The 126868-nt window shown below is 34.4% G+C and overlaps 4 protein-coding genes across 4 annotated transcripts; 2 read left to right on the top strand and 2 right to left on the bottom strand.

Annotated features, from left to right (window-relative positions):
- Positions 1-6428: 6428 nt before the first annotated feature.
- Positions 6429-45427, top strand: Smp_153590 (putative beta-tubulin cofactor d; the record flags this gene model as incomplete). The annotated part of the gene is made up of 21 exons (XM_018789350.1): positions 6429-6539; positions 6580-6844; positions 9082-9577; positions 10382-10550; positions 11288-11533; positions 13399-13484; positions 14752-14906; positions 16547-16690; positions 20359-20511; positions 24961-25279; positions 28459-28584; positions 29794-29880; positions 30393-30494; positions 31093-31146; positions 32819-32957; positions 38621-38742; positions 40615-40692; positions 41974-42060; positions 42553-42640; positions 44024-44130; positions 45316-45427. The coding sequence occupies 21 exons, from the start codon at positions 6429-6431 to the stop codon at positions 45425-45427; spliced, it is 3246 nt and encodes a 1081-aa protein (XP_018654802.1).
- Positions 45428-48809: 3382 nt separating this feature from the next.
- Positions 48810-61248, bottom strand: Smp_058380 (putative long-N-terminal adhesion GPCR; the record flags this gene model as incomplete). The annotated part of the gene is made up of 7 exons (XM_018789349.1): positions 48810-49088; positions 49761-49887; positions 51160-52418; positions 52785-52988; positions 55739-55905; positions 58234-58639; positions 60487-61248. The coding sequence occupies 7 exons, from the start codon at positions 61246-61248 to the stop codon at positions 48810-48812; spliced, it is 3204 nt and encodes a 1067-aa protein (XP_018654801.1).
- Positions 61249-64582: 3334 nt separating this feature from the next.
- On the bottom strand, positions 64583-96780 carry Smp_153600 (hypothetical protein; the record flags this gene model as incomplete). The annotated part of the gene is made up of 13 exons (XM_018789348.1): positions 64583-64618; positions 64808-65382; positions 68400-68705; positions 68798-69067; positions 69870-70187; positions 71251-71431; positions 72947-73218; positions 75752-75968; positions 78370-78536; positions 79377-79826; positions 81738-81822; positions 93828-93848; positions 96724-96780. 13 exons carry the CDS (start codon positions 96778-96780, stop codon positions 64583-64585), a joined length of 2955 nt encoding a protein of 984 aa, XP_018654800.1.
- An 8926-nt stretch (positions 96781-105706) lies between these two features.
- Smp_058400 (hypothetical protein) lies at positions 105707-120551 on the top strand (the record flags this gene model as incomplete). The annotated part of the gene is made up of 10 exons (XM_018789347.1): positions 105707-105712; positions 105749-105976; positions 106015-106191; positions 106723-106878; positions 109191-109647; positions 114590-115099; positions 117574-117649; positions 118884-119269; positions 120226-120337; positions 120384-120551. The coding sequence occupies 10 exons, from the start codon at positions 105707-105709 to the stop codon at positions 120469-120471; spliced, it is 2196 nt and encodes a 731-aa protein (XP_018654799.1). The 3' UTR covers positions 120472-120551.
- Positions 120552-126868: the final 6317 nt, after the last annotated feature.

Genomic DNA, 126868 nt, shown 5'->3' with positions numbered 1-126868 from the left:
TGGCCTCCTACCGTTACTGTTGAGAACTGGAAAGAGTCCTCTATTATTCAGCGACTTGAATTTTGTGACTTCCGGATTACCTGGTATTTTGTGATTGGGTAGTAAGAGTGGTAAATACTCCACTACTTTCAAGTGATGTGCAGACTTCTAAGAGAATTTGGAGTATTTTCTGAAATACCTTGTAGGTACATACTTCACCTTGTTCAGTAGCAATAACCAATAATTTGTGGGATGTCATGGAGATCTCAGTTTATTAAATTGTTTAGACTGTTTCGAATGTTACGATTTGGTGCATCACGATAATAATAATCTATTCTTAAATAACAATGTATTTTATGCAACATACAAATTTACAGGTAAGATCGAAGTGCTAAATACGATACAGGCTTTACTTTATTAAGTTATATTGTCTCCAAGTTTAGCACTTGTCCGTTATTGAACCACGGCCAATAGATCCACTTGAACTTAAAACCCAAAATAACAATCGTCCCGAACCTCGATTCAGGTCCCAATGTTTGTTAGTAAATTAGGAGTAATCAGCCTGATTATTCTGTTCTAATAATAATTATAAGGATTACAAAACAAAACTTTAATTTTTAGGTTTCCGGAGAAAAGCCCCCAAAATACTAAGCCGAAAGTAGAGTGATACCAAAATTTCTGAGGTCAATGTTATAAACGGACAAGTTCAAAATCCAAGTAAAAAATGAATGCATGACAGTGAAATGAGTTATATTAAATTTAACAGTTTTTAAACAGTCAACCATTCTTAGTTATTTGTGTAACATTCCCCATAAAAAACAGTGGTTCTTATCACGGACGGATAAATATCAGTACTAATACGGGAAAAAGGCATCAAAAGCGATCAAAAACGAACGTTTAGAATATTAACAGGCATCAGGGCTTACAGCGTTACCAAAATACCTTTTCTTGCCTTCAATCTGTCTTACTAATGCATCCTTGTTAGGTACTACTCATCTCTCTAGACCTAATGGCCATTTATTTCGTTTTGAGAAGTCATAACAAGCTACCACCAAGTCGCCCGTTTTTGTGTTTCTTTGTAGTCAAGTCCATTCATATCTATGCTGCAACAAGAAACATATTTCTTGAACCTCTGTCACCAGAGTAATTTGCTTGTCGCCATCGTTTAGAAGACTTGTTACTAGATAGATTACTACTGAATCCTGTTACGTTCTGAACAGTAAAAGCTTGGCTGGTGTTATCGCCTCGAGATGATTCAGTTTGGTCAATATAGGAAATACGGGTCGACTGTTAACAATATATTTGGCTTTTACCATTAGAATTTCAAAGTAATCATCTGTTAAGGGTTGTTCCTTTATGAGAGCACTTAATGCCTTGAATATTGAACGAATCACAAGTCCCCGGATGACCTTCTTGAGAATAGCAGCCGGAGGATTGAAATGCCAGTCACTAACCTTCCCAAGCATTTCAGAATGCATGCGTCCCTGTGCCCATCATTGTACACGGTTTTTTAAATCACATCCATCCCCCACCAAATTTGATTTTTTTTCTATACACCACAAAGTTCCATTGGATGGTTTGTTTTACCGAAAAACCGATGAACGCGTCAGTAATGAAACTATATGCCAGCTCCAAAAGGCACACTTTACGGAAATCGCGTTGTAAGAAGCAGTCATGGTTGTGGCTGAACGTCAGCAAAGTTCAGAGCTGTTTATGACAAGAGATTATGCGTTTAATGCATAGCAAGTCATTCAAAAACGTTAACTTCAGCATATTATTTTGTGCTTTTTGATATTGATCGTAAATAAATACAGGAAGTATTACCGACAACACAGGAAGAAATCGTGTGTTCCACATATGTTTTCAGCGGTACGTAACGAAGGAGCATTGGAATGTGTTAAAAGGAAAGGGAACTAGTCAGAAGAAACAGTGGTCATGACTAGAGAAGTTTAGTCGTTCGTGGTGTAATAAATAAAGTATGACTACCTTGATCTACCTGTTAATAATTCAATTTTGAAGCAAATGTATTTCAACAGCGTATAGGAAACAAACCAAATTGTGTTGCAGAGGCACGAATAGACTACTATTTGATCTAATTGTCTAGTTTTGCTTGTAACGGGATTTCATACATTAAATGCTCTCAGAAGCTTTACATTCTTCGAGACCAAACCCCACTCATAGATTGTGATATTTAACACCTGAAGCTTCTAAATAACTTGTGATTTTTTAATTAAATGGCCTAACGTCAGTTTATTTACAAAGACTCACACTCGATACTTAAATACGTTTGACTAAACCAGTGCCACATTCTACATGTAAAAATAATCTATAAATACGATAGTGCAGCTTCAGAAGATGGTTTTCTGAAGAAAGACGTTTTCACTGAAACATCAACAAAACCTACAACTTTTAAGCCGATTAGTTGGTGCTAGGGTTACCTGTGAAGACAGGTTAAAATCTAAATCTTATGAAGTTGCCTGACTGAGAGCCTCCGGGTCGAGGTACGTTCAGCAAAATCGTTATGGTCAGGATCAGTGGTGATTGTTCGTAAAGCGAGTTGATTCAGGGAATTATATATTGTTACAAACAAATTCATGAAAGTTATTTCCTGGTAAGTTTATTTACCAATATTTGGAGTAGATTCTTCACAATGTGTCACCTGAATATCACGTTAAAGCCTCAGTACCCTCAGAATTACCTACTGATTAATGCTCTTATCACTTTATAATGCCATGTATTGTAGGTTAACTGATTAACAATTACTGAAATTTGAAGATCAACGAAGTATGAAATGAGCACAGACGAACGTATTGTATTTGGAATTCGAGATCAGACAAACACCAAGTACACTGGAATCACAAGTTCATACGAATACCACATCCACCACGGCTTAAGTAAGAATCCAAATTTCTGCAATCAATTGTACATCTTCTACTTAGGTTCATCGTGTCTGTTGTACTGTTTATTGGATATAGACTGCGCATGAACTAAAATATACTCAACAGCATTAGAATTGACAACTGACATTGAAACGAACTCACCTAGGTTCTGGAGTTGTATAAATCACCATGTCGGTTATGTACTGAAACCACTGATATCTAGAATTCGCACCACAGATTTTCCAACACTTTCCTTCCCCACGAAATAGTGTTGAACCTTCGTGACCGCAAGTTACGAATTATTTGACTTCGTTTAAAACATATTTCTCACACTGACTACATTATTCATTAGAAGTGACTCCATGATAATGATAAACATCGTTTGATATGAAATAATCAAAATTGTAGTCAAAATCGAGTTCATTTTGTACTCGGGCTTCGCATTGTACAAGTTTTCTACAGAAAAGCATTATGAGGAGAAATATTATTTGACATGATATTGTAGCTGTAAATAATTCCCCAAAATCAATAGCTCATTAGGTGTTCGACATTGGATGCTGACCACGTTGTTTCAGTGGACTTGTTTAACTGAAGGCTTTCGGTCATGCATCTGTACCAGATCACGTTGCAACTCGGCGTGGGACACAGCTCCCACGTTTCAATAGTCAGCTAAGAACGAACGCCTCTCGATATATTGGTAACGTATCAAACATATCTTTCCTACCTCTTCCCGTCTGACTTCTGATTTCTATTTGGCCAAAAGGGTTTCGATTATAGAAGGTGCTACTGGTAGCTAATTGTAAAACTAAAATATAAGTCGTATCCTCAATATGAAGATTTGATTCTTCTGAAATATTTTCCTCAGGTTTATTAAGAATTTCATTGTGGAGTAATGGATCATTGGAAAATTCAGCATCTATCAAGACTGGATTAGATTTTTTTGATATTTAAGGGTATTTGAGTTATAGTATGAACTAGAAATCTGGAGTTTGAACCATAGATTTTCCAACACTATCCCCCCCCCACGAAATAATGTTTTGGCCCTCACTTCGCAATGTTATAACCACTTTGACGTTCACTATTTGCATTATCGTCTCAAATCTCACGCTTCGATTACTGTATATGAGTATTTGGGAATACACACTGACACGTAATTTGAGACATTCCATCATGTGACTTTAACTTGCGTAAAAATTATAATACATATTCTTTTTGTTGTTCATATTGGAATACACAGAGAGTTATTCATTGATATATTTAATTAACACATGTGATTCATCTTGGTTTGATTCACCTGCGAAACGGTCGAATGGAAAACATGTATCTGCCTCATACTCATTATTGTAATCTTGGACTTGATTCGGATTCTCTGCCTGGACAAGCTGGTTTTTTGATTGCTTCAGGAAAACCTGCTATTCCCTCTGGTTCACCATACCACTGACTAGGGATTCTACTCTACAAACATTGTTCGTGAGAATATCCAACATCTGATACAATAACATCAGAAATGTGACTAGAATTCGGCTAATTAGGAACATATTTGTCACACGCATTGGGGATATCACTGGAAATAAATCCATTGTGAGGACAAATGATACTTGACATGACATCAGAATGTAATTTTTCTGAAATATTGCCCTCAAATCTATTAAGAGTTTCATTAGAGAAGAATGGATCATTAAGAAAATCAGCATCTACCAAAATTGAATTCCTTTTTCGACCATGATTTTACTTATTCAACAATTTATTTTCAGAGTTGTATGACATTTCATCAGAAATATGTGAATCATTATGACAAACCATATCTGGTACAATAACACGAGACATCTGATAAGAGGTTGGTTGATTAGAAACATTTGTCTCACAGTTATTCTACGTTTAATTCAACTCTGGACTGTTATATGACGTTGTGCAGCTTCTAGAATTCTTGGATAAAGATAAGTGATCATTAGAAACATCCACCTTTAATAGAGTCACAAATTTTGGTATTAGTTTCAGCGAAATGAACCATGGTATTACAAACTGACTGGATTTGTCCAGTTTAACCAGACCTAAAGCATTCAGAATTACGAAATACACATGAATTACATGGGTGAACTTTATCACAGAACAAGCATTTACCAAACATGTGCTCATCTTCGTGAATTGTTTCATAGTTTAATGAATTGTTATCTGAATAACCTTGATTACACATTGAACTGGGACGACATAATAAAGTAGTAGAATTCCTGATGTTCTGGCCAGTCATTTCATGGACTTTTTCTCTCTTACCGCATTCGAAATTTGTATGCTTCACATGGTCCAACAGTAGTTGCTTGAGAGTTGCATGAGAGAGTGAAATCGGTTTGTATGGAAATACCAAAATCCTTATTAAGCTGTATGCTTGTTTTCCGATGAATGTTAGGAAATGAGCCACAGTATTAGCATCCTCAACATCTTCCTTGGTCATAGTTCAAATTTCGATCCTTTCCATGTAATCCTCAAAAACATCAAAATCTGAATGTATGTCCAACTGTTCGATCACAGGCCACATGGCGACGCCAACGTGGTGATTGGGAGTATTTGAATTGAAGTACGAATCAGGGATCCCATAAATAACCCAATTTAATCAAGAAGTATTCGATGAGCGTGAACGAACGTACTTTTTTGGAATGCAAAATCAAGCAGTCTCTTAGTGCAAAGGAACCGTTATTTCGTACTACTATCACAGATTTTCAAGCTAAAACCAACCATTTCCCAGGCTAATGACCTAACACTTGCGAATTCTAACATTTTCATTGTACTGAGCCAAAGCATTCAAGCAAATTATATGTTCGAAGTCCAAGTAAGTGTTGTATTCACCAGGGTTATTACAATTGCGTTGCCATAGTACCTCCGTTGGACGGTGAGGAATACCTGAAATGTTAGCATAACACTAAGACACAAGTGAAAAAATATCAGTTATTTTATACTATCTCGTGATAGATGCTTCGGATTGTATGGAAATAATGGTTGATAACAGTGATAAATGGAGTGGCAAATGATAATTTACGATTTTGGTTACGCTACAAAATCAGCTAGACCAGATCTTCCCCTTAGTGATGTAACAAAATATGAAGTGACCTGATCATTATGCCTGGAAAAACCCGGATAAATGATTAGTTACGCTCAGTTTTAATGCTTTGAGGAATAAAAACCTACAAAGATACAAAAAGTTTTAGAACTCATTACCTGATGGCAAACTGCGTGTATACATTACAAACATGTGCGCTACTTCTGATAATGAGTGTGAAGTTAAGGAGTGTTTTGTCTTTACTGAGTTCAGACATTATGATCAGGTTATGAAGTTAATATCAGACATCAGGTTGGAACTGTCAGATTTTCGCAGGAAAGAAAACTTAGAGGATAAACTTGTCCGTATGTACTTTGCGTTTCCTTGGTTGATAGGTAGAAATATTTAACTATTACCAGGAGCAGCCACATCTGCTTGACCCTTACCTTGGAAAAATGATATCAGCTTGCCTGGATGTTGTGCACTGTTCTCACTCAGAGCCTGAAGTTCTTCACTTCGTGTTCAGGATCTTATATCTAATGACAAAAACCCGAGGTTACAAGGCCATTATCCGTTTGATGCCACATACAGTTGATGATATTGAACCGACTTTAAGTCTTCTCATGGAGCAAGATATAAATGATTCAAAGGTACTATTTGTATGTTTCCGTTACCTAAACCCATCCCTAGAACTGGGAGACGCGCTATGTTCTTATCCTTTGGTTATCAATCTTGGTAATGGTCCCTTTCAACTTAGAAAGTCTTGACAGTTTTGGAAAGAAACCTATAATTGAGCGTGTAATTGATTTAGCCAAGCTCTACCTTTTACAGGATGAGCGTACTCAAGAAGCAGCTGCTTTCCTTCTCGCACATACTGTTACCCGGCCAGATGCACTTCATGCCCAGTTGCCATCAATAATCTCTTCTGCAATTAAAAACCTAAGTTTTGCTGATGGTAGGTTTGAAGTTTTTGTTTTATTAGACAGTTGTATACATTGACCGGCACCTGTTAATCTGTTTGTCGAAACACTCCAGTCGTTATATTTGTATTTCTTTAATGTCCCTGTATGTTTGTATCATCACTCTTTTTTAAAAGCTAAATTTGATCATTTGAACATATACTGTGCGCAATTTTTTTATTTCTGCCATTCTATCACAAATATTCACCCGTCGTTGGCTAATAGTTCCATAATATCATGGAATGAAACCACCCGTTTTTGTTTGGGCAGCCGAGTACTATCGCTAACCCTCGCATCTGACGTAGCTGAAGTCAAACGGCGAGACTAAAGAACATGGACGACCTTTGAACGAATCTTAAATGACCTTGAGAAATATTAGCCAATCAGAAGACAGTTAGCATACAGTAAAAATATATTATACAAAACTCAAAAATTAAAGGGGATACTGTTCTTTTACATGAATCAAAAACTTATCAAGGTCAGATATAGGTTCAGAAGTTTTAAAATCGTAGTGCATCCGGCACAGGAACCCATCCTTGTGGCTCCATAGTAGTCAACCTCTGGAACCATGACAAAGTCCCGAAAATTCTTTTAGCCTCGACCACATAGTTTCAGTGTTGTCGGTATGTTGGTATGGTTTAGGGTTTAGGATTAGGGTTAAGGTTTAGGGTTACGGTTTAGGGTTAAAGATGAGACTATAAATTATGGGCGACATTTGAGCGACGCTAGAGTGAATCTGAGAGTGTCAACGTAATAACTAAGACTAAATGAGGGTTATAAACCTGTGTGAAGAATTCAAATTATGATTTACAGTTCATGGTTAAGGTTAGGAATTATACTTAGGGTTTTCATCACGAACTGACATCAGCTATAATGCCACAACTCTATCCAAATGTATAATTGAATTCTGCGCCAAAATCTCATGATAACTTATCTTGTAACCGCTTAATTATCATGTTTTCTCTAAAATCCGTTGTAAACCGACCGTACGTAAGCGTCAGGTACCGAACTTAGCGCCGTGACCTTGAAAACCCGCGAAAGCTTCTGATTGGCTCGTCCATGTTCTTTAGTCTCGCCAGTCAAACATATAGATTAGTGCTTAGTTAAAAAGTTCAGTTTTTTGTCTATCTAATAGTAGGAGATAAGTAAATTAAGGATGATAGTATATTAAAGGTTTTTGTAGAATATTTCCGGGTAGCTTTAAGTACCGAAAGCCTCTATGTGGCACCCTGGCTATTCTTTCGTTCTACTAAAGATGGATTATCCCTCTATTTATTTCGGGGCAACTGACTGGTTAAACAAACGATTTTATTAACTCACCTTTCTCAAATACTGTAATTAGAAATATATGTTAACTATTAGCGTAAGATATTATTAAAGTTTGTGATAGGTATAGCTTATCATAGATTTAATAACTTTCTGGTTTCACTTCGGAGATACGGATCTCACCTATATACCAATATGTATCTTGTCAAGATTACTTAACGTGCCAAGTAAAATTGGACATTATTATTGAAATATTTAGTGAAAGTTTTTCACTTTCTATAAGAGGGTTAATCGATATGGCTTACTAAATATTCTACGTATTTGTGACCTAGTTATCGAATTTAGTTAAGGTTCGCAGTCTGAGAATGATATGTATGCCCACACCCGGAGCCTTTGACCTAAAGATCTGATCCACAAGACAGTGGAGCATCGTGAGGAGATGCACTCCCATGGTAGCCAGTGACCAACGATTGATTCATACGCCATTTGTTCCTTCAGGATAATGGGGCCCATGTGCACCACTGGTTTGGAATCAAGGTTTTCCAACTCCCCTAGGTGGACCCTCCGTGTCCACCAACCCAGTTAAAGCACCGGACATTCGCTTTTCGTCCTCTCAATTTCGTAAACAACAGTCATTCCACGAGAAGGCAATGAGTAGGACTTCCCTTGCAGAGGCTATATACGCGTGGCCATGTGAGAGCATTTTTCGAGGGAGAGTGGACTCTCTCCACTCTCGGCCGTACCAGCGGCGTATATAATATATATATATATATATATATATATATTCGGCTCACAATATATTTGTTTACGTGTTTTCCTGATTCATGCAATTAGTGATTTCATTTAATAATCGAATTTAGTATTTAAAATATTTTCTATTTATCTACCTTTGTCTTACCTTTTTGTCAACTATATTCAATCTTTAAATATCGTTTACTGAACTAGTTTTCAAAAATATTAACCCTAGTTATCAATGTACAAGACCAAAAGCAGGTATGCGGCACCCTCAGAAGTATAGCCAATATATGTAAACTCGGAAGCCGCACTGAATTGTTACCTTATGCGAGTGATCTTTTGAGTGCAGTGCTTCAGTTGCCTGGAGATTCTTCCAAGGGGATTCTTTTATGTCGTCTTGAAACAAAAGTTTTACAACGAATTGGTTTGTTATTTTGTCCACCAATAAATACAACATGGCAGTACCAACGAGGATCTCGATCACTGCAAGAAAACTTAGAATCTCTTCTGATGAATCATGACAAAAATTCTTCAGTCTCTGCAAAAGTTACTGATCACTCGTCATACACAAGTTTTCAAAATAATATCTCAAGTGATATTTCTGGGGATTGTTCATTAACTATGAAGCATGAATTTCCCAACACAGACGAAGTTGCAGAAGTTATCGACAAACTAATAAGCGCTTTGCGCAGTCAATTTACTGGGGTTCGTTGGTCTGCTGCCAAAGGGTAGGAAACATTTTTTACAGTATACTTGTATGAGTTCGTCCTCCTGTTTACTTTTAACTTAGTAGTTTAAAATAAAATGTCTCACTCAATTTTTCAGCACTTGTATTGTTATAGAGTAAATACATCATCTACTACTGGTGGTATATGCAAGAGTATACTTTCCATAATATTATAAATCTTTAGTTTCTTTATATATAACAGACTTGCCACAACCAATTTATTGCAAGGTGGTGGTAAACGAAATAAAGAGAGTGTAAGAGAAAAAAAAGATAAGTCAGTGATCAGAAACCATCATATATGTACATGATAAGACATTTAGAAGTACTCTATCCTTAAACTCTTCCCAATGTTCCTGAACTCTGAGAATGAATACAGTTCTCGAGTACATCCTAGTTCGTGTAAACTTGATATCACATACGACATGCACGGTCTTATGGTGCTACTCAGCTGCTTAGACTAAGATAGGTGGAGCTTGGTTTAAATCTGTAGCTTAATAGTTAAAGATCCAGTACCTTAACCACGGAGCCATTAAGTTTAACTAAGTATTCTAGTATAATGACGATTAATTGTCAAACCTAGTTTCATAAACTATGGTAAACTATATTTTAGGTAGATGTCAGTGTCGCATTGTTTTTCAAATAAGATTGTTTTATCATGTCACTAAATGTTCGTCACTTATAGACACTAGCTATTTTTATGTTAAATGCTAAAGTAACGATATCTGACTTTTGTTTCATCCCAGTAAATTATATTTACAGACTAGCCTTCCATAAGTTATGTACAATCGATGTGCTTTTTTCTTAGGATCGGACGTATTTGTTCTCGTCTTTCCAGTTCAATGGTAAATGATGTTTTATCGGCTGTACTATCCTTGTGTACAAAACTTGAACCATATACTGCATGGCATGGAGCTTGTCTTGCTTTGGCTGAACTTGGCCGGCGCAACCTTCTTTTACCATCTAAATTACCAGAAGTAAATCTTTTGTTTTGACAGCGATTAATTTAATGATAGGAACATATTTTTACTGTTAGTGTGCGAATCGACAGCAAATATAACCCTTACCCTGAAAACCTTATATTTCACAGCCACGCAACACAACCTATGACTGAAACATTAATATTTTACAAAATCTATCAGTTTGTTCACATTTTCAAGCACCTTAGAATTACAATGAAAGTGTTTAAGTGGTTTCTGTTGATTAGTCTGAGAACTTAATAAACTGTTCAGTAACGTAGAATCATGAATCAAAATCTGGAGTAGAGAACATAAAATTTTAGCTTTTTATCTGTACTGTCTTGGAAGTTCTTGGAAGTATTATTGCATTTTTGAGAATACCATGGTACTGGTCCATCAGATATACCCTTTGGAAGAAGAAGAGGTGGTGTTACTTTTGCGCTTTTGTGATAAGACCTCTAATTAGACTGAAGGTTACTTCAGTTTGCTAGATGAATCTCTGTATATATATATATATATATATATATATATATCCCAGATAATGGTACCAAGTATAATTCCAGGACATGTTATTGAGTAATTAATAACCAATAAATCTACCTACTGAAATGATATACGTCTAAAAATCCAATGTAGATCCAGTATCCTATTCATATTTTGAATTAAAATAGACTTATTATTTGCGAACTTGATCTTAACTATTTTAACTATCCTTTGATTATATATTGATTAAATAGTAGGCTTTTCATTTCTAGGTGATTCCAGTCGTTTTACGAGCTCTGTTTTATGATGAGCGGTCTGGTGATCATAATTATGGATCAAATGTTCGAGATGCTGGCTGTTATGTTTGTTGGGCATTCGCAAGAGCATATCATCCTAAGGATTTCCTGGATTATATCGTTCCTATTGCAAGCTCTCTAGTCTTAGTTAGCCTATTCGATCGAGAGGTTAGTGTACGTCGAGCAGCGTCGGCTGCATTCCAAGAGAACGTGGGCAGACAGGTCGGTTCCACAATTTTTATTTTTGAATCAGTTAATCGTACTGTTTTTATTAATAAACACATGAAGTAGTGTTGAAAGTATTTCGTAAGGCTTTGATGTCGTTATGTCATATTGTAGAATTAACGTGTATGATTACTATCAACGTTGTGGTCTGGGGATTATTTCCCGCTTACTTTTGTCAAAAAACAGCGATAATATCAACACAACACGAACATTTGAGCCATTTGGAGCTCAGGTAATTAGTGTATGTATGATATGGACGAATTAATTTAAATTATATAATGCTTTTATCTTATGAAGAAAATCTGAAGTTAATATACGTACATCCCACTTAATAAAGCTTAGACCCACCATAAGCTGGCCAAATCTAGGAAGGCGAAGTTGGATTGACATCAACTGACCATTTGTTGAAAATCATTTTAAAAGCACTAAGCCAAAATTCCACTGGTCTGTCCGTGAATATGTTCGCTAGTAGCTTGGTAATTAAAACGATTGAATTTTAGTCACTAGATCGTAGTTTCAAGTCCTAGCCCACCTACTTCGGTTTGGGCAATCAATTAGTTTCACAAAACCCTAATACGTAAATTTTAGCTCAGAATTAAGTACACAAATCTGCACCTGGTCATCACAGTTACTAATATTAATTTATGCAGTCACGTGTTATGTGTACCTTAACCTAAAGTTTGAATTCTCTTGTTTGTGAGTTAACAAGTAAAATGTGTAAAGAAAATTGGACAGTACAAACATCAAAGATTCAAAGTCCTGTTAGCTTCATCATTTACGTCGAATAAATTAATCAAATTGTCATGCTTATTGATAGGTGTGCAGTAATAATAATAACCTGTTTTCAGTTCAAGACGATCGAGAAGACGCTACTAAATCAGAATTTGTTTTCGTTGGTATAAAAAATCTTGCTGTTTCTAAAAGTGAATGTCTTTGGTACTTGGGTTCTACTATTTAGCCTTACTGATGGGATACTAAGTTTCACATATAATTATACGTCATCCTATATCCTCTGCCTCAGGGAATGTGGTAATTACGAAGCAACTGAAGATTTCAGTTGACCTTAGAAATAGACCCAAGGATGTTTTATTTATTGGTTTAAGGATTTGACGTTCAACCAATAAATCTCAGATCTGAACACGTCATTATCTACTTCCGTGTATCCATTCTGGTAGTATCACAGGGGTGACAATCGTAATCGTTTGTTCACATTTGGTTCCACTGAGACCGGTGTATTCATTTTTTTATTTTTTCGTAAATCTTACGCTTTGATGTCATTTCACGATTTCTTTCATTTTCTCCATGTATATTTCTCATGCTGGAGTTCCCATGATCTCGACATTTTTTTTCTTGTTTACTATATTTTGATTGTACCTGTGTGAACTATAGGAATTTGGGTCGATACACGTTTTTGCTAGATTCTACATTGTTTGTGATTGGTGTAGATGTTTAATACACGATCTAAATCGATTTTGTTCTAAAAACGAAGTAAGATATATCATCTACTGATTTCAGGTTCTTCGACGACACTGATTCGATTAGATATATTTGATATTTTGCTGACTATTTTCACTTGTGTTACTGTAGATAGAAAAAGTTCTGTACCTAATGGTAAACTTTCAAGAGCATCACCTTAATAAAAATTTTCTACCATCAATTCCAAGCGAATGTTGATGTGATCATTCACTTTTTCCAATTACACATTATATGAGTTATATTAATATTTTCTAATCAACAGATACCCAAGTTGTTATATTCGGATTTGTTCCCATTATTAATTACCATTATTATTATTATTATTGTTATTATTATTATTATTATTAATATACATGTATACATATATATTATATCTATACAAATAGGGTCAGTTTCCACATGGAATAGAAATCCTCACTACATGTGATTATTTCACTGTGGGAAATCGTGCTCACTGTTACCTTCAGTTGAGGTTAGTTAGAAAAACAATCCTATTAAGATTTTTTTTATATTTGTCTCTTTCAGAGATTTAAAGTAATTTGATAATATACTTAAATGCTAAATGTATGTAGCCTTCTGTGGAACTTTGTTTCATGTAATTTGTTAATGTCTTTTTTCAGAAACTATGATAAATATGTACAAACATGTACTGAGAGACTAGTTCAGTGCATAGGGAAATAGGTTTTTATAGGAACTGAAAAAAACAATAACCAATCGTGACCTTAACTCTCTTTGTTAAATAGTTTACTGTAAAGACCGAGTTACAAATTTTCGATAATGCGTCACACAGACTAAATGATAATCTTATAAAGAGATAATAAACAACAAGTTAGTATAGTCATTGAATTGATGGGAAACAATATTATGTGGTTTGAAATACAGTTCATTTGAAAATACAGCCAAGAAAGATTCCATTCACTCAAGGAAGGTCACCTCAATGGTATAAAGACTGTAATGGAAAACCACAGCGAAACCACCACTGGATTCTATCTTGAGCTATGGCTAGTTACGTCTCAAACCACTGAGTATTTTGACCGGCAAGTCTTAAAGGACTAACAGATACCAGTTCCCTGCATCTGCCTCTCATATCACAGCTTCATGTTATTAACTGAACACCTCTTTTTCTACCCAGTCATAGCGTTGGCTAATAATGCGTAATATAGAGGTCTAGAGGATGACATTTGTAATATATTAATTGGCTATTGAATTCGGGTTTTTGAAAGTTAGTTATTATCACTGCTACCGGATACATACTGCTAACATGGTGTTTACCCCTGATGGGGGCAATTTTTCGGAAACAACGATTATGGAACACAGTCGTCGAACGTCGTCATCTTGGAGAGACTAAATTTCACTAAAGCAAGGCAAGATCTCTTATTGACACAACAATCATGTCTTGTAGCCGGACTGACATCACAACGGGGCTGAAAATGCCTCAGATTGACGTAAAGTACTCTGTATTTTCCTACATATCTTTCCCCCTACAATACCACCAACACTGATTTGGGTAATCGGGTAATATTGCTAATCACACAAAGTGCGACTCAGAGTTTAGTACATAAGACTGTTTTTGGCAAATGAGTTACCTCAGAGGCTGATGATTAAACGTCCACGAAAATAAAAAGGTAGCTAACTTTATCAGTTATTACATGGTTACTATCCTTGTTCAAGCTATGCAATTTTTATCTCTACTTTTTTTTTACTAATGATTAAATATATTTCTTGAAATTGTCATTCAGTATATTTGTAGCTAAATTTAAAGAATATGCGAAACCTATGATTGATCATTTGGTCAATGTTCGTCTTGGACATTGGGATGATTCAATCAGATATCTGGCTGCTTGTGCTTTAGGCAAACTATACATAGCTGATCCTGATTACATGATGGAAATTGGTGAGTTTTATTTTATTCTGGTAAAAATTTTCAATCTTTTTGGGGCATAATTATGCTTATTTTTACATTCGTTATATACTACAAATCTATTACCGTATTGATTAGTTCTTCGAGTGATCCAGACTTGATTATAATATTAAGTTTTAATTTAATTTAATCGTTAATTAGTGTAGTTTATTCATCAAATTATTACAATCGTGTATTTGTCTGGTCTCATATATAATAGTCAATCAATGGTTTACGCGTTTAACTGTGGCAAATTCTATAAAAGCCATATTTACTAGTATTATACGAGTGATAATTGAGCACATTAACTATCACATCTCAATACTGTTTTGATGCACTCACTGGGTTATTGTCTTTCATAATACTTTGAACTAGCACTCGTTATTCTGAAATTACTCAAATGCTATTCAGTAAGATCAATAAGGTATGCTAGCTAATTTGTTTATAATATAGCTTCTTGTGTTCTTATCACTAATGATTCTCTGGAAAAAAATCCATTTTCGTTATCGTTTGAACAGGAACTAGTATTACTGATTCCATACGCTTGGTTTCTTAGTATCACTTTTATGTAGGAGGATTTTATGATTTTATGAGTGAATTTTCACTCATTATCATTGAGTAGAATGCTGATCGACCGACGATATGGGAGATTCACCTAGGGAAGTTGGAAAACCCTGACTCCAAACCAGTGATGCACATGGTCTCTAGGATGCTGTCGGAACAAATAGCGTATGAACCACTTATTGGTCACTGGCTACCATCGGAATGCATCTCCTGACGTTGCTCCACTGCCTTGTGGATTAAACCTTTAGGTCGAAAGCTTCGGGTATGACCCCCTAAAAAAACCACCTGCTTGGATCTGGGCACCCGGTTAGTATCACAGCCCACACACAAATCAAGTGACTTGTGCGGCGCATATGTATTCAGTGCCTCTTTGTACCAATATTTATGTGTTCAAATAAACAAATAAATGGTACAATATGGTTGAGTTGAAGTTGCTCACGGAACCGGATTACTGACTAACCCCCCTGTTTTGGAAATAAAGACAATATCATCAGTCAGAAGAATAGACTTTTTTGTTCAATAATATGACATGCTTATATACAAAATAGGAACACAAAATAAACATGATAAATTGTTATGGGGTATTAGGAGGAGATTAATTCGTAAATCACTCACTCTTCAATCAATCAAGACCTGTTTGTTAGGTTCACGTTTTACACATATAAGACTAATAACGTTTACTAAAACCCACCAGTATATGTATAAGCGAAAACTAAAAATGATTGTATGGTACAGTTTTTCTTTATAATGTATTCATTGAGACAAATTACTTGTAACTATCAACTCAAATCTAGTATGCTTTCTCCTTATGAAGCAGAAAACTATGATTACACCTAAAAAGTTGCAAGGATTAGTGACTGCATGGGGTTAAAGTGAAGGCTACGTGTTTTGTTTCGTAATCAACTAGTACATTATGTTTCCTTGTATGGGGTCCTGAAAATCATTCAACTAAGCTACTTGAAGTGTTATCAGACACAACTTAAGATTTGAATTACTGACTGTTTTCACGGTTGTGGTTATCTTTTTCTTACCCTTGTTAAGTAATAAGATGTATTCATTTTGCTTTTAAGTCTTACCTCAGATCATCAATGGTTCAATTAATTCTACCCTACACAATCAACAGGGGTGTATATATGGAACAGGTGAATTGGTATGTTCGTCATCCAGGTTAGTGGTTTACCGATTGTACTGTTTATATATGTCATTGTGTAACCGTTTATTTGTAACATTCGCTATTATATATGTTGATCAATCGTTGTTAAATCAGTGAAACCGAGGTTCATTGAATTATTTTGTGCTATATGCATATGTATACGCCAGTCTATCTTTGTTTAATTTACGTTATTCATTTTCTGAATAACATTTAAATGAAATAAACTTTGGTCGCTTCATCAAATTTTGCTTGACAGTGTTTGCTGACAGAATATTCTGTTATATTTAATCTTTAATCAAAGTTTTCTAAATGTAATTTGTTGGTGCTGGGTTTTCCAATTTAACAAACTACTACGTTTGTGTAAGGAATGAATACGTATATTTATACCTAATATATGTGGTGACCATTACAAGTTGAAGATTTAACTGTGTGTAGAGGGGAAGAATTCTAGGCATAATGCAGAGACAATTACAATATCTAGCTTAATGAATGAAGACAATATTCTTGTGACTATAATTTATAAATTTGATTTTTTATCGACTGCTCTCTGTAACACAATGAAATCGAAATGAAATTTAGATTAGTCCTGGAGAATGTTGTCAGTGATGATAAAATAATCAACAATATATCAGTATATGTGCTAGATATCCAACTGATGAATATTGAAGCTGTATCAGAATGGTTTATTGTACAGTGTAGTGGCATTTTGCGTTGTTAGTTCCAACGTTTTAGTCTTCTTTTCAGTCACTGAGTAATAAGATAATTACTGATTGATCATTTATATCCCATCCTGTCTAGATTTTCATTTTGAATATTACACTTATTAAACAACTTAAAAGTTGAATTACAGTTACGGAATCATTGACGATTATCTCATTTATAGGTTATGAAGCAATAAACTAATGTGTAACATAGTACAATAATATGTTGTATATAACCCCAAATATGTATATCTTCAAACAGACTGATTTTCGCGTAAAACAATTACTATAATCGCACCAACAAATTCATCCGAATTGAAATTAAACGAGAAACAGTATTCTTGAATTTAACTATTGTTTTTAAATGTCCTATCCAACTGTTAATTTTTCTGTTTCTTCCAGCTGTGTTATAAATGAGGAAAATCTACTCAAGATTAAGGAAATTGTTCCAGCAGTAAGTTGAATTTCCATTCTCAATGATGTTCATTACGTATTATTTTGTATTTTTATATGAATTCTTTGTAGATAAAGATATATCCTGAATGTAAGGTGGCTATAATGTGTTGCTTTGTTTTAATATTAATGATTAAGTGGATAAATAGTAACGGTGTTGTTAATAATAATAATAGTGGTAATGATAATAATAATATTAATAATGGTGTTGGGAAGGCTCCCAAAAATCACGACGAAGTTTCCAGGGGCTCTAAAGAAACCGAAGAGATTCCATCCAATCAGAAACTGATAGAACCTTCTAGAATATCAATGTGGCATTTCATGGTTGGAAAATTGTATAACCTTCTCACTTGCGGATAGGCTGTTATAATGATTTTTCTGGCTTATACTAAAAACTGTAAATACCCATGTTTTTCTGTATATTTTTGACTTCTACCCAATAACCGTTTCCCTTTCTTCTTCCGTCGTTTATTTACGACTGTGTGGGTTCTTTACGTCTGAGTGACGATAGTTGTATACCGTATTCTTGCCGTAATCAAGTAGAGGATGTAACAAATGCTAATATTACTGGTAATAATAATTATGTTAATAATAATAGTAATAGATGGCCATACTTTTAGTCAGGTGTTACTTTTTATTATTGTTGTTACTGATTGTGTGTAACCTTGAAATTGTATCTTTTTTAAATTCGAAAGTAAAAGTGCGAAACACTAATGATAACAGTAGAAAGGAACAGAAGAAAAAGAAGATCGAAATGGTTAGATAACTTTAAGAGCTTATCTTACAGTTTATGTAGAGCACAAATTACTAGGTGATCACTGACTTTGATTCCATAAGTGCATCGCAATCTTCGTTATTTTCATCATTGTTCCCGAACCTGAAAACATTTGCGTGGTTTTAAATGGAATAGGACAATCACTATAGATTTAGGAATGATTAAGCACATAACTCGTCAGACGTTATTAGCTCATAGAGATCATTTCATGGAAGTACTTGAATTCCTGTTATCCAATTAATATCGTAGCAAGTGATGGAAATCAGTATCAAAAGGACAATAGCTGTAAGCTGTTTCACTTCATCCAGGTTATCAGCTACACAGTTTAGGAGGAATGTAGTATGCTGATCAACCATCTCTAAAAATGGAGACGAATATGAAGTAAACACTTTTAAAAAGGATTCATCCAGAATAGTGTAAAGTTGCACATTAAGCTACTTTTATGATTAATACATGGATACACTTCTGTTTGCAAAGGTTTGTATTATTCTAAATTGGAAAAGAAAACACTTCTTCAATTCAATTACTAATCATAATCCAAAAGATTTGCTCAGTGCCTCTTATGTCACAAAATGTTTGATAATCATCTTATACCACAACGTAATGGGAGTCGAGTCAGGAGATTGATTGACGAAATCCTATTTTTAAGTTTGTTCGGTTTAAATTTGTGTTATTAACATCAAGTCGATTACTGGGATCCGATCGGAGGTGTTTTCAAAGCATTACCCTGTGTATGTTGGGAGCACTTAGTGAGCATTCATGATGTTCAGTGTAGGGTGTTAGACAAGTATAGTAAGTTGGTTGTTAAGTTTGTGGATCTTTATCGATTGAGGTGGTTGGGATATGTGTTATGTATGCTTGCATTGACGGGTAATAACAGCCGCCGTAAAAGTAATTTGCAAAAACGTTAGGGGCAGCCAAACCAAAAACATGTAATCAGTCATCGAAGCTATTACCTGTTAGTGTGAACCATGTTGGTTCGCGCAAACTAATTGGTTGAAAGTATGCGCAATTATCGTAACCATTGGCTAGATAATTCGAATGACGGGGCTAATAATCGATCACACTCGCGCAGATTAATGTACTCTCCGTCTGTCTTTAGATCCTGAATTACAAAACTAGTTTTTTGCTTTTTGATTTCGCGAATTAGTTTTTTTTCTCTCGGATAGTATTCTGTATACCTAGTATTTTACTACCACTGATATATAATTGGTTGGTAGTAGTGTCTGTTAATAGGAAACCTATTTAGCTGACGAACTTAATGCGAATGGTTCCACTGATCCTGTTTGCAATACCAAAATTCTGTCACCTCTTTTTTAAAAGCTGTTTTAAGCTTTGCTGGACATTAGCGTACACATTCGCTATTGTCTTTTCGTTCAACCCGATTATTTCGTCATTAACTGAAATTTGATTACAAAAAATACTTTTGTTTATATAATTGTGCGATGAATGAGTAGTGCTCTCAGTCGGCCATATTATAATATTTTGTTTTTGAAAACAAAAATGAATGTTCGGTTGTAATTTACTTGAACGTAAATTCTCATATAGGTGATTTGGGAATATGTGACTCGACAAACAAGATTTATAAAAGTCCAGTTCCACGCGTTCCGATACAATTTTACATTTAAGGTTGACAAGTTCATCTAACCTCTTAATCTTCGTCTTCTTATTACACTATCGGAAAATAAATGTCTCAAAACATTTTTCACGTAACAAAATTTCCAGGATAGTATGGATATTTATTTCACGTATTATGTGTCCAGTTCATCATTTGTATGTGTATGTAGTTAGTAATGAAAGAAGCTATATTATTTTTATCGTTTTCTTTTACTCAGCTTAAAAGTGCCAACAAATTTCGTGGTCTAAGTGGTGAATTAATTCGAAAAGCAACTGCTCATTTTATTCAGAAGTGTGCAATGGCCAAATTACCGTTTCACGATGATCCAATAATTGGTGAGTTTTTCCTATGCTTATTATAACTTTTTGTTGTTGGTTTTTTTTAGGAGTTTCGACATACTTAAAAGTCTCCGAGACAAACATCGCTCTGTCATAATTATCATATTTTGTTTGGCGACTACATTAAAGATAGATTACCATAAATTCTTATAGGCGACAATGAAATATAGAGTCAGCAAGTCGGAAGTGAGACAGTATCTCATCGATTGTATTACAGGAGTATCACGCCAAATCAAAAATTGGCCAAAGTCAAAAGTACAGTACACTGAATTCCGGTACCTTGGTTGTTGCGAGACCGTATATTTCTGTGCTTGATACCATATGGTATCTTGTGTGAGTATATCTAAGAAATCCTAAACTACATTGAAATCGCTGTCCGATTCTCCCTGGTTTTCACTGTCTTCTAAATGTCTTCAGTCCAAAATAAAAGCTACTTAGAAGACATAGAACATTATATATATCATGATAGTTAATTACACATCTCTTTACAGTCCAGTTGATTTTATTTCATTCTATACTGAGATGTACTTGGTAGGATCGAAAACTCAACAGTTCAAACGTTCAACCTCCAACTTATCTCGTAGGTCTAAACTCCACCTTACCTACTCGGGTTTGGGAAGCTGGGAAGTATCTCTAACCATCACACGAATAGTATTGTACACGGTCGAGTTCATAAACCCGTATTTTCTAGATGAGTTATACTTAAACACTTCAAATACATTTAAAGTTTATTATTATGGAAAGTATACCGTGTACTTTTGTGTGTACTGGATCTAGTTATTTACTAGTGCATACTCGCATGTTGTTCGTTTAACTAGTAAGAAGCTATCATCGATTCATCGTATGTTACTAATTTTGCTAGCACGTATAAGTAATCATGCATCAGCTTATTCTTAATATACTTTTCAAATACTGTACAAGTTATCTATCAAAAGCGAAATCCAGCACACTGGGTGTATGTCTATTAGATTTCTTATTTTATTTCTTTGTTATATTATTTTTGTACCGTCAGAAGTTTGGCGTGAATTCTTGGACGATTGTGTTGGACATAAAAATCCTGAAGTACAGGTAAGGATTAGTAAATGTTATGATGAAAAAGTTTGCTATAATATAAAGTTATTTAATGACTGATCACTCTTAGACATGTTATTTTCTTCTGCTTTCTAACCATATTTCTCTTGTTTTTTTTGGGGGGGTGGATACCTTATTTTAACTGTTCAGTTTTAATAAAAGGAACCTTTAAACTTACTGGTAACATTTCTATAGTTTGTGACAAGCTTTTCATATTGATATAAACAAACGGTTTTTGATAAATCAATTTGAAATATTCCCATATTGTGAATTAGAACATCTATAAGCGGACAATATTGTTTTCGATTACATCGTCGTCAGGCTTTACTCTAATATACAGTAATATTTATATGCATATATGAAATTAATAAACCAATCAAGACAGATTATGAGTCAGTGGATAGACTACATATGCAAACATAATAAGTAAACAGTACAAATTGATAGTGCTATGACAGATGCACTAATTGTGATAACAAACCATTCGAATGAATGTTTCGTAATGGGGAATAGGTTATTGACTCGGAAAAATATAGATGCCGAAATAACACCCATGAAACTATAAGAATACGTAATAAGGAATGCACAGATAGTTGGATAAAGATGCGTATATTTCAAAAAAAGGTGGGAATGAAGAAAAATAAACGAACAAAGGGTATGGAAAGTCATGGTGAATATAATCTTTTATTAAATCGTTCAAGGAATAGATAAAGGTATCAAAAATTTCTTATGAATACAAAGACTTGTATTGTTAGCTCGAACTCCTATAGCTTTTGGTGTGTGTAAGAGACGAAATCGAACCCCATAAGGTGAACTAGTAGTAATACGATAAATCACTTTAAATGACCTATTTCTGCCCACTACACGAATGCTATCTATCAAGTGTAGTAGAACAGAACAGTGTATTGTTTTGATGATACCCTTTCTTATCCATGAAGAGAGGTGCTCACTAACTTGTTGGCTCATTATCTGGTTGTGCACTCAATATAGCTTTCTCCACGGGAGCGGTTGGTTTCGTAGATACACATAGATGTAGCAGAACGAGAGAACGTATCTTTTAGTTGAGGAATCACCACAGGTTGGATCGCGAATGGTAGACAATAGTTAGTTAGTTCTCTTCATTTCTCTAATCAGTCTCCCGTAGCACATCACACCAGTTTTCGATTTTATTATTATCAGTTTGCCTCACTAAGTGTACAACTTTACCATCTCAACAGTTTCAATGAAAGTTGAACATATTAACAAACTGGACTGACAAGTGGCTTTCTATTCTGTAAAGAAACAATCTATATTTTGATACATTTTGTGTTGTCACGTGACGGACTTAACTGTTATAAGTAAACCTAACATTGTAACTGAAGTTGTTTTTTCTCAATAAGTAAACTGTATCTTCATTTTCAGAAAGCTACTGTGAATGCATATCCTCACTTTTTATCAGCTTATTTGTACGACCGAAATGGTGAACTGCAATTAGGCTATAAAGGTATTTTAACAAATTTTGTAAAATAAATTATACGTTAATTTGCCTATTAATAATTGTTATGTTTTGCTAATTGAACACTATACTCGGTTCCTAAGCTATTCTCGTAATCCCCAAGCTAAAACTACACAGCGGCTTGAACACAAGAGAAATGGCGCAAAATATGCGACAAGCTTTTTACTCCAAAGGTTCATTCATGTAGGCTCTCGGCGGCCTGTTTGAACATCTGGGCTACCTGTTCCTTCCATCTAGATATTTCAAAAAGTTATCTAATTTTGTTTGTTTTAATACATCATTATGGCTATTATTCGCATAACCTATTCAGGTGCGTTTCTGAAAATTGTACAACCTTTCGTTGTACAAGTTACAAAAGGTCTAATCAGAGATATCGTGGTTATTGGCAGTATACAGGGAAAAATGTTCATTATTCAGATATCGATTGACTGGCCTGCCAACATCTAATCGGTGATCACTCATTATTTATCGTCAGGATCGACCAAGAAGTAAGAAACGGAAACTTGTTGAAATACTTTGTGCTGAGAATCTTATATTGTACCAAAAATATAATATTGAATAAAACTAATAAATAGATAAATAAATGTACAGAAAATATAGGGTTTTTATAGTATTTTAGAAGTCCTTGGGTTTTCCCGAAATTCTGGAATGATACTAACATTAATTTTAAGCATAGGTAGAGACATCGTCTAACATGGCGACCACCTACACCAAACCAACGATGGACTCAAATAGACCATATTGCCATCAGTCATCATTGGAGAGGCTCGATAGAAGATTGTCGCTCGTATTGGACTACTTGTTTAGACTCTAATCACGCTTTAATACGAGCACGCATTTGTCTGCGCCTCACTAGACGCAGGAAAACTACGCTAGGAAGATCCATTAGGATTGAACTGGAGGATGAGAAAGCCAAATGTAAATCCCAGGAGCAACTAAGTTCACATCTAGGCAGTTCTGGGAACGAGACTAACCCAGATGCTGCTTGGAAAGACATACGAACAGCTGTGGAAACAGCAGTGATATCTATTAGTAATTTAAACCAAAGGGTTACAAAAAACCAATGGATTTTTTCTAAGTCTATTGCTCTGATGGATTCTCGTAAACTGTCATCTGATTTTACAACCTCAAGTGGTGTCCGACAAGGCAGTCCCCTATCTCCATTTTTGTTTAACTTCATTATAGACCTACTGCTGGAAATAACGCTCTAGTCGACTGAATTTTCAGGAATTAATCTCCTATCAGGAGGTCCACTTATCGACTTAGATTACGCAGATGACATAGTCATGTTTGGTGAGCCAAACTGTGTAGATAATCTTCATTTAAGCACACGTATACTCCGAATTGGTGGATAATATCCTATCAATCAGCTAGAAGTGTATCATACTGCTGAGATTGTTGTTACCACTGATAAACCCCTAATATTGGGTGTAAAGTCCATCCTGTTTACTACAAATAGGATTCAGATGAAGTGGCCAAGTGTCATTTACAACTTATAAATAGTTTTTGGTAGGATTTATTATAGTAGTGCTGCATTGAATTCTATTTTTCCCGTGGTTTTACTTCGTGCGTTAACTCTCACAATTTGTTCAGGGTCACTCATCAGATCATACTTCTCATTTGGTATCAGAATATCTTACCTGAAGTAAGTAAAATGAAGTTCAAACTCATACCTACGGTTTTCGGGTAGATATGTGGAATATCGAATTACGAGTTCAATAAAGTGCAATTAGAAACTCAAAATATATTTAGTTTAATCATTAATTCGTCTCTCAGTTCACTGTACAGTTACCTGAACAATAAATCCACTCCAACTTAAAAGTATCATTTTTATTTAGTTCTATCTGTCTGCTAAACCATATTTCTTGTCGAATATGTAGACGTTATTTTCGAGTTATATATCAGTGATATTGATAGTTGGGTAAATCATGTTACTAACCATTGGGTATTAGTTAAACCCATAACTTGTAAACCGTTTTCATTTTCAGATTTATTGTACAGGAATTTTTTACTTCAATTAAATACCAACTCTGAATCGAAACTTTCCGGTTATTTACAAATTATTGGTGCAGCTCCGAATAGTTTGTATTGTGGACATGTTGCTGATTTGTTGGATACTGTCACTAGTGCTTGTAGATCGACTTCAAAGACAAAATTCTGGGTTGATTCTCGTGGATCCGCTTTAAAAGCGCTTGTTGAGTAGGTTTGCGAAGGGACTCCTAGTTATTTACTGTTTGCTATTAAATTACAAAATTTTAAGAATTGTGTGATTATTGTCTACACTAGGGAAAGTTTTGTTACCAAAATTATTTGATAGTGTCCTGAGAAGCTACTCATCCCATTATATATATATATATATTCCTCTACTCTTATAATTGCTAATGACACTCATGTTATTCAAAATGCAAAGATTGAAAATGTACTCATACTTTCCTTCTGGTCATTTGTGAACTAAAGTTACTTTGAAACATGTACACTTTTCGTGTCATTTACATAACTCGCAGGTGATTAGTTCATATTCTTAGTATCAATAAAAGTGGATGACATATATAGGATATTGATGTAGTTCACATTGTAAACTCATATTACTATCCTCATACTATTTGATTTGAGAATTTCTTCATAATCATTATTATATATGGGATATATCAGAAAATTGATCTTTCCATCCACAGAATATTTCCTAAGGTTATTCAATCAATAGCGTGGCTGTGAAGTGATTGAATACATTTGGTGAGTAAGCATATGTATCAGTACATAAACGTAACTTATATTTCGAAAAATTACGTGTTTTTGTATCAGGCAATTCTTTCCGAAACACATTTGTAGGGTCCTGGGAGAATGAATTGCGAATGAGTGTGGTATAGTCATCGATTACCATTGGATTGCATAGCGATGTTATTGCTGCTTTGTATATTAAACGTTCAAGTCAAAGACTCAGGACGGTTTTTTCCTCTCCTAAAAGCTACCGACTCTAACTTCATCACCGTTGTCTTTTGATAAAGAGTATCCTTAAGAAGTTTGTGAACATATTGAAGATGCCGTAAAATTAATTGCACCGGTTTTTCTGCTAGTTTTTAAAAAATGAAACTTATAATATACAATAACATTATCTAAATATAGTTGCAAGTTATGAACTAATCACATAATTCATGTTCGGTAATTTCATGGAGGCCGACTAGGATTTTCCATCAACCTCTGTTTTGAGCTCTCGTTCCCAGTTGTTTCCAAATGCTATTCATTCTTTTTGTGTATGCCTCCGACTCCTGACGCAACGTGTCCCTTGGTCTTTTTCTTTTCCTCTTCCTTTCAGGACTCCAATTTAGGGCTTGCCTCCTAATGTAGTTTGACAATTTCTGTAGTGTATGTCCTATCTAATTCCATCGTCTTATCCTAATTTCCTCTTCAGATGGTAGCTGTTTTCTGCAGCAGTAAGTTGTTGCTAATGGTATCCGGCCGACGGATTTGAACAATCTTGCGTAAACAATCATTTATACATACCTATACCTTTTTGATGATGGTTGTAGTTGTTCTTCAAGTTTCAGATCCATACGGTAGAACTGTCTTGATGTTCGTACTGAAGATTCTGACTTTGATGTTGATTGAAAGTTGTTTTGAGTTATATGTGTCCTTCAGTTGTAGAAATGCTGTCCTTGCTTCGCCAATCCATGCATCTATGTCTGCATGAGACCCTCCTTATTTACCAAGATATGTGAAAGTATTCTCTTCCTCAACAGATTCTCCATCAAGTGATTGTGTTGTTGTTTTCTGCGTTGTATTCCAGAACCTTGTTTTTCCCTTGTGTATGTTGAGACCTACTGATGCAAAGGCTGCTACTACACTGTCTTGACCTACATTTGTTGATGTGTATGGGATAGAAGGACCAGGCCATTTACAAAGTCCGAATCGTCTAGTTGCATCCAACCTGTCCATTGTATTTAGTGCTTCTCATCAGATTTGAAGGTCTTCATAATCCAGTCAACCATCAGGAGAAAGAGAAGAGGGAGAGTAGACAGCCTTGTCTGACTCCGGTCCTCACTTAGAATTCATCTGTCAGCTGTCCTCCATGCATGACTTTGCATTGTAGTCCGTCGTACGAATTTAGTATGATGATGATCTCAGCTACTCACACAGTAGTGTCGAAGAAGTTTCCATAATGTTCTCCTATCCACACTGTCAAATGTTTTCTCGTGGTCAAGGCGGTTGATTTATAGTGATGAATTCCGTTAAATTGATCGTTCAACGATGATCTGTAGTGTTGCGATTTGGTCTGTTCACGACCGACCCTTGCGGAATCCAGCCTGTTGATCTTGAAGCTGGACATCTACTGAATCTTTCATCCAGTTCAACAACACCTTGTTGAGAACGTCTCCCGGTACCGATAGTGGTGTGATGCCTCTGTGGTTTCCACATTTGCTCAGATTTCCTTTGTTTGGTATCTTGATAAAATATCCTTCTTCTAAGCCTGTCTGTGAGGCTTGTTCTTCCTGCCAAATCTTCGTGAATAGGATGTGGCGCATGTTTGCAGTTACCTCTATGTCTGACTTCAGTGCTTCAGGTGGTATCTTGTCAGGTCTTACTGCTTTCTCACACTTGATTTGTCTGATGGCCATCCTGATTACTTCGATCGTTTGTGGAATCACAGCTATGGGAAGAGCTGTGTGTGCTGCTTCGATGTCTTGTGTGTTCAATGGGACTGGTCTATTCGTTAATTCTTCAACGTGTTCTACCCATCTATTCCTCTGTTCTTGAATATAAGTGATTGTCTTGCCTCCATTGTTTTTAACAGATCGCCCTGGTTTGTCATATTTCCCTTCTGGTTTCATCGTTCTATCGTATAGTTGTTTGATATCTCCTTCTATTGCAGCTTTTTATACTGTCGTTGCTTGGTCTTCCACGTATTTCCGCTTTTCGGTTCTAATGCTCCTCTTCGCTTGTTTGCTTGCTTCTGTGTATTCAGCTTATGCCTTGACTTTCTCTGTTCTTGTTCGACTGTTGCTGTCTTCTTTTTCTTAATTTCTTGAATCTTGTCCAGAGTTTCGATATAGATCCATTCCTTATGATGATGCTTCTCGACTTCCGAAGAATCTCGGCTTTCACTATGAGTCATCATAATTCTTCTAAATGAAGATTTTTGAACTCGGAGGGCAGAGCTTAGGTGGTGTAAATAGTTTTTCGTGGTTATCATATTTGTTTAGCAAGGTTGCTTTCTATGGGATTGCGTTGCTGACCCTATACCCAACCCTCTTTTATCCGGACATGGGACTGATTGTAACCCCGGAAGAGCTACAGTTGGAGTTGAATTCATTAACGTGTATTATTGTTATTCTCAGTTGATGACAGGATAATTGTACTTGATTCTATTATTCATTCTCTAGGATCATTAAAAATCTTGGAGCTCATCACTCGGAATTAAATGCTACCATTTTGAAATCTACTTGTTATATCTTACTCCAATCTCTATCTGATTATACAATGGATTCACGTGGGGATGTAGGTTCGCTGTAAGTGATCAAATTATTCTTATATTCCATAACATACTTTCATCATACATTCACGAACATTGAGTTAAACAACATAACTTTTGGTGTATAAATTAGTTCGGATTTATGTAACGCATAATGTTTAAGTTCACTGTTGATCTTTCAATAAATGATCCACACCATACCTTCTTAGCACTTATTAGTACTCATGTTTTGCTCGTTTTTGATGCTATAAAGTTACCTGTTCTATATTTAGAATTTAATTTACATCCACATAACAGCAACAACACATCGATCACATGGAATTTCCTCCGTTCTTATTACTGACTATTCATGTTTTTCAGTAGTATATTAATTGAAATTCAAGTTTACTATTCTCTTATTTTTATGAAACAATAGGTATAGGCCTCTAGTTGTTTGTTTTTTGTAAAGGCTGTAACTAAGGTAACAGCTGTTTCACACCAATCTATACTGTTTTTATAGTTCTTGTCATTTGTATGAGATTCTCCAACCGGTTTTGTTTGGTGAACAATAATCTGTTGTCTTGACTACGTAAAATATTGTTATTCGGCCTAAAGTATACCACGGCTACTTGTTTATCAATGAATTCACTTTCAATATTTGTCTGTCTTCTCATTATGGAACGATACATATACATTTCGACAATTATACAAATAACTATTATATTTATTTATTTAAACATATAATCATAGGTACAAGCGGGCACCAAATACATATGCGCCACATAAATCTAATGATTTCTGTGAGGGCTGAAATACTGCTCGCGTGCCCAAACCGAAGCAGGTAGTTTTCTTAGGTCGCACCAGAGCCTTTGACCTGAAGGTATGATCCACAAGGCAGTGAAGCAACGTTAAGAGATGCAGTCCTATGGTTTCCGGTGACTAACATTAGGTTAATAGGCCATTTGTTCCGTCAGGATCCTGGAGACCATATGCACCATTAGTTTGGAATCAGGGTTTTCCAACTAACTTTCCTAGATGGATCCTCCATATCCATCAACTCTGTCAGAGCTTCAGACTTTCGCTTTTCGTGTTCTTAACTTATATATATATATATATATATATATATATATTCTTAAGTTTATTTTGTTTGTTTACAAAGATAATGTAGTGATATTTATTTTCACTCGATATTGTCAGTGTCACTCATATCGTTACAGTATACACTGATTAATAGTTTCTCTTTACTTGCCTTATTTCACATATACAGTGTTCGCGAAGTTGGAATGAAATGTTTGGACTCATATATTGAATTTCTTGTAAATAATCAATACAGTGAGCTTATTACATCAGACATGTAAGTTTTTATATGTTAATTCATTTCACTAGAACAGTCACTTTTTTTATGAGTAGACTTCCTGAAAACAAACATAAATAGTAATGAAGTATTTCTGTTTGACTATCTCCTCTCACCAATGTCAGCCAACAAGTTATATGCAACGTATGGTAATGTTAATAATGACATCGGAAACGATGGAGCATACAATACATAGATCAAGAAAATATGATTTTGTAGAGTAAGAAATTTATTAGGTTTATCAAGAAATCTGGGCGATCGCTAATGATTCTAAGTCATGTCGCTCTAAGCCTTTAATCACTGATCACCATAATCGTTACACCAAGATGCTTATTTAACAATACCAATAAAATCGATATTAAGCCAGCGGTAGCGCGTTAAACAATAATAACAAATTTAAAGGTGTTCATGAAAATAATTACCTTAACTTTAAATTACTTTGTAAATTGTTTGTTATTCTATTATTCCATATCAATAACATTGTTTCTTTCAATGTCTTACTATATATTTAGGATTGAAGAAGTGATGACTAGCATTGCACAACAAGCTGTTGAAAAAATCGATCGGACACGAGGTGTAGCTGGTCAAGTGTTCGCTCATTTACTCCATCATGAGTGAGTGAGTCCTGTTCTCATGCTTTATTTACTCTTGTTTTTTGACGCGACCTGTTAAGTAAGTTAATGTAAAAAGTAAATAAAGTCGGAAAAAATGAATTTCGAATAGAAAGTACCAATAGGTAACTGAAAAGAAGTGAAACAAAAAAAATTGGTTCAGCTGTTCCCATTTTCAAATTAGGTAGAGTCATGAAAGCATGTATCTATGGTTGATTTGAAACTTATAATCTATGAATGAATAAATAAAACCTAAACAGTTTTGTTATATTCATATAGATCTTGATGTTCACAAAAACTGTATTTAGAACTCTACAGTACGGAAGTAATAACCGAACAATAAGCTTGATCTTTATTCAAGTTATATTTTTATAAATTTTATTTATGAAGCCTGTGTTATAGTTTTTGTTTCATTATACATTATGACATGTATTAACTAATTCACGGTGAACAATATATCTTAGTTTTTAAGTGAAAATTAGACCGTAGCTAGAAAGTAAATGACAAGATCTACTGAAAATAACTATTTATATTGATGTAAAAATGGTTTTTCATGCCTACAAATAGTAATAATATATACTTATTTTTTCGTTTCTAACAGCCCTCCTATCGAACACATTTCACATTTTGAAGAACTGAAACAAATTTTCCCAAAGTAATTTATACATATTTCTTATTATTTTTAACGATGATTCTCCTGGCTCATTTTGAATTTCTGTAAAGTAGAATGGTCACTGCGTAATAGTCTATAAAACTGTGTTAATTTACGTGGATTATCCATAGAGTTTACCTGGTACAATGAAGTGTTATATATTTGTTACTTTTAAATTTGGCACTGTTTTTATTTTCTTCTTTATATCATTCAAATCTGTCTCATTGTTACTTCCAGAACTGTGTCATTCATTGTTTAGTATTATATCATTCCAACGATATCGGATATCGATTTACTGTTTCTGGTGTGATGCGAATTTTCGTAAAACGCTTATTTAGATCTTATTATCAGATCTCATTGTGCTGAAGGCGTGTTTTACTAACGACTTTCAGGGAATCCTAAATGATGTTGAGAAAGTAAGGCCAATTTTTAGTCAGTCAAAATATAGTCCACATAGGTGAATAATTTATTACCCAGAAATCATAAAATGGTTTGGAATTATTGGTAGTATTTAGCAGTCGAATCGAATCATGGTTTATTGCTTTTTGGCTGAATAATTATGCAGATGTTTCTTTGGTTAAAAATACCAAAAACCTTTGACTTACCCTTAAAAGCTTCTTATTCTATAATTATTTCATGTTTATCGACCGTAAGCGTCTTAGTAACTAAATGTTATTAGATTTATGCTAAGATCTTTGTAAGATACGAGTTACCCATCACACCATTTTGAATCCCATTCAAAAACCCGGTGGTTTTTATTTTAAATTTAACTCGTCGATAAACTCATATTTTCACCTTGTTTTTCAATAGATATTCTCTTCATTTTGGTGTAATTAGTCATCATATAGATAAGTAATACACACACACACAACTTGACATGGTGATCTATAGTTAAAAGTGAGCTCTTCATTATATTCAGAACAAAAAGACTTATCAGTAGAAACATTAATACATCATCGGGGGAAACTAAATAAAGCTAAGTGGTTGGTGAAATTAATCAATTGTGTTGGGAAGACACAGAAAATTCCCTGAAAAAAGCCCAGTGGGGCCCCGAAAACGCTGGGGAACATTTTATCCTATCAGCTTTGAGTAGAAGTTTCTCAGAAACATTTTGACAGTGGAAAGTCACATGTCACCTTTCTGATTGGACGACTACCTATCCTGCTACTGTGTTCAGTAGGGTTCGATGACTTTTCAGAAGTCTAAGGTCGTCTTTAATGCTAGAAATACCCTAGATTTTCGTTACATAAACGAACCTTGGAGTAAAGCGTTATTTCGATATTACACGTCTTTTCTATTGTGTTTAGGTTGTCGTGTATAGTTAGCCTGGGCTATTAGAAGAGCTTAGGAAACCGATCCAATCGTTCAACCAGGTTTATCAAATTGAAATGTGGGAATAAATCAAATTGGTATCAAATATGTATCTATTATTTAAGACTTTGAATAAGAAAAGAAATCAATGTGTCCGCATTAATACAATTAATCTTAAATGATATATTGTCTGAAGCAATTTGCATTATGAGATTTGTATGCCATCTTCGGCCAGCATAGTGAAAAAATATATTGATACTGCGAATTGGTATTTCGGTAAAAGTTTAGCTGTTACATTTTCCTCCATCGACCAACTACCCAAGTGCACGTAACTATTATTTCGTTTTGTTTAATTTATTATTAGATCTGATTGTGATGATATGATATGGAATTCGGCCAACTCAACATTTCATCGTTTTACGAAACTGCTGGATTTTCCAGAATATCGTTATCGTTTAATTTTAGGCTTAATTGTCAGTGTCGGTGGTCTGACAGAATTAACAGTTAGTAAAATGTTCTATAGAATTTCTGCCTATTTATTTCCTTTCTATGTATTAAAGTTTTTTGTAAGTTGAATTCACAAGTTGATCTAAACTAGATCACCATTGAAAACGTGGAGGCACTGGATGGCCGTTTCGTCTTAGTATGGAACTCCACAGCAGTGAGCACTCACGATTTCGCGCTCGAGACTCGAACCCAGAACCTTCGGTCTTTCACGCGAACGCTTAACCTGTAGACTATTGAGCCGGCATCGAAGGGTGCTAATGTCTAACTTCAACCAATCCACGATATCTGCTTTTCTGAGTCTCATACAAAGACGAAAGGTCCATCCAGTGCTTCCAAGTTTTCAATAGTAGACTAGCTTAGATTGACTCGTGAATCCAACTTTGAAAATACTACAATCTTCGCCAATTCCCTTACTGATAATAATGTTTTCTCAATTCTTCTATGTTCAAGGATTCGTTTATTGCATGTAGTAGTTATTTTTAATGTTTAAGATTTAGATATATTTTTCTCATTTGTAAATTATCTTTAGAACAGAAAGTAGGGAATTTCTATAGTTCTCATGTATTCTTTTCCAGTGAATGTACAGAACAAACGCGTTAAGTCTTAGTGTTTATCTTTCGCCCTCGATTATTGATAACCATTTAACATGAACCGCCATATTAAATCATGCATCTAGATTGCCCTTTTTCAATCTTAGGTAATGGATGTCGATCAGCACTGACGGCTAAATAAAATCACATTATTTGCATTCATAATTTCCATTAAAAAAGAAAACCAATATTTCGTGAGGAAAATTTCTTTTCGATAATTTTATTTCCAATAACTGTGCAATCATAGTTAAAAAATACGAAAATGTAAGGCCAGTTAAGGACATGACATGACCATAAAAATTTTCGGTGTACGGATTAATTTGATTTGATTTTCGGTTTCGCTAACACTGAGATAATGCGTAAGTGATGTGTATACATACTTTGCAATAAATTCAGTTTAGTCTTCGTTTAATTATTTGAAAAATTCTTCCTAAATCTTCTACTTTGTATTTTCGTCTTGAAGACAATCTGAAAAAGCGTTCACTACTGAATATCACTGCTAGTCACAGTCCAACTTACTAAAAATATGTGTGTATGATTATTTATCTCTTTATACGTAGGTTGCATGTAAATAATTCTTCAATAAATTTTTATGAAAATCTTTATTTTCTATCTATAAAATAGCTTAAAATACTCAGTACTTCAATAACTTTCTGGTCATCTATTCTGAAATATTTTGAAATTGTATTGTTCCAATCCTTTCACTCTTGATCATAGCTTTTTATAGTCATCATGATAATAAAGAATGTTGGGAAAATCATTAATTGTTTGGAAAGTGTTTGCTTTAGTTCATAGACTTGAAATTCTCTAATGATTATAGTTACACACTATTTATTTATTTAAACACATATATATTGGTACAAAAGGGCACCAGATACATATGCGCCACACAAAATAATGAAAGTAGGAAGAGAAGGGATGAAAAGATAAGGCGGACTAAAATGTGCAACCAGAAGACTCTTTCAGTTAAGAAAGTTAGAACCACTCTTTATGTAGAAAGTAAAAGAAGGTTGCAGCAGGATCGCCACTGGCTTCTATTCTGAGCCATATCTGATAACGTCTCTAGCCACTGTGTTGCACCATCTCTCGGACCCCAGCCAGGGAGTCGTGAAGGACCAACAGAAGCTAGCCCTTTGCAGCTTTCTTTCATGCCACGACACCATGTCATGCACTGACCTCCTCTCCGCTTTTTCCAACCAGTCCCAGAGTCGGCAAATAATGCACGACGTGGAAGTCTCTGGGACGACATTCGTAAAACATGTCCAAGCCACCGAAGTCGGTGTTTCAAGATGGTGACACCAATTGAATTATCGTCTCTGTGCCCGAACATACGATGCCGAACCTCTGCATTACTAACATGGTATTGCCACTGAATGTCAGCAACCCTTCGGAGATAAAGATGATCGAACACAGAGAGTCGTCTGACATCCTCAACTCGGAGAGGCCAGGTTTCACAAGCATAGAACAAAAGTGCTCTCACCGACGCGTTGTAGATCCGACCTTTTACAGCCAGACTAACATCACGAAGGCGCCAAAGATGGCCCAGATTGGCATAAGCCACTCTGGCTTTCATTATACGTGCATCAATCTCATCACTCACGCCACCACCAGCACTTATATAGCTACCTAGATACACGAACTTCTCAACTACTTCAATCTGCTCACCATCTAGGGTGATTACAGGATGAGAATCCTGCCAGTCTTGTAGGAGTACTTTACACTTTGAAGGTGCAAAGCACATGCCGTACCTGCGGACACTGATTGCCAACTGATTAAGTGCGGATTGCATGCCTTGGGTATTATCGCACAGTAAGACAATATCATCCGCATACTCGAGGTCGAGAAGTCGTTCTCCAGGCAACATATCCACACCGCTATTACTTACATCCATCAGAGCTGTTTCCAGGATGTCGTCGATGGCAAAGTTGAAGAGGAATGGTGAGATCGGGCAACCCTGTCTAACCCCACTGCTCGAATGGAACAAGGGAGAAAGGTGGTTGTATGCCCTCACTCTGCCTGAGGTGTTCGTATACAGGGCCTTTAAGATGTTAATGAACTTCTCAGGCATACCCTTCTTCAATAGACAATCCCAGAGAACAGTCCTGTCCAACGAATCGAAGGCAGCCCTGATATCAAGAAACACTACGATTGTTGGCCTGCGATAAGTATGACTGTGTTCTAACATTTGGCGGAGGGTGAAGATGTGATCAATGCATCCTCGACCAGAACGAAAACCAGCCTGCTCCTCGCGAGTCAATCGTTCTCGGGTTTTAAACAACCTACGAAGAATGACAGAAGCCAATAGTTTGGACGCAATCGGAAGTAGACTTATCCCCCGATAGTTGTTACAGGAACAACGTGAACCCTTTTTAAAGATAGGGACGACTATCGACTCATTCCATGATGTTGGAACACTTTCTTGCTCCCAAACCTTTGTAAACAACACAGTCAATTCCTTAGCCAGTAAGTCACCACCATCTTTAAAAAGAGCCGGAGGTAAGTCATCTGGGCCCGGTGATTTGTAGCGCTTCAAGAGTTGGAGTTCCTTGCGGACTTCCGCCTCGTTTGGTGGATCAGTCGTCACCGGCCATGGGGGGCAGAACAAACTGGTTGATGTTGCCGGAGCAGCAGGCCAGTTGAACTGCCCTTCGAAGAATTCCGCCCATCGTCCAAGACGTCGAGAGATGTTAGTGATTGGCATCCCGTCATCCTCGTAGATTGTTTCACTCACACCAGAGTTCTTGCTGCCAGTGGCTCGGATGAGTTGGAAGAGCTTCCGGCAGTTACCAGATGCAGCTGCTGCTTCCATCTCATTAGCACGCTCCGACCACCAGGCTTCTCGGTCCTTACGCAAGCTTTGCCCGATTTCACTACGTAACAGCCTTCGTTTGTGGTCAAACTCACGGTCACCCGGAGTAGACCGACGGGCCTGCAAGACCGGACGAAGATGCCACAGAGTCCCCGGATAAGCACACGTGAAACAAGCTTTTCGAAGCGACAGATGGAGAGCGAATTTGTAGTACTTCACTAGAGTCTTGAATACGGGTCTCGGATAGACAGCAAACATCAACATTAAGACTTTCTAAAGACATAACCAGCCCCATCTGTTGTCCGATCTGCATTAGTGTGCGAACGTTGAAGGAAACCAGCTTGAACGGCGTACGTGGTTTCAGAAGGACTGCTTCAGTATTCGTAATCGGTGGAAGCATTCACTTTCAACCAGATAGTGACTGGAGATTGTTTAGATAGGACAGAGTTTCCACCATGGGCGAGCTACTGCATAAGTTGGAAAGGAAGGATACACAATTTGGGAATAAAGGGAGTGAAAAAGCGACGTAGTAAATAATAGTAATAATAATAATAATAATGGTAATAATAATCATAATAATAATGTAAATTATCTTTCTTCTATTAGGAACGAGAGCAGTGTAGTTAGTGTAGTGAGTCATTTCATGTCATTTGTGTGTGGGCTGTGATACTGCCCGGGTGCCCAAACCGAAGCAGGTGGTTTTCTTAGTGGGCCACACCCCGAGCCTTTGACCTAAAGGTCTGATCCACAAGACAGTGGAGCATCGTGAGGAGATGCAGTTCCATGGTAGCCGTTGACCAACAGCAGGTTCATTCGCCATTCGTTGCATCAGGATACTGGATCCCATGTGCACCATTGGTTTGGAATCAGGGTTTTCCAACTCCCCTAGGTGGACCCTCCGTGTCCACCAACCCGGTTAAAACGCCGGACATTCGCTTTTCGTCCTCTCACTTTCGTAAACAACACCTGTGGTGCGAGAAGGCAATGAGTAGGACTTCCCTGTCAGAGGCTATATATTCGCTGGCCATGTGAGAGCATTTTTCGAGGGAGAGTGGACTCTCCACACTCTCGGCCGTACCAGGGCATTTGGGGGCACATTGATAAAAGAATTCGCTAGCATTTTTCAATTAATTGATCTTGTTAAGATTAAAAGCGATTCCAGGTTCGAAAGCGATACAATGAACCATCAACTGGAAATGTATTATTGTGCTCTTTTCTTACCTTATAAGCTTTATCGGGAACTAGTTTGTATCATAATATAGTTTCATTAGATTGAATGTTACTGAATTGACCTAAATTAAAACCACTAACGAGGTTGAATAACTGACTGGCCTCAGTAAAATAGTTATGGTATAATTTAACGGTCAATTGTTCACACGAAATTCACCCCCATCCAAATCGTTAATCAGAATACCGAAAAATTTGTCAAGTACCTTGTATTGTTTGTATTTTTCTAGACTCAAAAACTCATGTAATTATGATCACCAAATAAAAGACCACAATACACCATAAATAATAAATCTCAGTAGATGCATAAATAAGCTAAGTAACAGGTTTATTGCCAATTAGTCTGCAGAGAATGCACATCTATCAACAGAGACTGACCGGTTGCAGACGTAAACATCTATAGGAAGATTCAAATAATCAATATGTAGAAGTTTATTTTATTTTATATGAAGGCAACATAAGCTTCAACAATTAATGAGTCAAAGAATTGCTTATAGTTAGGATAATATATAAACTTCCCTGTATATTCTCCCACTTATAACAGTCTAGATTCACGAAGGCGTTGTTATCAGAAGACGAGACCACTAACCAGAAAAATAGACTCTTTTAATAGGATAACATCCTGATATCCATAATATTGAATGCAAAATGTAATCAAAACAGGCACTTTATAGATTAGAGTTTCATAGACCACTTGATCATAAGTAGGATAAGCACTCGACTGTAAAGCTTGATTCTTCCCTGTCACGTCGGATTTCCTACGTGTGGTTACTTTTGGTATTCTGTGTTCAGTTGTATAAACTATTTAACTGACTCAATGTCTTCATTCTTCAATGTTTTAGAAATTTTTATATCACATTTACTGTGTGTTAGATTACTACTAACTGAGTATGTTCTTTTACATTTAACAACAAGTTTGTAGGAAAAATGTTAAGCAGATTCATTATATCAGTACAAACATGTCATATTTCTCATTTTATTTTTGGTACACTTTTTTCTGAATTACATCTTGTTTTTTTGCTTTATCATGTAGATTCGATGTAGTACTTCAGCTTTAAGTGCATATTTTCTTGATCATGAATCAGACCAGCTGTTTATCGTAGAAGTATTAAAGATTGTTGGACAGATTTTGCAATCGTTTCGACAAGAAGAGAGGTAATTGGATTGCTTAGTTTACTTTTCTAAGATAGTTGTTCTCGTGATATTTTCTAGTGACAATCGAAAACTCAATAATTATTACTGTGTGCTAATAATCCAGTATTTGTATTCCCAACTATTCAGTATTAAGTTCAAACTGCATTCCGCTTACTTTGATTCAGGTATCTGGGCTTCCTACATACTATATCTTACAAAACCGAGACGGTAGATTGATCGTTGGTGACCTGGTGTATGAATTAGCTTGGCCTTGTCCAACTTACCTCACTTGTGGCGTAAGCGAAATATCCGTATACCAACTAATGAACGTGTACACTGTGCAGCGGTTTTCTTTTTATGTTTGTAAAACGTGGCTTCTGAATATAGTTGATATTCGTGGGTTACAAGTATTTGATTACGAATGCCTACGATGCATTCTTAGTGTATGTTGTGATCACCTAGTGAGCGATGCTGAGGTTAGACCCAGATTACTAGTTAAAGAAAACGAATCAGTTGCTGAAATAGTCGTTGTTCATTGACTGGGGTGGCAGAGTGATATTTTATATATGCCCATCAACCACCCACCTCGGTGCTCTAGTGTTAGAGTTGGTTGGGATAAAGCTGGAGTTGTTCAGTTAAAATGTCTTATCAGTGCACAGATTCATTATCAGTTGGACTGAGCCATGTAAGTAGATCCAGATTTTCTGGTTGGGGTCTACGCAGTTATCACAACCAATGATTAGAGAGCTTGGGCGATATGACTCTGAATCGTTTACAGTGCCGCTAATATATTCACTGTTTGTACTCCCTTTAATCTTGAGTTCCTATATTGTCTTTCAATTTTTTATTATCATTCCACAATTTCATATATTCTTTTTGAATCATATCTTCTGTGCCTAGTCGTTCATATTGTCACTGATATTGTTACTATTTCTACAACTCTGGGATTTTTTTTGTTAACTTCATCTGGTTGTTCTGTGTTGTACAAACTTGAATCGATGTACATATGTGGTAGGTTTTACGTTGAATTTGACTGACTGAGAGCGCATAACAGTATATCATTATTGAGATATTGATTACTTTGTAAGATGCATCTCGTGTACAGATGTTGATGGTGTACCTATTAGAGCACTTCGAATGATCAATCTTGTTATTGGGGTCCGGCACAGCCTACGATGTGATGGATTTAAGAAAGAAAACGATCAAGCTTCTCTAGTCTGATCGGTTCTCTTCGGAACTGACAACAGTCAATAATGTTCAACTTGCAAACCTCGATGGCTAAGACATTTATTTATTTATTTATTTAAACATAAATATTGGTACAAGGAAGCACCAGATACATATGCGCCTCACAAATCTCATTCGATTTGTGTGAGGGCTGTGATATTGCCCAGGTGCCCAGACTGAAGCAGGTGGTTTTCTTGGGGGGCCACACCCGGAGCCTTTGACCTGAAGGTCTAATCCACAAGGCTAAGACATAAAGAAGACGGAATTGCGGGTAACTTGATGTTTGTGGTAGAACAGGCAACTCAAACGAAATTCGTGCAAAAGTTGTTACTGTATCAATAGAATATGACCCTCGAGCCTGTAGCAATTTAGCAAACTAAAAAAACACAACAATCAATCAGAGGGCATAGGTCATGCGGAAAATCGAATTAGTAGAAAGTATGCTAGCGGTTATCGTTCCGGAAGAGATCTTAGCCTTCCTAATAAAATTTGACTATTCTTGCGACTGCCTAAGCAGTCTCTCTTTGAAGTATTGTTTAAACTTGGTGTATATTGATGTAGGATTTCAAAATGCCTAATGTCTTACATGTTTTCATTTTTTCGAATTATGAGCAGTCTTACAATACAATAATATTCGGATGGTTTTATTTACTATTTTACTCATAGGATTGTTGTTCCTCTTTTTAAATTTCTGGATTTTTTACTGAATGATCCGATTGTCAACTCAACAATTGATCCAAACAGGTAAGTTTATCATTGTTCAATATATTTATTGTAATATTTAATTAGTCATCCTTTCACTTCTTAGTAAACATATCCTGTACGATTTATTGTGCATTCAATGCTTCTTTACTGAAAATTATTTTCATAATAAGATAATCTTCTCAGAAGAACCACAAATAATCATAGATTACTGGTCAATCGTTTTTTCATAGTTCGTGACTACCGAAGATTTTGCGGTGTCAATTACAGAACTTTGAGGTTTCAGAGAAAACTTAAAGCCTTTAGAACCTTTGGTCTTGTATTGTATGGTAATGATCACTGTTGACCAGACAAAATAGAGACACCCGTCCAGTGATTCGTGGTGTTTATTGGTTTTAAAGCTTGACATCACTTCATAATAAAAAAATCTAAAATCTATAAAATTCTTCGAAATATTACCCATTTTATACTTCATTACTACTGTGAGACGTTCGACGAACTCTACTATTGTATTGTCTGAAACGCATACTTTCTTGAGCGAAAGTGGTTGATTTCCTTTAAATAGAACATTACATATGTATTAGTATAAGGGAATCTGAAATAGAATAAGTATATGAATATAGTTCGCAAATCACAGCAACATGCTATTGATATATTCAAGGCTATACCACTTCCTTAATGTAGAGTTCATTCACTAAATATACTGTTAAATAGTACCTTTATAATGTATACGTATTGTCTATACATTGTAATGTTAATGTTGCAATCAATTTGGAAACTGTTATCATCATTACAACAAATAAAAATATTAGTTTGTGTATGCTTTATTGGTTATAATTACGTTATACGTATCATTTATTTGAAATTATGAACTTATCTCTTTCCATTTCATTACCTTTGACCCTTTATGTTTATCATCCGCATTGTAAGTATCAGCATCAAGGTTTGAGTTGGTAATTTCAAATAAATCAAGCATTGAGTAAAATTTTAATTGTAGAATAATAATATATTTTTGATATCCCAATGAATAAAAAGTATAAGTTCTAAGGGTTCATTGTAAGCGACTTCTTCAATGTTAATTAATGGAATTTGTTTGTTTTTTTATTAAATCTGAAGAAGGGGTTTACACTATGCCAGGAACCATCAGAAATTCTAATTTCTGTTCATTAGGATATTTCAAATGTGTCGTTCCTGTTAGTAACATTACTATTATTGTTATTAGTAGTAGTATTACTATCATTTTCGAATTATTATGAACAGTACGTGTTGATAAATACGATTTATATATCTCTTTATTTATTTATTGTTATCCCGTCTTTACAGTTCAATTCTTTTACAACTAACGGAAAGTGTATGGAATGAAACTAAACTAACTAAAGATGTACAACGTATTAAAGCTGCTATCGATGTGTAAGTCATTAATGTTTAAATGCTTAAAATAGACATTAAAAAGGTACCTGAAAACAGCACTAAACTGAGGAAGTATAACTTTTTGCATTTAGTATTTATCTTATTATTAAAACCCGATACATTTTAATGTTCTAAGTTATATGAGATTATTATTATTATTGAAGATAATAATCATGGGAATTTAGTCGATATTTTTTGCATATATTGATATTTGCTTGCAAAATTAGTTTTTGTCAGTCAACACTGAATAAAGTTGTTTGTTTTTTGTATGCGTGTAATTTGTAGACCCAGTGGTCTTACTCAGAAATCGACAACAACGGTATAACTCCCCCAGTGTTCTAATATCATGTACTTTATATTCTAGTATTCGGGAGTTTTATATGTCGCGGTTCAAACAATAAAATAACACTGCTCTTGGATTTCTCATACAATGTAATATTGATTTTACATATCAGGACGTTTATTTATTTATTTTTACCTATACATATATAGATTTGGTGGGATGTTACAATTTACTGGGTCTGTTCGAAAACGATCTCTATCATTAATGATGATCATATTGGGATCTCGTTACCCAATTGTAGGTTTGACATGAATTACTGTTTAATTAATAGTAATGTATCTGTAAATTTATTTTTGAATTCACATGTCATTATTTAAATGGTAGCTGCTTTTAAAATTAACTAAATGTTTTGTCAATTAATCGTATGTGTTTATTGACATAATCAGATGAAAAGTACTGTTTGTTATTCTTTGCCTATATAAAGCTTATCGAAACAAGTATAAATGTACAGAAAACATTGATTTTCTTTTCAACTAACTATGAAGAAAAATGAAAGACAGTTTGAGGAAGAAACTTTTCTCTTCTACGATATTGTTAACCCAAGCTGTATAGTCATGTTTATAGTCAATGTTTACAAATAGTAGTTTATAATGAAGTAGTGACATGTTACGTCATCGTTATGATAGTATAAGAGATTAGACATATTTGATTTTGTTAAGTCGGAGGATGAACTGGATCAACTTTCAATCAAATACAAATAACGCGATTGATATCAAAATTGAAAAACGCCGGGAGATACTTAACAGAAAAAAATCTAACCTCCTAGGTTCATTGATCAAGATCTGAAGCCAAGACAGCAACATGAAAGATTTTCAATAGCACCAAAGAAGTTCCTCTCCATGAATATTTATTCCAAAGGAATAAATTTAGCAGATATTCTTAAAAACAAACTTTTAAGAGCTTTGAGAAACACAATTTATTTGGCTGAACTTCGCATTGCTTTCTCTAGTTACTTTTGATTCAGAGTTGCATAAAAACAAGCTGTTACTCTGGGCCACATTAATATGCATCTATAAGTTAAGTTGGTCTTATGGAACAGATTGTGTAGGTTGTACATTGCAAACTACTTTAAAAATGTATGTTTTGCCTGGCTTACCGTATGCTTACACATGTCAATCAACATTCTAATGATGGAACATCTTGTAAATTTTGATCAAGTTCATTTTCCAGAACCCTTTTTCAGAATCATTTATATAGTCAAAAGAACTGGCTGTAAATGAATACAAACTAAAAATGTGCATTTAGTAAGAGCTCTGTAAATTCAAGCCTAATGACTGTGTACAGAAACAACGTACTCAATCGTTCGTTCTACCACGGTAATGACATAACACACTATTTTGTAAACTACTATTTGTAAAAATTAACTCTAAATACTATTGTTCAGCCTAAGTAGATGTTATTGTTAGAAAGATAATTTTCTTGTCTGAATTGTATTTATTTTTCTCCCTGTGCTGACTATCTCAAAATTACCACGTTAAAGCTGGTAGCAGAAATGTGATGTTTTAAAATTTGATTTCATCCTTTTGTTAATAATCTTTTTTCGAACACATAAACTGTCTGTTCAGTATTTTATATAATAATACTCATCTTGAATTTACTCCCTTTCGTTGAAAAATTCAGATTCGTAAAGCAACCGCAACAGAATTGTATGAAGGTTTACTGGTTTATGAGTTATGTCCATCTGAGTTATTAGATCAAGTATCATCTATACTTACTGAAACCATCTGGTGAGTTTTTATCTTTGAATACACACTTTTTATTAATTATTTTCTTGTGGAAATGATATGGTTACATTCATGTTGATATTTGTATATTTGTCTTGTTTAAAACCAACGTGTCTACTCTTACCTGGGAAAAAACCGTTAAGTTCGACCTGATATGCATGGAATTAGACAATGACGATTAATTTTTAGATAATTGTGTTAACTTTCACTGGCTCAGGTGTATGGGTAATGTGTGTTGAACGATTCATCATCCATCACGATTTGCAGCCTTGAACAAAGTTGGCTCAATTTGGGAAATATTATGTCGAAACATAAAAGTAAGTCATATAATCACAAATCCAGTTCCAGTTTTATAGTGAAGCTCATATTTTCTAAGTGCTATCAGTGAGATTTCACAAATGTTTGGTTAAAATATTTCTGTAATAACATTAACTACATTTGTACAGATCCATCCACTTATTGCTCTGTGTAATTCGCAAATATTTAGTTACTTTTCGTTATGTCTTCTGTATTAGCCTATGGTTCCCTTAGTTTGTATCATGCTCATGTACACATACGTACTAATTTTTTTTACAACTATAATAGTTTGTCTCTGTCACTACTTTTTGTTGTGAATTTAAAGGCCGTGCTTTTTATCACGTGATTTATTTGCCAATCGAAATACGACTTATCCAATCCTAGCAATGTGCCAAACCAATGACGTTCGGCCGGTATGAGCGGCCTAGCGTACATATTGGTCCTTTGTGGGCCTAGCTTTTCCAGTTGGGTCCAGAACACCAATATCATCTTCGGCTATGCGTATCATTTATTTCAAGCACATTTGGTTTATATACCAGCCAAACAGACCGCATCATACCGTAAAATAGAAAATAAAATTTGTGCAAGATCAAAGCAAAATGTGGCTGTTAATGTGGGAGACGGTAGTCAATAAACTGAATATAAGTTAGGAACAGTAAATTTTTTAATAATAATCTATAGGTCAAAATGAAGCTTATAATAAGATGAATATAGATACACACAATCTAATTACTAAATAGTTATGCAATAAGAATATTAGTCCATTAATAGATCCCAGAAGTTATCCATAGTTTAATTTTCACTAGGATATAACACTTTTATTGTTAACTTTTGTTTAACAGCCTTTTTTTTGACTAAGAAAGATTTTATACTGCATTCTGAATTTATCAGGGAAGGTGATATCGAAGCAGTCAGACCAATTCGTAATCAACTTTGTGAATTATTTCAAGTTCCTGTACCAAGAGCAACGAGTAAGACTCAGAACCATACATCACCAGCTTGAAAAGTCTATGGAATGAAGCTTCTAATGCAAATATAATCTTCGGGTATTTGTTTCATACAAGTGTGAATAAATATAACAATGTGGAGAAATATATAATTTTATTTAATGATAATAATGTTATCTAATATTCTGCATTATTCATTCTCTTGTTTTGAAACAATTCGTTGTCTTTTTTTATTGTAATGTAAATACTTCATTGTTAATAATGATTAACTAGAAGAAAACAACAAATATTTACCAAGCAAGAATTTTCAATGTATGTTACTCGGTCATATTTGTTTTAGTTGTCGAAAGACGTCAAGTTTAACTAGCGTACTTTAATAAATAGAGTCGAATTTATTATTAAGGATGGATTTTCGTCTATTAAATTAAATGTAAAGTATAAATAGACGATAGTTACTAGTTAAATTGATTTTTTTAGTTCTATAAAAGTTGTTGATTTTTTTATTGACATGATTCGTTGTGTGATTAGTAAAAATGGTGGAGTTTGTAAAGTTTGATAAGTCGGTTAATTTCCTTATTCGACCAGTTATCTCCAACCAACTCTATCATAGGCTCTCTTTCTTACTTGTTTCCTATTGCTATTCATTCTTTTGATGTTCGCTCATCAGCGCCACTGTTTTATATCTTCTATTTTATTCAGCTATTTAAATGATCCTCCCGGTCTCCAACGTTGTTCGAACCTTCCATATGCTTGTATTAGTTGTTTCTCTGGTTTTTAGAAGAGATATAGTTCATGTGATTTCCGTAGGATCTCGGCTTCCACTATGAGGCGTCACAATCCTCGTGAATGAAGACCCTTCAACTTCTAGGGCAGGGTTTATGTGATTTAGATTGGTTTTTGTTGTTAGCACTTTTTTTTTAACAAGATGCATTATAGAATTGTGTTGCTGACCCCACCCTTAACCCTCCCCCTCTATCTGGACTTGGCATAGTGCAATATACGTACGCTATATAACGCTTGGTATATATTTAATAGTTCATCCAAGTTACTCAGTTGAAAATTTTAATTATGAAATTAATTTTCTCTAAATTGTCGAAAATAAAAATGAAATATAAGTTGCTACAAGCCTTTTCATGAAGTGGATTTAATCAAATTATGCTAACAACCGAGTCATTTTATATGTAGAAGAGTCCTAGTAATTCAAATATGGAGCATTTATACTGATTATAACATGTGTAGAAACTAATATGACTCTTAAGTGTTTGTATTATCCTGTTGTTGATATTTAGATCTGAGTTCTCATTTCATTGTTGGAACATGTGCGTTCAGAAGAGATTATATTGATGGAATTTTGTTCTTACAAGTCTTGGGATTGAAATACTGACCCCATACTCAACTCTACTTTATTCGGGACTGGCAGTAATTCTAAAAAGTGACCAGGCAAACTTGTTTTTCTTCTAAACAACTTGTTAAAGTCCTAAAAGAATGCTAAATTTTGAAATGCATTCCGATATTAGGCCCTCATAAGTTAATTTATTTTGGAGGATTTTAACCATTTCTCGACCTTACAATAATATATTTAAATCATTGCTCTTCAAACGAGTTATGTTTTTCACAAATATCAGGATACCATTTAGGTAACATCATTCATAGACCCATAGAAGGGAATGCCGTTTCGAGCTATTTGCTAAGTATAATGCTTATGATTAAAATTTATTTTTGTATTGTTTTCTGCAAAAGTAAATTTATGCAGTCATATTTTAATTTTCGTAGGCATAATGACAGTATCAATTAATACGACTTCATTTTCACACTGAAAATCCAATGTCTAGTATTGACATAATTACTCTGAAGACTTATTGTTTGTTTATTTCTTTTTTAATTGTTTAGAAGGGCATTGATCTTAAGTTAGTGAATCAAACTTTAATTGGACGTTCTGACAATCTACAAATATCAGAAGGGGTTTTCTATGGTGGTCTAGCTTCAATTGACTCACTCTTTCAACTATGAAAATACTAAATCTCTACAAAACCCCTTCTGATAATTAATATAATCATATGCTCACTAGTGACTGACTTCGAGAAGTACATCCAGGAGTTCTAGTGACCAGTGGAGTTCAAACCACGTCTGTTGTGAGTTAGGAACTCACTGAAGACAATTGGTGAACGGTTGCTCAACTTCGTGGATCAGTTGGAGTTAGACATTAACACTGTTGGATGCCGGCTCAGTGGTCTATCGGTTAAGGGCTCTGGTGCGAGACTGGTGGGTCCTGGGTTCGAATCTCGCGAGTGCGGGTTCGTGGGTGCGCACTGCTGAGGAGTCTCATAATAGGACGAAACGGCCGTCCAGTGTTTCCAGGTTTTCGATGGTGTTCTAGCTTCAATTGACTCACGCTTTCAACTATGAATCTACAAATAGTCATATAAAAAGCAACATATTACTCATTTGTAATATTTGTGATTAATAGGTTAACAAAATGTTAGAAATTTCTCACTAGACTGTGCATCCCTTCAGCTTAATTAAGGAGCCTATTAAAAAGAACTCGTAAATCCATATCGCCTTAGTTCAGTTTGATCAGTTAATCAGTGATTATATGTCACCACTTATACAAGTATCTTGTTTGTTAATTGTTTCACTCAATTTACCGAAACATTTCATGTTATCAATCTAATCAAATATTTATGTTAATGAAAAGCAAGAGATGCACAAAGAGATATCGTCGGTGATATATCTATTTAAATACTTGTAAACTATAATAAACGTTCACTTGTTGTTTATTTGTATCTTCCTATTGTTATTTAGGACTGCAATTGATTAGTCTCTTGTTGGCATATGTGCGTTCTGTGCGGACTGCCTAGATATTGCCTGTAGTCACAAGCTTTATAAGCAAAGATGGATAGTTGCAAGCAGTGGAATCCAGGACACGCGTTTCGTCTTATTTGGGACTCGTCAGTTTGATGTACCTGCACCTCACAGTTGATGTTCACTCTGAGACTCGAGCCCAGTACTGTCCCCTTCAAACACCTTTGCGTTATCCACTTAGCTACTGAGTCCTGATTTTTGTTAGTACTTTCTATTATGTTGAAGCACAATCTATAACCGTACTACAAATAATATCTAAACAATTATAGAAGTGGTTCATCTTAGTAGTAAAATATCAATGGCTCAGTTCATTAAATCAACTAAGAGAATAAAATTGGATTTAATCATGAATTACAATTTATTAAATAGGTTTTGTTTTTTTCTGAAAATAAATAATAAAAATAATTCCATTTTAAACAAATCAGTGTTTACGGAAATGAAGTTTTTAACAACATTAAACAGTGATATGAGTGTTTAATCCAAAAAACGGTGATATTTTACAGTATTTCATTATTTTCTTCTTATTCAATTAATTGATAACTTATAGATATATATAGGGTCGATTAGAATTGACATTTATTCAATATCCTTCTTATTGCTTTTATTTCTTTGAAGAATTCGTGTATCGTTTCTAGTGTCTTGATGTTGTTGACTCACAGCAGTACTGTTATAGTGATGACTAGATTGATCAGTTATGTGTAATTCATCTTTTTCCGTATTTTTTATGACAGGATCAGTTGATAGTTTATTAGTTTCTAAAATATTGTCACTTCGTCGTTGTTTTTGCGTATTTCGTAAACAAGCTTTAAACAATTCTCTATCTTCTAAACCATAAATGACAAAACTCCATGTTCCCTTAATTCAAACAAAAAGATATTTTAAAGTGTAGTCAATTAATTTACAGGTGATTCAAATTTTATTAACGTTGTTTAGTTGATAACTGATATATAAAGTGTGTATAACAAGTTTCCTTACGTTTCAGTACTTCTTGATACATAGGATGTTCGCTACGATCGCTGAATTCGTAGTTTCATTCACTGACTGACCATAGCTAGACAACTACCAAAAGCCTGGGAGCGTTGGACAACTGCTCTGTCACTAAATACTCTTCGAGAATTGGATATTGATGATTCCCTCAACCCGTTGGGTGGGGGTTACCGGTTTGCATTTCTTAATTCAATTAGCTAATGATATTACGTGATTTTTATCTGTTGTCAGTGATCCTCGCTCAGTAGAATTGTAGAAAAATTGTGTTAATGGATTGGTCCATTTTTACGAACCTAGTCAGCTATTACACAGGTATATCTTTGCTTCTATACTGAGACACTTTTATGAGCTTACTTTTAAATTTATACCCTTAGTGGAACTAATTAAATAATATAACAGCTATGAAATTGTTGCATCAACATACTGCCTAGTTGGTCCTATCTTAAATATAGAACTTACTAATCAACGAAATTCTTCAAGAACACAATAAAAGTGTACGTAAATATGAACAAATCGTTCTTCTTTTTCTACTAAACTCACCTGTAAAGAGACAAGGGCAAATGCAACAAAAACTACATACGGTATTGCCAATTGTATTACAACAAAAAGTAGACTCCAAGTTATGATATAGTACAATAATAATGAATTCAGTTTCTTCACACGTGTGCTAGTTGTAAATAGAAAGTTTTGTAAACAAAATTTAATTATGAACGATGGAAAATTAATTGTTTGTATGTATCTAAGAATACTCTTACAACAGATCTATCAGTGATATGTATCATTGATGCGACTATCATCTGTGCTGAGTCGTTCGACTGTGAAGTGTTCATTATTTTCCTGGACAAGATCATTGAATATTGTATTTTAAAAAAATCATTCTATCTGATACAATATCAAACACGAACATTTCTTGTTTAGATTATAGACTTATTAATTAAAGGTTATGAATTTTAGGTCTGAAACCAGGTTACTGTAAGAGGTAACATGAAAATGAAATTTTAAAACTGCATTTTATTATTAATATATTTGTTACTGAAGATAGAAACATAAGTGTTATATCATCAGTTTCACATAGTTTGATCACTTTCTGTTTATTGACATTCTGTTATACCCTTATTATCACCATTGTTTTGACGGGCTACTGAGTGATATCTACCTGTACAAAGATTAGATCAACAATTTCGTTCACTTATCCTCGTTATCTTAAACGCTTGATTTTCATATAGCATCGAGAGCATATTCAGAACAAGGAGTCCCTCATATTATTTACAAAGCAAGCATGTAATAGTATCAGTAAAATTCGGTTGGGAAGTTTCTGACCGAGGTTATAGGTATTGACCAATTAATTCACTGGATCAGTCCAGTATACAGCTGCGTACGTGTGTACACTTTAAAATTACTCGAAGCTATGACAAAATAGCTGTTGAGGGATTCCTGAATTCATAGTTAAGTAGTTTATTCTGTGGAAATTATATGTTAAAGCTTCATTATTCGTTAGGATAATTTTTAATGAATTTCCTCTCTTTTCGTCTTGTCTGTGAGTACTTTTTCTTAAAATACTACCTTCATTCTATGTGACTATTTATAATGGTTCATGTCAGTACACTGAAGTATTTTCTTAACCTTGTCTTCCTAATTTTGAATGGTACAGTTTCGTCATACTCACTTGTTACCTTAGAATTTGACTGTTTAAAGTAAACTGGATGTAATTAGTTCAGTCTGAATTTATGAAAGTACTGTAAGTTTTTACTATGCTTAGCTAATGTACTTTCGTTATGTAAAAAGAAAAAAACTGAAAAGTTTATTTGTTATATTATTCCGTACTGATATAATAATAATTATACAAACCATCTCCTATACTTCAATAATAAATGACTATAGTTTAGCAACCTATAAATTAATATATCATAAAAATAAATATTGATTAACGGAAACTTACAGTAGTCTATCAAGTATCTTTGGCGATAAAAATGCTGGTGTTTCTATATTGCAAGTTAACGTAAAACATACCATTATATTAATAATTGTATAAGCAAATATGGAACCGAACATAATCCAAAATTCTAACGATTCATGTGCAGGTAAACATAGTAAATCACCACCTTGTGAGTTTAACTTCGATACAACTGCCGGTATTAAAACTAACGAAACTGGTATAACAATGCCTGTAATCCATGTCCAACAATAAGTTAATTTTAATTGACCTAATACAAAACTTTTGAACAGACTTATTGCTTCATTTGAAAGCCAACTTGATACAAGTATAGCAAATAGATTTAATGATACACCAATAGCTTGACATGGTATCTGATATTGGTTTATTAATGGTTCAATTAATAAAGTAGCGTGAAATCCTATTTGACACAGACATAAACCCATACGTGTCAAACAAACATCGGGTATACTAGCCTTCTTCCATACAATGATCAAAGTAAGAATAAGTATTAATGAACATGTTAACGATAGACCATTCCCTCCAAAAATAATAATATTCATCAACATGGTACATTCTGATTCTGATTTTGTACCCCATGCTTTCCATATTGGTACACTTCTATACGGTGCATCTTCTGATTCCATTGCTACAGCGAATAAACTTAAATGATTACATGAACATTGTACATGTGTTTTAGTTGATTTAATAATTTGACAACCATTTGTATTCCATGCACCATTTGTATCTAATTGATCATCCCAATATACACAACGTATTTCATTGGCTAATAATCCTTCATTATATTTTTCAGCATTATATGCCATCCATTTCATACGCCAAGTTGTTTCATAATAATAAACACTATAATATTTATTTAAACGTAATAATGGTACTGTATAATTAATTTGAATTGTTGTATATGAATGATTTTCTGTATAAAATTCAACAGAATATAATGGACTTGCAATAAGAAATACAAGTGGTATCTCTAATTGTGAAGTAGTAGTCATATTATATGAATCTTTCTGTTCATTATCAATATAATTCTGTTGATAATGTGTAACATTACTACTAAATTTATCTAATGGTATATCAATAATTTTTAAGTTTTCAGTAGTATTGTTATGACTTAAAATAGATAAAATTGTTAAAGCACCATTTAATTGTATATTTTGTTGATCATTTGTTTTAATTTGAAATTGAGAATGATACATTTCATTACCTGTATTTGTTGGATATGATATATTCAATGTTATAGGATTCTTATTATCGATTACACAATTATTATTATTATTACTATTATTATTAAAATTATTGATTAAATTAAAATTTAATGAATAACTAATGACATTTATATATTTTAATTTATTGATTATATAATATGAATTTAATTGATTATATTGATTATTATTTATTTTTGAAATAAATAAAAATATATAATTTAATTCAGATAATAATTTATTATATTTAATATAATGATCATTTATTAATTGTAACCAAATTAATTGAAATTTTGTTGATAATAATAAATTAATTAAATTTGTAATTAAATAATGAATATTTTGTTTTAATAAAATAATTTCATTAATAATGAATTGATCATTAATATTTGTAAATGATTCCATTACTTTATACCATGAATGTATTATATTCATTGTAGAAGATATAATATTTAAACCAAATGATATATCATTATGATTATCAGTAGTAGTAGGAGTAGTTTGATGTGGTTTGTAAATTTGTAAAAGTTCTATACTAATTTGTAAAACTTTTATAAAATCTGATGGATAAATAAGTTTATTTGCTTGACTTGCCATTTGAATAAGATTTGGCTAAAAAATAATACAGAAGAAAAGAAAAAAAAATTAAATCATTTAAGTGTTTTTCTAAAACTTTTGGGTTTGTTTATTTTTTTGTTTTCATTAAAAAAGATGAAATGAAAGCACCATTTTTTTCGAATTCTGTCATATGAAAAATGTAGTATGGTACTACACCTAGCCGTTTGTTATCTAGAAGTTGTTTTAAGCTTATCGATAAGTATTGTACCTATGAATTCGAGTTTTTGCTCAACAAAACACTTGGGCTTTCGTGCAACTGTTCTAAATAGTCTTTTAGCAAAGAACTAAGTAGTGCTTTCAATGTGTCACACCTTGGTGTGAACAAATATTTAGACATTTGTGTATTTACGTAGCTCCAATTGTTCGTAAGTATGAAACAGATTAATCTAAACAACTGATTGATGAGATGGACGACACAACTTGAAAGGTCGAGCTTCTACTTTCGTAGAAAGAATTGTTATTCATCTGAAAACCATCAAGTAAACACAAAATAAAGTTTTGTTAGTGAAAATTTAAATCGAACTTGTCGACAGATTTTACTCCGACCATTAATAATCGCAATATATCTAAAGACCAACTGGAATTCGACTGTGTATGATAATTAGAAGCTTTCAGGTTGACGTGCGAACTAAAAATTACTCCAATAGTTCAATTCAAAGCCGATAGAACCACATGATCACCAGTGAACACATCATATATGGAATTCGTAATAAATGCGCGATTAGGTACAAATGAATTTTCAGTTGGTACAATAATAAAGGTGCCATGGCTTAGATAGGAATCCAAATTTCTGTAATTGATTGCACATTTTTTCCTTATGTTTATCATGCGTCCTATTCATTTAATCAGTCAGTCACCACGTAGAATTTGGTACATACGTACATCAGTTCGAGTTGCCATACCACATTAGCACAGAGATGCAGTTGTCGATTCAAATCCCATAGTGGTAGAAGTAGTAACAGTATAAGCATTATGTGAAACATTAGGGTTTGAAGATGTTATTGAAGGAGTATAATCCAGTGAAATAAATTGGGAGAGAGAAAAAGGATAGAGACATGAAGAATTCAGAAGATTAGAATTTGGTAGAACACAAAGAGTGGATGCACCTTCACCATTAAAAACGATTTTGAGCCATGTCATTCAAGGTCTCTAACCATCGGTTGCTATCATCTCGCGAATCCCAACCAAGTAGTCTACACCTACCAACATGTCTCAGTCCACTTGTCAGTGACTTCATGGATTCGTGCCATGTTTTGAACTGGCCGCCCCTAGCTTTCTTCCAACCTACTCCTACACCATAAAACATTGCACGTCGGGGCAGTCGGTGGTTGGGCATACGTAACACATGTCCCAGCCATCTCAACTGATGAAGTTTCACTACTTCATCAATCGATTCGCCATCCTTACCTATTACCCGTTTCCTAACATCTGCATTACTTACCCGGTGGTGCCAGGATATACGAGCAATGCTTCGAATACACCTATGATCGAAAACTAGTAGCCTACGAATATCCTCTACTCTTACCGGCCATGTTTCACTGCCATAAAGTAGGACGTAACGAACTGCTGCACAATAAAACCGTCCTTTTGTTGCTAGAAGGATATCTCGCCGACGCCATAAATGATGCAAGTTGACGAAAGCTAGACGAGAATTTCTCGTGTATGTAAACCAAATTATCTTTATATACATGAGAGATTCTAAACTCGAAATAAAGCAAACAAATAATCTATCTGTGTTTTTCATAGCTCGTATAATCATCATATACGTGTTACCTTGACTTGAGCTGTTGAGAAACAAGTTTATTGATCAGTAGACCCTAGTGAGTTCTTTTCATAAATATTTTAGTCATTTTTCTTATTTATCTACGTCTTATTTTGTTTCTAGTGAATGTAAATAATTTTCTATTCTCCGAAAGTAAACACTTATACGATATGGACATTTCTTACGGTACAACATATGCTTATTCCCTCGTTTTAACTAGTTAATACTTTAGCCGTCCAAGCTACTATCTATATTAGTTTAAAGGTAGATAAGTATTTAGTTGTTGTTCAAACACTAATGAAAATATTGGATGACCAGCTATTAAGATGCAAATAATAACTGATATTTCTGTACATTTTGATATATTTTTTCATCTTACCATGTAGTTACATAGCCGATAACTAAATCAACGTAACTGGACAAATTTCAACAAACTAATGTATTCAGAAGAGTTCTTGATGTCATAGAACCACAAACGTAGTTCTATGGAGTCAGCTATGTTGGGAGTGGAACAGTAACTTATCAGTGACATTGAATGGTGACGCTATTACATCATAGAGTGACTTATGTTAAAAGTATAAGTCTGTTTGGTTTCAACTCAAAAGACATGTATCCACACGGTCACTCCCGTATGTGGTTACCGTCACACGCTACCATAAATCATCAAACTATGACAAAGTAAATATTTATTGCACCTTGGTTCCCAATGATTCCCTATATTATGCTGATTCTTAACAAAATCGCCTTTGATTTTTATGATAAGACATAAGTTTCAGCATAAGATAAGTAGAGGAATTCGTTGGGAAGCTCTTTTCGACCTAATTTTTGCACTAGTCAACACTTGTTAGCAAGGTATACCTTCATATTTTAAGGAACTGCTACACACTGTAGAATTTGAAGTTGCATCTCTCAGTGAAATAAGTTTGCTTCAATTTAAGTAGAGAGAAAGAGAATAAACTTAAAACCAACGAAAAATACTCACCAATGTTCGATCCATGCACACCAAACCATCGACTTGTCTACAACCTTGCATCATAATACATGTAACTGTTTCTGGTACGTCAGTATCACTTTCACAATCTCCAAGTAAGAACTTTTTTGTTTTTCTAGGCTTTGAACAACTGATAACATTTTTGCTTTCCCAATATGCTGAAAAAAAGATTGACTATGAGTATTTAATCAAATTTCATTTAGTCAAGAGATTAGTAGTCTATTGGTTATACCATATAACAAAACGTTTACAAAAACGTATTTAAAATAAGATATTTTCAGTTAATAAGTTTCAACTATGATTAATCAATTATACTTTTTAATGTGCTATAATATTACTGCAGTTTAAAAGACGTACCATTTTTAATTGTAAACTATGCATTTAGAGAAGTGTTTACGTTTTATTCATTCCGTTCTAGTACTGTCTGTAGAGTTTGAATTGTATAATGTTTATCAACTAAGCAGTAATCATCGGTATGAGGTTATGGAGATTAAGTTTTTGATTCAGCTCATGAATCGACTGATGGTGGATCACTATTGAAAACCTGGAAGCACTAGACTGCTGTTTCGTCTCATTGTGGGACTCCTCACCAGTGCGCATCCCCGAAATTGCGCGACCATCTTCCATGGTACTGAGGTAAATAACTGTCTCTGCCTGATATGCATTAGCTCCACTGGCGCAATTTTGAGAATTAGTTGAGGTCAGACATTAACACTATTGGATGCCGGACGACTCAGTGGTCTAGAGGTTAAGCCCGCCAGTGGGATCATGGATGAACACTGCTGAGGAGTCCCATACTAAGACGAAACAGCCGTCCAGTGCTTCCACGTTTCCAATGGTGGTCTTATATCGATCGATTCATGATCTCAATCATAAACAGTATTTATTTTTTATCTTGCTTAGTAAAGACTTTAAATGTTTACGACGGTATTTAAGTTTTTTCAATGGATGACATTTTGTGAGTAGTCGAAGTCAGAAAGTCATCAAGTAAGCTCGTACAGAAATTTTTAAAGTAGTTTTATCAGTGTACATTATGTAACATATGATAGTAATAATAATAAATAGTAGCATTAATAATTGTTTATCATCAAAGAAAATTAAAAAAACGTTGCCATTTGAATTATTCAAATAGTACATATGAGACTCAACTAATAATCAATATCTTTTATTCAAATTAACATGTCCAAAACTACTCACATTTTCGTAGTAAATTCTTCCGAATCATGTGTTATCTATGAATTTATAAGTTATACTTAAAGCAGACTTTGAATATTCTGCCTACAATGGTTAAAGTTGGTTTCGTCCAAATTTAATTTCATCTTAACATTTTGTTATTTCAATTAGTATTGTTTGCTTGAATCTTCCCATTAATGTTTAGGACTGCAACTGGTCAGTCTCTAATTGCACAAGCAAGTGGCTATCAGGACTCAGTAGCTAAGTGGATAATGCGATGGCGTTTGAAGTGAAAGGTACTGGGTTCGAGTCTCAGAGTGAACATCAACTGTGAGGTGCAGGCACATCCAGCTGACGAGTCCCAAATGGGACAAAACGCGCGTCCTGAATTCCACTGCTAGCCACTATCCATCTTTGCTTACAATTTTGTTATTTGTTTAGATTTCTCCTGTGGGCTATTAGTTAAAGTCATGTCAAATACTAGGATAGGAAAAGTAGTAAGCACTTTTAACCTATTAATTTATTATAACAATTAAAGCTCATTGAACAACATTGTAATGAAAAATCTCAACTGGAAAATGACTAGAAACTTTTGTAAAACATCTACTGACAATAAGAATTTCCTGCTAAGAATCGGTTTTCTGTAATATTTCTTTTTTCCAATATATCATCAGTAATAATGTGGAGTTTTATAGATTACATCACAAAGTGACCTTAGAAAATCAGAGAAAATTAGGAGGCACTTGACAGATACTTCGTCCTAGTATGGGATCTCTTAGAAATATTAAGGTTAAGCATTCTCCACGAGGCCTTTACTACCATGTTCGACCTTGATGATGTCATGTATAGACTCCTAGGGAGGATGGAGCAGCTGACCAATGCTTCCTGATTTCTAGAAGTTTTCGATCTAAACTACTCAATTCAACCTTGATACACTCCCTATGTTAGTAATAATGCTGGTTTTAAAATTCAGACGTTTTACTGTTTCAAGAATTTACATGTTGAGAACTTTGGCAGTCAAGCAAGATTTATAATTACATTCAGTCTATCATCGTAGAACATTTAAATGGTATTCCATAAAATATCCTATATTACTTCAATTTTACTAATCATTGTTCTGCACATAGTTATGCAAATTACAAATTAATAGTACCTTCATAAACGGAAAAGTTTTTGAAAAGTTAGTAAATAGTTATATTATCTTGGTTCGAGACATGTGATATCATCTACACGTAAAAAATCAACAAAATAAATAACATCATGTATTAATCATTTTTCAGTAATCACTTATTTATATTAGAAGAGAAACTTACCTAAATTTGCGATACCTCCGGTGGCAAATACTTTATTGACTGAATTAGTTGTATTTTTGTTCACGTTGTAATATACAGAACCAATGAATACTTTGGAAGTATCATTTAACTCTGTATTCATATTCAACATAGAAGTTGGTATTGTTGAAGATTGTTTACGTAAACCATTTATGTAAATCTCAAGTGAACCACTGTTCTCTTCGGGTTGACTAAACCAACTAAATGCTATATTTGTCCATTGACCTAATTCCAATGCATTGTTTGAATCAACTTGCCATAAATAATTTTGAGTATAAATACTAGTTTTTAATGACAGTTTTAAATTCTCATTTTCTAATTGACCGCTGACTTGAATTAAAATTCCAGGATTATCTGGTGGACCAGTAGACAAAATTATCGCAGTCAGCTAAAATTTCATCCAATCCATATACATGAAATCCCATCCCCAACCCCACAGAAAAAAACAGTAAGATCATCATTTGTTTTTCGAAAAGAGATATTATCATTAATAAAATGAAAATCATTGATAAAATTTCTAATTGATTATTTTGGACTAATTGTTTCATCGTGCAAACTAACTTGACTATCTCAACCAATAAGCTATTGAAAAAGAGTAACATCTATTGCAGTGTGTGCTACTGATGTCGACAGATATAAGTAGTATGTATAACCAACCGGAAGTGAAAGGCCTCGAGGCAGAAGGTTAAGAAGATCGCGGAGAAAAGAAGAGGGAGAGAACAGAGAATGATTGGTGTGGAAACGAAGAAACAATCAAGTCTGAGACAATTGAGTGGCATTTTTCAAATATACTATTTACTGTATGGTTCTCAGATTTTAGTTAGAAATTCTGTAATTTAAAATTCAAATATGTTGAATTGTCCCCACTTGGGTTCTTGTTCACAACACTACAATTGGTTAAAATACTTGGAATTAGTATATGTTCTAATCTGTGATGATTATTTAACGACAATCTATGCATCCTTATCGAGTAACATTGCACTGTATTTATCGCTCATTGAAAAAAGAAAACTGATTCGAAGTTTCAATGTGTACAATCATTTGTTAAAAAATTGAAAATAAAGATCACTCAGTAATTAGTAATATGTTAAGTGAAAATAACAATATTTAAATGAATTAAAGATACATGTTTATTAAATTAAGTCTAATTTGCAACCGATCCATAAGTCTACAAGTCTTGATGCTTTTTGAAACAGGTTTACATCATCCTGTTTATTGTTAGCACCGAACTGTCTTAGAAAAATTGTGTTACTAGACAAGTTCTTTTGAAATTAAAGATTGTTGTATGTGGATCATTTATTGAATAACATTCAAATTACCTAAATTATCACAGAACATTGATTTACCTAAAAGACAAAGAATATTATCAAAAATATTTGATTAAATGACCATTAGTGTAGTGTGTTTAATAAATACTATTTAGCATCACAGTGTATTTGAAAGCATGGAAGAAAATACTGTTGAGATACAATCCCGCCTTATTCTCACCCTACACGATATAACCAACAGTACGAAAGTGAAATCAAATGTAAAACTTTTGATTTGCCTACTCTTTAGTTAACTTATCTAACATGTTAAGACATTAAATGATTAAGTTTTCAGCCAATGTAACGTACTCCAATCACTATATTTGATCATCATAGTCACAAAATTCAGTTAGCAGGTACTCTAAACTAAATTATGTCAAAGTGAATGTTAACTGATAACTTATGATGTGATGTCCCAGTTTAATTAGAATGAGAATTCCTGCATAAGGTAGAGCTTGAATGCTTTCTAAGTAGCTATCAGATTAAAAGACGAAAGGAAAGTTTTCCTTTTTGAAAACAACACGGTACGCAAAATGAAAGGAAATTATAAACCGATTATATTCAATTCACTTATCGACAGTGTTAAAAAATAGATAAGGCAGATACCGAAGGTGCGATGATCAGAAAATAAGTATTTTTGGAGGAATAATTTTAACGAATAACTTATTTATCTATACAAGTATGTCTCATAGAATAGGAGAAAATTCTTTTAGTCATATTGCAGTTTGTCAATTGTAAGTTAATTATATTCGAGAAGGCGAAATTTAAACTATTCAGTAAAAGGCAATACAAACGTCTAGTTCATTTCTTTGTGATTTTACCAAAATGAAATTAAGAGATCAACAACAACTCTCCAGGCTTTGTTCTAGAGATAAACATATATCTACATTTTATTACTATAAAATATTTAATTAAACAGTTAACTAACGCTTTCATTGTTCTTCACATCAAGATTTTCTCCTTCTTCATTCACAAATCCATTAATCATTATCCACATTGACATAGTCATACCATTATTACTACATATATCTGGATTTTGAATACATGATATTGATGGAAATAATAATGGTCTAATAAAATTTTCTAATTTAGATGCATAATTTGTACGATTTTTATAATCATTCATTGATCCTTTTAATTCTTCAAACATATCCATATTTGTATAACATATTTGTGAATTAACTGTATTAACTATCAAATCAAAATTATTTTCATTTGATATATCATATAATGTCATAGAACTTATACACATTTTTATACCTCGTCCAATGATTAAATTTTGTTTTAATCTTTCATCAGCTGTTAATTTACTATTAATTTCATTCATAATTGTACCATTTTGATTAGATAAATTTGTATTACCATCAATACTTATTGTTAATGGATGATCTTGATAATAAAATATTTGCATATTAATCCATTTTCCAGGTTGTTGTATTAAATCAAGTTTGATTGTATATTTATATGTTAAATATTGACTACGTATTTCAATGATGATGTCATTTTGATCTAATGATAAATACATACGTAATCCAACTGTTTTTATTCCATTATTTATTGGTATTGTACGTAGAATTTCATAATATCCATTTAATTCATTTGGTAATTTAAGTAAGATAAATCGTAAACTTAAACTATAACGTTTACATATAGATGGATCATATAAACATGATTCATATAAATTAGTCATATCACCATAGTGATTAATTTTATCACCATTAAATATAATATATGATAAATTATTACCTTCAGTACATAATGCACTATTTGGATTATTATATTGATCATGTCCATAATATACATTACTAGATTGGATACGATTAGTTGTTAATTGATTATATAAACCAGATATTTTCCAATAAAATGTTGAATATAATAAATCAATAATTTCATAATATTCAATACCAATTAAATTCATTAAATTATTTAATGTTAAATATTTTGATTGTAATGATAATAATGAAATTGAATATTGAATTTGTTGTATTGGATCTAAAGTTTTTGAACTAATTAATAAAAATGATTGTTTATTTGTATTAGTTTCATTAAATAAATTTATTGATTTATTAATTGCTTTATTAATCCATTTATGATATAATGGATTATTAATTGGTATATTTTTATTACATTCTATTATAATTAATCCATTAATTAATAATTGTAATACATTATCATTATTATTATTGATTTTATTGATACCCCATATAAAACTAAAATGTATCCATTGCATATTATATTGATTTAAACCAATTTTTAAATTATCAGCAATACATAACCAATAATTTTGTATAATTATATTATTTTGTATAATATTATATTGTAACCAACCCCCTAATAATGCACCATTATATGATATAGCTAAACCATAATCTCCACCAGATCCAGTAAATAATATAATTGGTTCAATTTGTAATTCAGTTGGTTTTATAAAATATCCACCAAAACGATACCAACCACCAATACTTAAACCCTAAATAATATTAAATAAAATGAATGAATTAAATATAAGAATTTGGTTATATTATTTAAGGAAAATCATTGACTATTCTTTAAAGTAATTAGTCCCTTTGATTTTGATTTCGATAGTATAATAAGAAGATAAAGATTATCAGAACTATGTGATGATATATTAGTGCAATACATTTCGAACAATCTGACCACACGGAATATACTTGTTAAGAACATTTATATATAAAAATAAATGGTCAACTAGACTAGAAATGGGGGTAAGAATGGACAAGGATAATAATCATAAAAATAATGTGAAAACAACTTGACATCTAATCACTCTGGATAATAAGCTAATATTATCAGGGTGGGTTTAAGGTAAGAACAAACAGTTTTTAAATACACAAACGGGGTTTGAATTTTCGTATGGCTAAGGCTTCAATAAACCTTAGTATACGCCCTTTTATACAACACCATGGCTTACCTTAACCTGTCTAGTTGACCTTTTAATTTTCATATAAAAATGTCTTAACAAGTATATGTGTGATCAGATTGTTTGAAATATATTGCGCAAATATATGACATAATTCTGATAAACTTTGACTTATAATTACATTATCGAAAGTCGAGTTAAGATCAATATTACGGCCTGTTTCGATTATATTTTTGGCTATATATAAATTTCTTGTTATTATTACTCTATGAAATATGTAAATGTATATATAGAAATGGATTATATTTTCTTTGACAATCAAACCGAAATATATACACTATTCCAAATGACTCAATACATTATTACATTTTATTTGATATCAATTAGTTGGAGATGAAGCGATGAAAAAATCGTAAGTCTAAGTTTCACGCTAATTCATATTATTTGCAATTTAATAAAACTGATGTCTAATGGAATAGAACAGGTGTTACTGCGGTGTTTGAATGAACCAATGATTCTTTTGTATTGATGACTGTTTTGATTTTGAATTTCAAATACAGTACATTCGTTCGTGTTCATCTAATACTTCTTCACTAAATTGCGTTGTTTCTGGGATTACTAGTTTATACTACAATTCAAATACTCTTAGTTATCACAGTTACTTAATGTTATTTGAAGAACACTACTGAGCTATTTTCGAAGCATATGTCGATATTTATTTCTTAGTGATCATCAGACTTCATCAATTTAGTTTATTCATAAATTGATTAATAAAAACAATTGGCTGTAAGGTATTTAATGACTATTCACTGCATTAAGTACAAATTAAACATCAATGAACAAATCTAATGTGATTGATGAATTATTTGGTGAATAAGTTAAACATTTTACAAACAGAAAAGGGGTTTTATGGATATAATAGTAATATAATAGTTGAATTTGTGAGTTAATAAAAACTAGAAGACCATGGAAAACCTGAAAGCATTGGGTGGCTGTTTCGGTCCTTTATGGCACTCCTCAGCAGTGTGAATCTACGATCCCGCCAGTGGGATTCAAACCCAAGACCTCTGGTCTTGCTTGCGAACGCTTAACCTCTAGACAACTGAGTCGTCCCTCATCCAACGATGTTAATGTTTAACTTTTACAAACAATTACCAACCGAAAGATGTTGTTCGTTTCACTCAACACATGACTTATTGTCTATGAGTTCATAAACTATGTTATGAAATGTATTGTTAATTCTGATACCATATTATTAATTAATTTGAATATTATAAATTTATCAATATTAACGGGATGACTTAAAGTATACAAAGAAAATTGAAATTCATATGGACAATTTTCTTGAAAATCAACTAGAGTGATTCTATCCGTTTCAACAAAAGGTTTCTAAAAAGTATTTGGAAAACATTATAATGATCTTACAAACATTTAAGTTTATTAATAAATTAATATGTTGTTAAGAGTAACGTGATATTAAATAATTAACTTGAATGATTATTAAATTGGCATGCTTTTAAAGAAACTCACTTAATTACTTTGATTGCATGTTACTTGAGGTGAAAAGTTTAAATTAAGTGTTTTGAAAGGTAAGATAGACACTTTTGTGAAACTTGTATGTTAAATTCACATGGTGTTGTTTACTTGTATCTTCCTAATGTTATTTAGGACTGCAATTGATCAGTCTCTTGTTGGCATATTTGCATCCTGTGTGGACTGCCTAGATATTGCCTGTAGTCACAAGCTTTATAAGCAAAGATGGATAGTGGCTAGCAGTAGAATCCAGAACACGCGTTTCGTCCTATTTGGGACTCGTCAGTTTGATGTACCTGCATCTCAGAGTTGATGTTCACTCTGAGACTCGAGCCCAGTACCGTTCCCTTCAAACACCTTTGCGTTATACACTTAGCCACTGAGTCATAATGTAAGTTAAATGTTTACAAGCGATGTCTTTGAAAAATTAGATTTCCAAATCAATAATAAAGTATTTTGTTTTAAGATAATTCTGTCAAGATAAGACTGACTATTTTTAATACCCAGTGTTGAGACTTGCTATAGTTTGTTTGTAAATACCATAAAGCTATTTAAGTCTGAACTATTGGTAAAGTGTAGTACCGAGTTATCCTCTGTGTGCATGATTCATTTATTTTTTTCGAGCATCAAGATTTGACTCGGTAGACTAAAATGATGTAGGTATTGTATATAGAAACAAAAAACTCGTATTTAAAGTTCTTTTAGCTTTATTTGTAAAGTGTACTCATGACACAAGCTTACTTTATTCATTTAAAAACTCATTCTTATTAACATAACAACAACAAAGCAATTTAAATAATAACATAAGTGAATGAAGAACAGATCATTTATATACCTTTTGACAGTTTTGTAAGTCAAATGGGCATTCGTTTACTTTAAATGTGCCTAGACGTAGAGAACCACCCATTGATAGTTGTACTGCTTCAGGATTTCGTAAAAGTAGTACTGAACTTGATACCGCACCATTAAGAATCGGTCCAGGTTTTGAAATATTTCTCGAGACAGCTTCCATAATTTGAGATATAGGTGGACTAATCATATTTCTACCAAACCAAACATGACCAAGTATATTACGTAGATAGGGATTACCTAATAAACCAATCTGTTCATTATATTCTTTATGACTTAACAGTCTATTGAAATAGGCTATATCACCTAATGCATAGTGACTCATTTCCCATTGAGGTTCATTTCCACTGTTTTGTTTAGCTGCATAATCTGCATCAGAAGGTGACAACCATGTTGTTTGATGATCTGTATCATAACGTCCAAGTACAAGATATGGTGGTGATTCACGTGGTTTATAAACCTTCTGACCGTTTGAAAGTACACTTCCATAATTGACACCATCAAGTAACAGAGTTAACCCGACATCTCCACGCCATAGTATACCAATGTTGATCCATTGACCTGTAAAGACAACAAATATTACTGGTTATTGGATAATAATTCGAAGTAAATGTGATTATGTATTACTTGACATGCTTTTTATTAGACCAACAATTTTTAAAAGCCTAGAATGATGAAATTAATTCAGCACTTTAATGTCGATCATTTAAGTGATTGGTCAGATTACACCATCAATATTTGATATAATGTATTCAGGTACTGGCGAGAAAATATTTTATGTACTTTTTTACGAAATACTGAATTCAACTGAATACTCACAGAAAAACATCTATTTCGTTCTAGTTAATGACTACTTAGTTATGAGGACCCGAGACCTTCGCAAGGCTTAATCGTATATTGTACAACTTTTATGATAGGTAAGATAACTTCACACTGCTTAGTCAGAATCTAACAATTCACATTTCAAGCTTTGGTAAATTTTCCGTATGCTTTGCTTATCATCCAGCGTCATTTGTGAAGTCTATCATGTACGATGGTAAGGAGCTCTAGAATAAATATATAAAATCCATCAGATTCCTTCATTTGAATATTTTTGCTTGTTCAGGAAAAACACTTTCTACAAATCTATCCTGGTACGAAATTCACTTGTCATACTTCAAGATAAATGCATATTTTTCTAACTTACTAATCTTGTCTACTTTCTCCTCAAATTATTTCGGTTTAGTTCGAGTTCTGATTATTTGAGCAAAATACTGAGCAGCAGAATGACTTCTCTAGAAGCATGAAGTGACTGACATTTGATCTTATATTTTTTTCATATGACGTAAGTAAATGTCAATATATTACATAATATTCTAGTCGTTATAACTTGTTAACAGATATTTATCGCACGTAAGAAACCTTTTCTTGTCTGTAAAGTTGTGGGTAAGCCAACTTTTAATTCTAATGTTCAGTGAAACACAGGATTTGGAATTCTGCACAAACACCCTACAATGACGTATTTATTTACTTGATCATGTTAGCTTCTATATGAACTTACGTAAATAATTAATTAATCATATGCTCACTAGTGACTGACTCCAAGAGATATTTCCTTGAGTTCTAGTGGGAAGCAGTGACCAGTGGAGTTCTACCAAGTTTGTTGTAGAGATATCAACTCACTGAAGACAATTGGTGAACGGTTGCTCAAAATCGTGGATTGGTTGAAGTTAGACATTAGCACGAACCAATGCCGGCTCAGTGGTCTAGAGGTTAAGTGCTCTGGCGGGGGACTGGTAGGTCCTGGGTTCGAATCTAACGAGACGAGAGTGTGGATGTGCACTATTGAGGAGTCCCATAGTAGGACGAAACGGCCGTCCAGTGTTTCCAGGTTTTCCATGGTGGTCTAGCTTCAATTGACTCATGATTTTAACTATGAAAATTAATTAATTGGCTAGTATGATTTCAATAAAATGACCTTTTCATTAAAGTAAGCCTATGAAAGGGAAATTTTACGGATCTTATCAATGAATGAGAGAAATTAAACTGAATAAAAAACATTTCTGGTGCATAATTTTCTTGACAATAATCGTTATTGAATGAGATAATACAAATAAGCAACCTCATATGAAATGAATACTCTATGTGTGACATTAGCATTGTGTTAGTAACAAACAACGTTTCAATAAATATATATCATATGTAGAAAAAACTGAAATATTATCTTTTTTTTATTTTTACACCTCTATGACCTTTAGTTATCGTAACAAAAACATTATATTAATTTTAATCATCTTATTACATTCACTAAATCTATTACGTAATCTAGTATTATAACCTTTCTATTACGTCATCTTGGTTATAAGTGTTCACATTTCCTCACGGAATTAGTACCTTAACAAAACATTTTCATATATATACGATTGTACAGCTTGATAATAAATTTGTTTGAAAGAGATCTCTTCGCTGAACTTCTTGTTTTTAAAACTGAAATAGTCGTGAAATATTTTGATTTTGTAAGTTAAAGAATGTTTATTGATATAATCAAATCAACTTTTGAAATTATCTAACTTCAAATCTATTTTTGCTCTTAGCAGAGATGGATAGTGGCTAGCAGTGGAATCCAGGACGCGCGTTTAGTCCTATTTGGGACTCGTCAGCTGGATGTGCCTGCATCTCAGAGTTGATGTTCACTCTGGGACTCGAACCCAGTACCGTTCCCTTCAAACACCTTTGCGTTATCCACTCGGCCACTGGGTCCGCATCCACGAACCCGCACTCGCGAGATTCGAACCCAGGACCCACCAGTCTCGCACCAGAGCCCTTAACCGATAGACCACTGAGCTGACATCCAACGGTGTTAATGTCTAACTTCAACTGGTCCACGAAGTTGAGCAACCGTTCACCAATTGTCTTCAGAGAGTTCCTATCTCACAACAGACGTGGTTTGCACTCCACTGGTCACTGCTTCTCACTAGAACTCCTGGATGTACTTCCCGAAGTCACTAGTGAGCATATGATTATATTAATTATCAGAAGGGGTTTTGTTAAGGGCTCTGGCTCGAGACTGGTAGGTCCTGAGTTCGAATCTCGCGAGTGCGGGTTCGTGGATGCGCACTGCTGGGGAGTCCCATAATAGGACGAAACGGCCGTCCAGTGTTTCTAGGTTTTCCATGGTGGTCTAGCTTCAATTGACTCATACTTTTAACTATGAAACTTACTAAATCTCCACAAAACCCCTTCTGATAATTAATTAAAAAATTATTACAGGTGACAAAATGTTTGTTCACTTTCAGTTGGGCACACACATTCAAAAACGAGTTCACCAATCACCAATAGCTAAATTTTTTTCACATCCTTTATTTTCCAAAAAAGGGTGGTAGGGGATAATACGTGCCGTGATATTAGTGTCAACCTATGTTAGCAGTTCATGAACATCTGACTGGTGATCACTCATATATATATATATATATATATATAGAGAGAGAGAGAGAGAGAGAGAGGAGGGGTAGGTAGGTAGGTAAATAGATGGATAAATGCTTCCTAGGATTAGAAATATTCAGATACAAATTATTATATCTCATACAAAGATAACTTACCAATTTTATAACTACTCGAATCAAGTACTAATTGCCATGTCAATGATAACTGTGAAATTGAGACACCGATTAATGATGTATCAGTAAATATTGATATTCCTCGATAATAACTCATTGCTGATAAACTCGTTCCTCCGTCACCAGAATTTAAGTAAAATCTTAAACGATTCTGGCTAACAGATAATAATTTGATCCATATTGATATTGAGAATCCATGTGCATTACAAGCAGATAAACTTGGCTCTATTAAACATTTCCCAGTCCATATTAAATTGGTTGATATCACCTCAGAAGACTTACGCTGTCCTATAATTTAAATTTATAGGAAAAGAAAGTTCTCTTTATTTTTATTCCTTGACACCATGGTTTTTTTTAAATTAAATAAAACATCACCTTACCTAACATCATATATTGTTGTGGTTTCATTTCGAATACAGGCACTTTTGATTTATTCTCATAATCATCTTGACTGAAATGAAATGTGACAAATTTTGGACGATAAATTGATGCCAATGAATAACCAGGTATACTTGTTAATGAATAATCATTTTCTGGTTGTAAATATTTATATTTCTGTCTAACTTGTATTTGTACATTACTATCATAAGCTATATAAGGATCAGGTGTCCAATAATAGCTGGCATTATGAAGATTTGCTTGTTGTGCTCCTTTAGATAAAAGAAATACAAACGAATACATCTTCACCATTAAAAATGTATAAGAATAACCAGTTAAAAGAAAGTAATTGCAGTGTTTATAATAAAACTATTTTTTAAGAATCTTATATTCGTAGCCAATAAGTGAACATGATAGTCAGGTCTCACTTTGATTGATTGGTATGTGATTTATCATATCAGCTTTCTATTCACCTAAACATTTTAGGTCAAATGTTTTGTGTGTGTTCAATTTATATGAGATGGTTCTTTTTGATGATTAGTTACTCTCTTTTTTATTGTTACTTCGTTCTTGGATTGATAATGTTATTCTGTGCAGAAAAACAGTCTATGTAATGTATCATTGTATGCACCATTTAAATGTCACTGACAAAATCAAAAGAGTAGTAACCAGCCCATATGTAAATTTCATTATTTGATGCAGATTTTTAATCTTTTTTAGTGGATTTGTGCTGAATATAGAAGCAAAAACACGTTGCTAAAATGTGTTATAAACTTAAGTTAAGGTAGATCGTTTATTGAAGAAACATTGATCTATCTTAGATCTCTTATAATACAGTATCATCTAGATCTATAACTAGATGAAACTATTCTGAAAACTTACTGTCTCTTCAAACGTTTTTTTAGCACGCAGTAAACAACTAAACTGACACCGAGGGGAAAAAACGTCGCCAAGATAATGCTTTTTAGTTTTAAAACATTCTATATAATACTCAAAGGAAGAATTTAACCGTAGACGGAATATTAGTTATTTTTAATTATACTAATTTAACAGATACTCTGAAATTTAACATACTTGTATAACCCACAAAAAGATGTGATTCAAACGAATACAACCATCTATACCATAGAATAAAATCGTTGTAAGCAATCCCAACAGCACTTTGTTCAATTTTCGAGCTGCCCAGAATTAGTCCATTTAAACAACGATCAGTTCTTTGCAATGGGGTTCTTGTTGGTGGCGAAACTTGTTCAACAGGTATCGGAATACCATTAAAATATACGGCTACAGTAGGGTCTATAAAACTTGATAAACTGATACCAATATTGAACCAGATATCTTTCGGTACCACACTGTATACACGAAAAACAACTATACCCTTAGTTGAGTTAACTAGAAAAAAAGGTGAAAAATAAAATAAAATAAGATGTTTCCCCTACTTCAAAATCGGAATTATGTTGTCATAAAAAGTCTGTTTGTTTTCCAGGTGGTTGAAAAAACTCAAATATACAATAGCACAAAGCAAAAGATGACTGCATATATTGACGTAACTTTGATGATGATAAAATTTCGAGTTGCATAGATAAATAAATTTCAACGAGGTATTAAAATGCACAAATAATAGTTCATATTCTTAGTTAATAAATACAAACGGCTACCGTCTGAGAATATCTCTTACGAATAATAACCGTCCACAAGGATATCTAATCTCTGATTTCTATCGAAAAGTATAAGAATTATATAATTCAACTATTAGATAAGTAATATTTCTTACCGTAAAACCTTTCTGTTTGTCTTAATCATTTGATCCGTTGATTAGTTTATCATAAATGATAGATATGTTCCGTATTACCATCATCATAGTTTGCTATCATAAAGCGAATTCTTCAATTACTCATTTTAAAACCTAAAGGAAAACCCTTCGAAATTGTTTATTTTAAAGTCTCGCTAAACTCAAATTTATATGAATCATAACAGCATCAGGTTACTTTTAATAGACTGATATATATAAGTAATATAAGTAATATATATATATATATATATATATATATATGCGTATATAAATTAGTGTTTGTGTTTAGATGTCATCAAGTTATCGATACCTATTCAGCCACCGAATGATGTTGACGGCTTTAGCTTGATAATATGTTTATTTTATCCGCTTATAACATTGACTTATCCTCTTACTAGATTGTAATTTTTTCTAATAATGTTACCCCTTTTCTGTAAACTATTTATCTATAAAAAGTGTATCACCTTTAATCAGGTCTATTTATTATTCACTATTGTAAAACAAATATCAACCAAAGTATTGATAATCTAATGAAAATTAAATCAAAGAAGCTTGATTTGTCATTTATCCATTAATCTAGAGCTACCTTATAACAAGTCAGTATACCTACGTTAACTTAGAAATGATGTTAAATAAAACTGTATTTGAACAATATTTACTTACTGAAAATATTGATATAATTGTTATAAACTGACACAGTGATACCATTGACTAATTCTAAAATATCTAATATACCAACTGTAGTACTTAAAATATCCGGTATTTTTAACCATACACCCATAGATAAACCCTGAACGCAGAGACTTATATTACCAGGACAAGTTTTCACATTAAAGAGTTTCACCTAAAAGTGATAAAAATTAAGAACAAGGGAGAATAGTAAGTAACTGATCATTAACAACTTAAAATAATGACTATAATCTTTAAAACTCTCATTACAAGAAAATACAGTTGTTAGTAATAAAACACTTAGACGTGAGTGACATCTTTACAAAAACTATTATATCAAGAAAATGTAATATTAAGTTTGTATAGTTTAATTCAATCAGTGAAAAGACATTATCTTATTTGTTTTATTTTATCTTCTTATACTCTTCTGGAGATCGAAGTAATATCATTCAACTCTGGAGTAGGAACTAATTTTATTGATCTGGTAGAACTACTAAGTATTACAGAAATTTAAAATATACGTTACAATTTTCTACTAGCTTCCCTAAAATTCAAGGCATATTTTGTTGATGAGTTCCGCTGAATGTTTCGCCTCCATTCAGCTTAAAAACTTGAGTAATATATTAAAACAAAATGCGTTAGACAATTTAGTCATTTGGTTTCATAACTAAAAGTCACTTTTTTATAAAGACATTATTAAGCACTTGGAACCATGGAATTATGTGGTCGGGTTTAAAATAGGTTAATAATTTATTTCTAAATTAAGTTTACTGTATGGTTCATCGAGTTTCGTGATGAGCGTATAATCAATCAAAATTTAGTTATATCAAACATGAGTTGACAAGTTGATAATAATCACATCACTGAATAGGGTATATTTACTTTGTTTTTCATGTATTCTGTTAATGACGGTCTATAAATCACCAGTGATTAAACAAAACTCAGGGATAAATCTATTATTAAGCTTTACAGTTAAATTATAAGACTATAGAAGAGAGAAACTTCGTAAAAACCCTTTTGAATTCATTGTTGAATTATGTGGTGATAAATAATCAATGGAATTGAAAGATCTTAATGATTATTGTCAGTTAACCAAATCTTTTTACTGATAAATTTTAAATTTCAATAGTGAAACTCCATATAACTAGTTAATAAAGAATAATCTACATTTCCGAAATTATAGAGTAGTGTATGATGTCAAAATATATCACAATTACTATTATAATTTTCACTAAAATCTTTAAAAAGAAATTAAATGAACATGGTATTTATCAAAAGTACTAGTGGATTGCCTCGATATTGCCTGAAGTCGCAAGGTTTATGAGCAAAGATGGATGGTTGCTAGCAGTGGAATCCAGGACTCTAAAATTTATTTCTGGAGTCAAATGAATCTATCTCACTAGTTTTCATGTTCTCCCTATGCGTAGTCGGACTTGGGATCCTAGTACGAAGCACAAGCCAATTGAGCATTACACATGCAAATAGTGTTACATATGACATTGTCACCACTAAAGTGAAATTAAATTTACTTAGTAGTTGCACTGTCTTGTTATGTCTGTTTAACTCTTATCTCTGCATAATTGATCAAATTTTTGTTCATTACATGTTATTTCATTGTCTCAACAATGAGTCTATTCTCATTTTAATATAAATCGATCATTTATAAGTTATATGATATCATGCCACTAACTTCAAAACAACTTCTATTTGATGTTAATTGATAAGCGGTTTTCAGTCCAGAACGGTCAGCTACCAGTTCAATATCATTTCTTATATAATTTATTGGTAAAACTAATAAAGGATTGTAATAATCTGCCATTAAATAAATTGGATTTAAAATTTCACTAATTTGTTCGTCCGGTATAAGTTCTTCAACTTCATTTGTATAGTCTGCATAATTTGTGATTTTAACTGGTTGAGGAACTAATGGTTTTGTAACTTTTTCTGTTAACAAATAATGTTCTGTAAAACAGATGAAAAGGTATGAAAATAAAATTAAATGGAAAAAGTAAACAAATGATATGAAGAGAATGATGAATTCTGTTACAGTTACGAACGTTTGAACTGAAGACACAGAAAGATTGGATGATAAAATTTTTCTGGAACAAATTTGTCCACTTACTGTGACATGAAATATATTAGTTATTGAAATTTACGTCATGGGATTCATCGATAGAAAATAACAGATATGTTATATCCCGTGGAGATTTATGAATGGTAACTTTGAGAACTATTTATGGACCAATATGATATGTTTATTTCCTATTCTATAATTGTTAAGTAACTAAAGTATCCGTATTCGTGTTCCTCTTATTATAAGCTCTATTTTGACCTATAGACCATTGTTATATGATTTACCATTCTTGAGTTATCCCTAGTCCATTAATTACTGTTCCTCCTATTCACAGCCACATTTGGCCAAATCTTGTACAAATGTTATTTTCTATTTTATGGTACTATGTGGTCTGTTTGTTTGGTATATATACCCAGTATGTTTGAGAGTAATAATTCATATTGCAGAGACTGTTATTGGTGTTCTGGACTTAACTGGCTGGGCTAGGCAGAAAGCAGGACTGATAAGTACTCAAGAATGCTCATACGGCTTTTGTGTATCATTGCTCTGATCTATAATTCACTCCTCTCTAATAGGCGGCAATCAACACGTTCATATAATAAACAGGACACGTACGCACACTCACTCGATATAACAAGATACGCATGGAATTTATTTTTTACAGAGGTAAATAAACTGAATGGAGTACGCTATTGAGTCACAACTGGCAACCAGTGCACAAGCTTACATAATCGTTGGATTGTATCATTCTTTAATGACTATTCTGATAATATCAGTATGTATTTCATCAAAATATTTTAGTTTTGAACTGGTTATGATAGAGTTTTGGTGCTACATGACAACAGAATCAATAGCGTGCTCTTCGTTTTGTGTAACCTATCAAATAACGATGACATTGTTATGTGAATTTTCATCCTGTAATACATACTCTAGGAACCTGATGTCTGAATGTTCACAGACTTTATTTCATGACTTACTGAACTTTAGAACACTAATTATACAATTAAATAGTAAATATTTGTTATTTATACAACTGACGTCAACAATTACAGCAGACTGAATGATTTTTAAACACGTAATTTTTATCGGGGATATCTGTTGTGAAAGATACAGTAAGAACGACAGTGTGATATCTAGTAGAAATAATAGGTCACTTAATGATATCAAAGGTCGTTTTAATCATCCTTTATGATCCAAAGGCCCTTCTATCCCATACACACGAACAAATGCAGATGAAGAAATCTAGTGTAGCAGCAGCCTCTGCATCAGTAGACCTCAACATACATAAGGGAAAAACCAAGATCCTCAGATGCAACACGGAGAACACCAACCCAACCACATTTGATGGAGAAGCTCTGGAACATGTGGAAACTCTCACTTACCTGGTCAGTACCATCAATAAACAAAAAGGATCCGATGCAGATGTAAAGGCTAGGATTGGCAAAACAAGGACAACATTCCTGCAGTTGAAGAACATATGGAACTTAAAGCAACTGTCAACTGATATTGAAGTCAGAATCTTCAATACGAACGTTAAGGCAGTTCTACTGTACGGATATGAAACTTGGAGTACTGCCACAACCATCATCAAAAGAGTAAAAGTATTTATAAACAATTGTCTATGCATGATACTAAACGTCTGTTGACAGGATATCATCAACAAGAATCTACTATGGGAAAGAACAAATCAACTTCCAGCAAAAGAGAAATTAAGGAAAGAACGGTCAGGTGGATAGGACATACCCTACGGAAATCACCAAACTGTATTATGAGGCCAACCCTAGCTTGGAATCCTGATGGGAAACGAAAATGAGGAAGACCGAAATACACAGTACGTAGGGAATTGGAAGCAGACATGAGAAGGATGAATAGCAACTAGAAAGACCTGAAAAGGATTGCCCAGGACAAAAGCTTTGATACCATTTTTTTGGACGCCCTACGACATTAGTTTACTAACCCATTGCTATGTCGTCAAACTGACTCACCGTCACCTGTTTGGTATCGATTCTGTACCTAATTGCATAATCTATATATTCATCTACAGCCCTGATTAGAAACTAATTGAAAAGAAGTATTTCTTCACTCAATTTTTATTATCTCACTGGGAATAGACATTGCATTTTGATGAAGTCTTTGAGAAACAGTTCTTTTGAATTCTATTTTTGTTAAATGTCAGTAAATGAATTTAGGACGAGCTGAATACTTCATATATATCTTCTCTTGTAAAAATATACGTAGTTTTTAAGAGTTCAGAATCGAGAAGCCATGAAATAAAAGAAATAATCTAGTCAACTGATTCATTTACCACACATTGATATTATTTATTTTAAAAGTTATCATAGCAATTTAGAATGAAGATTAAATTGAAAATTGTTTCTCCAGAACAATCACTTTCATTATTGCAATAGATACTCAACTTACCTAAGCCTCCGCTAAACAATTCATTTAATTGGATGGGCCAATACCATAAGGCAACTGTTACTATTCTAATTCCTGGATTAACAGAGGAGGCGATTTTCTCTCCATCTAATCCTCTATCACAACCGACCCAAATTGATGTTGGTGTTGAATTACTACCCAAATATTGAGCACCTTGATAATTATTTTTCATAGCAACTAACTTCCCATTTATCACCAGCTGAGTTAGAAAAAAGTACAGTTCGTCTAATAAATTAATTCTTGGAATGAACAATTCATTACAAAATATTATATTACAAAACTGAATTAAAGACAGTAGTTTTAACTTAAGGATGTCACATATTACATTTGATAAATTTATCTGTTGTTTCATACATAAATTCTAGATTTCTAATTTATCTCATTTAAGATGAACTACCCACTATTTATGTTTCCGTCAAGTTCCAAATACATACACATTCACTAAACATTCAACCAATGAATATATCCTGCTCACCAACTTAAAACAAGACGGGACATAAGCCAAATTATGAATAAAAATGATTGCAATCGGTGTACAAACATCTGTAAAAGGAGGTCAAACTGTATTTGATAATGTTCAATGTTAAAAAATAGTCTTGATCTCTAGAGTTTATACTTAAATCAGTGTTAAGATAATATTAAATATCCCATGGCATTACATCGCCATAGGACTATTGGTATAGTGATAACTCTTATGTCTAAGGTGAATGGGTAATTTTTAGTGTTAATGTTAATTGATGTGAAATAATAGTTCGTGGTTATTTTGTACTATACTACTACACCACAATATTAATTACTTAAAAAATAAGATAAATCTAATAGTTTTTAAGATTATATAGTAAATTAGTTGATTTTATGATTACATTTGCCATTAATAGACTATTTTCCAAGTATGCTAGTAATAAATCCATTATTTTGTTACTACTTTATGTACAACAGACCATGTCACCTTAGTCCGGACAAGCCGAACCTTTACCTTCACTTCGCCTTTGGGTTTCGTAACACCTAATGACTCGTGCACATGTTAAACTCCTTGGTCCGTGTTTCAAGACTAGTCAGGTGGGTCGTCTACCACTACACCACAGACTATTAGCCCAATGCAAGGCACACACGTGACCGCCAACATGACAAAATCAAGCCATCAGCCGACCAGCCGAAGCTAGTAACAAACCGACCAGACTCAACAATGCCTGAAGGGAAATGTCATTTTATCAAATCATTGCATTGAAAATCTGTTGATTGTGGATCTAATTATTGGATGAACATATATGATCTGTATAAATTACCTAGTTATTTATTGTTTACAACTTTAATTGTAAGTTTTTCAATCGTATCAATAGAGTTTATATTATTCATATACATTCTCTCTTAATTACTTAACTAAATAACTTTGTAGTTCTATAGTATATGGAGCCATAAAATTATTTCTTTTTGGAGAGTATTCACCTTTTTAAATAAATATGGTTTTTGCATGGGAGCTTATTTTATATTCAGTAATATCATACACTTAGTTTTACTTCTGTTGCATTATTCAGTTACAAATTCTGAGGATAAAAGTTACTGAAATCTAGAAATCGAAACAATGTATAACTAATAATTGCTATTCTAACAGATCTTATGACTTCCAAAGCTTTTCAGATTTGTTTGAAAAATTTCGACTTACATTCTACAGGTTTACGCAAAATTTAATATTCTTACAGATAGTAAAGTTACCTGGGTGATTTGTAGAAATCTGCTTAAAGTTATCTTATTCTCATTGTAAACTACAACTGACACCCCATAGCCAAAAGTCTTTAAGATTTTAAGACTATCTTCAGCTTTACAAGTTCATAATGAAAAGTGACATCTTTTAGTTGACGAAATACTAAATAAAGTCTCTCACATTGAATGAAGTAGAAGAATACTGAGCATAGATTCGATTATGTAATCCAAAAAGCATTTTAATCTCATTTAGACCTTGAAGGTTAAAGTTCATTCCTTCGAAAGATGTTGTTGTATATTAATCAAAACTCATTCATAACTATCATTCTCAAACCACACTAATTGGTAGAAAATTCTAAACCTTACCAAAATTACTGACTTTAGAATGCTTTTAAGAATTTCATATTTATGAAAGATTTTGAAAGATAATTAGTAACATCAGTTTGTAGGAGTGTATGCAAAAATTCAACTGATGTTTATTAGAACAATGTAAGAAAACCAGTACTTGTAAGATAGATTCAATTTATTCTAAACAGAGCAAATGTAGTAAATCTCTTTTTGTCAGATTAAAGATAACTGTAATGAAATGACTTAACACAGTGGAACATCTTAGTTTTGCTTACCCACTTACTTTCACTCATTTAGTTGATTTTAGTTGATTTCTATTGACTGATTATTTAAACAATCATTTTAATCAGATTAGTTAGTATTTATTGGGGTTCTCTACTTTAAATGCCTAAACTTGCAATAATAACAATACACAACAATCTAAAGGAATGTGTGTGTTGTTTATGATGGATAAAAACAAATTGATTTTATTCTGGCAAGTTGGTTCTTGCTACGTTAGACGTTGTTATAATAACCAATTTTACGATGGTCTTATTTAATCAAATACTTACTTTTATATTTTGTGCACTTTTGCCCCATGCAACACCAATATTTATCCATTGATTAAGTGTCTTTGTAATTGGACTGCTAACTTTCCACAGGGTATCTGCTGTCCTCAATTCAAATTGCAACATCCCGTTGTTAATTGAAAGAGAAAAGCCTTTTCCTTTTTCTGGAGCTATAGTTAAAATATGTAGGAAGTGAATAATACAAATTAAATAAATGTTTCAATCACCTTAAATATATTATTCATGATTAGGCTCTCAGAATTTATCAATCACTGGCTCCATGGCATTTATGATTATTTAAAGTTATGAAGTAGTTAATCCAACAAAATTGGGGTTAAGCGTTCGCGTGCAAGATCGATGGTTCTGGGTTCGATTTCTGCATACGGGATCGTAGTTATGCACTGCTGAGGAGTTTCATACTAGGACGAAACGGCCATCCAGTGCTTCCAGGATTAAAATGATTGTCTAGCTTACATCGACTCTTGAATTCAACTATTAAGAACTACTAAGCTTTACACAAAACCCCTTTCAAAAAATAAGGAATTGTCACATCAGCCTAGGCTGTAAAAATTATTCAATTTTTCACTTTGTTTACTTGGACTTTTGTCAAGTTGACCTTTATCGTTATAAATATAAGAGACTTTTCGAGATTATGGAATTTTCACAGTTTACTCAATAACAAATCTCAGCTAGATCACCGCTGAAAACCTGAAACCATTAGTCAGTCGTTTAGTTCTAGCATGGGACTCCTAACCAGTTCACATCCATGGCCCGACACCCAAGAATCGAAACCTGGGTCTTTGGTCTTGTGTACGAAAACTTAACTTTATGACTATTGAGCCTAGGCCCAATAGCATCAGTGTCTAACTTCAACTAGTTCATGAAGTTTATTGGTTTCTACGTATGCCTTGAAAAGTATATCTGCGAGTACATTGTTCATAATAATAAATACTTTTAAATACCAATACAGCTCATCAATCATAGATTGGCCGATTACATTTAAAGCTTACCTGTTGATATAAGGACTTCTTTTGGACTGAATGTTTCGGTGGTGAATTGAAGCCAAACGGACAAACTCAACCCATAATCACATTCATTAATATCCAATAAACATTGTTTAAAGTAATATCGTTCACGTGTAATGTCATCCAGCAAGCAAATACAACTTTCATTCTCATTTGAATTAATGTGTATACTATCTTGAGTTTTATGAATGCCAGGACTAGTTAATCTTCCTTCTGGCAGGGTTCCATTTAAGGATTTAAATAAAGTTTTCTGCATGTTATTTAAGTCATTGTAAATTGGACCTGCGGTACTTAGTTTACTGTCGAAAAACGATAATCTGTCGTATATCGATCGCGTCAGTATATTACGGTCTGGAGCACGATCAAAGATAAATGATTTCTCAAGCACTCTTTTAAATGACCAATAGTGGTTTGCAGTGTTTTCATATCGAACATCTGTACGCAAAGGAAAGAATAATAGTAACATGAAAACCCTGGTCAATATAAAGCATTGTGGTTGGCAGAGTGTAACGAATAGTACTAAGTTGTTACAGTTCAACACTTATATACTTTCTTCAAAACTATATGAGCATTACCTATCAAATTTAAAATTCTGATTTATTTTTACCAACGGTTGAATATTGAATACAGATACAACATTTTCATCATTCGTGACTTTTATTATGTTCTACTATTGAGTACTCTTTCCTAGAAATGTACGGTTTATCATTAAATTACGGAATAATAAATATATTTTTGTTATACCGCAATGAGTAGAAAAACTGTACTCCGGACTTTTCGCGGCTTAATATAAGCCACTTCTTCAGAGTAAATGAATAACCGAATAAAATTAACACGAGTCTAAATGGTACAAAGGAAACAATGCAGAGTATTTTTAATACAATCAAAATCATAGTAGGTTTGAATATGTTAATGTCAATGTCTAGTTATTCTTAGTCAATGAGAATTTGTGTGACCTGTCACTTTGGTAATTTATGTATCAGAGTGTTAGTATGAAAAATGTATGCATTTGTAAAATCAAGTAGTGGGTATGAAAATAGGTGTGTGTGTGTGTGGAGAGTAAATAAGGTCATATTTCTTTTCATTGATATCATGAATGGATCAATGTAAGACCACCATTGAGAACCTGGAAGTACTTGATGGCCGTTTCGTCCTACTGTGGGACTCCTCATCAGTGCGCATCCACGATCCTGTATGTGGGACTCGAACCCGTAACCTTCGGGCTGGCACATGAACGCTCAACCTGTAGACCACTGAGCCGGCATCCAACGGTCTTAATATCTACAGGATTGTTGGGAGGTCTTTTCCTGAAATTTAAGTGTTCCTTTGCACGAGTCGAGATCTCGCTGGAAGACTTCTCATTATAGAATGTATCACAATCAACACAACCTAATCTGTAATCACTGAGTTACATAAGTTACCTCTTGTGTAACGGGGGGCAAATAACCACATATTTTAGTGGTTAAAATAACTCAGTCATCAAAGTGGGTCATGTCAGTAAACCGAAAATATTTTTCATAATCAGTATGTAGACAATAATGGGATGATATTGCAATGTACAGATAATTCCATGTCGTTTACTGTTATCATTAAGATCACTTGTATTGTGATATTTCATGATGTAACAACTGAGATTATAAAAGTCTTCAGAATAAAATCTTAAATAACTACCACTTTGAAGACGTTAAGATTACCAGCACTAACAATAAACTTGTATGAGGAGTCTACTGATATATTTTGTGAGACTATTATCCTTATTCTGTGGAATGTAAATCTTACATTGAATAAAATTTACCAGTAAATGTCTGTTTAGAATCATCAAAAAACAGCAACAAAATAATGAGGATAATAAAACACCTAGAACAGCCAAATCTTCCTGCTGTCTTCACTCAGCTTCGAATTATTGTTTTCAATTTGAAGTTGATCTATTATTCTCAATTCAGTTACAACTATTAATCGTATAAAACAAACATACCTTGATAGATAACAGATATATCATTATATCATCTAAAAAGATAATGGAATACTAGTACATATATACTAACCACTGATGGATACATATTATACGAGAAGCAAACACACTATCTAACCACTCGAAGTTGGTTAACTGATAACTATAAATCACGAGTGGATTTCTAGCAGAAATATTTAAACATCATTACAAATAACTTATTACTATAGCAAAACCCATTGATGAATAAGGCACTATGATGCTACCGTTTAATGTAAACATTTTAATCTAATACCGAGAAAATTTTAGAGAATTTTAAATTATTCATTAAAAATTATTAGTGTTTTTAAAGATAACAACTACGATAAACTTCTAATTCGTAAAAATCTTCTTACCTACTAAGTCTTCATTGGGTAGTTCATATTTTGGAACTGGAAGTTCAATTGGTTTTGGACCTGTATCATCTTCAAAAGATGGTAACTTAATAACAGGGGACACGATTCCAATGACGGTTGTGATGGGACTGATAGTGGTAGTAGAATTTTTGGTGTTAGAAGTGGTGGTTGCATTTGTGGTACTGTTGGTGGTTATCGGACTGGTAGTGTTAGTAGTAGTGGTTGTATTTGTGGTGTTGCTGATGATGGTCCAATTGGTAGTGTTGGTGGTAGACTTATTCGTATAGGTAACACCTAATGTTAAATGTAAAAATTAACATTAATTCAAAAAATTAATCATTTAAAATGATTTAAGACAATACAGTTATTAGTAATAATCAAATTCAGTTAGAAAACCAATAGAATTCTCTGCTTAATAGATTGATGTTTCTTCTGATCTAGAGACTCTTCAACATCCATGACACTACGTACGAACGAGTTAAGGATTTTCAGATCTCGTTCCATTGGTGCAGACTTTCTAGTTTGAGATATTCACGTTTTAAAGTGACTTTTATTTAATGTCACTTGCTACCATTTCTTTCATATTCAACTTGATGGAACTGACAAGGTAATTTACTAGATTCGGTGGAATCCATCTCACTATCAGTCACTATTTGTCCTGTGATTATCATCAGATAAAGTATTTTGTGGGGAAGTATTCAATATACAGATATTTTGTACAATCGATTGATATTTTCTTATTATGAAATGTTTTGCTACTTGACAATTTACGGTTGTTCTGATTAATCAATGGTCAATTTATAATTATAGATTTAGGGGTTATTTAAATAATTCTACACAAGATATCGGTAAATGACGGTGATTTTTCCTTAAAATTATTTTTTGCTACTTAAATATCCACAAATCCAACTAGATTTCATTCATAATCAAATGATATCTTCTACAGTAATGTCTGAAACATAAAATTGAATTTGAAGAGAAAATAATGATGAGGCCTAGTGACAAGCAATTGAAAAGGATATGTTCAACAGTTAAATGTTTCTCGTAACTCCATGTAAATGTTCAAGATTGGATTGTTGGGTTTTAAACTAATATGTTTCATAGTATTTGACAGTGTATTTACTGTTTTGCTTTTTCAAAAGCCAATGAATTGATAATCGTTTCATAAGCGAATCATTTTTACTTGCAACTATCTTTAAGAACATATTCAACCGACTAGATTTATATTAACAGTAATACTCAGAATTTTCCACAAATTTCTGAAGAATTGCACAACATCACTTTCAAAGATTTCATTTGGTAGAGAGTTAATCACCCACTATTTTATACTTCTCTTTCATAAAAACGATATCTTATACACACTAGTTAAATATTAAGAACAATGCAGTATTATTCATTGTTTACCGCTAGAAGTATTGGAAATAATAGTATTTGTAGTAGGTTTGACAGTAGTGGTAGTAGTCGCAGTAGTAATAGTAGGACTAATATTAGTTGTGTTAGTCGTGGAAGTAGTATTGGTAGTTGCAGTATTCGTTCCCTTCAAACTAGTAGTGGTAGTAACAGCAGTAGTAGTACTAGTAGTTGGATTGACAGTTGTAGCTTTATTAGTAGTAGTAGTAGTAGTAATGGTTGTATTACTTGTCGTCGCCGTAGTATTAGTAATAGTAGTTTTAGGAGTTATAGTAGTAGTTACCATGGTGGTATTGGCAGGAATAATAGTGGTAGTAGTCACGTTAGAGGTAGGATTAATAATAGTTGTGTTAGTCGTGGAATTAGTATTAGTAATGGTAGTATTTCTTATCGCCGAGGTGCTAGCGGTAGTAGTAGTAGTAACAGTAGGACTAACAGTGGTATTGATCACAGTAAGAAGTGCATTGGTGTTAGAAGTAGTATTAGTAGTGGTAGTATTCTTTGTCGTCACCATAATGATGGTTGTAGTCGAAGTATTAGTAGTAGAAGTAGTAGGACTAACAGTAGTAGTTGTTGTAGCAACAACAGTGGGACTAATGGTAGTTGTATTAATATCAGTAGTAGTAGGACTAGATGTAGTCGCTAGCATAGGATCAACAGATGAAGTATTTGAAAGTGTATTTGTTGTAGATCTCAGAAGCAAAGATATTTGTGTTGCATTTGTTGCTGATTCCACGGTTGATACAGTTGTTAACACTACTGCTTCCGTCATATTTTCGCTAACTGTCGTTGCCGCTGTTGTATCTAGTATGCTTGATTGGCCTATTTGGTAAATTAATAAGAACAGTTTTGAGAGATGTTATTGTGGTGTCAACAGAATCAATGTAAAGTAAAAAATTTCCACTATTAAAAGTTTCTTCAAACATTTTAGTTTTCTCCATAATTTCATAGTCCCATTTAACCGATGAAGCTAAAAACTTATTTTTGTGTAAAAATTACTGATCTCAAAGATCTACATCACCATTGTTTTACAGAACTGATCTGATGACACTGTTCATAAAAATATTGTATGTATTCTCCTCAATTTCATTATAATTTAAACGATGTTTAGTGGACAGTTTCTCATCCTAAAGGATATTTAATGATTAATAAGTAGTGAATTCACGTGACAACAGAAAACTTTCAATTTGATAATTAAATTGAATATAATTCGGTTGTGGTGAAAGTATAGGTAGTTCGAAGCATATCGAAAGCAATTTTAGAGTCATTAATCGAATCTTTTTTCCCAAATTCTTGAAACATTTGTCTGAAATTAGTTGAAACTGAAGAAGCTGTAGCAATTTATCCTTTGTTCAGTCCCTTAGATTTTTATGAATGTAATTTTGATAAGTATTCCAACCTTCTACTCTCAAAATAAAGTTTTCATTTCTTGTCATTATTATATTGTTTTTGATCTTTTAATAAAACAATTCTTGCATATGTATGCTTTCTTACTTATTCATCAATGTTGAGGCATCTGATCTCATCAAATCAATACTGTTCGGCTTGTTAACCCAACAAATTTTTGCCTGATTATTTGTTAGGAAACAATTTTCCCAAAGATACACAAACTTATACTCTGTAACTGAGCATTACTGTTAAGTAACCTAATGACCATTCTGTGAATCTGAAGTTTGAAAATGAGATCTTTGAAAAGATTACACCCCTGAGTCTTCTTTGGTTTTATAACTCATTGAGAGTTTTCGAACTCTACCTGTAGCTCTTCTAGGGTGACTTCCCATTCCAACTACAAGTAATGAAGGGTTGGACATAGGGTCAGTAACTCCATCCCATAGAAACAACCTTGCTAAAAAAAACCTAACCAGAAAACAATCATTCAAACGATTTAAGCTCTAAATTTGAGAAATGAGAACTCTTCATTTACAAGAGCCATGACACCTCATCGTCAAAGCTTAGGTTCTTCGGAAATCACAAAGCCGACATCCCTTCTAACAACCAGGGCAACAATTAATTTAGGTACATGGAATATACAGACAATATAGGGAAATAGGAGAGCTAATCAAATAACTGTGAAGATGAGGAGATACAACTTGGAGGTTCTCGGAATCAACGAAAAACAATGAATCCAAGCTGAACACAAATGATCAGCTTCGAGACAGATGCTATTGTACTCTGGTCATCAAGAAGAAAACATAAAGGGAATTGTACTGACTTGGTTAAAAGAACCACGAAAAGCACCTATAGGATGGCAATCTCATGGGTCCAGAATCATCAAAGCATTCTTCACAACAAAGAGAGAGGAGACCACAATCAATGTTATCCAATGCTATGCACGGACCAACGACAGCAATGAAGATGATAAAAATTAGTTTTATGAGAGGCTTCAATAGATCGTAGAGACGTGCTCAAGAATGAACCTGACCATCCTGCTGGAGGACTTGAACGTCAAAGTCGAAGTGGACAACACCGAGTATTAAGATATCATGGGATGACATATGCTACCAGAAAGGAATGAGAATGGCGAAAGATTTGCAGATTTATATGCATTCAACAAAGTGGTTATAGGGTGGCATAATATTCCCCCACAAACGCTTACACAGAGCTGCATGAGTCTCACAGTATCACACTACAGAGAACCAGATTGATCATATTTACATCAATAAAATTTTCAGGAGATTCATGGAAGACTGGTTGTGACCAGGATCCAACTTGAACTAAAGAAACACAGAACAACTGGAGAAACAGTATTGTAAAGTTTTAGTGCGACCTAATGGCAAACTCAACGAATCTAAGATAACTCCAAGCCTTACAAGATCTACTCGCAGAAGGTGAGACTACTATGGAGGACAGTTGGAAAGGAATAAAAGAAGCACTAACTTCAGCGTGCCAGGAGGTTCTGGGCCGCAAGAAGCATTGACGTATAAGATGGATCTCTATAGAAACCCTGAACAAGACTCAAGAAGTTAAGAACAAGACAGCAATTGACAATAGCCGAACAAGAATAGTGAAAGCCAAGGCACGAATAGAATACACAGCAAATGGGTAAGGAGGAGCATTGGAATCTAAAGGCGGAAAAACGTGGAAGACCTAGCAACGACAGCGGAAAAAGGTTCAAGAGAAGGAAATATGAGATGACTATATGACACAACGAAGAAACTACCAGGCAAGGATAGTAAACCGGAGAGAACGGTCAAGGACAAAGAAAGAAAAACCAATCACTTATATTCAAGAACAGAGGAATAGGCGGGTAGAACACTTTAGAAAAATCTTGAATAGAACAGTCACACTAAACATACAAGATATCGAAGCAACACACACAGCTCTTCCCATAGTTGTCATCCCACAAACGATCGGCGAAATCAACATGGTCATCAGACAAATCAAGAGTAGGAAAGCAGTAGGACCTGACAACATACCACCTGAAGCATTAAAGTCAGACAGAGGTAACTGCAAACATGCGCCACGTTCTATTCACGAAGATTTGGGAGTAAGAATAAGGAGGCATCACATTACTATATTCACTAAGCGAACTTCCCAATAAAATGTTGCTGAACCAAACAAAGAAGTCAATGGACATTCACCTTCGAAATCAACAATCTAGATTTCGTGAGAGTCGATCATATACCGACCAAATTACGACACGGCAGATCAGTGTTGAACGATCATTTGAATGACACTCATCGCTGCATGTCATCATTCCTGATTATGAGGAAGCACACAACAACGTGGATAGGAGAAATTGTAGAACATTCCCCAACACTATGGAATATGTGAAACGATATTATATTATACAGAAATCCTACGAGGACACAATTTCGTTCATGGAGGCAGTTCGCAGATGCATGCCAAGTAAGGATAAGAGTGTCTGTTATCATCCTTTGTTAATTCTTCTAGTAAACAGATGGGTTATTAAGACTTCTACATCTCAGGCGATATAATGGACACCTTGGTTGCTGCCAGCTGACTTTTACTTTTCAGATGACCTAGCCCTTTTATCCTAAGAACAACAACAGAATCAGACAAAGATAACTAGAGTAGCAATGGCTCCTATAACAGTAACCCCTCAACACTCCCATTGAAAAAGGCAAAATCCTGTTAGACTTGATGACGAAGCTTTTGAGGAGATAGAAACCCTGATATATCTAGGCAGCATCGTTAATAAACAATTAGAATTTGACGCAGATATGAAGGCACGAACTAACAAAACTATGGCACCACTGCTAAAACTGAAGAATATCTACAACCCAAAAGAACTGTCAGCCAACACCGAAGTCACAACTTTCAATACGAAGATTGAAACACTTCTGTTGTACGGTGTTAAAGCATGGAGAACCACCACAACCATCATCAAAAATGTACACGTGTTCATAACCAACAGTCTGCACAAGATACTCTGGATCTATGAATCAGAGATCACCAGTAACAACTTACTGTAGCAGAGAAAAGCCAGATGCCAGTTCAGTAGGAAATTAGGAAGTCACTGGAGATGGATGGGACACTCATTACAGAAATTATCAAACTACATGACAAGGGAAGCCCCAAATTTTCATTTTCACGGTGGAAGAAAACAAGTAAAAACCAAAAAGTGCATGACACGGTTTAAATCACGATCTTATCTCTGTAATTTTATTGAAGAACACAACTTTGACGAATCGGTTTTTTTTTCGGTAGCTTCTTACCGTACATTACACTCACAGTTAGAAAGATATTCATTTTAACTATTGAAACAGTCATGATTGATAAAATTAGATCACAAGCATATTAAGCATACTATAATAAATATAATAAAAATCGTTTAAGTGATAGTTTAATTATTACAGTTTATTTGTTTATACGAATATTCGTCAAGATTAGAACGAATAGCTTGACAAAAATTGGGCGCCGAGTATAAAGAAGTCATTATATATGAAAATTATATTTGAAATAATCTCAGCGATTGAAACTTAAATAAATCATTCCAACGTTTCGTTCAGCTAACTTGTCTGGACTTCTTCAGGGTAATAATCAAAATCAAAATCATCAAAGAAATAGTGTTTTTTATAACAATCATATCAAAATCGATACTACGTTAAACCAGTGATATTTGGATGTTGAATTTTTGTAAGTACGATAATATGAGTAAGTTAAAGCAATTAGTCCCTTTGATGAATTCTATAGTGTAATAAGAAGACGAAGATTGACATCAGAAGCGCTGTAAATGTGGGCGAATAAGAACAGCTTAAACAGAAAAGATGGTATTCAGCTAGCAACCATTTGGCAAATAATCATCAACAAGTAATTGGACCCTTTCCTTCTTTATTCAACCTGTTTATCTCACATGAATGGTTATTTCGACTAAAATCAATTTGAGTTATGTTTAGCATCACAATTATGTACTTGATATTTAAATTCACTTAGTATTGTTTGTTTGAATCTTCCCATGGATGTTTAGGACGGCAACTGGTCAGTCTCTACTTGATGATTCTCATTTTTACTTGCAATTCAATGATTCAGAAACAATTTTTCAACCTTCAATTTACACTTTTATTTTTACTTCATATAGAAACATATCAACACCGAATATCATTCATTAATAACTCATTCTTACACACACATACACACAATTCATCCAGTCTCCTTTAATTCACATCGTTGAACTTTTCACTTGATTCTCATTCAACTGACTCATATTATCCTGTTTACAAAAATTCAACATCCAAATATCACTGGTTTAACGTAGTATCGATTTTGATATGATTGTTATAAAAAAACACTATATATTTCTTTGATGATTTTGATTTTGATTATTTCCCTGAAGAAGCCCAGACAAGTTAGCTGGATGAAACGTTGGAATGATTTATTTAAGTTTCAATCGCTGAGATTATTTCAAATACAATTTTCACACATAATGAGTTTATTTGTTTGTTATAGAGGAAGAGACTGTTAATAATATTAAAGAAACATTAAGGTATATTTATGAGAAATATTGTTTTCAATAAGTTGTTATAATATTCTACAGTTATAAATTCAAATTATTGTTCCTTGTAGATAGGCAAGTTTAAGGTAGATATATCTTTTCAATATCTCATTATATGAATTTAGGATGATCAGTGTATACTGTTAACTGGAATAAATTTATTTTCACAGTTGAAAGCATGAGTCAGTTGAAGCTGGACCACCATGGAAAACCTGGAAGCATTGGATGGCGGTTCTGTCCTATTGTGGCACTCCTTAGCAGTGCGCATTCACGATCTCGCCTCACGAGATTCGAACCCAGGACCTACCAGTCTTGAAACGGCCGTCCAGTACTTCCAGGTTTTCCTTGGTGGTCCAGCTTTAATTGACTCATGCTTTCAACTATGAAAATACTGAAATCTCCACACAAAAAACCCCCTGTGATAAATTTATTTGTCAATTTAAATTGTATGAATAATAACTAGAATAAATACATTTATAAAGAGGATAGTTATTCAAAATAAAAACCTTAGTTTTATTTAGAAATATAATATGCTCTATCTCTTCTTTTATTTTGGTCGACTACAGGTTCAATAAGGTAGCAGTCATCTTAGTTATAAGATAATTTAATTTGGTTAATATACGTACGACTTTTCCTTTAGCACTTTCATAACTTAAGTTTACTTTAATCATATATTATTGTGATTACTAAGATATCTTAGCACTATTCCATTTGCTAAAGTTGTAAACACAGGAAGAATTCAATAAAATACCACTTAACTGAATTCATACCATTCTATATATTACTTACTCTTCAATTAAACATTTTATCTGATACTAATAACACTATTAATCCTCTTAGCTAACTTTATACATTGGTCACTTCGATATTAATAACCTAATTTTACTAACATCCCTGAATCTATATCCTGTTATTTTAAAAGATGAAATTTCCTTAAACTTGGCAATCCATTTTGGAATACTGAATTGAGCTTATAACAATAGTTCCTGATAAGAATTAATTGAAAGAATATTCTTCGTTCAGCTCATCCATCTTTGTTTAAAACATAAAGTAACGTATGATTAATGTGACAGGAAACAGAAAGATCAATACTGTAAACTACTGATAAGTGAAAATCGTCGGAAGAGAACATATAAATAATTTTCTTAAGTATGCATTTCAATGGGGATGTGTGTTCCTTATTGTTTCCATATTACTTAGTTAATAAGGATGTATATTAACATTATAGATTTACGGATACTGTTTATAATGTTAAACATCTCGTTTTGTCGATTTTATGGTTATTTCTACTGAATTAACTAATAAATGATTTTCTTGACCTAACCAGGCCATAAATTTTGCAAAAATAATTAAATTGAGAAATGACAGGGAATGTAACAGAAAAAATGAATACTGTTCCCTATTATTTTTTATTAAAACTTCAGAAGCTGAGTCTTTCCTGTAAAAGTTTAGGATAACTTTTTATCAGTATAGGGTAACGGAGATTGTTGAAGTTTATTAAAATCACGAACCGATCTAAGTAAGAGAACCACTAAACACCTGTAGGTACTGGATAGCTACTTTTTCCTGGTACGGAAATTTTAAACAGTGAGTATCTAAGACCGCACAAATAACTGCCCAGTGCCTTAAAGTTTTCAGTGTTTGTTTAACTTTAATCAATTCTTGGCTTCAATAAAAAATTTTATTTACCGTTATTAAAAGATATTTTGAAGCAACATTTTTTATAACAATATTTACAAATTATTTGGAGTAACCATTTTTATCCAAAATATTCTGTTTTGTTCTAATTCCAACTTTAATTTTACCATTCATGTAAATATTTCGATGAGACTGTAATTTACGGATGAACCGACATTATAGCTGATGTCGGTTCGCGATGAAAGCACTAAATCTAATTCCTAAACCTAATGTTTAATTGTAAATATTAATTCTAATTCCTTACACTAATTTATAACTCTCATTGAACCGAAGTAAGTAGGTGAACATCACAAGATCATTTTAGCGTTGCTCAAAGGTCGTCCATAAATTGTAGTCCCACCAATATTTCTAGTTCAAAATGTTGCACTAAGATTTCTTGTAAACTGAAGTGGAATAAAGTGATGTGAAAGAGCTTTACTACAATTCGACTTCGAGTGAAAACTTAGAATTAATTTCTACTTCTAAGTAAATAGTATTAAGTACCTCTCTATGAGGGATACAATATTCTTAATGACTACCTCATAGATATACTTCTAAAATATTATAGGAAATCAATGAAGGTATATATTTATTCAAACTAGGTTTTCCACATTTAACACAACATCTACGTGATATGTAACTTTACACTTTTGAATATTAGACATAAACATCATCGGATGCCGGCTCAGAGGTCTATCGGTTAAGTGCTCTGGCGCGAGACTGGTAGGTCCTGGGTTCGAATCTCGTGAGGCGAGATCGTGGATGCGCATTGCTGAGGAGTCCCACAATAGGACGAAACGGCCGTCCAGTGCTTCCAGGTTTTCCTTGGTGGTCTAGCTTCAATTGACTCATGCTTTCAACTATGAAAATACTGAATTCTCCACACAAAAAACCCCTTCTGATAATATTATTAAAATGAATAATTTTCAACTTTTGTTTAAACTAAGGATATTTCATTTATTTTTTTGTTAAAATTGATCAGATATTACTAATTACTGTGGTCACTTTTTCAAAAAAGGATAAAATATTTATCCTAAACTGCCGTAGTAATTAAATTGTCAACAATTTTGATTTTTTCTGATTAATTGTATCAGAAAAAGACTATTGAATAGAATATAAGTAAATTGTTATATTTGTAATATACCAATGAGTAGAAAATTTAGATTTTCTGACGTTTCGTGACTCAGTGTAAGCCACTTTTTCAGAGAATAAATAACCGAATTGAATAGAATGTTAATATGAGCTAAATTCATTTGTTTCGATATGTACAAGCATAATCTAACATTTTATGTACCATTTTAAACTAATCATTGAAATATTTATTAAAGATGTTTTATTAACATTCAGAGTACAGTATTGCTATTACTGTGGTGTATGTTATTTATGTCTGTCGATATAAGTAGTATATAATACCAACCAGAAGTGGAAAACCTGGCAGCAGAAAACCAAGAAGATCAAGTTGAAGATAATAGAAGAGAAAATAAGAAGGAATCATCAACTGGAAGAATAATACAGAATGTGATGGACAAGTGGTAGGAATTTGCAAATGAAATATTCAGTGTATGGTTCTCATGTTTTACAACGACATCCCGTAATTGTGTACATAAAATACATGGATTGTCTTCAACTCAGTCCTCAATCATTACAATTCAGCCTTCCATTTCAAAAGACATTTTAGTTAGAGATAATAATATATAACCTAACTGGAAAAAATCATTTTATTAGTTTAAATAATTTCTATAGGTTTTATAAGAGACTGATCAACTGCACCCCTAAACATTAAAGCGAAGATATAATTAAACAATATCAAGTAAATTTAAACTTTATCTCATTGCACAAGCAAGTGGCTATCAGGACTCAGTAGCTGAGTGGATAACGCGATGGCGTTTGAAGCGAAAGGTACTGGGTTTTAGTCTCAGATTGAACATCAACACTGAGATGCAGGTACATCCAGCTGACGAGTCCCACATAAGACGAAACGCGAGTCCTGGATTCCACTGCTAGCGATTATTCATCTTTGTTTTACAAGTCAGTTTACATAAGTGATCGATGAAATTTTCCAAGTTAGTAGATTTTATTGAAACATACTGAACACTAAGAAGTATTAGACAGTTACATTATACTAATTTATGACCCCTTAAAACCGTTTATGATGGTTATCATATTATAATATTACTCTCTAGGTTATATTAAAATATTGGTTTACAGTATACAAGATATGTAAAAATGAATTTCAATATGGTAATAAATTTATATTCAGAGTATATTTAATGTTAGCACATAAAATTTTAATCAAATTCTACTGTGTGCTCATCTTTCTGAAAAACATTTAAAAAATATAGTTGTCTATCAGCTCATTAAAAGGCATGATTTATCATAATTTTAAGTTTTAATTATATCATCTTCTTATCTAATCTTTTATTTCTCTCTCATATCTCGTTGTTGTGTTACGTAAAACATTTTCCTACAGATTATTCAATAAATTCCTGCTTAAACACAACAAATAATAAAGCCATCTCAGTCATTATAAAATATTAGAAGTTAAGCTATTGATTATTATTTTAGTAGTTCAGTTCGTGAGTCAATTTAAAATAGACCACCATGGAAAACCTGAAAGCACTGGACGGCCGTTTCATCCTATCGTTGGACTCCTAAGCAGTGCGCATCCACGATCACGCATCACGAGATTTGAACTCAAGACCTATCGGTCTGGTGCGCGAACATTTAACCTCTAAACCACTCAGCCGGCATCCAACGGTGTTAATGTCTAACTTTAACTAATCCACGAAATTAAGCGACACATCCACCATTGTAATTAATGATTTACTATCAGAAATTATTATGAAAATGAATACAATAGTCAAATTCTAATAACCAAATTATTCAACTTAATAAATGATACATGATTTCCTTATTGATTACATGAATAATTACTGCCTTGACAATTCTGTGTAATATTATTTCTTTTAGAAACCTCCTATTATTAAAAAATAACAAACATTACAGATGTAAATGTTTAATAGATTTAATCAATTCACTTTACTTACTGGTATTGGTAGTAGTAGGAGCTAAATCAGTAAAAAGAAATAAAAGAGAAAAATAAAACAATTCATTAATATATCAATACACTTTAAATTACTTAGAAATATTATTAAAATGTATTTCTTTTAAAACTATGCAAACCTTAAGACCTAATGAAATAAATTGGGGTTTCATGAAGATGAGTGTAACGTATACAGTTTCATAAACAACATTTGATTGACTATTGTTGAACGATGAATGGTTAGCTATGTACACATAATGTAAAGTTTACAAGAGATATTTTCATAAGATTGAGAAATTAAATAGTCTCTTATGAAAACAAATAAGAAGAAATAAAGAGAAGGCAAAAAAAGAAAGAAAATTATATTCAATGTTATCATGCGCTATTCAACATTCAATTCTTTTCTTTCCTTCCTTCTTCTTCTTCCTCTTCTTCTTCTTTTCCTTCTCCACTGGAATCATTATTTTTTCTAATTTTATTGAAGACTTTCTCTCGAAATGATAATACCGTTTAGTTTACTTCCGAAAAGACAACTGAGTATCCTCGACGCATTCATTATTTTACTACAAAAGAAAAAGGAGAAATAAAAAAGTAGAAAACATTAGTGAGTAAAATTATTAAGTTAAAAAAGCTTCTTCTTAACATGAATTAATTTATAGTCAGAGTTTAAATGATAAATTTGTTGTTAGTGTTGTTATTGTCGTCGTTGTTGTTTTAAAGTACATGTTTATTGACAATATGATTGGTTATATATTGTTAAGTATTGTTCTTTTCCTAGTTAATTTTCATTGGTTTACAATACAATATGAACTTAAGTTGATTGAAAAAGTATAATTGTTATTTAAAAACAATTAAGAAAATAAATGATTTATTTATAAAAATATCATACATATATAATAAGCTGTTACCGGTGAAGTTCAACCAGGTCTGTTGTGAGATAGTAACTCACTGAAGACAATGGTGAATGGTGGCGCAATTTCGTGGACTAGTTGAAGTTAAACATTAACACCGTTGGATGTCAGCTCAGGAGTCTAAAGGTTAAGTGCTCTGGCGCGAGACTGGTAGGTCCTGGGTTCGAATCCAACGAGGCAAGAGTGTGGATGCGCACTGCTGAGGAGCCCCACAATAGGACGAAACGGCCGTCCAGTGCTTCCAGGTTTTCTTTGGTGGTCTAGCTTCAATTGACTCATAATTTCAATTATGAAGAATACATTAATAATAAAGTGATGAAAATACTTAATTACACATTATAGAAATGGAACTGGAATCTTGTTCATTACAGATACAGTCTACTATTTACCATTGGTTTCATATTTCTCTAACTTACTTATTTACTTACACCTGTTACTCCCAATGAAGCGTAGGCCACCGACCACATTCTCCTACCCACTTTGTCCTGGCCCTTCTTTTCTACTTCTATCCATTTTTTGTTCATTCTTCTCATGTCTGTCTCTATTTTTCGGCGTAATGTGTTCTTTGGTCTTCCTCCTTTCCTTTGACCTTCAGGATTCCATGTGAGGGCTTGACTTGTGACGCAGTTAGGTGATTTCCTCAATGTGTGCCCAATCCACTTCCAGCGCTTCTCCTTTATTTCTTCATCCACTGAAATCTGGTTTGTTCTCTCCCACAGTAGGTTGTTGCTGATAGTGTCTGGCCAACGGATCCAAAGTATTTTGTGTAGACAACTGTTAATAAACACCTGCATCTTCTGCATGATGGCTTTCGTAGTTCTCCACGTCTCCGCCCCATACAGTAGAACTGTCTTGACATTTTTATTGAAAATTCTGATCTTGGTATTGGTTGACAATTGTTTTGAGTTGCAGATGTTCTTCAGTTGTAAATATGCTGCTCTTGCTTTGCCGATCCGCGTCTCCACATCTGCATCAGATCTGCTGTGTTCATCAATGATGCTGCCCAGATATGTAAAGGTTTTCACATCCTCAAAAGCTTCTCCGTCAAGTGTAATCCGACTGGTGCATGTTGTATTGTATCGGAGAATCTTGCCTTTCCCTTTGTGTATATTGAGATCTGCATGTGATAGCCTAAAGTGCATATCGAACAAATATTAAATGACATTAATAATTATAAGAAACTATTCAAGTTCATTTGTACAACCTTTTGTTTTAACAAATAACATAAGCAAAGTTGCATAAGTTGTTACGTGCATAATTCAAAACAACGAGAATTAACTTGGTTGTTTTATTATTACAAATGTTTAACCTACTATTAATCATGAGGTAGAAAAAACTGAAGGACAGTAAATGTAACATTTATTTTTAAAAGTTACCCGTATATTGTCTTGAAACAACTAGTTACTTAGTAACTAACAATAAACTGTTGATTTACAACTATTGTCTTTACATGTTAGTTATTTGTTGACAAAAGTTTTAAGAATAACGGTTTAGTTTCAAATTTAAAAGTACCTTGAAATATGAACAATATGTTTAATAATGAATATCTGTTCATAATTCTTAAGAAAATCCTATTCTCATTTAAATCTTTGTTTAGGTTAAAGTGTAAAGGCATCTGACTGGTTGATTTATTATATATTGTTATACTCCATCTGATTAACTAGGTCCATTTGACAACATGGTATTTGCATCTAATAAGAAATGTATTGGGATATTCTATTCTATATATATATATATATATATATATATATATATATAATTAGCAGTTTAGTAAAATCCTTACTACAAAACTTGAAGGTTTTAGATGTGGTCTCATACGAGGTTGTCCATACTCATTGCTAATGGTTGTCGAAATGAAACGAAAACATTTTAAATACTGCTTCAGGTTTCCAACGATTTCTAGCTTTAAATTATTTGTACTCAATAGCTTAATAACTTCGTTTTTTTTCGCATTTTATGCACATAATGGCATTTTAAACCAGTACTTACAGTTTCATATATAGAATCTTTATTTGAAAAATTGTTGATGGTTTGTACTGTCTCCATTTTTTCAGTAACGAATGTTTATTGTTGAGAGATAATACTTGATGCTCGTAGTTTACAAAAATTCAAAGGTCATCAAGTATTTTTTTAAAACATCATGTTTAAATATATTCAGAAAATAACCAATAATCTCGAATACTGCCAAGAGTTGACTAGTTTGTGAAAACGAGAACTGACTGTAGTTCAGTCAAAAGCACTGCTGTTTCCTAGCGACCATACCACCTGGGGGATAAACGTTTTATTTGACGAAACTCCACTGCCATGACTACCGATACAAAATACCCAGTTAGCTGATGGACACTTTTAAGAAGACCAAAATACGACCGAACATCTATCTGTATTGGGCTGTTTTTTAATGCTCTTTTAGTGAAAGTATATGAAGAAAAATCTTTGAATTCAACTAGTCTGAACAGAATTCTCGACTTAATAAACTATTATATGTTAGCACTACATTGAAAGATCTATGTTTGTCTATAGGTTAACTGGTAATCAGCTGGAGCTTGGTTTATAGAGATACTTAGTATAGCATTCTGATGTAATACATTTAAAATGAAATGGAGTTTTGAATTGACTAGTCGAAAACTCCAAGTATGTGTGTCGTTTCTAAACAAGTGGTAATTACTCATCCAAATGCCATTGGTTATGAATTGTTGTAAATTTTTATGTAACTGACTTCTAGATTAATTGACTTATCATTTAGTCTCGATTGATTTTTGTAGTTTGCATCACTCTCTCATGTGAATTTTTATCTAAACTATTTCACTCATGCAGTCCATTTGTGAGGGTGTCCAAATAGTAAGGGTTAAGTTGATGAAAGAAAGTTTCTACTTCCTAAAGGTAGAACGACTGCAAAGATGAGGCCAATCATTACTATTTTACCATGAAATGAAAATTAGTGTCACAATGACGTTGTGATTTATAATACTTTTGAGATCTCTCTCGCTATGGGGGCTTTAACGGGTGTTGCACTTACGTGTTCTGGTGGAAATTTTCAGTAATCTCCACCAGATGAATAGAACAAAACTCCAGTTGGGGACGAGGCGCCTCGGCCTATGCACTTAAGAACGGTCAGAAACACAACTATTTTGGTCTCTGAAAATTAGGCCTATTCTAGCACATCTGCCTCATGACTAAAACAAGGGTATGCTGCGAGAATCCCCCACTACAAGTGTGATTTCATAAACATTTTGTAAAGCTGATAAACCGTCACTAAGATCCCTCCGGTACAACAATTTTCACGTCGAATGATAGATAGCTGATAGATGAACTGTCTGTAATTCATAGACATGGTCAAGGACAACTAAGGCAGATTATTCGCTAGCAGGTTACGGATTGGCTCGTGTGGCAGTTGTTTCACTCCGTTTCTCTAAACTATCAGTACCAGTACATTTCCTCAGTAACGTCATCCTCGTTCTATACGGTCATCGAGGTGACCTTGAGTCTAGATACCACGAAAGGGTAGCCCAAGTCTTGTTACGACCGTGAGGTTTGACCTCGACATAAACTGGATTATCCGATTGTCGTCCAACTAAAGTAAACCGCGTCCATTTCCATGGGTTACTAACACTAGTGATCTACAATCTAAAGTCTGAAATGACTAACAGATGAAAAATAAGATCCAAAAGTTTGTATCAGCGGCCTTCTTACAGGTACCGGTAGTTTTTATGTCATTGCTAGTTGTAATTCAGAAGTCTTTGCGAATAATTATTCTGAGTAATGCCATTGCATCTATTGCATTGTTTCGTAAATCGTAGCAATCACCTATTCTCGTTACTGCACTATTGATAGAATTTATGCCCAATGATCAGCAATTCGTCTATCGATCCAGTTAACTCAAATCTTCCCCTTACTTACATACATCTGTACCACTTGTGGAGGAGCATGAGCTGACCACCAGCACTCTCCATTCGAATCTGTCCTGGGTAGTCTTTTCCAGCTGTTATTCATCCTTTTCACATGTGTTTCTATTTCCCCACGTAATGTGTTATTTAGACTTCCACTTTGCCGCTTCCCTTCCCCATTCCAAGTTAGGGCTTGCCTCGTGATGCAGGTTGGTGATTTCTGCATTGTATGTCCTATCCATCTTCAGCATTTTATCCCGATTTCCTCCTCAGCTAGAACCTGATAGTTTGTTCTCTCCCATAAAACTCTGTTGTTGCTGGTATTTAGCCAACTGTTATTGAGTATCTTGCATAGACAACTATTTATAAATACCTGTATCTTTTGGATGATGGTTCTAGTAGTTCTCCATGTTTCAGCTCCGTACAGTAGGACTGTCTTGATGTTCGTATTGGAGATTCTGACTTCAATATTAGTTGATAGTTGCTTTGAGTCCCACATGTTCTTCAACTGTAGGAGTGCCGCCCTTGCTTTGCCAATCCTCACCTTTACATCTGCATCGGATCTTCTTTGTTCATCGATGATGCTGACTAGGTACGTGAGAGTTCCCACATGATCCAGAGCTTCTCCATCAAGCGTGGTTGGGTTGGTGTTCTCTGTGTTGTATTTGAGGATCTTAGTTTCTACCTTGTGTATGTTGAGGCCTACTGATGCAGAGGCTGCTGCTACACTAGATTTCTTCATCTGCATTTGTTCGTGCGTGTGGGAGAGAAGGGCTACGTCATTTGCGATGTCCAAATCGTCTAATTGATTCTGAGATGTCAATTGTATTCCTTGCTTCTCCTCAGACGTCGAAGTCTTTACAATCCAGTCAATCACCAGAAGAAAGAGGAAGGGGGAGAGTAGATAGCCTTGTCTGACTCCGGTCCTTAATGGAAATGCATCTGTGAGCTGTCCATCATCCACAACTTTGCAGTGTATTCCGTCGTATGAGTTCTGGATAATGTTGACGATCTTCTCAGGAACTCCATAGTGTCGAAGAAGTTTCCATAATGTTCTCCTATTCATACTGTCAAACACTTCATAGTTGACGAACTTGATGTATGGTGACGAGTTCCACACAGCTGACTGCTCGGCGATGATTCGTTTGCCGTCTGCTGAGTCATTTATTTGACTCATCAACACTCTGTTGAAAACTTTTCCTGATACTGATAGTAGTGTGATGTCTTTGTGGTTCTCACATTTGATCAGACCTGCTTTCTTCCCCTTATACTATCTTATTAGGCACGTATTATATGCATCTTTGCATTTTGATTTCAACACAGGGAAACAATAAGATATATGACTGCAACACTTGGCATTTCATTTACGTGGGGTAAAATAGGGGGAGTTCTAGGATTGTTTCTTCAACAAGCCCACTTTCCCCACATTTTCGTGTTGATAAGGCACTGTTCTACTTCTTGTTGCTCCTTGTGAATGTGAAAGTCAGGCATTCAATCGCCAGCTACTTAACTGTTTCGATAACCTTCCAGTTTTAATCCGAAACCTGGGTAAAAGACCTTGCTGAACCTTTTATTTAGATCTTTCAAGATTACGTTTACTATGATATTCGTGTCTTTTGAAACAACCAAATCTGTTTCAATAGAGCGATCCTTCAAGCATGGAAGCCTACTTCCAAAGGTATCTTGTCCCATTCATGTGAGTTAGAATAGTAGTCTGCAAAAGCAAACAGATCTCAAAGATCACTGGTTCTGTAGGTCTTGATCATTGGAATCAATCTCATTAGTTTTACAGGACATGCTATAGCTGGAGTTTCTTGGTCAGGCATTTGCATGCCGTAGTACGCATCTTTCTCAACGACCAGTCAGCTTAGGTCGTAACCTCTCTAGGAGTCAATTGTCTTCCAAACTTCGTGATCTGGTGCAGATGCATGGCCAAGCATCTACAGCTAGATATGTCCGTTAAACCAATTACGTTAGCATCAAAAATAGAAATCTTAGAGAACTACTTCTTTTCTGGTTTCATTTACCACAACGTGCCGTTTTGGAACGTGTCGATGTCCCTTCATCTTCGTCAGTAAAGAGAGCCTTGATGAAGCTCTGGTTTTATCGAGACCACTATTTGCCAATCACAGTGGATTTTCCCAAAACAGAGATGTTATTCCATCCATTACCAATATTCTCTTCATGATATAAGAATAAAGCTTCTTTAGACTTCTCTACGAATCTCGGACCTGTTGTTTCTCGTAAGTTGATCTATCTTCATTTATCAGCTCTTTTTTCACCTTTTTAATCCTACATTAAGTGTGTCCGGACATTTCAGAGCCTGTAGATACGAATCTACGAAAGTATTTGGCAGGGACTATCAACTTGGAAAACCTTGTATAGGTAGACTACCTTTCCATTCACGAAGGTGCTCATACAGACAAACAGAAAGAAGCTCACGCGTTTCAAATTAAAAGCATAAACGGCTTATACATGAACGCCTCGTGTTTACCAAATAAAATGGACAAGCTACGTGAACTCAGCAACGCTAATAATGCTCATCTGGTAGGAATATCTGAAACTTGGATATCATCTCAGTTTACGGATCAGGAGCTAGCAATACCTGGGATGTCCTTGTTTCATAACCACAGAAAAACAAGAATGGGGATGGAGTAGCCTTATACATACGATCGTGCCTGGAGATACACCAACTTCACAACCAAGAGTTTCTCAACCTTGATGAATCCGTATGGTGCTCAGTAAGATTGTTCGCCAGCCCGAGGTGTCTAGTTGAGGTCATCTACAAGAAGCCAACTGTTGACATCGGGTACGACAATCGTATGCTGGAACGATTAATCCTCTCTATGTGTCTCCGATTTTCTCATATCCTGATTCTGAGTGACTTCAGTCCTCCTAGAGTCAACTTCGCGGAACATTGGAGGTGACAACTCTACTGAAGCTCGGTTCTTCAAACCCATTGAGGATCTGGGATTATTCGAAAATGTGAGGTCGGCAACTTGTTGGAGAAAAAGTCAGACGCCGTCGCGCTTAGACTGGGTATTTACAAATGAAGAATACTTAGTCGACAACCTCTCAATTCTGGCTCTCCTGGGGAAAATGATCACGCCTCAAACGGTTCTCAAAAGCTACAAGCAACCTTCAATCATCAAGAACCGCACTTTTCGTTTGCTAAGCCGCAAAAGGCACTGTTGGGCTGAATACAAACGAACTGATAACAACGGCGCGCAATACAAACATATAAGGAACATATGCACAAAGGCAATGAAAGAAGACAGGTTTCATTACCAGATCAAGCTTACCGATAAATGTGGCTGTAATCCGGAAAGCTTATTCCGTTACGCAGCTTCTCTTTAACAAGCCAAAACTTGAGTTTACAAACCGCTAGGTCCTAATGGTCCAACTAATAACGACGAGGATGCCACTAGCCTTTTGGCTGGACATGACTCTCGGACATTTGAACCGACCCACATTAACTGCACTGATGAAAGCTACATCTGCAACTGCACAGGACTCTCCGAAGTGAACCTGAGCGCTGACCTAATGTTCCGTAAACTGCAGCACATTAGAAAAGACACTTCTCCTGGTTCGGATATGGTTCATTCTGCTATACTGAGGGAAGCAGCTTCAATCCTGGCAACACCGCATGGCGTGATGTTCTCATACTAGTTAAGTCAAGGCAGACTACTGGAAACCTGGAAGCTAGCTCACATCACACTAATTTTCAAAGGAGGTCAATACAGAGAACACTCAAGCTAACGACCGGTGGCCCTTCTCTCTATACCTTCAAAAATTATGGAAACCGTGATATGCGATGGTATGTACGACTACTTATCATCCTCAAAGTTCTTCTCACCTCAACAGCATGGTTTCAGAAAGGGTCATCCTAGTATGACCAACCTGCTGACTGCGGTGGATAGATGGACAAGTATCCTTGATCGCAAGGGGAAGGTTGACGTCATCTACCTGGACTTCTCAAAAGCTTTTGATAGGGTCAACCATATGTGTCTTATCAAGAAGCTTAGACGATTGGGTATAAAACCCCCTTTGATTGATTGGCTCTCTTCATATTTAGAAAACCGACACTTTAAGGTCAGGGTTAACTTCACTCTCTCTCAGGCTATGGAATGTCCTAGTGGGGTCCCCCAGGGCTCAATACTAGGACCTTTTCCATCCCTGATTTATCTAAACGATCTTCCACAACAAGTATCGTCTGACTTATTGCTTTTTGCTGATGATGTGAAACTTTGGAGAGAGATACGTAACCAAAAGGATATACTAGCACTTCAGGAGGATGTGACCCGACTTCAAAGTTGGGCAGACGACAACGGACTTACCTTCAACACTTCAAAGTGCAAAGTAGTCCATCTGCGACATGTCGCAGACTATAGTTACAACTTAAGAAACTCCTATCTAGAAGTTTCCCAAGTCGAAAACGATTAAGGAGTGTTGTTACCCGATGACCTGAAGTCGTACGCTAACTATGACAAAAACGCCTTTCAAGCAAACCTTGCATTGGTAACATTGAAGCGCATTTTTGGCCAGTTTGACGGTAGAACTTTCCACATAATCTTCAACAGTTTTATTCGTCCCCATTTAGAGTACGGAAACGTAACATTTCCTCCCTTACTCCAAAAGGGTAAGGACACTCTGCAACGTATACAACGTCGAGCCACGAAATGGTTTCGGGGACTCAAATTCAAACCTTATGAAGAGCGCCTCTAACCACTTAACCTTTACCCGTTAGAGTATAGGCGTCTTAGAGGTGACCTTCTTATGGCATACAGTATCCTTAAAACTTCTGATCATCCCCTTAAACATCTTCTTAAGTTTAGTCATAACACTAACCTAAGAGGTAACACCCAGAAATTGGAGACCCAACATAGCAGAACAGACTGCAGGCACAACTTCTACTCCGTTAGAGTTGTCAAGTGCTGGAATTCGCTGCCGACTGAGCTAGTCCAGGCGACCTCCCAGGAGTCCTTTAAGAAGAAACTTGACTTATTCTTAAGGACTAAGGATAACATATTATTATGATTTACCAAATTCTTTTTTTCCTCTGTTATCGTTCATATACCTAGGTTCCTGCCTGGAGGTATTGGTGATCCACTGCTACTAGACACGGAAGCCCGTTAAGCGAAAGCTTCTTCTATTCCGTCCTCAACCATTAGAACCATTTGAGTACAACGAGGCTCTGAGAGCGCTTTTTTGTATACTGCGTTACAATGCGGTCGGTGTCTGCTTCACAAGTCATATTTTGTAAGCGTTCTAGATATTGTGAGTGCTATTCTGTCCTTGTCTTCATTTATTTTGAATTTTATTTGTAGTATACTTCCGCTAATATTTTTAACCACGAGTTATTTTATACATATATGGTCGCGAAATTTTTCTATTACTCAACCTAATCTCCCTATTTGGAGGGATATTTTGGGGGAAAATCCCAAAGTGTGCCATTCCCTCAAAGTCTTCTATTGAGGCTTCCCCAAAATAGGCAGGCTGGAAATTCTTGACGTACGACAAATTAACGGATGACCTTCAGGTTAATCAAACAAAAATAACTCATTTTCAGTTTTCGTTTAAGATCTCCAAAATATAAGAAAGTCACTGTCGCAGACGATCAGATGTCTGATCGTTTATAATATGTATTATTGACTCATACTTAAACTTATTAACACTAAATATCGATAACCTAATCTACCGACCTTGGGAAAATGTGACACAAACCATAAAATCTCCACAGGCAAATTCTTATGACCGCTGAATGTCCCTATACTCGAGAGATTGAGGATTCAGACTATATATCATACTTCTGCTATCATTGTAGACCCTAATTCTTAGTTCTTAATCTATCAAATCTCAACTGCCCTGAAATTCCGAAACTCTAGCTCCTTACCTTTAAACCCCTAAACCACAACAGCTAACTCTAGTACTCAATCTTGACACCTACAATCTAAACATATTGACTCTAAGAGTTCATTTTGCAAGGAGACGCTTTTCAATCTGCCGTATGTAATGAAAACCATGAGTTCTAGCAGCAATCAATTTGCGTGCATTGGTTATCCTAACATTTATTGGTCCCTCAAGTTCATTAGCACAGTATTCTTATCAAAATCATACGTATAAACAGTCATTCCTACTTGTAAATCAAAAAATTTACACCGTTTAATTTCTGTCGTCAATATCATGCCTCCTACTTTTAACAATTTTAGTGTCATTAGTGCTTTTTATGTGTCAGGTTCGACATGTTTTATTCGTTAATGCCCAATTATAACTCAGCATTCCTATTCCCTTCATACTACACGAACCAGAGAGATGTATTAGTCCCTATTTTTACTCAGATGTAGATGAATTCACGTTAAGGTGGTCAAAGGCTCACGGTAAGTGATACATGACTTACTCAGTAGACGTCGATTTTTAATTTTCAGTCGATAATTATCCTACATACAGGTACCTCTGGAGATAGGTCACTAAATTTTAATAACTTGCTGAGAGCTCCTAGTTGAGTATATTTTTTTTGTAATTGAATTATCCCTAAGAACTATAATATCAATATAAGTGGTCAAGGTTCGGAACTGGTTATACTGAAATGTTTTTCACCTTACGTAATATTAGGATTTTTTCGTCCCATTACTTATGTCAGAGTATATGCTCATCCCTCTTAACATATCTTAGGTCAGTAGTTTACTCTTTTTAAATTCGTGCTCTAAACTTAATGCCGTTTCGGTTGTACATCACTTATTGGGCTTCGTCCTCGGATCTTGGTGCACTTTGAATTTAGAAGCTGGCTAGTATCATTACTTCCGATTGTCACTCAAGCTAAGTACAGGAACTCGCGCTTACTTGTTGAGTTACTATGAAATTTTCAGATTGGTTTTCTTAGTCATTGTCGGACTCACAATGGTACAGTTATCCTGTCGAAACTATCGTTTCTCTGTAACCGTATTTCTATAGTCTTTCAGATTGTTTAGCAAAGCTTTATCTAATATTTGGAACGTTCATTGATATCATTAAATCCTTAATAACTACTATCTAACATTTCAGCAAAAAGTTACTAGGTGCATTAATCACTCCCTTATTTTGTCGTTGGAATGGAGGTGCGTTGTGCTAGCTCACATATCCTTCATTGTTAGAAAGAAAAAATAAAAAGTGTGATCGAATTCTTCTCTACCTCACTGGATGAAGAAGAGCTAATCGATGGGGAAAGTAAACCCGATGAATTGTACACTCTCTGTGATGATCCTATGCAAGTACCCATCAAACTCATCGATGAACAGCTAAGGTTCGTAGACCTTGCAACAGTTCAAGACCTTTTTGTTGACAATTCAGGATTTCTTGTTGTTGGTGCCATTGGTTTACAGGTAACCAGAAATATTTTAATTTTCTCTCGCGAATTTAGGGTTCAGGTAAATCGTCTGTGTTAAATATTTTGGCGAATTGCATTTCTGACGGTTGTGGAGTTTTTGATGCTCCTTTCAGTATTCAAACTCTCAAAGACGTGGTGGCTAACAGCCCATGTACTGGTGGTATTAACCTATATATTACACAAGATCGTGTAATTCTTCTGGATGCTCAAGTAACTTTTCTGTTTAAATTGAACGTATGGGCTGTGATCTGTATTTGTGTTTTCGTTGTTTGACGTAGTCGCTTTACGTTATTGCATTTTTATATCTACTGTTTAGTGGCTAACTAACCAAAATAAGACGCTAATGCAAAAATAGTGGTTGTTTTCTGTCAAGCTAAATATCTCAGTGGTTCAAATATTTGTTCATGCAGGGTTTTTGTACTAAATCGCACTACTCATATTTCCTGTTGTACACCCATGTATTTTCAGTAATTGACGCATTTACCACTCTATAGCTGGGAGTGATAAATTTATTTACTTGATTTTTTTAACGCACAAGTGTTGGTACAAATAGATACCAAAAACAAATGTGCAGCACACTGATAAGGAAATAAAATCGTTAGGAAATGTATTCTCCTCCTTCCTATGATAATAAGATAAAATATCAAATTTTTATGATACATATGTTATAATCTACTCATTATATTATTTAAAGATTGTTATTCTTAACTGTATTTCCTTTATAACATTCCGTTTTGTTAGCCTCTTCTTTCATTCGCACTCACCAACTATCACACTCACTTGGTTGCTACTGGTAATATAACGTCTTCGTCATCGAGTGCTCATCCAGGACTTTCATCTCTTATAGGTCCTGGTAATTGGAACATGGATATTTGGGCTGAAATGGCTTCTATGCAGGTCAGTTAAATTTATATAAATCAACATATATATAACTGTTGACTTGTAAAACAATTTACTTATCGAAAAGGACTCTTGCCAAATAAATGTTCCACAATTTGAGATGAAGAGGATTTGTAGCTCAGGTGGATGATTTGGGTGGAGTTTTTTTCTCTGAGTTGGATGGTTTGGTCCTGGAGTTCTCATCGTTATTCTGAACGACATCATCAGCGCGAAATTCAGGTAGAAGTGAAGTGTTCGAATTTATCCATATATGACTCAGCTTGGCCTATAGACCTCAAGATCGAGCTCCACGACCAAACCATCCAGCTCAGAGAACAGAATCACCAAAAAGTTCGATAATTTAGCGGCTGCCTGTGAATACTTGTTCTTTCGTGCATTTCATTTTCATAGAACGGTTATCATCTTAAAGTTTTTATTCGTTAGTAAACTAACGTCCCCACAGAATACTTAAAATTAGAGAATATTTGGGCAAGTAGTCGTTGTAAGTAAACTTCTCTTTAAGTTGTTCACTTATAAATCCACAAATTTTATTTTACATTGTACGGTTTATTAAGGCATATATATATATAAACTATGGTTAATTTGTTCGGTGTTAAAAGTTGAGAGCAGTATATTTCTCATCAATTGTCTTAATTGCTAAACAGCCGTATAAAATAGAATAGATGTCATGTCCTAGATATTTTGATGATATTATTAATAGTAATCATGGTAATAATAAAAATGTTATGTAAATTAAGAAAGATGAATGTGCAGTTAAGAAGGGGATTGGTAAAGATGTGCATGAACGGAGCAGTGGGCGAACGTTTATTGCATATACTGATAATATTAATCGAATTGCGTATGGGATGAGCCTATTTCGGGTATGACCTATAAAGCTAGCTACACAGGAGCAATCGGAGTGCTACTCACAAGTTGTTGCACCGATCATTAATAACTTATCCTTGGTTTGCTGCATCATTATAGGGTTGATTGACGTAATATGTTATTCAGTGGCATTAGACTTCATTTTAGTAGATCTATTCAGTTGATGTGTTAGAATGTCATTAATCTAACTTTTTTTCTAAATATATTCATTTGCACAAAATACCCTATCTTTCGTAGAGGAGTAAAATTAACAATACCGTGCTGTTGTCGTATTTCTCTTTACATTTGAAACTAATTGATAGATATGCATTATTATAGGTATGTAAATGTTCTCGTTGATTGACTGTTTATTTATACACAAGCAGTGTGTCATATAGTCAACAATAATATCTAAATGCATTTAGTTCTCAGTATAAATGCCCGTTTTTCATTTTCTCCAGTAAAACTCCGAGCACTTTCCGACTAAAAACGCCGTCATTACATCAGGATACTGCCTTGAAGTTCGTATGTAAAATGGTAAAAGTTTCTTATTTGTCATTTAAGACTTTATTGACGTGAGGATATAATATCTTCTCTTAGACATGATACATCATTCAATGAATCCAATATTTCATAACACAAAACAGTCTTCTGTTTTCCCCTGGTATGGCCGAGGGTGGGGAGAGTCCGCTCTCCCTCTCGAAATGCTCTCACATGGCCACGCGTATATAGCCTCTGCCAGGGAAGTCCTACTCACTGCCTTCTCGTGGCGGGGGTGTTGTTTACGAAATTGAGAGGACGAAAAGCGAATGTCTGGCGTTTTAACTGGGTTGGTGAATATAGAGGATCCACGTAGGGTAGTTGGAAAGCCCTGATTCCAAACCAGTGGTGCATATGGGCTCCAGGATCCTGAGGGAACAAATGGCGTATGAATCAATTGTTGGTCACCGGCTACCATGGGACTGCCTCTCCTCACGATGCTCCACTACCTTGTGGATCAGACCTTCAGGTCAAAGGCTCCGGGTGTGGCCCCCTAAGAAAACCACCAGCTTCAGTTTGGGCACCTGGGCAGTATCACAGCCCTCTCACAAATCAAATGCGATTTGTGCGGCGCATATGTATCTGGTGCTTCCTTGTACCAATATTTATGTGTTTAAATAAATAAAGTAATAAATTATAATGAATTAGGTATACATTAGCTCAATTTAGCTTGATAAACATTAGCTTTGTTATATCATCATTAATTTAATGAGTGTTTCTTATGACAAAATGTATTATATTCACCTTTATAAAATTTATTCTGTTTATCGACATACTTGTGTGTACATTATGTACGTGAAGCATGTTACCGCTATATGATTAATTCGTAGTCTTGCACTATCATATGAGTAAATCAATGCGCTACCAAGTTTAAATGATGTGATTATTATATTTTTCGTTTGATGTATTTTTGTTTTAAATTCTAGATTGTCGCCTTTTTAATAAATGTATGCCATGTTGTACTTGTTGTTAGTGATAATTTAACTACTGCCTCAACTCAGTTACACCGGTTAATCGATAGAGCAATAGGTCTTAAACCAACTGTCTTTACACCGAATGCCATGCCAATCCATACCTTACGTGGTCGTCAACATTCTGATGTACAGAAAAAGTCATCAGATAATACTAAGAATTGTACAGATATAAAAAATTTGACAACTAGTGTACAAGGTTTACAAATTTCTAATTTAAATAAAACTAATCCATCGATTATCAACAAAGATAATAAAAGTTTGGAAGTTGAAGATGTTGACATTTCATCTTTGTCTGAACAGCAACAATTTATTGGGAATTATTCCACATCAAATAACATTCTTGGACAATATCTTCATTCTGCTGAAGCTGAGTCTAAAGATGTTTCAAATGCAATTAATCGACTGATAAGTAAGTTAATGTGTATACACATTTTGTAATTTATTCTTGTTTGTGCAATGATAAACTATATATTTAAATAAATTATACTGACTATTACGACTGCTAAATCAATTTGAAAAAAATAAATATTAGTTATTACTGATGTTGACAAATTGATAATTTACTTGCGAAAACGATTCCCAAATCCTGATACAATATACTTTAAGTTGAAATCTCTAATCAGTCCTAACTAAGAATATATAAATATGATAGAAACTTGAAGTTATGGTGAACTGTCATCTGATTTTACAACTTCAAGTGGTGTCCGACAAGGCTGCCCACTCTCTCCATTTTTGTTTAACTTCATCATAGACCTACTGCTGGAAATAACGTTCTCGTCAAGTGAATTTTCGGGCATTGACCTCCTCCCGACTGTTGCTGCTACCTTGACGTGGTGGTCGGGCTTGCCTATCGTGATGAATCAACCGAGCTATACTAGCTGGAACAATCGTTCCTCAAGGTCCTACCATACCAGGCAGGTCGTTTGAAGAGCGGTGAGACTAAAAGCAGCAAACCCAAGGTCCGAAGGCGAAGTCGTACTGCTGACTGTACAGAGGTGTGACAGCAGTAAGGTGTTTCCTTCAGACAACCAGCATGACAGCGATGCTGCCTTCTCACAAGGAAGGGTGGGGTTAGAAAAGGTCGACCCTAAAAATGCACACCTCGTCTTATCCCACGGATATCCGTCTCCGGCGGTAAGGTCCTTTGAAGAACGGAGCTAACACAAAAACTACCCACAAAAAGGTCGTGTGTGACCGACCTCAAGCAGTTGTCCCTTGGGCACTGCAGTCACGCTCTCAGGTCATTAAGACCACTTCTAACCGAATTTCCTTTTCAGGTATCTCTAGAAGAACCCTTCCGCAGTGTGGGCAACCGGGAAGTGATAACTACCCTTATACCTCTAACAGCACTCAAGACCACTGTATTCATAATCAATCTCCTTCTTCAATTCCTACTATTCCTTCTACCTTGAACTTCAACACTAAACTTCCTCTCTCGGTTTCCTCCTCAAGTGTCACCATGGCCAACGATTCTAGTGCGCGAAACACTGTCCCAGGTCTACTAAAACCTCGCTCCAAACTACACATTGGAGCCTTCAACGTACGTACCCTATGCCAAATCGGTCAACAGGCCTCCTTAGCTAAAACCCTAGAATCTCGTGCCATTGATGTATGCTGTGTCTCCGAAACACGCATACAGGATCCCAGTGTGGTCATTCACTTGATCTCACCTCGCCAAAATGGACAGCCAACGAAATACACCCTCCGTGTATCTGGCGACCCGTTGGCTAGTTCTCGCGGACTTGCAGGTGTAGGCATAGCATTAAGTACAAGGGCAGAACAGACACTACTAGAATGGATCCCCGTTGACAGTCGCCTGTGTGCTATCCGGCTAAATGGCTCCGTAAGAACTCGGAAGGATAGGGACACACGTCGTTGCCTTTTCGTCGTTTCTGCCTACGCTCCCACTGACTGCAGCCATGATGAAGTGAAAGATGACTTTTACAGAAAGCTCTCTAAGCTTCTTCAGAAAGCTAAGCGCTCAGACATAGTAGTCGTAGCGGGTGACTTTAATGCCCAGGTAGGCAGCTTAAATCAAACAGAAAGACATTTAGGTGGGTGTTTTAGTATTCCGGCTCAACGAACCGATAATGGTGATCGTCTGTTGCAACTATGCTCAGACAATCGTTTATTTTTAGCAAGCACTAATTTTAAGCATAAGGAGAGACATCGTCTAACATGGCGACCACCTACACCAGACCAACGATGGACTCAAATAGACCATATTGTCATCAGTCATTGTTGGAGAGGCTCAGTAGAAGATTGTCGCTCGTATTGGAATACTTGTTTAGACTCTGATCACGCTTTAATACGAGCACGCATTTGTCTGCGCCTCAATGGACGCAGGAAAACTACGCTAGGAAGACCCATTAGGATTGAACTGGAGGATGAGAAAGCCAAATGTAAATCCCAGGAGCAACTAAGTTCACATCTAGGCAGTTCTGGGAACGAGACTAACCCAGATGCTACTTGGAAAGACATACGAACAGCTGTGGAAACAGCAGTAACATCTATTAGTCATTTAAACCATAGGGCTCCAAAAAACCAGTGGATTTCCTCTAAGTCTATTTCACTGATCGATTCGCGTAAACTCATCCCATCAGGCTCTGAACATGACGAAGAGCGTAAACAAATTAGATCTAGGTTAACTAAAAGTCTAAGGAACGATCGTGAGCAGTGGTGGGCAACGAAAGCAAAAGAGATGGAAAAGGCAGCGACTGTAGGCAACACCAGGCAACTATTCAGACTAATAAAAGAAACCGGAATTAAGAAGTCAAGTGTAAGTGAGACAATCTCGGAAAAAGACGGAACCCTTATCTGCTCTCAACCCAAACGTTTAGAACGATGGGCGGAACACTTTAAGGAGCAGTTTAGCTGGCCTTCAGCTACTGCACAACTACCCACTATTCCCAGACAGTCTGAATGGAACATTGAAGTAGGCCCCCCGACCCTACTTGAAGTTCAAAAGGCTATAAGTAATCTGAAACGAGGAAGAGCAGCTGGTCCAGATGGATTGGCTCCAGAGGTCTTTAAATATGGTGGTCCAATTTTAGCGATTAGGTTGACTAATATTCTGGCTAAAATCTGGGAGACAGACGTAATCCCATCCGACTGGTCACAATCACTGATTGTCCCAATATACAAAAAGGAGTCAAAATCATCCTGTGATAACCATAGAGGGATTAGTCTGACTTACATAGCATCTAAAATACTAGCCTCAATAATTATCAGGCGCCTAACTAAGACTCGTGAACTGCAAACACGAGAAAATCAGGCTGGCTTCAGACCTGGTCGTGGCTGTATCGACCACATATTCACCATTCGTCAAGTTTTAGAGCACAGACACGCTTATCGGCGTCCGACAATGATAGTTTTTCTTGACTTGAAAGCAGCATTTGACTCTGTAGACCGAGAGGTTCTGTGGCAGTGTCTGTCATTGAAAGGTGTGCCTGAGAAGTACATAAACCTTGTGAAGGCTCTTTACTCGAACACTACCAGTTGAGTGAGAGCTTATGGCGAATTGTCATATGATTTTACAACCTCAAGTGGTGTCCGTCAGGGTTGTCCACTATCCCCATTTTTGTTTAACTTCATTATAGACCTGTTGCTGGAAATAACACTCTCTGCGACTGAATTTTCAGGAATTGATCTCCTACCAGGAGATATACTTATCGATTTAGAATACACAGATGATATAGTCCTGTTTGGTGAGGACGCTGACAAAATGCAGAGTCTTCTGTTGGAACTCAGTAATAATGCCAGAATGTTTGGGATGCGTTTCTCCCCATCCAAGTGTAAATTGTTACTCCAGGACTGGCCTGCGTCAACACTTGAACTAAGGATAGGGAGTGAAGTAGTCGAACGCGTGAACAACTTCACTTATCTTGGAAGTCTGATCAGTCCTAATGGGTTGGTGTCTGACGAAACCTCAGCACGGATTCAAAAAGCTCGTTTGGCTTTTGCCAACTTACGTCACCTATGGCGAAGACGAGATATCCGTCTATCAATTAAGGGACGAGTATACTGCTCAGCAGTTCGCTCTGTTCTACTTTACGGCTGTGAAGCATGGCCATTAAGAGTAGAAGATACTCGTAGGTTACTAGTATTTGACCACAGATGCCTTAGAAATATTGCTCGCATCTGCTGGGATAATCGGGTAAGTAATAGCGAGGTTAGACGCAGGGTATTAGGGAATGATGGTAAATCAGTTGATGAGGTGATGAATTTTCATCGACTGAGATGGTTGGGCCACGTGTTACGTATGCCTGAACACCGATTACCACGACGCTCTATGATGACTAGTATTGGGGATGGTTGGAAGAGAGTTAGGGGCGGCCAAACCAAAACATGTCATCAGTGCTTGAAGTCACTAACTTCTAGTCTGAGCCATGTTGGCAGATGCAGACTACCTAGTTGGGGTCCGCGTGACTATCGTAACCAATGGTTGGAGACTCTAGGTGACATGGCTCAGAATCGATCACAATGGCGTAGGTGTATACACTCTTTATCTTCCCTTAAACCTTGAGATTAAAATTGCTTCATAACTTTCTTCCTTCCTATACTATATCCTTATATACAACCTATAATTTATATACTATCACCACCACTAAATTAACTACTATGAATCCGGTGTTGATCTTGTTGTGCTAACGAGGTATGGCAACTTGGACCGATGCATATATGTGCCTGGTCCTACGTTGTAACTGACTGACTGACTGACCTACCAGGAGATACACTTATCGATTTAGAATACACAGATGATATAGTCCTGTTTGGTGAAGACGCTGATAAAATGCAGAGTGTTTTGGTAGCACTGAGTAACAATGCAAGGATGTTTGGAATGCGTTTCTCTCCCTCTAAATATAAATTGTTTCTCCAGGACTGGCCTGCGTCAACACCTGAACTAAGGATAGGGAGTGAAGTAGTCGAACGCGTGGACAACTTCACTTATCTTGGAAGTCTGATCAGTCCTAATGGGTTGGTGTCTGACAAAATTTCAGCACGGATTCAGAAAAAAATATGACATATATGATTTCGTCGAAAAGAAACATTTTCTTCACTGAATTCTCTTTATTCTTATTCAAGGACACAATCAATGGGTTATTTTAGTGATTTTATTTGTTTATAAAACTTTAATTTTTTGAGAGAAATTTTAAAATAACATTCATGAAATTTTGATTACCTTAATCGAAAAATTTTATCATTCATAAAAATCAGTCTGGTTTCAAAGATGTTTGCTTGATTTTAATTCTATCATTTGTGTAAGACCTGTCAAGATCTTTCATTTACATCAACTCATTTGTAATCATATTAATCTACTTTCCCTTGATGTATTTCTTTTTTTTGAACAGATTTAACTGATTATTCAGCATCCTTAATTCATGTATATAATCAGGCTCCAGCAGCTGCATTTCTTGACCCGGTTGTATGTGAAAAATTAGATAGGTATAGAAATAAAATACTACCATTTATGTACCCAGAGTATAGAAGGTTAGTATCACTTGTTACTGTTGGTCCAAGAATTTTATCCTCTCACCTTCAGTCACGAAATCGTGATCAGCCTACAACTGCACGTCAAAACTCTGCACAAAATGATACTCGTACTGAAATAAATCGAAACACTACTGACGTAAAACTAACTAAAAACAGTTCAGAAAATCGTTTAGTTACTGACAATTTTGTCGCGCAAGATTATTCAGGTTTTCTTGATACTCAGGAAAATTCTGTCCTACCTACTCCATCAGGACTTTCCGAACCGTCATCAGCTTCATCAGACAAAGGACTTGCATCATCACAAAAGCCTTCAAATATCAGCGCAGAAACATTGATTTCAGTGCAACTTGATAATCAGTCAAAATCTAGTAAGTTTATACTTCGTGTTCTTTCTGATTAATAGTTTTCAGTTTTTATTAAACTACATATGTTTGTAGTTTTCTTTCAACCCAAATTTACTATAGAAGTTTAATAAAGTTCTTGTCCAGAGATTTATAGACGCGATAGAATTTAAATCAAGGGAGTAATTTTTATTATTATGAATAATGCTACACAAAATGTTATAGGGGACCTATTAGTCACCGGGTACCATGGGACCCTCATCTTTTAACGTTCCTCCACTGCCATGTGGGTCGGACCTCCAGGTCAAAGGCTCGGTGGATGGTCCTCTTAGAAAAGCCACCAGCTTCGGTTCGGGGAACCAGGCAGTATCCCGACCGTCACAAATTTGTGTACTGCAGATGTATTTGAGTTCCCCTTTGTGCTAATGTTTATGTGTTTAAATAATAAATAATAATCTTATATGGTGTTTGATGGTCCCTAGGTAAATATTCTTATCTAATACACTCGATGTTGATACCCTTATTTTTAACAGCGGTGGTTTAGATGATAAAACATCCAGCCTTCAACAAGCAGATCAGAGGTCCGAACATAGTTCTATCTACTTCGCTTTCGACAACCGACTAATATCACTAACCTCTACACAAACAGTGTGATTTAAAGTTGTATACCCGAATGTGTGTTTGTTGAACGAGTTAAATTAGACTTCTTACACAGTGGTTAATGACCATATTTACTTTAAAACAAAAGTGTGATTATACTCATTTCAAGAAATTAGCACGAACAATTTGGTTTAACATTCATTCATATAGTAGGAAGCATTTCAGAACAAAACAATCGGTAGCAAGATTAATTTTAGATAGAAATTACAAAGGGTTTATATATCACTTATACATAACCGTCGATCATCCGTTTGCATCTTGTGGTGTGTTCTGCAATCCAAACTGTTTTCTCGTCTGATCATCAAGTGTTCTTCCTACATCATGCTTTTGATGTATTGAAACTCTTCTCACAGTCTGGCGATTGTGATAACTTCGACGACACGTCCCGTTACATATTACTTACAAGCAACCTTGAGTGTAGCGTCCACCATATACGAGTCTTTTAGAAAAAATCTTACACTAGTACTTAAAAAGGTTTCATTATTATGTAAGACTCTTTTTCAAAACTTATCATCAGTATTTAAAGTAGGATAACTGTTTAATGCAAACAAACTTCTCATGGGCTTCGATTGATATTGATCAACATATTAAATTTCCCTAGAAATCTGTCTTAATTAGTACACATGGAACTAATTCGCGGAATTTTTTGACGACTGTAATAAAATGTAATGATAAGTGAGGCCAGTTGACCATTAAGGAACAACGTTGCCAGTTACGGTTTTAAAAAATGCATCTAAACCATCTCAAAAATATTTACTTTAAGAATGACAACTTACACTCTCAATCTTTATTCACCATAGAGAAATAATACAGTTGGAAGTTGTTACCCTACTAATATTGTCTTTAACATCAAAACAAATTAATAATAGTTGTTCAACATCAATGAATTTAATAGTAAATCTGGGTTATACGCAATTTCTAATATAGTTTCTCATTCCAAAGTAGAGAGGTGGATTATGGTAGTTTGGTTTTCATGTTTAAACCACCAGTCTGTAGGTTGGAATCCCACTCCGTCCATTTTGAATTGATGAACCGAGTGGCAGTATTACAAGCTCTAATATCTAGTCCATTTTAAAGCCAAATATGCAAATCGATACTCAGTAAATGAGATACATTCATAGTAAGTTCACTATCAAATATAATACGAAAACCTTCCGTATTTTATAATTTATCCATGTTCTTAAAAGACAGTCTGATTTGTTGGCAGGCGTTGTTTGTAATATAACATTTCAGTTTAAAACTAAAATCTAGCAGGAAATCCTATTTAATAGGAAAAATGTCTGTAGTTTCATCTTCGTCTAGAAACACCATTTTTGATAACCTCATTTTCACATATTAATAATTAGCTTGATAATGGATCATGAATTTGACAGACATCAACATAGAACCGGACACACTTATTCGTTGGCCCAATTGAACATACCAGATTAGTTTGACGGGATGAAAATAGCAATAAAGACCAATTGGTCACTGTCTGATTATATATATATATATATATATATATATATATATATATATATCCAAGGGGCACTCATTGATTATGGTAGAAATCAACGGACTAGACTCTAAATCGCATTTATTGCCTATTAGAGATGGAGTCCAAACATTCTGATAAATTATTCTTGGTCTAACCCTTTAATTAAATAACTCATAGGTTCATTTCGCAATTAAAGCATAATTATTTTTACCAAAGATTTAGGTTTTTACTTAGAACGTATAACAGATACTGACGCCTTTATTGCCGCGTGGTAACATGTTCATCGTTTTTCATTAGAAACTCTACATTTCAATTAAAAAAAATCAAGTAAGATTTATGTTTATTATTATTTTACATTCTCAAGATCCAACCCACTGTTTAACTTCAATAAATACAATTCAAGAAAAATCAAAGCCTTTTCCTGGTGAAAAATCTGATGGGTTAGTTTATCTCGGATTAATTTATATAATTTTAATCATTTGGGCGTTTTTTCCCTATATGCTGAATAAGAAACATTTATTGCTAGTTGTTTAATATTCTCGTTGTTTTGTCTAACACTAACGGTATAAAAATAATTATCACCTTATAGAAGCGATCTTTATTGAGATCTTATGACTGATAACATACTACAGTCATGTGATTGATAGATTATGGACTAAATTATGTAACCATTACTACATAGGTTTTTCTTTCTAGTCATCAATTGATGGTTTTTCATCGAGTTACTGTTACAATATATCATAAGATCCTTTTTGTTGGAAAATCAGCCTTATCCTCACCAAATAACTAAGGAGGATGATTCAAAGCAGTAATAGTATGTTCTAGAAATGTACCGAACTTCAATACCGTACGTTTTTTCAGATTCTGACCCTAAATGCCATTAGTTCGTTTCCCTCTTTTAATATGTTATTTTGTGACGTTTCCCAAAGACATTTTTATGTCGTGTATAGACATTTGAGTTGTGTGTTTGCTGTTGTTCGTGCTTTTGGATGCTTGCGGAATATGCCTTTCCTTCATCTGCGCTGAGTCTTCTCTCTCTGGTTAGCAGGACTTGGAGAGTCAGCTCGTCCTCTCGAATTGCTCTCACATGGCCACGTGCATACAACCACTGACAAGGAAGTCCTACTCACTACCTTCTCGCAGCATTACTATTGTTTACGAAATTGAGAAGACGAAAAGCGAATGTCTGGCGTTTTAACTGGGTTGGTGAATATAAAGGATCCACGTAGGGTAGTTGGAAAACCTTGATTCTAAACCAGTAGTGCACATGGGCTCCAGGATCCTAAGGAAGCAAATGGCGTATGAACCTATGGTTGGTCACCGGCTATCATGGGACTGCGTTTCCTTACGTTGTTCCACTGCCTTATGGATCAAATCTTTAGGTCAAAGGCTCGGAATGTGACCTCCGAAGAAAATCACCTGTTTCGGTTTGGGAACCCGAGCAGTATCCCAGCCTTCATACAAATAGAATGGTTTATATGGCGCATATATATTTGGTGCCTCCTCTTACCAATGTTTATATGTTTAAATAAATAAATAAACGTTTTAAACTGATTTAACTAATTATCTTGTATGTAGCTGAACAGCAAGCGAATATGTGCAATATGTTCATTGTATTCTGCAAATCTCGCTTTTGCTTTGTTTAATTTTTTTCACATTTCACAATTTTTGTAGGTTCATTCCCTTGGATAACAGTAACAATAATGGTAATAATTGTGTTAGAAAATTTGGCTTATCGGAATCAGAGATAGTATCGCAGTGTTGCAATGTTTTGTACAATGTAGAAGATGAACTCAATTCTATTTTAAAACACACTAACTTATCCACTGGTGTTGACCATCACAAGAAGATTGTAGAAAAACGATCGGGAATATTACCGGTCGAAGGTCAGCTGCTCGATAATGATTTATTACATATACCTGGTATTAATGGTGAAAAGTTGAATGCTAGTCTTGTTCAAATGTATCATGATGTACAAACTACCAGGTGTAACTTTTTCGATGTTCAAAAGCGGTTAGATCAACCAAGATTATTCTTGATACCAGAAGTTGACGATGAAGGTTAGTTGTTAGGTTAATATACTAAAAATAACCATTTTCGAAATGGAAACATGTACGATGTAATATGTATATATATATATATGCTATGTCTCAGCATCTTGAGTACTGGGTTTACAAATCCGGAGCTGATTTTAGCTATTTCAAATCGAACATTGACGACTGAATATCACTTTGATTGCTGCGATAACTGGGCTACAGATATATATCCCTATTCTGTAAAATTGTTACACCTTTTTATAGATTTCCAAGCTCTAATCCAAATTAAATATCATGAATTATTTGTTTGTTACTTAAATGCTTGATGCCAACATCCTATCATCTTTCTAGGTTCCTCAGATACTCGTAGACTTGAGCCCCTAAGAGTAGAGAAAAGGGGCGAAGTAAGGATAGAAACTTTACTTCTAGATTAATTTGTGTAGAGAACAAAGTTATTTATAGGTTTATGGGTAGCGTTGATCTTTCAGGATCTTCCGGTGATACATTAAAGTTATTAGCGAAGCAAGTAATTATTCAGTCGAATCTCGACATATCCTTAGCTTTTCTAGAGTTTCCATTCGATGTTGATTGGACGAAATACTTTTAGCTTTTTTTTCTGGCTTTTGGGGACTTTCTTAGTGAATTTTGGACTACTCAACAGTTTATGGAAAATTTTAATAGTTAAAGAAGTTGATTTGATTTGTGTAGATGATAGCCTTTCACAACCCTAACTTTGTCTACACATACTTTAATCCGTTTCGGGTAATGCACCGCAGTCATTAAAAGAAATAGAATTGATAATGAGTTATCCATTATCGATGTATTAGTTTAGTTTTGAATATCCATCATTAACGAAATCGATGTGGGTTTTATGTTGTTTAAGTTTGGCTAAATAAAGTATTTTAACTATCGTACGATTCGAGTATGTGCAAATAGGACTCTTTAATTTTTCTTGATTTCTCCATTTGCCCACATTTTAGGACATTCACCATTAGGGTGTCCAACATACCTGACATCAGCCCGTATTTTACAAGAAGCTGTTTTCTCTACACCTCGACAACATATGATGCCTAATTTCACGGAGAAGAAATGGTAGGTTTTATTTTCCCTTACCCTATAAAACGTACTTTTTATTTAGGATAACATATGTTCATAAAATGTGGGATGCTGTAATACATTCTCCTTTGCTACTCGATTATCATTCTGTTCGGATGAATCAGATATAAATGTAACTTTTAAAAGGCTGTTTAGTATTATATTTCACCACAGTAATTTATTTTTACATGAAATACAATTACACTTTTTTTAATGTCTTCCTACTTTGAGTATCCTCCTGGTTGGTCTCAAGTTTCAATGGTTCACAACGACTGAATCTTTCAGGTTGCTTGTAAAAATGAGTGTTTTCTTCATCTAAAGTTTTCTAAATAACATTTACTTTTATCATACGCGACCGAGGTTACCTAGTGAGCATAACTTGAAACTGTTTGATTTTGGATTTGAATCATATCATTTCTAGATTCGATTACGAACGAGTTGGTAACCGTGTTGAACCATTTGACCAAATGAGTCAACTCTGTGTGGAAAACCAAAATCCTAAACAATGCGGAAGCAGAAAATACAATGGACAGCTTGGATGCAGCTAAATGATTTGGACTTCACAAATGACCTAGCCCTTCTATCCCATACACACGAACAAATGCAGATGAAGAAATCTAGTGTAGCAGCAGCCTCTGCATCAGCGGGCCTCAACATACACAAGGTAGAAACTAAGATCCTCAAATACAACACAGAGAACACCAACCCAACCACGCTTGATGGAGAAGCTCTGGATCATGTGGGAACTCTCACGTACCTAGTCAGCATCATCGATGAACAAAGAAGATCCGATGCAGATGTAAAGGTGAGGATTGGCAAAGCAAGGGCGGCACTCCTACAGTTGAAGAACATGTGGGACTCAAAGCAACTATCAACTAATATTGAAGTCAGAATCTCCAATACGAACATCAAGACAGTCCTACTGTACGGAGCTGAAACGTGGAGAACTACTAGAACCATCATCCAAAAGATACAGGTATTTATAAATAGTTGTCTATGCAAGATACTCAATAACAGTTGGCTAAATACCATCAACAACAGAGTTTTATGGGAGAGAACAAACTATCAGGTTCTAGCTGAGGAGGAAATCGGGATAAAATGCTGAAGATGGATAGGACATACAATGCAGAAATCACCAACCTGCATCACGAGACAAGCCTTACCTTTCAATCCTGCAGTGATATCGAATGGAAGATGACCAAAAATACAGTGTGTTGGGAATCGGGAGCAGACATTAAAAGTATGAATAGCAACTGGGGAGGATTGGACAGGGCCGAGTTGAATGGAGAATGCTGGTGGGCGGCCTTCACTCCGACGAGGGTCCACAAGCGTGAGTAAACAATGGCTTGTTACCAATAAAACGGTACTATTATTATGGTAGATTTGAGAAATACTTAAAAATCTCGATTCGTGAGGCGTCGGTAGCGTTTGTTTGCGTTGATATATGATTGGAAGAATGGTCCACTAATCTAACAGCTAGTAGCTCTGAAAGGTCAATGACTTTTGACAATTGAAACGGTAACTATTATCGCAAAATATAAGTCATCACAATTAAGCTTAGTGAACGCAAAAACTTGAATTAATTGGTATGAACAGTGAAGCGTAACTGAGGTGGTTTGTCGTCCCGGACCGATATTATTCTGGTTATGGTACTATGCACCGCACCTATATCCACTAGAAAATTCATACTATAATTACTGTCTCTAACGTAAAATAAGTGACTATTTATGGATCCCTCCACAATTGTAACACCCAATGGAGATTTGTTCGTTTTCCACATTCTTAAAAGTTTCTTTAGGCCAGGTGCATAGTCGACTGTATTAAGTTAATTTTTGATAAAATTTCCAGTGGTACCAACAAGACTGCTGGAACTGTCATAATTTACTCCGTTTTCTATTATCTATTTACTTGTTAGTCACAGCCTTTAAGATACTTTAGATGATTCCAATGAGTTCTGTTATGACTGGGTCTTTCGATGATTCTGCTTTGTGTTCTGTTTACCGTATACGATTCGGTTGGTGGGAGTGTCAGGACCTAGTGTGTTCAGTGCCTAGGACTGCCTTAACCACAGTGTTGTCGCCTACCAAATATTAAGGGTAACGTAGGAATTGGCGTGGTAACCTGCCACCTGAAGTCTCTCCGTTGAAAAGTTTCTGGATTCTTCGACGGTTCACTCATTATGGTTGTACACAATATCTATGTGTAGGGACTCTGTCAAATCAAAAACTTTGACAACTAATAAGAGGGGCATAAAACAAATGAAAGCGACCTGCTTGAATACCTGGGCTACCTGTTTCTGCCATCTAAGTACTTCAACAAGTTATCTGGGTTTCTTTTAATTTGTTTTAACTTCTCATTATGTCTATTAATCGCATAACCTATACAGGCGCGTTTATGAAAAGCTTACGTCCTTTCAGTAGGAATAATATATTTGTAAAATCTCAGCGAATGAATTTGTAGTAAATCCAACGTTTCGCCTGGCAATCTGGTCTGAGCTTTTTCAAGGAATTATAATCAAACATCAAAATTATCGAATATAAATAGGTACACGGTTCTTCGTTTCATTGTACACTGAATAGGTCATCCAATCAACGTTAAAAAAGTCTAAACTAGGTATGTGTAAGAGATATGTGATGTGAAATGATAAGCGTTAATATAACATATTGTATAGAAAACGTAAGTGGTGAGAGGAGAAAATTACATTCACACTATATATTGTCTCTTATCAGTGAATTTATAAGGAAACATACAATTTGTAATATATGATATGAATCATATCTGTCACAGCATGTATAAAGTAAAGATAAGTAAACAAAATAAAAATATAAAAGGGTGAAATTTGAAGAGTGTAATTTTGAAACTGTATGTATGTGTCATTTTCAATGTTCCAGTTAATTGTTTAACAAATTCCGATAAGACAACTGATTAGAATCATTGAATGCAATTGTTGTCATTTTAGATAATACGAATTAGATAAAAAACATTAAGGAGTTCAGGTTTTTACTTATTAATGATTAGCTGCCATGGCACTGCTAATTGTATTCCATTCCTCCTATTAATATTGTTTGGATTAACCCAAATGTATAGGGCTTCAGCTGTTTGCCTTTCCTTGTAAGAATTGAAATCTTTTTGAAGGATTTTTGTGTGAACGAAATCAATTGTATGACCCGATTCTATCGAGTGTAATGCTATCGCTGATTTGTTCTCCAGTTTCCTTACATCATCTGAGGATTTAGGAATGTGTTTCAAGCATTGTTTGTGTTCCTTCACCCTCACATACAGTTGTCTTGATGTTTCACCTACATACGTTGCATTACAGTCACTACATTTGATTTCATAGATACAATTTTGTTGTTCTTCTTTATGAATTGGATCTTTAATTCTTACTAATTTTGATCTTAGAGTATTGTTTATTCGAAAAAATACTCTTATATTTTGATTATTTAAGATTCTTCGAATATCTTCCGAAACACCTTTCCGATATGGGATCACCACTGTGTTAACCCATTCCTTTTTCTGTAATCTTTTTGTATTAACAATGTTGTCTTTTCTTTCATTCTTAATTATTCTTTTAATAAAATCTTTTGGATAATTGTTCATCATAAGGGTAGATGTAATTAAATTTATTTCCGTTTTCATATCGTTTGGTTCAGTGACAAGTTTTTGAGCTCTTGTAATCATATTTTTGACTACTGTCACTTTGGTCGAGTGTGGATGTGCCGATTTAAAATCTAGAAATTTTCCTGAATTTGTCGGCTTTCGAAATATACTAATTTTTAAGCTATCATAATCTTTCCTTTCAACTAAACAGTCTAGGAAAGGTAATTTGTTTTCAGGAGATTCCAACTCTTTGGTGAACTTGATTTTTCCATCAAAGTTGTTGACAAGTTTAAACAGTTCATCTAAATGGTCCCGTTTTATAATGACAAAGGTGTCATCTACATATCTTAACCATACTTTTGGTGCCTGAGAACATATTGAGATGGCACTAGTTTCCAATGAATGCATAAAGAGGTTAGCAACAATTGGGGAAACCGGTGATCCCATAGCTACACCTGTCTGTCTGTATAAATCCCCTCGAAAACTGAATATAGTTGAATGTAAACATAGATCTAACGCTTTAATAATATCCGAGGTAACTAGAGGACAGCGCTGTTTAAGATCAATGTCGGAATCTAAGAGATTATATATAATATCTAATGTTTTCTTAATTGGAACATTAGTGAATAATGAGCAAACATCAAAACTTGCCATTATTTCATCTTCTTGTATATGAATATTAGAGATAACATCTTTAAAATCATTAGAATTTTTTATTCCGTGTTTGATTAGGCTTTCATATGGTTTTAGAATCTTATCTAGGTATCTAGAAAGATTGTAGGTTGGTGAATTGGTATAATCAACAACAGGTCTTATTGGGACATCTGTTTTATGTAATTTTGGTAATCCATAAAATCTGCATGGTTTGTTGCTTTTCAGATATAGAGAAAACCATAGAGGTGGTCCTAGTTTCGGTTTTAAAGCCTGTAGCATTTTGACTGTTTCGGCTTTCAACTTATTCAAAGTTGTTCTACATTTGTTAATCTTGATTTTTTCATAAGGTCCAGAGTGGAGATGTTCATTGACTTTTTTCTCATAATCAGAATTATTCATAACAACAGTGGTGTTTCCCTTGTCAGCTCTCATAATAACAATTTTTCTGTCTTTACGTAGCTGTTTTAGAGCATACATTTCTTTAGATAGATTAGGTGTATTCGGTTTTTGTTTCAATAACGCATTTGAGATTTTAAATCTCACTGAATTCGCTTGATCAGTCGGAACATTGTTTAAGGCAGGTTCAATAACCGGAATAATTTCAGAGGCCATAAGTTGTGTTTTGCTCAAATTGAAATTGAGGCCTTTTTTAAGCAATGATAGTTCGTATTGATTTAAATGTTTGTCAGATAGATTCACAACTATTTTGTTTATATCTAGTTCTTTGGAATTGTTTCTAATCGTGTCATTATTGAAATTTGATGGATGTTTAAACATTTGTTCGAATTTCCTTATTTGACGTTTTTTTGTAATTTGATCATAAAAGTTTTCTTTATGTTTAAAAAATTATACATTTGTTTTTATTTCTGGTGGTATAATTAATGATAAAACATTATCAATGTTTGCTATACGTGAACGTAGAGATTCCAAGTTTTTAGTGGATTTATGAATACGTTCTCCAAGAAATACTCTAGTAGCTGTAATAGCTGCTTTTTGTGATCGTGGTGAATCGTCTGGAGTCTTGACTCGTAACGTTCTTGGATAAACATGATGGTTTAAACAGCGTAGATTGAAAATTCGGTGGTTATACCAATTGCACATTTTACGTCCTTTCGCTGCAAAAATTACAAACAAGTACAATAAGAGACATCGTGGTGGTTGGCAATATGCATTAAAGAGAATGAACATTAATCAAATGTCGATTCCCGAGCTGCTTAATTCTAACTGTCCATCACTAATTAACAAGGTGGACTATCTCCAATTTCTGATAAGTCAAAACATGTATCGTAATTGTGCTGTTATCACAATTCAAGAATCTTGGTTAACTGACTTACAGGATGATTGCTTAGTATCACTACGTGATTTTAATATCTATCGTCAGGATCGATCAAACAATAAAAAGACGTGTGGTGGCGGAGTAGCTACGTTTGTAAACGTTAACTGGTGTCGATCTACTTTTGCCTGTTTCAAGTTTTCAAATGGCTATTGACTGTCTAACCTTAAGGTGCCGTCCAAAACACCTGAATAAATACAAATATATTTATGTTGCCAATAACTACATGACTCCAGACTGCACATCATCTGCGCTGTCTTTGCTGATAAATTTACTGAATTCGCCGTTACTGCCTTCAGTGATTCACTTTCAATTGTATGTGGTGATTTCAATTCATGTGACTGTAGCTTCCTTACATCACTAGATCACCTAACTGTAGTAGATTTTCCTACTCGTTTGAATGCTCATCTAGACTTGGTTTTCATTAATGATGTGGGTACATATGTGACTCGCAAACATGCTCCACTGTCTAGCTCGGATCACTGTATAATTCGTGTCCTACCTAATGTATATGGTAAACATGGAAAGAGTACACACATACACCATACCAAAAAAGTGATATATAGGAATTACTCAGGAGAAAATATGCAAAATCTGAAAAACATGTTTCGTACGACCAACTGGGAATTATTTACAGATGACTCACTAGAAAACACCACTGACGTTATCACCTGTTATCGTAAATTCCGTTTTGATATTTGCTGTCCTACCGAAACCTTTTTAAGTTTTGATCGACTTACATCTCCACAACTAAAACGACTACAGAGGGTAAAAGAAAGAATGTACGAGGAGAAAAACACTAGTGAAGTTCATAAGGTAAATGGTCTAATAAACCTAGAGATTAGACGTCTCAACTCTGTGTTTACTCAAAAACTCCTATCCTGTAAAAGATCTCCAAGTATGTGGAAACTTTAAAGAAATTACAGGGGACAGGCAGACTA

This window comes from Schistosoma mansoni, chromosome W, assembly GCF_000237925.1.
Source record: "Schistosoma mansoni strain Puerto Rico chromosome W, complete genome".
NCBI lineage: Eukaryota > Metazoa > Platyhelminthes > Trematoda > Strigeidida > Schistosomatidae > Schistosoma > Schistosoma mansoni.
This window is presented reverse-complemented; position numbering and strand designations above follow the sequence as displayed.